General features: G+C 46.7%; 3 protein-coding genes across 5 annotated transcripts in view; all 3 read right to left on the bottom strand.

Moving 5' to 3' along the window:
• Positions 1-34,811: 34,811 nt before the first annotated feature.
• On the bottom strand, positions 34,812-73,732 carry znf804a (zinc finger protein 804A). Its single transcript, XM_029247356.1, has 4 exons — positions 72,919-73,732; positions 42,302-42,445; positions 39,145-39,275; positions 34,812-38,905 (listed from the first exon to the last, which is right to left on the bottom strand). Exons 1-4 carry the CDS (start codon positions 73,027-73,029, stop codon positions 35,815-35,817), a joined length of 3,477 nt encoding a protein of 1,158 aa, XP_029103189.1. The 5' UTR covers positions 73,030-73,732; the 3' UTR covers positions 34,812-35,814.
• A 6,545-nt stretch (positions 73,733-80,277) lies between these two features.
• LOC108920297 (uncharacterized) lies at positions 80,278-99,765 on the bottom strand. 2 transcript variants are annotated; one of them, XR_003797195.1, is made up of 4 exons: positions 99,366-99,765; positions 85,326-86,781; positions 81,186-83,917; positions 80,278-81,086 (listed from the first exon to the last, which is right to left on the bottom strand). XR_003797195.1 is itself a non-coding variant. In XM_018728928.2 (2 exons), exon 2 carries the CDS (start codon positions 86,753-86,755, stop codon positions 85,559-85,561), a length of 1,197 nt encoding a protein of 398 aa, XP_018584444.2. In that variant the 5' UTR covers positions 86,756-86,781; positions 99,366-99,765; the 3' UTR covers positions 85,180-85,558. The 2 variants fall into 2 exon arrangements, 1 of the variants encoding a protein (XP_018584444.2); XM_018728928.2 differs by lacking the exons at positions 80,278-81,086; positions 81,186-83,917 and having other exon boundaries at positions 85,180-86,781.
• Positions 99,766-139,320: 39,555 nt separating this feature from the next.
• The window catches only part of nup35 (nucleoporin 35), a 5,557-nt gene continuing 698 nt past the window's right edge, over positions 139,321-144,179 (bottom strand). The window contains exons 2-9 of one of the 2 annotated variants that reach the window (XM_018728889.1): positions 144,019-144,179; positions 142,377-142,504; positions 142,235-142,289; positions 141,964-142,105; positions 141,780-141,849; positions 141,328-141,456; positions 140,890-141,007; positions 139,321-140,586 (exon numbers count right to left, since the gene is read on the bottom strand). The exon at positions 144,019-144,179 is cut by the window's right edge and continues 10 nt beyond it. In XM_018728889.1, coding sequence (XP_018584405.1) covers positions 140,576-140,586; positions 140,890-141,007; positions 141,328-141,456; positions 141,780-141,849; positions 141,964-142,105; positions 142,235-142,289; positions 142,377-142,504; positions 144,019-144,179 — 814 coding nt within the window. In that variant the 3' untranslated portion in view covers positions 139,321-140,575. Of the gene's footprint in view, positions 140,587-140,889; positions 141,049-141,327; positions 141,457-141,779; positions 141,850-141,963; positions 142,106-142,234; positions 142,290-142,376; positions 142,505-144,018 lie in introns of both variants that reach the window. The other variant, XM_018728888.1, reaches the window with a different exon arrangement.

Genomic DNA, 144,179 nt, shown 5'->3' with positions numbered 1-144,179 from the left:
TCCATCTCAATTCTTCCATGCTTAGTGAAATTCCTAAATGAGGACAAACTGAATATTTTTCATCCTTCTAATGAGTTAAACATGTTAAGTAATGAGACATTTTGGACTGCAGTACTGCGAGCACAATAACGTAATTTAATAACGACTAACACGAAGTATAGCTGCAAATCAAAGCTTTTAATCAGAAATATTGTTGTATCACAGAATATTAGATTTACCAATAACTGTTTGGTCTGTTATTAATAATTGTGCTCCACCAGAATAATCAGTCTCGCGATGATGCGCATGATAATATTACAGATGAAGAAGAGGGTTTTATTTATGGAAGCCAAAGGAAACCTAAACCCGTCCTAGCTTCAAATGTGCATTGATTTTAGGTGACTGACCAAAAAAGCCAGGCTGCCAGGTAACAGCTTACCAAGTGACAGGCTGCTATGTCTTTGTTAAATATGTTGCTCTGGATGACAGCTGTGTACAAAGGATTAAAGGTAATTGTGCAGACATGTGTAGCTGCAGTGCAACTGCCACTTCATTTTGCATAAAAACCTAGAAGAAATTTTACTGTCAGCAATGCATCTTTCTGCTATTTGGCTTCTTTCAGAGGCAGAATTAAATTAAAGGTGCAATTAAGAAAGAGCAAACAGACAAAACTATCGTAAACACAAGGAAGCACGATCCATCCATAATTTATTGCCTGTGATTAAACTCAAAATCCAGCGTTTAAAGTCTCCCAAGAGGAGCAGAGCTGACTGTAGATCAACAAATTTAGTGCTGTTTGGGTGTGCGCTGAAGAGTCGGGGTGTCTCGGGAAATTCTCCTCGTCGGAACGAGCACGTGTGCTGATGGCTGCCTGCTACTGCCCGACATCTCATCTGGGAAACAAAGCTCCTCCAGACACGATTTTAAATAATCCTGCTCCGAAGCAAGCGTTGTGATTGTGCACGTTTGCTTTTTTTTCCTTTGAAAAACAACTTTCATCAACCTAAAAAGATAAGAACCTCATTGTCCTTAAACAGGCAGACTGAGGCTTATGCATATTCATGCGTAATTTGCACAGCGGTGCAAAACCTTTAGACCACATTTTTCATAAGACTTCAAGAAACTGCTTTATTTTCTAAGTTAAATGTGTATTTACAAAATATCTTTAATATTTTACGCTATGAACTCGGTTGGAAGTGAAATGCATATTCACATCGATTGCATACGTATAAAAATATCTGCACGGAAACCCACAAATTACATAGCAGGAAATTTCTGAGAAGAAGGAAGATGCCTAATTGCCACAATGAGGTTCTTATCTCTTTCGAGATGGAGATGGAACTTAAATAATTTACTTTCCAGTGGAAGCGATCCGTGCTGTGCGCGGACGGCTAGGCGGGGCTCAGGCCACAGGCGGCCCTTACAGGAAGTGCCCGGGGCCTTACTGTGGTATGTAGGAGTATACATCAGCATTAGCTCCCACCCTGTACCATCTGCTCCTCCAGCCCTCTGCTCTCATCTCTCGCGGCCTGTTTGCTTGGCTCATCCAAGCTGGGCCTCCAAACCGAGGAGACAACCGGTGTGCATTATGGCCCTGGCAGCCACGCCAAGCCCTCCTGGACGGCGCTCGCTCGTAGCTGTTTGACCGGCCTCTTTTCATGTCCCCTTCATTTTGGGGATGAAGTCCTTACAGGGAGGGTCGACAGGCCGCCAGGCGTGCGGGCGGCCAATGCAAGCCATCCATTATGCATCGCCTCATGCTCTCCACAGCCGACTCACGCTGCAAGCGCAAATGAGGCCCGTGTTTGGGCGGCGGAGCCCATCGTGCGGGGAAGGGGTGGTAGAAGGCTTGTGGACCGTGGCTTTGGTAGCACCGTGCCATGCGACAGCACCGAGGGGGGGGGGGGGTTGAGAAAAGGGGACGAGCCGGTATCTGCAGGAGGTGGAAGGGACTCATTAGTGCCAGCGAGGTAGGAGGCCCTGCTTTGGAGAGGGAGCCCCCCGTGCGCTGGGACGCCGGAATGGTGTACCGCCACAGGCAAGGGTTATTAATTGAAAGAGATTAAGCTGCTCTTGCCTGCACCGTAGCAACACCATCAATAAAGGCCCTCATAGACATCCCAAGACTGCTGTACCTATTGTTGTGCCGGGAAGGCCTCTGTTTGCCGTGGCACAAGCGTCCGCCGGGAGACCCGTGCGCCGGTAATGAAATTAAATATGGAACAATGTTATCGCCGCTGCCTTTTGCTGGAAGCTCGCATGGCGACGAGCTGACGATAGAATCGCCCGCCGTTCCCTGTGTCTTCGGGAAGAAGCGGAGCTGAAACGCTAACAATGGGCTGGCCTCACACCAGGAAGCGGGAAGCGAGAGAGGCGCGTCGTCCGGCGCGTCGCGCGCAATTCCGCTTTCTCACACACGGCCTTTCAGGAAGGTCCCGACGCGCAGAATAATCATCGTAAAAAAGACTCATGTTGCCTACGCCCGTAATACTACAACACAGCTTATCCCCGCGGAATCCTCTTCAGAGCTCACAGCGTTACGAAACACTCAGACCTCTTCAGAGAGGCAGCACGTGTGTAGATGCGGGAATAAAAGGCTTCTTATTAGGAGCCAGGCTGGATGAGGTGGAAATGAATAATATTACCTTTACAGTGTGCTGGTTCTGAAGGATGCGATCAGTCCCTGGAGGACTTCGCTGCTGCAGCTATTAGAAGCTGCGGGCCTACCGCATGAAGAGTCAGTCTGCTGCATTGTTAGCCGTGTTCCTTGGGACTGCCCCCTCCCAGCCCCGGGAGAACGGGGCTAAGCTATCATTTACAAGCACTTACCTTTTCCCTGCTTGCAGCCGACGTGGCTATCTAAACGGAAAAAAAAATATATGTATGCATTCTTCAGCTCCGTCCAGCTGGAAGCCTGTTTGGTATTGTCATTGCTCTCCTTGGGGATCTGTGCCAGTTCCCTCCTGATAGGTTCCTCGTGCTGCCTGACAGAAAAAGGAGATGCAAACTGCTCACGTCGTTGAGCCAAGCCGCCTGTATGTGCCCGTTTACATGCTAAATGGGAAGCGAGGTGATGGCTGGCCAGGTTTTTGTCCGACAGCAGACCGGCTGCCCCGTCCTACTGATAGGAGTCTCGGGACCCCCTCCCCATCAAAGCCCACCTCCACCCCCGGGACCTGCAGGCATGGTATGAAAGGACTGGGATGAGATTGCCTGTGTCAGAAGACATGGCAAGAAACACAGGGTTGCCTCCCTCATTGAAGAGGCGGAGAAATATGAGGCGGCCGAAATAGGGTGCGATAAGACGGGCGTGTGGCCGTGGAAACGGAGCGGAGCTCTGCATTCTGACAGACGTCGAATGATGCCAAGCTCCCTGAAAGGATGTCGACAGGGAGAAGTTCACACAACCGAGATAAGTTCGCTGATATTAATATCATGCGACAGTTACAGGGAAGGAAGCAAGTGCATTTTGGCTCGGTTTACAATCAACGTGATGTATTTTCAGCTCATTCAGCGAAGTACACAGAGCCCCGAGAATTTCCTGGAGTCATTTAAATTATTGGAGTTTGCTCAAGGTAGCCACACTCCAGCATCCTCTCTCGATGATCTATGTTAACATTCAAAAAACAAAAGGTCTTTTCAACGCAGGCTGTACAGTACTTGTTACGGGACAGTTGCTACAAATCTACACTTTGAGAAAGAAAATGTTTAGCAGAGGTTTAAAATGATCAGATTATGGTAAAAACACATTTTAATGAGGATGTCACAGAAAAAAACTGGACTGTCATACAGCGCATGTTTTTGGACTCATCCATGCTCACGATCACAGTCAAAACAAAACTGCTTTTCCAGAAAAGGCTGGGAAAAATAAAAATATAACTATTACAGAAATCGTGCAGACATGCGTCTGTTCTGAAGCCAAGAAGCGTACGATATTATATCCAAATTGCTGTGCAACACGGCTAAACCTTGCTTTTAAACGCTTCTTTTGTTCATTTTTTTTCAACATATTTATAACAACGGACCATTTTGTGAATATGGCGCACAGGTTAGGGAGTTTATTATTTACATAAAGACATTGTACTTTGAATTGCTTAATAAGAGACCCAATGCTAGAATGCAATGCATTTTCAATTATGTAGTAGAAGCTTTATGAGAGAATAACATCTGTGGCTGGCAGATAGTGTCATCAAATTGCTTGCCTTATCTATTGCACAGAAATAGTGGGTTTATTAAAAACATTCTGTTTGATTTACATTTCATTTCCCTGACATCATTAATATGTTTGACGCTAAGACCATGTCTGTTCGGAAAATGCGCAGTTGCAAATAAATGCCCGGCACTCCATTAATGAATTCCGGTGTACAAAGTCATACCGACAACAGAGAAAGACCCTCAGACTCCAAGGCTCCACTTAGGGGAAGGGAAATGAGGTGTTGGCATTGCCGGTTTAAAGTATGATTTGGTCCTGGTTTTTAAACTTAAGCAATACCGGTGTGCAACGCTGCATTTCGCCAATTGCCCATACAAAATAACACATTCTGCATCTACTTCGACTTCAGGTCACAGTTTGTGTTGTTTTTCAATGGATTACATGAGCTGCGGAAGGACAAAAGAATGAGGAAAAACGCTTGAGTCACATTTCCCTTCAAAAGACTCTTTGTACCTTTGTCGAATATTGCAATACTGTTTTTCAGGAAAAGTTTACAGGGATGTGCTTTCAGAGCTGCTATTGTTGGACAAAAAAACGCAATTATTGTTTATGCCTGAGAAGAAGGAGATATGAAATCAGCAAACTAGATTAGAAAAAGCATCTATCAAAACTGATTAAATTCATTATTTGTGCTGCGACTTCACAGGCAGTTCACGTTGTTCGAATTAAATTGCTGGAATGGTCTGCAACGGGTGTCTCGTTTTGCATCGGCTGAATGTCAAGAGCGAAAGGGACATAAGTTATTTTGAACAAGGAGTGAACTTCCTAGCTCCGCACGACTCGAGTTGTGGCTGACATTTAAATTACAAACCAGATGGTGAAAACGAATTTTTATGTACAGTAGGAACTCGTCTATTCCGGTCGTGACGCGGGGCCCGCGCGCGGCTCCTCCTGTAATCGAAAGCTCCGCTTTCGGCCGCGCCGCTCGTTAAACCCGGGGGTTCGAACCGAGTTTTCGGACCTTGGCGCGTAACCTCGTTTCGAAAATGTCAAAACAAATAAATAAATAACGGGCCGAGAAATCGAGCGCTGGCGAACGTTGAGCCCAGGTCAGCCCTTGCTAATATATTTGTCAAGTGCAAGTGTTTTATTAGTTCATCTGAAGGCCCTGGTTGCAAAGTGTCCCACTGAGCCTAAGAGCTGCTCTGTGCTCCAGCTGGCGCCCCCCCCCCCCCCCAACTCTCTTTGCATATTTGACAGCTTCCCGGGAAAGGGTGAATTGCACGGGGGTCTGCAGACGGTGATTGCCACGCGAGCTGTCAGGAGCCCTCCCAGGCCCCTGCAGCGCACAGGTGTTGCAAAGCCCTGATTGAGGCCGCACTGCAGGTACCCCTAAAAGCAAATTCCATGGATCTGGTGGGGGTGGGGGATGCTGGTGGTTGCGAACCCAAATTGCCGCTTCCTGCAGGCAAGCGCCGAGGAGCGGAAAAGGTGAGCACGGGGATGTCTAACCTTGACAAATGCCTTTTACAATTACCTTACGGTTATCCGCAAACGGATCTGAGATTGATTTTTTTTTTTTTTTTTTTCCCGAACGCTTCCGTTTTTGTTCTGCGGAGGAGAGAAGTATGCAGGGTCGAGGGTTTTCCGTGATCGCTAGCCTGTCGGGGGCTTTCGAGAGCACGCTTCCAACCAATCTGGGCTCGTCTGATAAATGTTAAAGCCCAGCTCCATGAATCAGCCAGCTCTTGTTTCAGGGTTGTTATTTCCTCTTTGCCTCGTTCTGCCTGTGGGACAATGCTGAGTGAGGAATATCGGTCCAAGCGTCTACAATTATGTCACACACCAGCCTTACAGTCTTATTCATGTGATTCTTTGCTTCATGTGCAGTGTCATCCTCAAAAATCTCCATCTCAAACACTAATCGTATTTTAACCACATTTATCCTTTCAGTACCCTTCACTATTACTTAAAACTCTTATGTTAATAACAGTTATGTCTGAAAAATGCCATTGTACATCTAACAATTTTATATCTTTCTTCTGTGCTGCTTGAATTACATTATACAAAATAAGTATCACTTTAAGCTCGTCTCTATTTCACCACAGTACCAATTTAGGCAGAATAACCCTACAAGATGAACCGCTAGGTCTCTCCATAACTCTCAGTAGAGGAAGATTTCCATAAATTTCCATAAGAAATCTATATGGGAGAAGGATCCACTCAACACTGTAAATATAATCCAATGGGATGAGAGAAAACTAAACCCTTTTAAAATTCATTCAGTTTTGAAAATCCATCTGTGGACATTAAAGGACAGTCTTAAGGTAAAGTTCATCTGATCTGATTAGCTTCCTCCATGAAAGCACCTATATCTAGAGTTATTTGCTAATAACAGTGGTAGTGGCAACAATGTAATTGCATATAAATCCAAATTTTCATACGGATACACGTGAAAATACATTCTTAGGAATCGGGTCTTGCCTAGTCTCCAAGGTCTGGCCACTGAGCAGCACCATAAGGGCATAAATAGTGATGGATTTTACAGTACAGGGATGAACAGAAACAACAAAGGCAGAGAAGGTTCAACCCGTGATGGGTCAGACTCTTGCTCTGAGTTTTTGGTCTGCCTCATATTTCCAACATTTCTGCTCTTTCTTTATCTATTAAAGCATAGGGGGTATAGCAGTTACAGGGAAAATGTGCTTATTATGTGACTTGCAGCGATATTTAAAGAATTTGCACCTTTCCCATTGATATAACTGCGCATTTTGTGTAAAATTGCCGCCTGATTTAGGGGCATCTCTGGTTGAAATAACTCTAACAAAACGAATTATATCCCCCCCATGTTCACAGAGGGATTCGGACCAGATCAAAAGGCTCCAGCAGAGTCCTTACATACAGAGTGTGTCACAGGGTGTGTGGGTGGGGAGCGCGTGATCTATGATCCCCTTTGGTGAGTGTGAGTGTTTGTGGAGAACACGCACGCTGGCTGGAACCGCTTGTCCTGAGCGGCGTCGCGACAAACCGGACCTAACCCCGCAATACAGGGCGCAAGGCTGGAGGGGACACGCCCGGGAGGGGACGCCAGTCCGTTCCAAGGCACCCCAAGCTGGACTCGAACCCCAGACCCACCAGAGAGCGGGACCCGGCCAAACCTGCTGCGCCACCGCGCCCCCCGCATTTGTGGAAAAGAGGCCTGAACAAAATTTGATGCACCACAGAACACTAAGAGGTGACCTATCCGGCGACCTAATGGCTGACTTGGTTTTCCGGGGAAAAAGACCAGCGGATCAGCTCCGGGGGGAGACGGTTTGCCAGCAGCAGTTATGCGTGAACCGCTCCTGGAGCGGAGTCTTCGGCTCCCTATCCACGCCCGGCCGCGGACCTGCCCGCCGAGGTTCCCGCTTCTCTTCTTCGTCTCGGCCTTCGCGAGTGGCGGGCGGCAGCTGTTTTCCTGTTTTGATTTCCGCCCGGCTGGAAGTGCGCGGCGAGTCATTTAATATCCTGCTCCTCGGAGAGTCGAAAACAAGCGGGAAACCGGAAAATCCCTTCACACTACAGCTGCAAAGGGCCCCGGTATAATTTTACAGCTAATGGACTCGGATATTACATTGTACCTTGACAGACCTCAGCCGAGGCTGCAGAGGGGGAGCCGAGAATAAATCCCGGTAGTCATTTGCAGGGAGGAGAAGCGGCAGCTCGTGTCAGCGAGCAAACAGTAATTTATCTTTCCTCTCCGTCGCCGTTGTGATGTATCATTCGGTGGGAGATGCTTTGTAGTGTCTGTCCATTCATTAACAGCACCTGGTTAATGCGGGGACTGTGGGACGGCCATCCATTACTCGGAACATCTGTATTTTCAGCTCAGCGCCGGGCTGACAGGTTCCCCAGCCCTGATCCCGGTCAGACGAGAGACGATGTGACATTACAGGCATGAGAAAGTAATTAGATGGAGGGCCCACGGCATAATGTCAGCCAGCCTTACCGTGTCATGTCAGCCTGAATCCCGTCATCAATAATGCTGAAATACAAACCTTGAGCTCTGGGTCCCACCTCCCAGTCTTTCAAAGACACCCTGAGCATCAGCTCAAACGTCTCCGAGTCGAGGGTTCGCTCGCGAAAGTTCCAGAATTTTCCGTCGGCCGTTCACCGGGAGCAGAGGCTTCGGCAGCGGGCCCTGCTGTGGTCTTCACGGCAGAGCGGCGCTCGGCATCTACCGGACACGTGTAAATCCTGAACCCGTCCTTCGTGAAGCGGCATCAGAGCGGCAGATGCTACAAATTCATTAACGGTTCTCTCATTCCCGAAATTCCTCGAAAAGCACATCCCTCCCTTGTTGACACTTTGAATGTGCAGTATGATTAATTGAATATTGATGCAACGTTTGCTTTGCGTAACGCGCAGCCGACACGCTCACAATTCCTTTCATTTCTAACCATACATGTACAGCTGAGCGGTTTTGTACAAATGTTGTCTAGTGTCCTTCAAACACACTTTCATGACATTTGCTTTGCTGGTGCATAAATACAAGCTGGCAGTGCAGGCAGCATCTGTAAACTGCATCTGTAATGCAGGTTGAGAAATTTCCTTCAGCAAATTAAGAATGTTTAGTGAGCGCAATACACAGAAATAAATGATCTGGCACTACAAGCAGATACCGATATCAGCTGAAGTTTAGATACGTAACCCCAGAATGCTGGATATAATATTCAGTATTGCATTAGACAACAGACACAAACAACATTTGATAAAGCACGTAAACTCCAGGTTATGCCGCCTAGTAGGGAAAAGAATCGTTTCAGAATTATTTTGAACATTTGAGGGATTTCTAAGATTCATCATACTTCTTAAAAACTCACTATTTACATTTACACTATGCAAAATATTAATATTGCGGCAGATTCAGAAGCGGATAACATTGAACATAACGCAGAATGTATTGTAATATTTTAACATGATTACAATATTAATATTGTATTAATAATATAATATTAATATTGTAGAGTGGGCGCGGTGGCATAGTGGGTTGGCCTGGGTCCTCCTCTCCGGTGGGTCTGGGGTTCGAGTCCCGCTTGGGGTGCCTTGCGATGGACTGGCGTCCCGTCCTGGGTGTGTCCCCTCCCCCTCCGGCCTTTCACCCTATGTTGCCGGGTTAGGCTCCGTGACCCCGTATGGGACAAGCGGTTCAGATGATGATGTGTATTAATATTGTGGCAGATGATAGCACTGAACTTAATACAGAATCCATTTATAATATTTTAATCAACAATTTAGCTGAAATTTTGTGGCCATAGATGGCAGTATCTTTGTAATATTCAAACAACTTCAGTTTCCGACAAAACTTGGACCGAAACTGTTTTATCGGCGAACACAATTTTTACTTCATCAGTAAGTGGTGTCAGCCGATGAGGCATGGGCATTTCATCGCAGGTTTCGCTGTAAAAACGTTTAAGTCCAGTCACACTGAAAAATCCATGGGATGTTAACTTTCTATACCACACACAGGTGCTAGATGGAGTCAAGGTGTGCGGACTGGGGCTCGACCAGTTTTAGGACACGGACCGATAAAGGGTTTCGGTCATAAAAATAATTCCTCGCCAGACGTGCTCTGTGTTGGGCATTTGCTTTGATGAAAACAAATTTTCATCCCAAGCGCAGCTCTTTCACTGATGGAATACAATTTAGAAAATCTCTTCGCTGACTTTTTTGTTGTAAATAAAACATTTACAGCTCAATTTACTGCCATGCAGCGCTAAGCAGTAGCAGAGCCGAGGCTTCGCTGTCGGTCGAGTGCGGTTTCGGGGCCTCGGCACACTTTCTCCGCACCTTCTTATCAACATCACTACCGAATATTGGAAGTGGTTAAAACAAAATTTTGGGAGAGAAGTATTAGACAAAACACGCTCTTGGCCACGCCTCGCTATCAGTCATGCACGACACATAAAAACGCCCACTGATTCCTATTCCCTCCATGGGCATTTCCAAAAAACCCACCACCTCCCCTCCTCCATCTCTCTTCGTACAAGGGGACGACCTCAACCACCTCGCTCGGCGGCAGGTGCGAGCCCCCGATGAACGGTGGGTACGCCAAGCATCCGGTCACGAAGTCGAGCGCACGACCATACTAACACTTCTAAGAGATAATTTGCTATGATCGCCACATTAAAAAAAGCCAAAAGCCTACTTTCCTGAAAATATGCTTTTTGTCTGCTGATGAAACCTTTTTACTGGGGCTTTGTGCAGTAAAACCTGTACTTATGAAGTGCGCTGATTGCTTGTTGTGATTTCTCTTCTTCGGTAAGGTTAATTACCCCTCGCCTCTCACTCAGACTTTCTTTGTTTCTCATGTTGATTATTACCAAAAACACAGTGAAAGCAAAAAAGCTGATGTTAATTATTTATGCAAATGAGCTCAGGTTATTCAAGTTATTAATCTATTTGGATGTTTTAAATAAATAGTTTTTCAATATTTTACAGCACTTGCAGCAATATTAGTCTAGTATAAAAATTGGTGTACGTCGACATTTCTCTTTTCCCTGTAAGTTTGTGTTAGAATTTGATAGAAATTATCATATACCGTGGTTAACATTCACAAAGTGTCAACAAAATTGTACTTGGGTTTTTTGTAAGTGCAGCTCAGTCATTCAGTCAGATTCAGTTGCTATTTGTTGTACACTGTATATGTTGGAGTATGTGCAAAGTCATTAGAAATAAAAATAAATTAGGTAGATAGAACATGGGAATTATTTTCATGGTCTGAATCTAGAAAATCCTTAATTAGTTTCAATAGAGCAAAAATCATTAATGTTTTAAGAAAGCAGGGATAATCCATTTAGGGTTGAATTACACTTGAAAATCCACTTCTTTGATTTCCACAGCACAGTTTTAACCTGCTCTGCTCGGCCAGTGACCAGGAAATAAATGGTGCGATCAGCTCCGCAGGGCAGCTAGAGCCGAACTCTGGAGGAGGTGCAACGTGAGCTGCCGGGTGCTGACAGCTGTCATGCAACAATGTCAGTAAAAAGGTATAAACGGGACTATTTCCGCATTACGTGAAAGAGAGCAGCACTGCAGCAAAGATTAATGAGTACAGAATGTTGAGCTTTCTTATTCTGAGCGGTCGACGGCATATTAAAAAATTTTTCATAACACTGATTTTACTTAGGGGGGGCCTGGTGGCGCAGTGGGTTGGACTGGGTCCTCCTCTCTGGTGGGTCTGAGGTTCGAGTCCCACTTGGGGTGCCTTGCGGCGGACTGGCGTCCCGTCCTGGGTGTGTCCCCTCCCCCTCTGGCCTTACGCCCTGAGTTTCCGGGTAGGCTCCGGTTCCCCGCAACCCCGTATGGGACAAGCGGTTCAGAAAATGTGTGTGTGTGTGTGTGATTTTACTTACTAGGTATGGAGCCAATATAAAGCTGATGCACAATTTTGGTCTCTTTTTAGACTAATAAAAGCCTTGTTGTTGGGTTAAGTGTCAAATTAACCTCTTTTCAACCACTGACATGATAAGGGAAGGTATGGAAGTGGTTTACCTTGCCTTTTCCTAAGCACAGTATGCTTTTTTTGTGTGTGACCATGGCGAGAACATGTGATCTGCACACACCGTGAGCCACGTTCAAACCTGCGAACGAGCAGGTGCTGCGGACCATCAGCGTTACCCCCTGCGCCACGAAACGGGGTAAGAGTAAGAACTGAACCCATGACCCCGGTTTACAGGACGCTAGGCTGAGCACTGAGCTGTGGGGCTCAGTTATAGGCTCTGCAGACTAACCTCAGATTCATCGAGTCGTTTCATATACTGATTATACCGCATGTTTGTTGAGTGAAAAAAAAAAAACAAGGAAAACAACTTTGGTGCATCTTTCAAATTCATATTTCTACAACACAGTAGCTGGCCTCCTTTTGATAAAAACTCCACCGCTGTGAAAGACGTCTCGCGAAGCCTGCGAGGAGGGTTTCTAACAATACAGCTTGTTTACAGATATATCAGTGTAGCATTAGAAAGTGCAGTTCCAGATATTATGCATCACCGTTGCCCCTGCTATGAAATGCAAAGCACAGGTCCAGGGCTCCAGATGAGGATAATTTTCCCTTTTCCGTTTTCATGTTTGAGCCGCTTTCTATTTCACGGCTGTGATATTAACCCCCCGCCGTGCTTCGCGGCGCAGCTCTGTTCCGCAAGGCAACAAGCCTTTAGTTTAAGTCTAACTACCCAACGTGATGAGAAAGTGAGGAGGGCCCAATAAACACGCTCGGGCCGTCTTGCTGCGTTCTTCCCCGGCGCGAGGCGAACACGAAACAAGGCCGACGGGAAGCCGAACGCACGTTCGCGGTTCTACCCGCAGCCTTTGCGGCCGGCCCCTCCTTGAAAGAGCCTTTCTCGGATCAAACGCCCGGCGGGCGCCGGCAGGGTGGGCCGCGTCGCGGCCGCTGATAGCTGTTGCCGCAGACACGACAAAAGCGCGGGGCAGGATGTGCGACGGCCCCCCTCGCTCTGATCGGCGGGCAACGCTCGCAGCGCTTACCCATCTGCCCGGTCCATGCCTCCTGTCTGCTGCGGGGGTCGCCGGCATCTTTGAAGCCGCAGCCGCGATAGCGAGCGCCCGGCAGACAAACAGGCCAAACAAGTTTATTGATCCAGTCCAGGCTCAAAGTGCAGATACGTATAATCCATTTATTCATATCCGAGGGACGGGGCCACCTTCGCGCGGGACACAGTCGGCACAGGATTCCCTCGCATTAAAAACTGGTACTGATTTTTATAATTCATTGGCCTTTCTAGCCTTGCATGGTTAAATCCATCAGCCCCGAAGCTTCCAAATCACACACAATGTCACGCTGGATTTATTACGGCACATAGGATGGAAAACACGTTTGAAATGTTACCGCACATCCACTCAAAATAGTACCGAGTCGAGTTATTACCTTGAAGGTATGCTGGTGTAGTATAGCGTCATGAAAAAGTATTTGCCCCCCCACCCAATGAACCCTCATCCTGGTCAGAGCTGCGGTGGTCTGCAGCCTATGCCTAAATCATCGTGTGTAAGGCTGGGGGGCTATAGCCTGGACGTGATGCCGGTTAGTCAAGGGGTAGCCACAAACACGCACGCACACACACACATTCACTCACTCACTCGCTCATCCACTCACACACACACATTTTCAGAACCGCTTGTCCCATACGGGGTCACGGGGAACCGGAGCCAACCCGGTAACACAGGGCGTAAGGCCGGAGGGGGAGGGGACACACCCAGGACGGGACGCCAGTCCGTCGCAAGGCACCCCAAGCGGGACTCGAACCACAGACCCACTGAAGAGCAGGACCCGGTCCAACCCACTGCGCCACCGCGCCCCCTCATCCACTCACACATTACGGGCAATTTAGAGTGGCCAATTCACCGTTCTCAACTGCACGTCTTCGGACTGTGGTAGGAACCCCGAGGAAACCCACACAAACACGGGGAGGACCTGCAGGCTCCACAGGGCCTGAGCCGGATGCAAACCCACACCCAAACAGGTGAGGCGCTATGAGGCAGTAGTGCTACCCGCTGCACCAGCTTGCCATCCCATTGGAACAACTTTGGCAACTATTCCTTACCTCCCGCAGAATGACGCACGCTAAAGAGATCCTGGGAGCCTAAATACTATATACTCCATGAGATTCACCCCCCCCCCCCCCCGCATTTCTCCCTATACCATCTGCACGCCGCTATTATGCTCCCCTTCCTCTGTAATAATTGCTCACATTTTAGAGTTGCGCTCATTTGGCCAAACAGCGCGTTGCCTTATCTTGACAGCTCCGCTGCCATCAGCATTAAGTGTAGCGAAATTCCGTTTCATGCTCCGTCTTTGAAAACCGCAGTCAGCTGAGAAGGAGTTACAGATGCGTACGCCGCGCTGTCTAAAGGAATATGCCTTTTTCAAACGCGGCGCTGCACTCTTCGCGATGGAAAAAAAAAAAACTGCAAAATAAAACACGGTGTCAATGCAGATCAGCGGTGAAGGATGTCCTCTCTGCCCGGAAAGGCTGGACCGAGACTGACGGGGCAAACCCAAATGAGCAGTTTCTTCCTAATGGGTGTTATTTCTGACCCGGTTATGGCGGCGCTGCCGCTGTTGGGTCATTAAACGGTACCCAGCAGCCCCGCGCATCTTAATTGCAGCCATTGCTCATACATCGGTGCCGAGAGCGAGAGAGGGCTCCCGCCAGGCCCTTTCCGGAGCGTGCCCTCCAGATCGGGCCCACGGGGCCCGCAAACACTTCCTCGGCTTCCTCCTCGGCAGACGCGGCGCCGAGCTGCGTGACTCCGCCGAGGAGGCGAGCGCGCATAGCAACAATCCCTATTATTACATCTCGCTTTTAGAGCACAGTTGAATGAGCCTCGCTGTTTGTGTGGGAGCAGCGACTGTGAAGCAGCAGCTGTCGTAGCTCGGGTGGTTCGCGTACTGTTACTCCGAACCCCGCGGGAGCGAGACGCACTTCGACAAGAGGTGCTCCTCATCGCAGGAGCGTGTGTTTACAGGCAGCCGTAATGGGCCGGGCCTCGGCTCCGCTTTGTAGCGTGCCGCCGCGCGACGTGCCTCGCTGTTTATTCCCGTCCGCGTGGCACGCGGTAATTCGCAGCCGAACATTTGTCAAGGTGGTTTTTTTGGCGGCGACGCAGCACGTTCCGGATCGCGCGTCATTATTTCCCTAGAAGGCGGGCCCGTTGATTGTCTCCGCCGTAATTATCCGGAACGGAACCGCTCTTAATAACTCCATTCAGAGGCGTTGACCGGAGGGGCTTCGGTACGTGCCGGAGTCGCTCGCACGTAGCTGTGTCACCGACACCACGAAACGAAATCTTTTTGAATCGCCGAATCTGTGCCTTTGATGGCTGTATTGAGCTAAATTTCAATTTGAAGTGTGATACTCAGTAGACTTTATTTTTCTGAAGACTGTCAGAGAAAGCGCTTCATGGCCCAATTACATGGCGACTCTCACGTTAAGCCTGCCACGGTTGGAGTCTTTGTTATTTCGTGCCTGTTTTGAGAATGCACATTTTGTCCAAAACGCGCTGCCTGCTGCTGACACGGTCCCGCTCCATTTCATCATTTGTGAATGCTTTGAAGACGGAGATATTTTTGGACTGGAAATTCAGCTAAATGTATTTTATGTGGCGCTCAAGAGGCTATTGTATTCTGGAAAGACGTAGGCTAGATTTTCGACGGAAAACAGCGCTGTGGATAAATGCGCTGGCAGATCTGGGCCTGCCGCAAAAACGTCTCGCGGCGCTCATTACGGAAGACGGCATATTTAGCGAATCAATTTTAAAGCCACTTTATTTCTGGTAACATTCATCAGTCAGCATTTAACATGCCATTATGGTCTGAAATCTGCAGAAGGTCATCCATTAACTCAGTCCTTTCGAGCTACTCGTCCTTTAAGTTCAGGGGTTGTTCGCTGCGTGTTCCATTCGAGCTTCCGATGAAAGGAGATATCAGGGTGTATAAAAAAATGCGGTTTTGTCTATTATCTCTCAGACCAAAGCAACCTCTCATCCCCGAGCTTTGCTGAGAGAAAAACAAAGAAAAAAACGTAAAAACAATAAAATAAATAAATAATAATGGAAACCAAAAATACACACACATATATATATCATATATATATAAACAAAACTGACCTCAGTCAACTGCAATCTAAAAACCTTCAATGTTTTATATAATCTGAATAAACCCATTGGATGTGGTCCTTTGATGTCAGCAGTTTTGAGCATTTTGCACATTTCCGCATTATCCGGTGACTCCGAAAGGGGAAGAAAATGACAAGGGAGGAGAATGCGCCCTCGCGAGCCTCCGCTCAATCAGCCGCCTTAGGAGGCCACCGTGTTGTGACACGCGCGTATGCTCCCTATCTCCGCTGACCACACATCCCGCTCTTAATGATATCTGACAGTAAACACATAACCTCGTCAAATCACTTTCCTTCCCCTCCGCTCGTAAAATAACGCCGCGCAAATCAAAGCGAATCTCGTCCGTGATATTACGCCCGGGCTCCAATGGGCGCGGGCTGTGAATTATCGTGATGGAGAGGACGCTGCGTTGCATCACTAATGGGAGGAGAGGGAAAAGGTCGGAGAGGACAGATAGTGACTCTGCTAATTAACTAATGGTATGTTAAAGGCAGGTGGCTTACTGTGCATGATACAGTACAATACATAACGCAGTACTCGTTTTAGTCTCTTCTCAAAGCATCTATGAAAATATCACCAAGAAACCAGCCCTGTATGGCATATATTCTCTATAGATGATTCTCTACAGACATTTTGCAGCATGCATTTTTAACATTTGCAATTCTTCAAATGCTAATATTAACAAATCTGTCTTTATACGGTATACGTGGTGTTTCCGGAAGAAAAGCAGGCTAATGAAGCACTTCTCATGCCCCTGCTGTACGTATTACAAACAAACGTATATCAGATCCCAGCGCATCTGGGCACCGGAAAATTTGTACGTTACCAGAAAACTAATTTCAAGACAGGCAGTTTTATCAAAAGAGATTAGCTTTAGATCCCTTATAAAAGGACGTGTCGTCTGATCTTCCAGAAGCATCCTCGCCTGTGCTTCACTCTTTGTGGGAATCTCATTAACATTTTTTCATGATATAGGACAGCTTTCAATATTTCAACTTATTAGATTTAAATTAATAACCCCATATTATTAAATGGACAAAGTCTTTTATAATGCTGTTATAAAATGCTGACCGAGGAGCTCTGTGCTTATAGAAATGCTGAATATGATTCTTAGAATCCCCACTGGTTTTGATACCCTCCTTTTTAATTAAAAGCTGCTGTTCAGTCGGTAGTTCGGACATCATTGTCTGGAAGTAATAAAATGGTCAGACTCCGAAGACCACCGTCTTTGGTGTGAGGGACAGAGAGAGACAGAGGCGGAGACAACAGGCTCCCAGAGTCAAGACAACTGCTGTGATTTCATCAATTAGAACCAACACACACACACACACAACCTGAACCGCTTGTCCCATACAGGGTTGCGGGGAGCCAGAGCCTAACCTGGCAACACAGGGCGTAAGGTTGGAGGGGGGAGGGGACACACCCAGGATAGGACGCCAGTCCATCACAAGGCACCCCAATTGGGACTCGAACCCCAGACCCACCGGAGAGCAGGACCGGGTCAAACCCACTACACCACTACACCCCCATGTTAGAACCAAGAATCTCCCCTAAATGTTGCTCTTTGTTATCGTACATCATTCCGGCACAGTGCAGCCGAGGGTGTCTCAATCTGTAAAAGCAGTTCTGTGCGTCACTTTATAAATAAATGAAGACACACCTCCGTCACTTTCTGTTCGACTGCTTGCTTCAAGTGCGTTCATCCCAGGTGGTTCCATTACCATTTTAATGGTGCAAATCCGCAGTTTACGGCTCCGTTTCCATGTTGCTTGATGGCCCTTGTGTTGCGAGGGGAAAAAAACATGTTTTTGTTTTTTTTTTTTTTTTCCTCCAGAAAGAAAACTGATTAAAATGTAATTAAAGGGAGGCATCTATTTTCTGGCTACTTCCACACACTTCTACAGATACGGTAAAGTGAGTACGAAATTATGCAGCTGTGAGACATCAGTGAAAAATTCACTTCAACAGTACATTTAAAATGTGTGTGTGTGTGTGTGTGTGTGTGTGTGTATACTGTGTGTCTGTAACTTGTTGCTGTGTTGGGGCAAGAATCACAGTAACTCAGTGTTTGACAACCACATTAAAACATCTCTACAAAATGCCTTCTGCAATATAATCCTCAAGCACAATTATTACCAAGTGTCATGTTAGTGGTGTTTAAAATGCATTACTCAAAGTATAGAAACTGATTAAAAGTATATCTGAGATGTTGAAATGCTACTCTTAATTGCGTTCCCTAAGATTTTCTGTGCTTAATCAAGCAGTGCAGTCCACGACTGTGGTTTCTGAATAAAACTTTGCAGCATCGTTGCCGTGCCGTTGTTTGCGAACACTATGATTAAGGCTAATGCATTAAACACAGCCACTCGCGTGCATGGTAAACAGTGCTGACATGCTACACTCCACTTGGTTCCTTGCTGGGATAACTGCCTGGCATTTATTAGGGTGATACAAGGTTATCATAAAAGGCGTGTTGTATATTCATCTTACTGCTCTAAATGGGCTGTAAATGGGAAAGCACCTGTCCTGGTCCTTTCTCAATTCTCACACCCTCCCAGACACACTCAGCCCAGGTGCGAAAGCTAACGTGCATTCGGAGGGACTCGAGCGAAAGGTGTGTGACCCACGGTGCCGGAGACCACCATAGGCTCTGGGTCACCAGTGATAAAAATAGCCCTGAAAATGTGATTATGCAGAAAACAAGCAAGTCCTCCTTTGAATGTGGAAGCACAGTAACGGTCGAGAAAGGCAAGGATCCGGAATGTACCGGAAAGCGAACGGATGGCTGCACGGTTAGGACTGCAGGGGTGCCTCCTTTAAAGTGTCACATTTACATTTTCTGCTGCACGCTCACCTGGCACACGGTCACATGTACAGGCAAGAGCCCGTTCCGCCGGGAACCGCACACAAAGACTAGCCAGCACTCAGCATCCCGCTGCCGCTGCCGCCGCCCTAAGACTTAAACGTATTAAGAAGTGTTTGGGTGGAAAACAAACCAATTTCTAGCGTTTGTTAAATCGAAATGTGTTCTGAAAGCAGACGCGAGAGCGATCTTCACAAATTGTCTCTATTTTGTGGCACGGTGTAAGTATAGTGCAATTCCCAGCGTAATGCCTTGTGTCGACAATGCGGCTAAATACATTGTGGTTGAGTACCACGGTAAATTTTGCAATTAGTTAAGGTCTTATTGCAAACACGCCCGGAGCAAAATGCGTCCTTTGTAAGATTGTGTCAGCGGGGATGAATGTGTAACATTATGCATTGGCTATATTCTCCAGTATTACGGTAGAGCATTATAGCGCGGTGCGTGCATGTTTAATTGTATTGTGCGAAGAGCCGACTAGGCACAGGACTCCTCCCCTTCATCCTGCTTCTCGTGGGGGAATATTTTTGTTCTTCCCCTGTGGAAATGGAGCGGCGCTGTTAAAGCGGCGAAGCGCAGTGGGAGATGCTGTCTGTGTCGCATGACTGGGCCAAGGTCCTGACTCCCTGTGGTCATCAAAGGCCCGGTGGCGATCTTTACAGCTTCGGTCTCCGGGCCAAGAAATTACTCTATCAAGAAAGCTATCTAGGTGCTGAAATAATCCTTTGCCTTTCCACCTCAAATACTGCAAGGTAAACGTCCTTTTACAAAATGTCTTCATGTCAGTTGTGGCGAGCTGAGACCTATCGGAAAAGCTGCGCAGTTTCTTGCGTTATGTTGACTATTAATATTAACCATTCGGCTCTGATCTGAAGAAGCGTTCTATCTTTAATTAATAGGCATTTTTATGCGACACGTCTCCTGATGAAAATAAAAATGCTTTAGATTATTATCCGAGCTGCCGGCATCTCATGTATAAGTCATCATCGCGGATGAGTTGTACAACTTCCATTCATTTAAATTTCCCACTCATCTTCAGAATCAATATGTGACAATCAAAAAAGTAAACAAATAAATATCTGTTTCATTAGTATTCACGATCACAGACAGGATTTTATTAGACCAGATCCCTGAAGCTTGGAATAAAGGCATTACTAAACTGTTGCTGGTACCACGATTTCTGTGGTTCAAAGCCAGGAGATGGTGTGAGCTCCTGGGCCGTGGACCCCAGCCAATTGAAAGCTGAGTATGAAAGCACTGCCGCAGCCTTTAATTTATTGGCATGACTCTTAAATTGGATTGCCAACCCCACAAAACTCCAGGACTTGAGGACCAAACCTCAGAGGCAGTGGTTTTTAATCCACGTGAACTTGAGTCTCGCGCCATCATGGAGCATGACGGCATGTGAGAGAGACACCGTGCTGCTTCCACCTGAATGACCTTGAAAGAAAGGGTCAAACGATGTGTGTTAGATAATGCAAGCGCAATTCCTGCGTCATCAAGCTTACGTGATTGCATAGACAGTGGCTGCTTCCCGAAGCCCTAAATATGAAACAAAGGGAAGGTGGATTTCTCTGTGTTGTCAGAGAACCGGCAGACAAATCATACCACGGCCCGATGGCTGCCAGGAGCAGGACGTGAAAGAGCAACCCTATCCCCACCGAAAGGTTCTCTTACCAGAACATTTTTCTTCTTCCTCCAGGCCGAGAGCGCCATACGAAAGACAAACGTGGAGCAAACTGCTAGGACAAAGATCGCAGGGGTTTGAGGCTTGAAATGTCAAAATGTTTAAATGGAAGCTGCTCTCTGTAAGTGCACCCTTAATCCCTGGGAGGGAGGGAGACAGTGAGGCGTGAAGCCTAAACATAGCTGTGCGCCCTGGTCAGCGCGTTCTCGTTCTCACGCGTCACCTCTGGATACACCTCAGGGTGAGGTATTAGATCTTTCCCTCGGTGCGCCGGGCGTTCTCACGCCTCGGCTCGACCCTTTCCGGTACGGTCGGATCTGTGACGGCACGTGGGTTGAGTCGCACGGCTGGGCCTCAGCTCAGACGAAGGCCCCTCTCACCCGACCTTAACCTTGCCAACAGGCCCCTCCTCTGCTCGGCGCACGTGATCCGATCGGCCCACGCGAGGCCCATCGTTGGGCGTCATCCGAGGTCAGCCGTGTTGTTTCCAAGTCCCTGAACCCTGCAGTAACCTTGGATGGGGGGAGTCGCGTCTCAAAAAAATTGCAATGCCAATTCCAGCTGTCCTTGCCTGAGGGTGGTGGTGGTGGTGGGGGGGTTTGGGGGACCGTGGCCAGCTGGGTTTTTATGGCCAGCGAAAGGGGAACAATCTCTCCCGGCACGTGTCAAGATGCCCCGAATCCCAGGAAAGATGGGAAAAACACGCCGCTGTAACGGGGCATTTCCATAATCGAGGCCATTTGTAGGATCATTACCAAATCCCATTACAGAGGCACTGCGCCGATGCAGCCGAAGACAATTGGAGCAGGAGGTCTGGCACCCAGACGGCCCGGGCGGTGACTGCTCTATACAGCGCTTCTAATTCTCCCCTCAGCTGAAGCATCTCCTGGGCTTGCAGTGCTTCCCCTGCCTGCGAGCAAACAATTACTGTACCTATTGGACTGCATTAACGTGAAATAATGTCCCCACAGCAATTACAAATTCCAATAACCTGGCCCATTTAAATTGAGAAGAGAGCGAGAGAGAGCGACAGAGAGAGAGATTGCCGCAAGAAACTGTGTAATTGTTTCAAGCTGATCTGAGGTTTTTACGGCTTTGATGAAATTGTACTGCATTCTTCTAACAGGCCTATTTGTAAATGACATTTTAAATTCTGATGGAGGGTCATCGTACGGAGGCCAATCTACTCTCATCCCCGTTCGACGGCACGAACGCTGACGTCCAGCGCGGCGGATCATTTTCCAAGCGCGGCACCGCTGAGACTGTGAGAAAACATATCCCAGCGGAGCGTGGATTCGATTGCGAATTTAGAGATAGCTTTTCCTCTTCAAAACGTCACGTTGCCGTGAATGTAAATGTTCCGTTTTTCACCCGCGCTCATTTATGATACAATTATTTTCCAAGTCTGCGCAGTAAACACTGGCAGATAAAGAAACTGCAATACAAACAAATAAAAACAAGAGGAAAACGGTTGCAGCTCAAATCAGCATCTGGGGTCATTTTCCAGATTAAATGGGTTCGTGGATCGCTTTTGCGTACGTGTTCAAAAGCTTTAACGTGGATTATTTGACACAACTGCAAATGAAAGTTAATCCCAAACATATGGGAAAAGATAAGGTTTAGGGGCGATTATTTTGATTTTAAGAAATGCATTACTTTTGGATTTGGAAAACAGTTGACCCCTGCCGTACGATATTGCATGCTTATGTTTATCATCTGGCCTGGATTTCGCCAATGCGCTATTTCATTACTCTTGCTGTCGCCAAGCATGATGGAATACAAAGTGCCCATTGTTTTTAACATATTGGGAGCGATGCTCCCCTCCGTGAACATGATGACCGTGGTTGGAGGAATCGGGCGGGTGCTGAGCTCCATAATCCCACAAACACCCTGACATTACAAAGTCGTTCCACCGTCATCGCGGCTGCAATTTACTGTTCCTGAGAGTGTCGCTCAGCCTCCGTGTCCCACGCAGTCACTCTGTCATTGTCAGCACTCCGGGTAGAAGACAGTCCTTTTGCTTCGGTTTTAAGATACAACCGAGTGCCGAGTCGCCACGTGCTTATGAACGCTACTGCCAAATGAAGAAAGCCGTTGCGTGTTCAAATCACCATCTGCCTAAGCGTCGATCTTTTCGCCTAATATTCGTAATTCTCCGACAAAAGCCGAACCGGGGCAGTTTTCCGCCGCTGACTTCCAGTCTGTCTGGATAAACTGTGTCTATTTAATTTCGGATTAGCTCTTTCGATTCGTACAGCCATTGGGACCCTCGCAAGGTTGCTTTCCTGCTGGAACGAAGAAGGGAGCCGTGCGGCTCGTTGATTTAGGAGATTAAGAAAACCCTGTCCAGATTTGGCATGGGGGCACAGAAACAGCCACAACCTGGTATCTGAGTTGTATCTACCGTCAGAAAATATGGGCAAAAAGCCTTCAACATGGTTCCGCGTATCACTAGTGGTCCGATTATGAGCCAAGTGGCCGACACATACTGATAATAGGAGCGGCAGCCGTGCTCCTGGCCTCCCGCTTCATGTGGAATAAATTGCCCCTGAGATAATGTCTAATCTCCTGACACAGAGGCCAGTGTGACACGGCAAAGTCATGCAGTCCTCATCTGTCAGTTCTTCTTCTTTTCCTTTCTTGCTTCTCTTCCTTCTTCTCCCCTTTCGCCCCAGGTAGATACCAGTTCTGAAGCCTAGATTAAGCTGCGGTACGAATGGGACCCGCGGCATACAACAGCTGAGCACGTGACACAATTGTGAAAGAGTCACTTCTCGTGGCGTTTAATGCAATTTGTTTACATTTAACTGCGGTAACTTTGGTGCTGTCATGTATTAGCAGTACTGTATGGAAATTTCTAGAAGGGTTCTTTTTTTTAAACTGCCAACCCATTGTCGCATTATTAACGCTTACAAAATAATTTTGGGAAATGTGAATAGTTTACACTTCAAGGGTGAATTTGATAGGGAGACACAAGGATATCAGTGTTTAAATGCACGCTGTTCATTTAGTTGTCAGAGGGTACAATGAAATTTCTTGATGTATTTGAATTGGGAAACTCCACGTGTAAGACTAAACGCTCGCTTTTGCATACGTAGAGCTTTCCAGAAGCATTCCAGGGAAAGCTCCGTGCACTGATGTCCTACTGCGTACTGTGTTTCTGCACGGTTAAGGGAGTTGTTGCTGTGAAGTTAATTTTTTTGCTGAAGGAAAACCCTGTTTCGTTTTATGCTGTTCGCTTCGTAAAGAAATACTTGTATAGAAATGCCATTCTCTAACATACAAAATATTTTCTAGGCATTAATACATAGGCAGGTGTTTGCTAAAACCACTGAGGAACTGAATCTGAGATCCGGTATGACTGATGGACTTATGGATAACCCTGCGGCCAAGACTGATATGTCGCCTCGCAGCATAAAGGACGATCTGCTATATATAACCCACCGATGATGGTGTCTCCGTGAGCTCAGACGCGGCCAGCAGAACGACAACGCCAGCAAACCGAGTTTAGACTCAAATGGCACGTCCTCAGGTGTCTGTCACAAATGGAGGAATGTGTCTTATCGAAACAACTTCACAAAGGCAGTCATAATTAACAAAAATGGACTCGGAGCAGTCTGTCAAGGGGTTGAATTAAAATGTCCAAAAGTAAATTAGGAGATATTTCAAAAGTGCTTGAGAATGTTAAAGGTTTTTATAGCTTGAAGCACCTGCGCTGGTCTTCATCTGAATTCAGGTTTCATAACATCTAGTGCTTCAAATGTATAAAAAAGCACATCGCATTTGAGATGGCACACTTGGACTTGTCTGAAAACATATAATGTTGATTTGAAGAAAAAAAATCATGCTAAAAGTCATATTCCACGTACAAATATTATCTCCATATACTTCATGCATTTTTTTATTCTGCAATCAAAAAGCCAAAATATATATATATACTGACAATTGTATCATAATTTCGGAATACGACCAGCTTGAAAGGTAACGCGCTAAAATTTCAGTGCTCAGCAGCATTTTTTGTTGTCTTTAGCAGAAAAGGATTCATCTGAACATCTTTTCTCCGGTATTTTAAATTATGTGCATGACATTATCGAAATATCCTATATTAAACATACACACGTCCAGGCTGAATGAACTGTAATAAACATAATTAAATTTAAAATGAGAAATCCTATGCCTTGCCCCATCAAAGTCACACCTGTTTACACCAGGAACTATATTGTAAGTTTATAAATTTTCATATAAATTTAATGTGAAATGAATAATAACAAGTGCCTGAACGTTCTTATTCTGGTTGCCATGGTGATAACACATACGTGATTAAGGCGGACAAAACCCTCAAAAATTACGCTTTTGTAAAACAATAAACTGTTACTGGTTTGTGTTATTTTTTTTGTACTGGAAATCTTTGAACTAATATGACAAAACTACACATTGTACTAACACAGCGGGTAGCGCTTCTGCTTCGTATCAGCAGGGATTTCCAGGCATAAGTCTGAATCCACAGTCTGAGCGGAGTCTGCACGTTCTCCCCGTGTCTGAGGAGCTTTCCTTCCATATTTCATACACATACACTTCAGGTGGATTGGTGACTCTAAGTTGCCCTTAGCGTGTCAATGGCCGAGTGAGTGTGCATGTGGCTACCTTGTGATGGACTGGTGTCCCGTCCAGGGTGTACCATCGCAGTCTCGTCTCCGGTGATTCTAGGATATGCTGTGGACAGTGATAACCCTGGTGAGGACAACTGGTGAGCAAAACTGAATGAGTTTAACTGTCAAATATCATGACACCAACCAACCAACGTCAACAACCGCTTGTCCTGAGCAGGGTTAGGGCTGAAGGGGCAGGGGACACACCCAGGATGGGACACCAGTCCGTCGCAAGGCACCCCAAACAGGGCTCGAACCCCAGACCCACCACACAGCGGGCACCGGTTGATCCTGCCACCCCCATGATGACACTTCCCTTCAAATTATTTACAACTCTGTTAGCAACTCTACCGGACCAGTGGCAGCCATTTATGAGAATAAACAAAAAATGATTTGACTACATGCAGAATTGGCCAATAACCATGTTTTTTTTTTTTTTTTTTTCCCATCAGCAAAAGTGGAAATAAAATAGAAAGCAAAGGAAAGATATCTCAAAATGCACCTAATGAACTAATTAAGAAGCGGTGACAGGTCTTCTTCAGCGGCAAAGCCATCGCCACAAGCATTATCTCCACTACGACGGGCTTTGATGGTTAAACTGTGTTACTGTTTTTTTTAATAGGCATAGTGCACTGAGTGAATGTTAAAAATGAGTGCGGTGTGATTGTGCAAGGCTCCATGTGTAAACAACCCTCATGTTTGCTGAATCAGAGCTTTAACTAGACATACGAGAGATCTAAACTCAGTAACTACTGTAAGCGAGTGCCCCTTTGCAGGTTGGAGAGACGTTCTCCCCTCATTCGTCCGAAGAAAGCTGAGATTAGCCCGCGAGCGCCGGGGCTGGGAGGTCCAAAGACGATGGATTCGCAATTGCAAAGTCTGAAATTATGGTCGGTAAGCGTGGGAGGAAACGCCTCCGAGCGCTCGGCTTTGCCTCCTTCCGCCTTATCGCTGTTTAGAGGAGTCCGCGCAGATAATGCATTTAAGGTCACTCTGCTGAAATTGAGCAATCCTTTGTCGAGAAGCCTAACGCGAGTGATGTACGGCATCAAGCGTGAGGAATGGCCACAGTGCCTTCCAACATTAGTAAAGCCAGTGCAGGTTTAAATGAGTTTCAGTCGAGCTGTCAGATAATCCCCATATAACTACCTAAAGCCAGCTAAATCACTTTTCTGCCCGTTGTCCCATACACCTGTCTCTTCTCCAGCCCTTCGTCGGCGCTCTCTCGGCCACCTCGTTTCCCCCCGCTCCTCCCGCTTTCCTCTGCTTTGCAATAATCACGAGCAAATCTTTGTCCCGAAAGCCAGCGGTGATCATGTTCTCTGAATCCGGGCCAGAGACAGCCTTGGCAACCGCACCTCCGCATCTACATTAAATATCATCAATGTGCATCAACTGTTTGGATAATTTAGATGGAACTGTTTCATGCTTTATACCAAGCAGTAGCTATAACAGGCTACCTCCAGTGTGTTTAGATGGGCTTTTATTTTCCCGTCATTGATTTTGGGATAATTCCACATAATTACTCTTATCTGAGGAGTCCTGATTGCAGGCTGCTCTCCAGCACTGAGCGCTGGACCCCCGAGGAGGGGACCACTTGGCCTTTTCCACAACTCATTAAGCCCCATTCTGTCCCGGGGTGTGTTGGAGGGCAGCATGCTGGCCATGCTTGGCTGTGAGATGTGCGGGGACCGCTGCTTGTAGCGCTAATCCTCCCCGTAAACCCGGCCAGCCGGCGGAGCCTGAATTATTTATGGTAAATGCTGCATTTAGCCTATTGGTTGCAACCCTGCGGGAGGGGAGCACGTGAGGCAAGAGCGTATCGATCCGGATTGCTTTTGAGAAAGGAAGCGTCGATGAGCGGCTTTCACAGACCTCCGGGCCCGGCGCGGCAAGATAGGAGCCCGGTGTCACAGCGCAACGTTTATTTCCCTCCCAACGTATCTGATCGAACACTTTTTCGTTCGGTGTCGCTACCGCGCTGCTAAGTGCAAAAAGATTTTCTTAATATTGACATCCTGTCATTCCAGTTCTCCCGCAGTTCAAAGTAAACCGTCTGAAGGACGAGCCTTCGTAATGTTTTGGTTTATCAGCTCAAAAAACATTTTATCTTACTTAACAGCTGTCAGGAGCAATTTAACCAGAATAAAGACCATTAGCAACACAAGCTGAAATGTGGAGCTGGTTTTAAATAGCTCTCACGCTTATGTCCTTAGGTGCTGTCTTACCTGTCATGGCAGTACAAATTCTCAGTGATACACCATGTAGGACTCGGTTTTGCTTCAAGACAACACATCAGTCCTACACAACATCAGGCCTCGGGGTTTAACAACCCTTTTCATCGCATGCCTGGGTTTTATCCGGAGGTGAGTCTTGTACAGGGGTTTCATTATGTCCTCCTGGGTTCCCGCGGAAGAAAGAAATGTCAAATTGTCAATTCAGCGATTCAAGGGAAAAAAATTACACATTTCACACAATGTTTTAGTGTTCACACTAAACAATAAAAGGTTATGAAAATAAATTGTACCTCGCCAGAGACACTTTGTGATGATAATAATATTGCAGACTTGTTAAAGTGGCAATGAGCCACACGGAATGCAACCTGAATGAGAATTATCTTCCCACTTGTGTCAAAAGGTAGAGTGCAAGAGATGCTCGCGCCATTCACCGAGCCGGCATCTCTCCTCAATTAAAAACGAGTCTTCTGCAACGTATGAAGGATGCAGTGGAAGAAAAAGACGCACATTCCAAGAAAAGTCATGGTGAGATGCAGCCGATGGTTTGTTTCGGCCACCCACGCACGTTGTCCACGCCCACACTCCTGGAAACAACGACAAAGAAAAGTCTTGTCGATCTCATGCAGCCCCATTAAAACTGGATTGACTTTCTTAACAAATATTACACTTCTCGGGGCCTTCAGGCATCCTTCCTCCGCCTCCCGACCTGTTTTTGCACCGCTCGGAGATAACGACCGATTTCAGGCTATTAGGTTCCTCCTGCCCTTGGCCTCATTGTACGCTGGTTAACAATAGCTGCTCCGGTCGCCGCATTTAAATACAGTGGTGGCGCAGGCGGCCAGAGGACATCCTGCAGAACAGTGTTTCATTGACTGCCAAGGGTGGAAAGGTTAATAGAATAATGAATTTCTCTTGAGCCCGTGGCTGATACCTCCCGTCGTTCACGGTCCGTGTGGGAGGTGAGCACCGTCGCAAAAAAAGTTGCCGTCATTTGCATTCATCTGGGCACAGCGGGTGAAAAACGAACATTGTGTCTCATCTGCATGGGCTGATTTAGTGCACTTGAGAATTTCTCAGTGGGCAATGGCGGTTTGCAGACCCACAGACACATCTAGGCCACTTTGGATCCAGGTGTGTCCTGACCGAAACTGGAGCGAGCGCCTTTCATAAGGGCCTTAGTCTGAATTTTCCCCCCGTGTTCCCAGCGGTGCGACGAGACCGTGAGGACAAAGCGCACCGCTCACATCTGGCAGAACGCTTGCCATTCTGCGAACTCACCTCCCCATTTGACCGACACCACATTCAATTTGGAAAACAAAATAACACTAAAAATAAAAACCTGAAAACCATTCTTGAAATTCCATTACTATAACAATGGCAGCATTCTCGGATAATAATCCAGAAAATATGTCATTATGTCTGAATAAATGGAGGCAAAATGAAATCTTGTTAGTGAGGTGCTGAGCCTGGGAAAAGAAATAAGTAGATAAATAAAATGGAAGTAATTCCAATTTACTAAGCACCAATTCTGGGGAGGTATTTAACACACGGCTGGAGCCCTAACAAAAAGAATGGCTTGCTGAACCATGTGGATGTGCAGATATTCAGACACGGGCCTTCTTGGTTTCGCGTTCGCATACTAATGCGGAGAGGAAATTTCAGGGCTGCATTAACTGTTTATTAGGGTTTGCAAACGGGCGGTTCGTTTAACGCTGAGTGTGGTACCGAGGCTCCGTCAGACAGACGCACGGGACTTAAATCGGTCATTGCCGTAGAGCGAATGTGTAGCTTTTGCGGGACACGTTGCGAGAGAGTCCCCCTTTTCACCGAGTCCTACCGCGTTCTGTACCTCGTTATATTCGTGCTCGAAGAGTGTCACTCAAGTACAAGAGTTTTGCCTTGAGTGTAAGTGCTGGGTATTCTTCACACAGGCTGAGTCCAGCTGCTGACAGCTCCTCACACTCCGGCTCAAGATAAGGGATTACTTCTCACAGGCCTAGTGGACTGAATCAACTCCGTCACACTGCAGTTCAGCCCTCACTTTCCACTAACAATTTAAGGATGGGCTACTTCGCTCCGTCTCGGCCTCAGATAGAATTACACGAGTTGAGCAAGTTGCGGCCAAGAAATGGGGCCGCGGCCTCACGCGGGTTTCTCGGGTCTCGCCGAATGGTGCCCTAAGTCAGTATTTAACAATGGAGATAAGGCAGAATTCTCTCATAGTTTTGGAGCTCTTAAATTGAAAGGATTATGTGACAGTCAGGAGCCTCGGCAGAAAGAAAATCGCCCGGAGACAAAAGCAGCAAACCTCCATCATCTGGGATTAAGGTATGGGAGCCACTCACCTGGGGGCCATAAGGGGCTTTAAAGTGATCTTTAAATAAGCTCCCGATCTTACTCTTGAGTCACAGGTGTACTTTCTGCTCATTCTGTGCAGGGCTGGAAGTGAGCAGTCTCCTTTATCGTGATATGTGTTCTGCATGTGCCTATGTTGCATCACCAGGGACATATGGCCACTCTCAAGTGATTGTGCAGCCGACCACCGGCATAATAATCATCGCCAAAGACAGCCAGGAGATGTGTAAAGTCACGTAACAGTTAGCATGTGAAAAAAATGCAACTGGAAACTATAGGGGCCCATACATTAGCGTTGACACACGCTGCTTTTTCCAATTCATTTAGGCCGCACTTAAAAATAATAAGAATCGAGGGAAAAAAAACACACATGCGTAAACGGTCAGGTCGGAAGTATAACGGCGGTATGAAGACAACGTGCTAGAAAGTGAGGCTCCAACAGTAGAAAAATATAAGTTTTTTCCATTGTGTTTACTGTACATCCCAGTAATGTGCGAGTTATTTTGATTGTTGTCTTGGCAACATACTATGGGTTTTTTTTTATGGTAAAAATATTTTCTACACAATATTTTGATGAGAAAAATGAAGAGCGAGCATTATGTGTTTGGCACCCTTACCAAGGAGAAAGACTCCAAAATGCATTGCTTATGTGGTGAATTAGTTTATCCAAGTGATTATGGGTTTTAAAAGTTAAATGTGTTGGTATACATGCTGACAGTAATGTAATTGCAACGCTATTGTCCAGGATGTTGCCATAGAAACCCACACAGTGTGCATATTTGTGAGCATTATGTGATTAAATAAAACAAGCAAGCATTATAAAAATTATACAACACAGTGTTATTTACAATTTAATTGCAATATCTAGAAATGTTTTTCAACCCCGGAGACTATTTTTGCCACAGTATGGGTCATGATATACCTGTAATTCACCCCTGTTTTCGAACTGGATGGTCCTGCAATCAGGTTGAACACAAGGAAGTAATATTTTCTGTTAGGTGAAGTTTAATTAGAAAGTTTAACTCACAAAAGCTTCGAAATAATTCGATTTGATAATTTAATTTTGACATTTTTATTAATGCTTGCAAGCGCTTAAGGCCAATTTGGCCCGAGTAAGATTAAGTGCTTTCAACAGTTTTATAAAACAGGATCCTTACCTGTGTAGTCCAGGCATTGTAGCTGGCAGGAAGATCCATTTTACTTGACTGCTGTATTTGACAGAGACTTGCCTTGCAACTTCGGTTTACTCAGCAGCGGTGCCAGTGCCTACAATAACTTTTCTCTCAATAACCTTTATGTAATCATGTCTAACTCAAGTGTCGAGAATAACCTATTTCGGTAGTGAGGAATAGTGTGTCCAGCAAAGACCTCAAAAATAGTATCCATTGAACAATTCAGCTCATTAATAAATAAATGTCTTCATATATTCATGTTTAATTTAACCGATCGATTACGATTTGTGCAATTTTGTATGAATCGAACCCATCGTTTGTAAGTACCGTAGGAAACATCCTAACAATTGCTCTGTCCATATTAGGTCATTGCAGAGGCTTGTAAGATTGTCTCGTCCTACATTTCGGCTTCCCAGAAGGATGATCCCACCTCATCCACACCTTTTTGCTAAACATAGCCCTCCATTCTGACAGCCAGCGTAATGTGTATATCACCGGCAGCTGTTTTCAGACAAGAGCTTCAAAACAATCCAAGCGCATGCCTTTGATATGTCAGACACTGAGAACGCTGAACTCGACACAGTGAGGCTTCATTGCTGCTCTTTCCTTGGCCACGTCTTGTCAGCAGATCAGCTTCCAAAGGCATTTTCAAAAAAATAGTGATTGTACGGAAGCAATTGCCTTTAAAGACTGAAATGGATAGGTGTTTCCTAACATGAAAATGACAGGTCTCAGCCGTATTCATAAAGTGTTGCACAAAAGCACATTGTCTCTCAAGGTCTTCACTTATGTATAAATGATGGAGTATAGGAATGAATGTGTATGAAAGGCTTTCCGTGTTTCTGTTTTCTTCTTAGCAGGGCAATTAGTCACCCATTAGTCAAGGACATATATAATGAAGAGTTGGAATTGCTGGCGACCTGCAGCTATAGCTCTTTCCTCACACGCTCCTATTCATACATTTTGTTTTTTATATTTTTGATTAACTGTAGCCGCTGGAGTTGCCTTTGGGAAACTGTCACACTATTGTGCTCTGAGTGGATTTGAAACCAATTATTCAAATTTCCTTCATTTTGCAGAATGATGGTTGTAACATAAAACACACAACTAAATATAAACTAAAAAAAGTCATATGAAGGAAGACTTAGTTATCATGTAAATGTTGAATACAAAATTAATATTGGAATTAAGTTTTTAATCATTAAAGGATTTTTGTTTTGGGGTGATAAATAAAATATCTTGATTAGTTAGTTGTTTCATTTATAATAGTATGATTATTATAGAGGTAAAAATATATAACTGAAAAGTCAATATCTGAATTACAGTATTCGTTAAAGCAAGTCAATGCACACCATAGCAATTTATGACATTAGTATTCATTATGAGTCTCAAAAATCATAATCAGTTACATATGTGTAGCACCAAGTTCTTTCATCACTTGAATGATATCAAAGTAGTGTGCTGTTAACACTGTTAATGTAATATAAATTACTATAATTAATGTCAATTTACTTTTCACTTTTTCTCAATTCATACTAGAGCCTTTTATGCAGTTTTTGTATAAAGCTGCCAATTCAAGGAATTTGATAGGATCATACCATGCTTTCACTGTGAAGTATAATAGTGAGATGCACGATATTAACAGAAAAAATTACCAGTAACACAACTTCCTTATGTGGAATAGGTCGTTCATAAGTATCTTTCATCAGTTCTGCGGCATCACTGGATCTAATTAAAAAAACTGTATATATATGTGTGTGTATGTATTACACCCATATATATATATATATATGTGACTAGTGAGAAGGCTAGGAAATGTATTGAGAAAGTGGGTGTGGAAACTCATGATTTACAGTGGTAGCATGGTACCAGTCAAGACCTATATGTACTCCTCCTTCAAGTCAACCAGTACTGGAATAATGTGGATGTTCTGTCAGAGCCATACCTGTCCCTTTAAGGAGAGCTTGGAAGACTCATTCCGAAAATGTGTCTGGTAATGACACCAGACTGCAATTGGTTTTTTGACAGAAGCTATCCTAAGATAGGTTGTAAAGTCTGTAATTCAATGACAGCAAAATCAATGAGAAGATCTGCAGTGAGGTGGGAGAGCGGCTTGGAAACCGCCAACGTGGAGCCAATCCCTGGCACAGCGGCGGCAGGGCAACGCTGATCCATCACAATTTATTGAAGGGAACAAAAGAATGTTGAATCTTTTGACCCATTTGGCTTTGGCAGGAGGAGAATCAGAAGAAAGTAGTCAACCGGAAAAAAAGAAAGGAACAGCAGTGAAGTTTTACTCCTGCATTCAAGAAAATAACCATGTTACTTTTGGCAGTCCAACCTTTTAGTTAACTTTGACCCTTGCGACACAGATCACTTGGCATCTTTGCTTCTTCTTGTTGTAAAATCATGTTCAGAAATAACAATACAGCAGATAAATTTACTTCTCATTCAGCTATTGCTGACTTTGTTTTAATTGTATCAGCTTTTTTCTAGGATGTACATAACTTTCTGTAATTCTGAAAAAACGTCAAACTGGTTGGGTGAAGCAGGTAAGGACTGCTCTGAACAAACAGGACAACGCATACGTTTCAAGTTTTAAAGGCAGCAATGCTGGAAATTGTGTGGAATATATTTGCTTTTGAATGCATACGTTCATTTGTCTCATCAGAGTAGCACTGGTGGAGAACAATAATAATCTGTGGGCGTTTGAACAGAAATGGTCCAAGAGTCTGAAGGCAATGTTCTCAGAAAATGGCAATCAAAGCCAACTTTTTGAAATGGCACATTTGTATCCAATTCATTTCCCTTACCTAACAGGGAAAAAAGCGGTGATGATGTTATCGAATCCTCAATTCTAGCATTCACCTCACTGTCTAGATTATTAGGACTCTTTCACACAGCTTTGGAATTTATGCAGGGATACAACAGACAAGATTGCTCCAGAAGAAGGAGAATAAGAAAGGAGGTAATGGTCTTCAGGAAAACAACTAAATTTGACTCATAGGTGCTCCAGGGTTAATTCGAATGTCTTTGCAATGTGGTTAGGGCCACATTAGGACAAAAATAAGGATTAAAAAAAGAAGAGCATGACTTTGAGTCACCACTGAAAGTGTGACTAATAAGACGGAGAATGGTGGGTGGGTTTTGAATGAATTAAAACCTCATGCAGGGAGCTGGCTTCTCCATGTGTTGCTGAATCAGAGCCGACAGGAAACGACACGCTGCTATCCAACAGAAACAGCGGGCCGCACCATCGATTCATCTTAAAGCGCGAGAACATCTCACCTGTATCCTTTCGCGGAGCGTACACGTGAGGAGCGGCTCTGAACTGCTGCTCAGCTTGGCCTGCATCCCAGAGCACTTACAAAGACTTTGTGCGTTTGTTTGTTTGTTTGTTTGTTCGTTCAGTCGCTTAGCAGATGCTTTTATTGAAAGCAACTTGAGTAGCTTACAAATGTTTCATATTGCTCATTTGCATTCCTGGATATTGGTTTCTCTTTGGTGCTTCACTTTAGATCAGAGCCTCAGACACGCCTATGGAGTGCGGTTCCTTGGCCACTGGGCCACATGACACAGTCTGCTTTCAACAGACGCCGAAACTCTACGTTTCAGAGACAGTCCCTGGGGGGAGAATTATGTTGCACTAATATTCACAAAACTAAGAGCTATCTAGTGAGCAGCGGACGTTTCGCCGAACCCTTCGAACAGGCCTCGTCTCTTGGATTAACTCTGAAGCAGTGCGAATATACAGTACGTTTCAGTTGAAACTTGCTTCCCAAAGTCCATGCTGCTCTTGAATAATGAGAAAATAGTCCCCTCTTTATTGAATTAACTTTATTTACTCTTTTGGCAAATTGAGTAAAAAACATAGTTTGTCTGTATTATCTAAATAGGGAATACATACAGGGAACCTTGCACAATAAAAACAGGAATATACATTTATATATATATATATATATATATATATATATATAATTTTTTTTTACAATCATACAAGTGTATTATAAATACATTTAATGTACACGATGTACAGTTCCTTGCAGTACAATGAGGTCATTGCAGGAGATGTCTTAACCTTGTGCACCCAGTCAGATAACCTTATTAAGGAGAAGGTCATGGATTCATACAGAAGAGGTGGGCACTTAAAGTAAGGTTCCCTTAGACATTATGAAAACAACTGGTCAGCTTTAATAAAGATGGTAATATTTTACTATAGCGATACTGTTTTCAACAGTGCTGTTGTCATTGCTCTCCTTTTATGTGGCCAACCATTCAACCTATAAAGCAGAATTGTTCACGCTACGCTAGAGAAACAACACCGGTATTTCAGCCCTGGGTTCCGGAAACACTCCATCCTGTGGAGAACTCATGCAGACCTGGGTTAAAATGCATCAGATATTTCAGACAAGGTATGCACTGTCAAATTAAATTGTAGGGTTATAGATTTTTGAATTGACTTGCTATGATACACCGTAACCTAGTGTGTCTGTAGCGTCGCAGGCAAACCCTTGACGAAAGATGCGTCTGAAGAGCATGAAAAGCTCAAAAAGTTAAAATTGGACTTTATGAGGGACAGGTTCAATATTGGTGGCCACTAAAATGTGGCCTTTTTCTGAAACATGAATGACAGAGCAACAGAGCATGCTTTCCGATACAAATTAAATTCAAGCACATAGGTCATGTACTTAATACTGTTACGTCTGTTTGGCATTATTGGGAGCAGTAGTAGAATTCTGTAACACTCCACAAGGAAAGAAATACATAATAGATGGTGATTTGCCTGTCTGCAAAAAAAACTCAAAGGGTTTGTTCTCTGTAAATTCAATGACATGCAGCATTTATCTCTGTTTACTACAGTAGCTCCCCTACAAACTAACTCCCCTTATTATTTATAAAAATGGTTTGGCAGGTTGTTGTTCACGTTTTCGAAGATTTACTCTTCAAGGGCTTGCAGACAAAAGGAAGGATAACAATAATGTAACCTTGTGTTACGTATGATACGATTTTACGTCGGCACAGACGAGTCGCCGCGAGGTGTCGGTGTCAGAAAAGCGGCTGCAAGGGAATGACGGCTGGGTGTGGTGGCAGCATGGGGGGAAATACAGCAGGGCGGGGCAGTGCGTGGAATGTCATTGCCACCGGGTGCAGGCTGGCTGGTGCCACCATAGACAGCTGGGGCGGGGGCATGAAGGGTGGTGGGCCGGCAGGGCACATTTCAGCTCCCAGGGGCAAGCTGGCTAGGGGGAAAACCTGGGAGAAGAGTGGTGGCTGCGGGGGCAGGAAGGTGGCATGGTGTTGCAGGATGGTGTGGCGAATGGTGATGGAGGCGGAGGACATGGGTGGTGCCAGGTGGACGGGGTGCAGGACTGGTGGGGACACAGGGAGAGGAGCCCCAGCCAGCACCGGTTTCAGCTTGCCAGGAAATGTCTGCTGGTGCACCACCTGCCTGCGAGCTGGTAGATGCAGGATGGAGGGCTTCTCGATGCTATCCAATGAAGACTGAAAGGTCTGGGGCGACGCTTGCAGTGAACTCAGGGCCTCACGGCTCAGTTTCACATCCTGACATGCAGGGCCTAGACGAACTCTCTGGTGCTGGATCTGAGGCCTGTTTGGAAAAAATTTACTGATGTTTTCACAGTGTAGCACGTGCTGTGGGAGTTCCTCGACCACATGGCGGCAACAGTGAACTTCCTTTGAAATATTATCGCAGAGTTTGGCAACAACTTCGTCTGCCGTTGGTTCAGCCCTAGAGTCGTTGTCCTCAAGTTCACTTATCATTTCTGCTGCTGGACTGATGTCTGCTATAATGCACTTGGACAGAGAGGTTTCCCTGGTGCAATGAACAGTGAGATGAGCAGCTAGCGGCCCTTCAGTCTGATCATCACACCGATCGGGGTGAACCAAAGTATTCTCTGGTACACTTGGGGTCAGAAAATCGACCGAAGGTTTCTTGCCATCTTCACCACCAGTTATGACCTCATCTGGTATTTTTGACCCACTGTTCACATCATTCCCCAATTCAGTTGTCAAGGTGTTCTCTAGCCCTTGGGACTGAAAGTCCGTATGTATGAAGACACTCTCGGCATCCTCACTTGGTACATCGGTGCTCATTCTCAGACGGGAGGCTTCACTTTGACTGCACCGTCTCCATTTCTTCGATATCCTACTTGGCTTGCAAGAGGCCTCAGAAAGTCTCTCCTCATTTTCGGACTCATCTTGCTCACTGTTGTCTTCTGTTGGTGAAGTAGTCCCTGTGCTTGGCTGCCGTTTCACGCAAAGCTCAGCCTCATCACTGAGGGATCTGTGCCTTCTCTTGAGCAGGCGATTGTGATGAAGGCTGTGGCTGAAGGTCTGTGGGACTTCCTGACCATCATTTATGCTTCCAGCATGAGGTCTTTCTGTGTGAGGTGCATCACAGGCATGTGATGGGCATCCCATGGGATTTATCCAGTCCTCTGACAGGACTCTCAGATCTTCGTCCCTGTTTCTCAGCACCACTTTGAGATCTGCACAATGGTCGTTAGAGACAGTTTGTGTGCTTACTCTGCTATTTCTGCTGCCTGATTTTTCTTGCCTCATGCTCCTTATGCTCTCTTCATCACTGGCATCACTCATATCATTCTGATTGGGAAGAGGATGCTTTAACTCTTCTGTCCGCTTGACTTGTTCAGAAGTGCTGCCTCTAAATTGGCTTCCACTCTTCTCCCAACACCAGGTCCTTTTCAGGAGGCTTGTGGGTTTCTCCGCATCACTCTCATTTCTTTCTGTCTCCCTGCCAGAGTCTCCTTTCCTCCTCCTCTTCCTCTTGTGGTTCTTGTGGCCACATCGATCCCTTCCCCCTGAATTTTCCGCTCCTTGTTTTCTGCTGTGCCTCCACTCCCCGGAATGCTTTCTGCACCTCTTTTTCCTTTTTGGCTGAAAATAGGTTTCTTTGTCACATATGTGATCGTCCTTCCTCCACGTTGGCCCAGACAGCTCCTGGAGGTTTTGAATAATGGACCGGTCTGGACTCTCCTGAGTGGGACTGTTGCTCCGGCTGAGCAAAGCCTCTTCGTTGTGCTTATCAAAATGAAAAGGCTTTTCTGGGTTGGCAGAGGTTGTGTTAGCTCTGGACCCCTCATTTATCTGGGGCTCTGGCATCTCCTGCGTCTTATTTGCTCTGTTCCTTCCGCTTGATGCTCTGAAGTCAAAGTGAAGGGGGTTGCAGCTGTAAGAGAGAGAAGGTTCAGTCCGAGTGAAGGTCAACATCTCAGAGGGCCATGGGAGAACTGTGCTCCTATCTCTGCTTAAGACAGAGCAGAAAGGTTGGCTAGGCTTAGTGAAAGAGCCAGAAGATTTTACTTCCAAGCTGACCTCTGTTCTTGGGGTTTGGGAAAGGTCAACCTCAGCTGTGTCATTTACCATTGAGGAGGTCCTATCATTTCCAGCCAAGAGATTTCTGTCTGAATCCAACCCTTGTTTTGCTTCCCGTCCAAGTTCCAGCATGTTCTCTGCTGTGTCATTTCTTAAAGTCCCCAGAGAGTCTTCCACACCAAGCGCTATGTCAGTATTGTTTAAATGGGGAGGAAATGTGGGCGACTGGCTGATACAAGGTCTACTCAGGTCCTCAGAGTAAACCACCAAAGTGCACAGATCTGAGTCTGGCAGTGGTCCATAATGCGTTGTAGCTGTGTTTGAAGACCCTTGGCTTTGCTCAATGCTACTTTTGTCCTCATCGCAGGTTGTGCCGACGCTGTGACTCTTGTCTGAATTATTGACTGCTTTCTTAATGACTGGAGGTTCAGGGGGGGCCCGCTCAGTGGGAAGTGGTCCTAGTCTCTGCCTGCAGCCACGTATTGTCGACCCCTCCTCAGCACTCTCAGAGAAGACTGCGGCCGACGACTCTAGCCTCACGGACGCTTTCTTCAAGAAAGAGAAGGAGAAGGCAATTTTTTGACCATAAGCTTGTTTCCGGCCTTTTCCGGTGCAAAGCCACTGAGTTTGCTTGTTAGTGTTGGAGGCATCTCCTTGAGTCTCTGTGTCCATTGCTAGGGCGGTTAGGGTCCCCCCTGTGTTTCCCCCACTGTGGGCTTCCCTAAAGCTGCTCTCCACTGCAACTGTGGTGGACTTGAACATGGGACCACTGCCTGGGGCACTGCAACACATGATAGAATCAAAAACATTGAAAATAATGAAATTTGCATAAGTGATTCACAAACTCAGCCCAGTAAAAAAGCTGAAAAAACAGGCCTGCAGTATACCTGGGCAATCATAGTGAACATGGTGTATTATACTTTGAATAGGTTAAAATAGACGTGTGTGGGTGTGAAATATCCGAGTTGGTCATGGGTAGTTATGGGCCCTCTGGGCTTCGTGTATGGTGTGGAGCCCCACCATTGGACCTCCCTGCGCTGCTCAGCCAGCTGGTGCAGACGGCGGAGAGCTCTCTCCTGCTTCCTCTCATCCTTTCTGGACTTTGAGGCCACGTTCCGGGCAAACTCCCTCTGTTTTAGCTCCTTCAGCCTCTGGGAGAGAGAAAAAAAAAAAAAAATCACTTGATATCCACGTGTCCTAAACCTCCAGAAAAATCATTAGTTTGAGCTGACCAAGTCCTTACCAAATTAATCTGAATAATATTACAATAGGAAAATTAATCCTTTCTTTCTGTTAAACAACCTTTCATTATAAAGACAGAGCATATTAGCCCATCACAAGGATTACAGTGCATAAAAATATACTAGGTTGAAATACAGAATCTCCAAAGAACTGGAGAACGTGTAAAGGCTTTTAAATGACGATGTTACCCTTCATCAAGCCTATTTTCTCTCTAAATGAAAAGAAGTTGCGGATAAGGTTGCTTGATTTCATGAAATTGTCCTATTTATTTAGAATAAATAAACTCACTGATTAGAATTTACAGTTGGCTTCCTGGTCTGACTGCATATAAGTCAAGAGCACAAATCTCTTGTGTGATGTCGTTTCCCAGAAAACACAGTTTAATGTGGGACTGGAGAACAGAGCCTTGTGAGTTTGCCTTTTTTCAGATGATACCGAGATCTCTGTGAAACGTATTTACCAAACACAGATCGCTGAAAACATTGAGAAACTGGCCCTTCACATACAGTATATACATATATAAAGGGCAAAAGCTTTGCATTATTCTGTGGAAAGCTTTCATATTGTGCATCTCCTTAACAATTCTCCACATGATTTAAGAAATCATATTTATTATGCTCTCACAGTTATTATGTGAACATTAAACTTTAAAGCTGTTATCCTCTTTTTCAGACAAGCTAAGAAGTGTTACTATATGCAGCGAGATGTGCTTTTGAAATAAAGTGACATCATCATTATCTGATAATAAAGTGACATCACCATTACCTGACCTTTCTACCACGCCAGGCTGCCGATGTACATAGTCATAGGCTCCACAGACAGCCGGCGATTTCAGCATTAAGTATTCCACTCAGGCCCCGTGATGTTATATATAGTTCAACGCTGCTGTAACCTCTCTTATTTGAAGTGGCTCCAGTGATTGCATTTATAGTGGCTGAGTTTCATAGTCAGGGAATTCATGCGGTCACATCAGATATAACTCCTCGCAGAGTCAGTGCGCAGGGGCAAATGATTTGATCTCTCCTGGATAGGTTTACATTTTGTTGCTTCAGTGTGGGCAGACTGTGGCCCGTGCAGCGTGCCGGCCGCCGTCAGCACGCTTCACGGGGAAGAAGTCAGCAGTTTGCGTCGCTGCTACCATTTGTACAGCTTCCAGGTCCACACAGACACAAGACTTGCATGTCTTCCTGGACACCTGGCAGTAGCACTCGGCTCCAAACAGGGATGGTGTGCACTTAGAGTACATCATGAGAGTGAGCTTATCTTACCAACCCACCAATTACATTCCAAATTCACAGCCTTGTGTGACATGATGGAAATTGGTACAGAAGAGGAAGCTGAGCTCCAGCAAAGCATTTAATTCAACCTGTCTAATTCCCCTGATAGCTGCATATCTTGTGTTGACAAAGAGGGGCTAAGCGTTCGATCCCGTTGATGTTTATGCTAGCTCTAGCACATTTCCATTACGCCTTTTTTGAAAACGCCCTCATCTGCAGTTCTGCCTCTGCCCTACTGCTGTGCTTCACTGAATAGCCAGCGCTCTGTGTTGTTTCTGCCTGTTACGCTTCCATTTTCCCTGGCTTCCAAACGCTGATAGATGCTCTGGGAGTGGCACTCTTCATCAATCCCCCGTACTGTTAGAGGCAAAATCCAGCATTTGGTAGAACTGTGCAATTGTTTAATCTTTTCCTCTGTCGACTGCGTAGGAGGCAAATCGGGCCGGGAAAGTACCCATGTGATAAATATGTCTGTGCTATTGACCAGCTGCATGCAGATGGATTGCATGGTGCTCTAAGAGTGGAGGTTTGATTGGATATCAGGACACTGATCATCTGAAACCAATTCATCTCAATAATGCTGCTGGGTTTGCTGGTCAGTTGATGAGGCTTGGGGTCGCAGAGGCGGTCAATAGTTCATCAGAACCCGTTATCGAGAGTCATGTGCGCTACGGAGAGTGAACGGAATCAGTCCCTTTAGCTCTCCTCAGCAGCACGGCAGTGTTGGGCCTGCAACCCTCGAACTGTGGCTACGATTGTGGGAAGCTCATTGTGTTTCAAGGTTTTATCCAATGCCTTTTAACTCTCGAGACCTTCATTCCACTAGCTGTCCATGACATTTTCCTCTTGAAGAGTACGGTTCAGTGCAGGTGTCCAAAGACAGATTTCTCAGAGAAAAATACCGTCAACAAGAATAGTATGAACGCTTAGCAGTTCAACAATATTAAGTTTTGCTTTTAAAGCTACTTCTAGGATAAGTAAGAATCATCTTAACCATTTGCAAGACTCGCTCATTTAAGCACAGCCAATGAGAAGCAAGCTCCTTTCTCACAAATGTGTACACCATATTGTGATTTTAGAACATTAAGCATTCGGGGGCAGAAGCTGTTAAAACCCTTTGTTCTCCTTGCTGCAGGTAACATGCTCCCACACAATACCGCCGGCACTGTGTAATTTAAAACACTGGCTGGCTTGCGGGGAAGCGCTCTGAAGCCCATCTCCGTGTCTGATATAATCTTGTTCCCCTTCCTGACTGCATCTGAAGAGCAACGTTGAGGCTAATGAGCAGGTAAGGGGCTTGAAAGGTCGGCTCCCGTTACTGCTGAAGCGTGCAGGGCCGTCCAGGAGGATGCCTGATGTACCGGCACGGGCGCCGACGGAGCAGAGGCCCACACGTTTCAGCGGTAACACAATCTAACGGCTGTGTAAACGGATTCACCTCCGGCTCCCACGGGCCATTAGCAGTAACAATATTTCCAATTGCTCAGTCCTCGTGCTGTATGATGCGCAGCCTTAGAAATTAAGCAACCGTTTCTCATACGGATTCAATTACATGGGACACGGCGGTGAAACTGTTGTCTGCAATATGTCATTGCACTGATCCTTCAAAAGCAGCCTGAAATTCCAGTACACTTACCGCATCAAAAATATGGTGTTACCTGTTTGTGGGCATGATCGTATGAGTTGATATGGTTGTCAAACTCCTGGTGCTTGTAGTACTGCTTGTCACACAGTTCACAGTAGAAGTTGGCCTTCAGGTCCTCTAGAGCCTTGGCGATGGCCTTTTCTTTCTCTGCATAATCCTGGGAGCAGAATACCAATGAGCCGAAGGGAGAAGGTCAAATAACATCTGACACAGAGTGCCACAGAAATAAACACAGAGTGGTGCTCGTGCCTAAAAGAAGCAGCCCCACCTTTACTCGTAAAGCCTTTGAACATGTCTTCAACGTACAGTGTATATAAATATTTTGATGGCACATATTTAAACATAATGCACTGCGACTTTGCATACAGTTTAGACAGCCAGAAGAGCACAGGGATAATAACACACAAAATGCCCATTAGGATTCATACATATTTACATTCTCCCAAGTGTGTGTAAACTACTGGATGTTTAAACTGGACATCTGCCCAATTGAAATTGAGCAATATCAATGCTGGGTAGTGAGTGACAACTGAAGTAGCGAGATATTAGTGAGGTGAGAAAACAACAATAAATCCTGCACTGAATCCGATTCCACTGCATGATGCAATTTAAATAAAATGAGTAGAACACTGAGAAAAAGTGTGTGTGTGTGTGTGTGTGTGTGTGTGTGTGTGTGTCTTTTAGACATGGTTACTGAGAGTGAGGGCTTTTATTTCATTTTAATGAAGGTGTCATAGTATTTCAATAAATTTTGTTCATTTGAGATTTGACTGCAAAAAGCTCTTATTAAAAATAGAATAAAAATGGTATTATCAATGTCATTTTGATTTATTTCTATAATTCATTATAGAAAACATTTTTCAGACCTTTATGCACAATAAAACCCCCCGTCACTACCACCACATCAGCTGTACTTGCTTCTATTCAACTGTTACACTGGAGCCCTCATTTGTTTTTTTTTTATATTAAATATTGATTTACGGTCATGTGAGAATGAAAGACCATATCATATTTCAGATTCGATGCCATTAATGTTGAGGAGATTCTGAAACTTGCCATTCAGACGTAACTCTGGGAGAGAGACGCATTAAACCAATATTCCCGAAAGATTTTGCAGAGAGAGGGGGAGAGAGAGAGAGACTTCCATTTCTTGATATAAATTTATGGATGATACTTGTGCCACGTTCCACACACAAGCATAAAGAAGTGCCAGAATGCTGCCTAAAGTATTACACATGAAAATATGTTCTGAACAAAAGTGTTGCTGTAACTCATACTTGACTACAAATACACGTAACTGATATGTAAACATAACAGTTGCAAAAAAACACAGTCATATTTCATATAATGAGCACTCCATTGAAGTTCTAGTATATGCAGTGTTAAATATGTAGGAATTTGGAATTAGCAGCCTGAAGAGGTGGCAGGAACTGCCACAGGACACATTTCGGTTCTGGCTTTAACCAAACCCTAGCTGATTTACCCCTCGACACAGTACACGTCCCTTCCTTTATTAATATAGAACTAATTAGTTGCCATTTGGCAGCGAAAACAGCTGCTGAATTGCTTCCTTAACAATGAAGGCCCAGTGTGATCCTCAACCCTTTAAAGCAATAATGGGTTCCATTATTACAAAGTCTCTGAATTCGGGCCCTCGTCTTGATTATCCGTGAAAGTGCGCTAGCAAACAAGGGACGATGATTGGCGCATTCAAGGCACGTTCAAGGGCACAATTTGCTGCCACGCTCACCACAATAAGCCAAGTGAGACACAATTACTGTACAGTGTTATTGTGTTTAATGGCTCGGTTCCTTACAGGCCATGCAGGAGGAGCAGGTGATGTCTGAGCACGCGTGGTTTGGACGTTTCTCCGTCTCCCTATAACAGTCCTTTAACACCCAAGCGGAGTTCAGAGCAACGACTTGGTTAACGTCTCAACTGCCGTCCCGGTTGACGAGACAAGTGAGGTGAAAATGAACCGAGCGTGCAAAAACGGCAGCCCCCGTGGATTTTTTCGTCTGCGGAACGTGGGACGTGAGGAATTAGGATAACTAGGCAAGGAAAGCGGCGAGAAACTGTGAAGTCATTTGCGCTGCGGACGAACCCAACCGCCACGGGGACACCAGAGGACCTGTGGAAACGGATTTTAATTTTTGTGAGCCCAGCCTTCCCAGTTCCCATCAGATACATTTCTGCTGGACCCCACAGCACCGCGGCGAACAAATGATCAATAGGGTCCAGGTTCGAATCCCAGCAGGGAGTGCCGTGCTTAACCTGTATTGCTTCGATAAATTTTCCACAGCAGTAATAAACCAAACTGCAGTGAAGAGATATGTAGCTCGGTAATAGTGACTGGTAAGCAAATAAATAATGCAGCAGCATAATACATCAAAAGCACAGGGCAGCATTATCGCAATCAGTCAGCATCTTCTAGCTTTTTTGTGCTGTAGATCTACTGATCTTTCAGGTTTTGAATAACACGATGCCTGCTCCATTGTCCCAGAAAGCGGAGATGTAGTATTTAATGCAACGTGAATATAAATGGCAAGTACCTTGCGAGAAATAATGTGCTAGCATTCACTGAGCTGTGGAGGAATTTCACCCAGTCGCTCAAGGTAGAGGACGAGCAGCAACTGTCATAGTTTCCATCGCAACCTCCAGGGTTTAGGAAATCCCGTACTGCTGAGGTTCAGATTTAAACAGATCCTAATAAAAAAATACTTTGATTATAGGTTACATCGATTACATCAAGAAACAGAATTCGCCTCGAAATTCTCAAACGTTACAGCCGATAACGTTGTTTAATGGCTGTTTTGTGAATCCAGCGTACGGCATTCATGAGAAAGGCAATTTTTGCTAAAAGACAATTGACGTTATTACTTGGTGTTTAAGAGCTTGTGGATTTGGAGGCGCACCTAACAGCCGTTTAACGTCTTAAAGCTCTGCCTCACAAGGCATCTATCTGCAAGAAATTTAATATATTCTCCTGTTGTAAAAGTGAAGAAAGGTTTACAGCGGATCCACTGTATAACAACATGTAATGAACTGAAGCAAATTTCTTTTTGCTGTTGAACAAGCCAATGGCCTTTTATTCAAATAGCTGTAAAATGAAAAAAATGATACTATTGGAGGTGACCTTTGCTACGGCCGACCCCTGCGTATCATTTCACTTGACTGCGAACGTGCTCAATAGAGGAGTTGAGAGCGAACCCTTGAGAGCCGCTCGAGACTGTGGAAAGACTCTGCACCGGAACGCCTCGGCAGGAAAAGCGGCCGTCGTTCCCGCGCGAAGCAACGATTAAACCTCTCTTTGTTCCGGCACTTTCACGGGAGATGACAGAAGCGGCGATATCCCTGCTCCTTGGGACCCTTTCACCGTGTTTATGGTAAACGCGGTGCACCAGCAAATTTCCGCTGACAACTTGCCTTTTCCGCACTGACTGGGAAAGAAGGGCTGAACACGAGCGCACTGTTGTCACGGTTAATTGTGCGCCTTTTATTAGGATTTCTGTCAGCGGTTGTTTTCTAAATTGCTGACAAACAGAATCCATTTCCTTTCGCGAACAGGCTTTCTCAGGAGCTTCTAGTGGAGAGCAGTGACAAGAGAGGTGCTACATTCTTCCTGCTGACACGCGGTTTGAAGGCGTGCCCGCTGAGTGCTTTCAGGGAGTGCACTGTACCACGTACTGTACATCTGGGTCAGGCCGCTCCCATCCTCAAGGGGACAAATACATGTCAGCCCTTAATTGTTTTACAGCAGTGATCGTTTAGATAGTTTCAGGTGTAAAGCGGGCGCTAAATGAGCACATGAACACGACGGTACCTCTGGAGGCCCTCACCGCTCAGCCCCGCGGTATACGATGAGTTAACCCACACGCTGTTGGCGTACTGCATTATGGATGGCCAACTGAATACAGTGCATTTACATTTCTTCTGTTGCTAGTTTTTGCAAGCCAAGCTCCATGCAAAGGGTGGAAAATGGGCTGTGTGTGTTTTGATTTAATATGCAAATCTACCAGGACCAACACCTTACATCAGAAGCGATGCCAAGATACACGCGCACAAGAGCCATCCTTTCAAAAATCTAATCCAAAGCACGGAAAAAATGGCAAGAACAAATGGCGAAGCCTTTTATTTCCTCGCTTTAGAGCGTAGCACAACAGCAGCAGGAACTCTGCTCAGCAGAGAACGTGTGTGAAAGACGTGGATGTGCCTGCATTATGTAGCTGACAGACATGCCTGACTGATTAGAATATCAGTGTCAGCTAATTAAACTGTTGGGCGAAAATATCATGGTTTAGCTGAACATGATGGACTTCTGAGAACAAACAGGCTTTTAGGGGAGTCCACCATTAGGAGTGATGCAGTATTTCCCATAAGTTTGTGTCTCATTCAAATGATGCTTAATTTTGGAAAGAGTCGATCTCTAAGCCAATGCAGAAATTAAATGGCTTCATCATAAACTAGAAGTTGTAAAAGTTCTTATTCGTATGTTTACGCAGTCCGGAACCGAAAGGCTTGACTCACATGGCCTCCAAGCTCCGAAGCTTGATTTACTGGTGAAACATCATTCGTACTAAACAGATCATGTCTAAATGTTTACTTGGTTTGATGGTCAGGTTTTAATGAACAAATCAATAGAGGGTCATGGTGGTCCAGGTAAGTTATAGATGCTGACCTACAGGGTTGCCAGACACAGATTAAATTATACCTGCTTTTCTTAAGCAATTTTTTCCTTTTAGAAAGGTCCAATATTTTGGCAGCTACTGCCTACAGATGGAACATTTTAAATTAATGGAACAAAAACAGCATAAAAGGAATTTAAATTATATTGATTATAATTCTGGAGCATGATGAAGCACAGAATATCACTGGAATACTTTTACACAACTATTGTGACATCTAGGGCTATTCTCACAGGTCCGTCACTTTATGTAAATAACTAAATAGTTGTGAATACTATTAATAATACTAATTCATCAAGTATTAAGAGCTTTGAATTATTGCAGTGGTGGCCTGGGTTTGGTCATTTCTCTGATGGGCTGCACGCCTATTCACCAGCATCATCAACCAAATATTATGATTTCATTGCTCAAAAATATTCGCAGGAATTTAGTTAAAGGCCACTGGCAAATAATCGGGGCATGGGATGAAGTACCGCACACTCAATAGGATAAGCTGGCTAACGTAGCGTTTCATCAAAGTAATGGCTGCATATTGCCTCGTGCCAGAAACCAGTGGAGCCAGCATCCGCCGATGGCAAATCCGCATTCAATTTCCTTAAACATCTTTGGGGTTGCAGGCACGCGCTCTAGCTCACGCTCAACCCTGTTGCGTCTCCGGTATATTGACGAGGTTGTACTGATAAAAGCAAACATAGGAGCGGTAGGAAAAGGAGCAAGGTGTAGCTGTATCTGTGGCCCCGTCACCCATTTCCTGTATTTGTTTTTTGTTTTTTTTGGGATAAGGGCTTTCGCTCCTGATTTATCTGCGTGTATCAGACCTGTTTTCCTTTGCGTAATTCTTCAGCCGCAGCTGTTCGTCTTTCTGCTCAGAGAGCCGTGACAAATCTCTCTGTGCGCAAGTCAAGGGGGGCATTTAAGCTACTGCGACAAAAAGATAAACTTATCAATCCCTCACATGCCTAAGAAACCACATTTCCTGGGATCACGACCGTTCCTGCGAGGGAAATTCATCAAGTTGATCTAATCTACCCTGTGGAGTCGGATACTCTTTCTGAGGGCCAAATTCACACAAAATTTATTCTCTTCACTTCGGTACCTCCCTGTTCTTTACATAATGCATATCCTCTAATTTCCCTGTCCTTTCCTAAAGCCCTAAGGCTGTAAGGCGTGAGAATGAACTTTTAACTGTGAATGAAAATATGTCCTCTAAAAGCAAAAAGTAGGTTATTGCGTGGTCAAGGATATGAATGTATTATGAAGTATAAACAGCGATGTGTCACTTTAAGAGAAAGGATGGTTGAGAAACACAAAGTCCAAAACTTGACAGTTCACACAGTCAAGCATATTTATATGCTATCAGTAATAAAAATATGATGACCCTATGGTGTATCTGTTTGCATTCTCTATTCACCTGTTGTGTCTAAGAACGATAGGAACAACACAATTACAATTACAACTGTGCAATGCTATTCCTTTCATTTTTTAATGCAACAGGGCATGGAAACCTGCTAGTGATCTACATAATTTATGAGTAATTAACTATTCATATCATTTCACATTTAAATTCACAGTGAATTTTTGCGTGTGGTAAACGTATAGCTCCAAGTGCACGAGAAAACGTATCTGAGCACAACATAGATGTCGCAATGCCTCCAGAGATCACCCCAGACCTACGTGGGAGTCCTTTGATAGTGTGTGGATGGGTGTCTCCTCAAATGTCTCGCTGAAATGTACACTTTAGCTCAAAGTCTTGTCCCAGATGTGGAACCCACACCCCCCACCTCAAGGCCAGTGCAGGTCTGCTGGAAGAAGGAGGTCCTCCCGTCTCCCGTCAGTGTCAGGCTATCACTTTTTAAAGCAGCCCTTAACTAGAGCCCATCGGGACAGACCTCAGTCCAGTCCTCCTAATGGAGTATAACCAAACCGTGTGGTCAGTTCTCCTGCCCTGGAGCTCAGCGGGGAGAACTGAGGGCCGGTGGACAAGGTATGTAGCCTGTGGATGCTGAAGGAGTATGTCTGGATGGGCAGAAGTGCTCCTGAGCTGGAGCGTAATTTGCTTTCTTGTTCTACCACCAGTGAGCGCCATAGCCCGAGGCTTGCTATCTGCAGGAGACTGCTGTGTGGACGTGGCAGAATTAAGACAAGGGCAGAGCCGAGATCCCACACGAAGCCGCCTAACAGCCCGGCGCTCCTGCACCTGCTGATGGATTTAGGGCAGTGCAGAAGACAAAGAGAGTGATTATAAAGACTAAAATTTATTAAACTGACTCTTTGGACCTCAAATTCCCACAGGGAAATTACACAGCACAATTGGGTATGGCTGCAGAAAGCAGAAAAAAAAAAAACAACAGGAAATTGTTGGAATTTTACTGACAAGCCGTCAGTGGAAGCGCAGCTTCTTTTGACAGCTGGGATTTTTTTTTTTTTCCTTTGGGTCGCCCTCCCATCGCAAGGAAAGTGCCAATGTGATAATTATCGTCTGCAATCAGCTGAGGTTACATGGGGAGCCACGCCATGGCGTCCTTTTTTGAAAGAAGCATGAAGGAGAAGAGCGAAATCACGGAGGAGCACGCCGCAATTACCGAGACGTGTTTCTGCTTGATGGAGCTCAGCTCACACATAACCCCCCCAAAGAGAAGCTTCTGCTTCCTGAAATACACCTCCAACTGCTCCCTCCTGTCAAAGAGACAGTTGCAGTGACACAACTAGTAATGAACTAAGACATTATAATGATGTTCACAAGACCAGCGCTCACTCCCTACGTACAGAATGGGACACGCACACGCACACACACACACACACACACACACACACCTCCAAGCAACACATCCTATATCAGACTTGCGTAACACCCCCCTCCGCACAAGGGTTTCTTTCTTTTTATTGCTGTAGCCCTTCGCTTAACGGAAGCAGAAGAATTTAGAGGCGGAACAAAACACTGCAATGATTTGAATATTGAACACAATGCCAAGAATTAGACAGGGACATTCTGAAAACAACACATGGGGATTTAGCTTGGCATCCTGTCTGAAAATACAGTACGTCCTCGTTGCCAGAGTTGGTGGTTTTCCTGTTTCCTGCTTCACAGCCCTGCCAAGAGCTTTGCTCCAGTGCTCTGGAAAAGGTGTGTGCCTTAAAACCATGAAAGAGAAAGATGGATTATCTTGAATGCATTAAAAGATCCCTTATGTATGAACTTCTCATTCTCTCCCAAGTTGCCAAGTTAGGTTAAAAAAAGTTTTACTTTCTTTTGGTCAAATCTTATATGGATGGGACTAATCTTATAAATCTTATATGGACGCTTTCACAGTGAGCGCTGTGTCGGAACTCGGACAGGCAGATGACGGTATTTCATTATCTGCATAATTATTTGGAAGTTTAGCACTTCGACAAGTCTCTCAAAACCAATTAGGATTCCCTCAGGTCCCTGTCCACAGTTCAAATGATTTGAATCTAAATAACTGTTCACATGCTCTCGAAAGTGCAAACATAATGGCTTTACGAAGAGTGCTCCTATTCTTTCGTGCAATAATTGGTGATAATGAATGCCTAAGATACAAGTCATTTGTAATAAATTAATGAAGGGGCTCGATAAACCATTCCATCGGGAAGAGGTGTTTATTTCAACAGTTTGAATTGTGCCTTTGACACGTTATAGTCTGCGAGCTTAGCCACCACACAACAGCAAAAAATCTCAGCTTTTCAAATACACTGCAGCTTCAAAGTATTCAGATAAGGCGGTGTAAACTATGATTTGAAACACTGCATTCATTTTGCAATGAGGTATATGTAAAAATCATTTCATTTTTTATGCCCATGAGTGACTTTCCAAAAATAATACATAATTGTCAGAAATTATCAGTTTCAACCACTGAGTCCAATCGAACAATGAGGGGATCTAATTTAATGGCCATGATCTCATCTCCCTTCAAGCCAAATAGCTTTGTAAATCCAATGGTTGCTTTATGGCGAGAAGGTGTATTAAGTGCAAGAGATAAGACAGGACAGGGATGAGTCAGCTGGGATGTCCAATCTAAAAACGAAGACAGATTTCAAGTGATAGAAGAAAGCTCTCCACACTGGAAATGGCTCAACTCTTAAGATAAATGGTATTTACAAAAAACGGCTCCAAGGTTAGGACCTCGGTTGCTTTTCCAGACTGCTTGTCTTTCATACACTGCAGGTGGATGTCATTGTATTGCAAGAATGAACATGAAAATTCTGTGGAAAAACAAATATCTACTACGACCCATTATGTAGCTAAATTTAGTCCCTGTTACCCGCAAGATGTGAGCCCCATTGATGTGCTCAAGCAAGCAGCCTTATTAGAGCCTGTTGTATGACACAAAGGCATTCACCTGAAACAACATGAATTAAACTGGGAAGAATTTCAGTGGTACAATGGGTACAACACACTGATTTGCTCTCTTCTCTGGAAAGAAAAATCATCCAGTATCAAAAGCTGAAAAATGTTAACAAAATCTGAAGGATATACAAAAGCAGACACCCCATACATTAAAGTATAAAATAAAAATCATTTTAATTGTACTGAAAAAAAAATCCCTGAGGTAACTGGTGGGATTTCAGATACTGTTAGCAAGCGTAACCATGGTAATCAGAAGTCTCCTTAGCACCTAGTCAGTTTTAACTATTTAACAATTAAACATATACGCTGCAGAAATGAGCTGTGAGCTCTATCTCCTTGTATGGTTCACACTGAACTGATCTGTTTGATTTTCTTTTGCGCTCTATACCCTGTTACCATAGTGTTTTATACCATAGTTCTAATGATTCCAGTAAAATGTCTGCCTCTCTCTTCAGTGCCATAGGTCAGTGGGATGCAAGCTAAGACCGGTGTGACATCCATCCCACAAGCGGTTGCAACATTTTCAAAGATGACTTGTTTTGTCATTGACGTGATGACAGGATGAGGGGTGAGTTACCGTAGCGATACCCTGAGCCCCCGTCAACGTACTTTCTCCTCTTCATTTACACTATTGCCGTGACCACCACAGCACAATCACATTTTTATTATTTTCTGCTTCAAGTGTACTCAATGCCCAGCACTAAAAAGCCAGGTTTTATGGGGTAATAATAATAAAATGGCGAGATGGACTTGAGCGATTCAGCTCATTATTAGCCTTAGTTCGTGTCATCGAGGTCCTCAAGGATCTCGCTGTAGGTTGTCCTCCTATAACATTCCCCTTAGCATGAGGGAACGAGGACTTGCTTGACTGGGCTCAAGAACTCATATAAAAATGATTAAAGACAACAAAACTCTTTGGGCAGCAGCGGCTAATAGGTAGCAGCTTCAGCATTAGCTTTAGTCGTTGTACGAATGTCGGCACATTTATTCAATGGTCGTCTTCTTCATGCTCGTAACCTTCAGTTTGTGGTCACTACTCGGGAAAAGAACTATGATGGACACGCAGTTCATAAGTCACAGCGTGAGTCAGCATCTTAATTATCCTTCATAAATATTGAAGAATCGTGACCTCAGTTAAACTGATATCCCCAAAAGTCTCTCAGTCGTATAGGCCCTTAGCATCCCCATTTTCCCTCACTTTGTCCTCTATCCTTTTCACTCCTCTGTCCCTCTCCTTCTCTGTGATGTCCGTCTCTACAGGAACCCTGTAAGCTAATGTACGGTGTCTGCTCATGTCAATAAGGGTTGATGACTAGGAACTGAGCTTTCACATGGGTCCGTGGATTGGCAGTGAGATACTGCACACACCCCACAAGGGCGCTAACCTTCCCCTGCTTTCCCAAATACTCATATCTGTCTTAGAACACGGTAACCTTGAACACCCCATTCTGAGAGGATACCCAGTGGCGATCGTATCGATGCTGCCAATGTTTTAATCTCAGTTTCCCAGACTGCCTGGCAACATGATGTCCGGTGGCCTCTTGGTTGCAGACAATGAATTAATAAGCGAGTCACTTTTTGAGAGGGCCAGCTCTGAGCACCAAATCCCTCAAATCCATTGGGATTTATTTCAGTAGGTTCAATCAATGATAACAACAGATGTAACTGAAGCAGGTAATTAATCCCCTCAAGTGTCACCATCTTGAGCTCTCTTTTCCATCTTTTGACCCAAAGTTAGAGGACACATTTATTATTCTGCAATACAGGGAGCATTCCCACTGTCTAATATTAGCCCGAGACCAGAGGCCGTTTCAGAGTTGTGTCAGGGAGGGAAAGCTGCAGAAGGGCACGGAAAGCTGTTGTGCTCCAACACGCTACTCAGAGTACATTTATAACAGGAACCAGGTACTGCAATCAGAGTGGAGCTTTGATCCATTCACGATGTTCCCTTCTTTGGGTTAGAAAAGGCAAGAGGCCTAAGTTGGCCAACTGCCAGTGTGGATGAATGCAATCTGACATGGGAGCAAGGGTCCCATCACTGTAACCACGGGAATGATCAGCCTTTCATTCCCAACTCCCATCAGGCCAAACGGAAAAACAAAGTAATGAATAGAGAAATAAGAATAAGGATCACTCTTTCTCTCCTAGCTTCGAGGATATTGAACGAGCATCTTCTCAGCATCAGAGCTGCTCCCAAATTCTTGATCTTCAGGTGCCCCTTGAAGACTTGGACCGTTCACACCTTGGACTGTTCAGCCTTAACTCTAATCTGATGCTTTGCACAGGTAACCTAATATGAATTAACAGTTAAATTCATTGTTAAATTTCATTATAGCTTGTTTTTATGAATAGGGAGTTTTTGTAAGTAGGGTGATTTTGAGCAAATTGCATGAATTGAATTGTCCTCTTCCTAAAATTACTACCATGGGATTTCTACCTCTGCATCCTTTCATGTGCATTTGGAGCAGAGAGAAAAATATTAAAACGTTTGAATGATTCATGTTACCTAGTGCACTTCTCCCAGTTTGCTGTTAAATGTCTTAGCGGTAATATTTAATGATATGTGTTAAATTTTTAACAATTTTGCCTGATATTTTCAACAGCAGTGTTTTTATTTTATTTATTTATGCATTTTAAAATTAGATCTGTGCAATTTGGAGCTGACGAACACTTTTCAGATTACCAGCACAATTAAACTGTTATCCTGCATGCTCAAAGCTTCAGCTGACATAATGACTAGCGTTTACTTGTCTTTGAAATGTCAAGAATGCTCTGAGGAAGGTTGCTTTTGAGAATAAAACTACCACAATACAACACAGTGACAAGTCTCATCTTGCCCATAATCTGGTTCTGTCCCATTTCCACGTAAGTATAAAGGCTAACATCTTTTTAATAGTATTATTTCCATGAAGGTTTTTCGATTGGGTGCTTCATGTCTACCAAGCTTTGAAACATGTTTCCATCTGAGACCTTCCACTGCAGTGAGGTCAGGATGTACTACAGCATAACTCAAGTTCGGCACTCGCTAACCGTCTACATTTTTGGCTAGTTGGGATGAACGCACAAGTTCTTCTGCTTATTGAGCTGTGATTTCCTTCTGTCGCCATTTTGACTAAAAGCTCGTTGTATTTACACGGCCCTTATCTTTTAAAAAGAACCACTACAGAGCTATACTCCTACAGTTACCAAACAGTATTTGCTTAGCAAGAACCTCTACCTGCGAGCATTAATACAGTTTTCAGATATTTCTGTATCAGCACAAACTGTGCGCCTCTACAGTGTACATCAGCAGTTCCTGGGATTTGCACCAGCAAAGTTGTAGTGAGAGGCCCAGTCTTAGCCCTGTGGACACAACAGCGATCCAGAGGAAAATGCAGCAACCGTGGAACGAGGACGCAAGATCTTCACTCGAATTAGCATAATTAATTAGTCATGTAGCTGTCTCGTTCTCACCCCATGAAACGCTGCAGAGGCACCAGTAAGTCCCCTACATGTCGATGCTTCAAACTCGCTTTCAATAAACAGATTTTGATACTTGCTGTGACATATGTTTACTTATATGAGCCTTTTAGCAGTTTCTCATTATGCTGAATAGAGGACAGTGTAGTGGCTTTCCAAACGTGCAAGTCTGCCGTCAGTGGCGGCAGATATAAGGACGTCGAGGTAATTAAGCGTTGGCCTCCAACGGCGTGAGTGATTGGGGGGCTTTGTAACCTGACTGAGAGCTACTCTTCCCTCCGGTTTATCTTCTCAAACACCTCCCACCCTTCCTCAGGGGAAGGTCGGAATAACACACCATAAACAGGGAAGGATTTTTCCGGCCTTCCATTTGAGCTGCCACATGTTTTCCCAAAGAACTGCTGTCAGATTTTGCAGGGAGACACACATATTAAAAAGCAGGAGAGTGGATATGGATCCAGACAGCAAAGCAGGATGGGCTGGCTTTCTCCACACCTCATCTCCTCTGTTATCAGTCTGCTGGCTGCCATCCACAGCCTACCTCGTCTGGTACCGTATCTGGTACACAGTCTCTCACCACCTCTCAAAAAAAGAAAATTAACGAGGCAGCTTAGGTAATTGCTTATGAAAAACGTTCCTCCCCAAAGAGGCGTCTGCTGCGCTCTTGGAAATGCTAAAAAGCCTTGGTGTTGTAAGAGGTTCAGCGATAGGTGACTTGCACATCGCCCCAAAGCGTGCACCGGCCATCGAAATCCACACTTGACCATTTCCACCTATTGTTTGCCTTTCACCCGAGGATCTCCGAAGGGGTTGCTGGGAGGAAACAGTAACAGGAGGGGAGGGATGCAGCGATGGCGTCTCCCTGCAGCTAAAAGATGAGGATGCCCGCGGGCAGCCAAGGTGAACTCACACGAGGGGGAAGCAGAGGAGGGAGAAAGAGTTGTGACACTCCATCTGTCCCGCGTTTCGCTGGGCGGACGCCACGGGAACAGACGGTGAACTCATTACACAAGCGCCACCCAAGCCACCCTGCCCGAGCTGCTAGAGGCGGCTGTGCTGCGATCACAGGCTCAAACGGAGACGCCTGCTGAAGTCAATGCTGAGGGTGAAGGGAGGGGTAGAGGGGCGTGCACCGCCACCTGTCTTTCAGTTCAGTCAAAAAATAAACAACGTCCTCCTCATAATTACAATCCAACCTAATCTAAGGGAGCAACTGGCCTCCTGGCTGACGGCTCCAAAGAACTGCTGGGAGAGTCTCCAAACCCTCGGCAAAATCCTTTGAGTCAAAACGACGTTCATTAGTATTTACAACAGTCATCTGTCTTGTTTGCGTACAATAAACTTGCATGTTGAGAGCGCTCTTATCTTCCAGATTAAACCCCATCTATGTAGTGGAATTCCATTAAAGTGCAATTTTCCATGGTGAGATCAGAGGGAATGTTATGCTGGAATTAAATTCTCACCAGGGTTTTGGCGACGACAGAGTCAACAAGAATTTGTGGACCCAAGGACAGCGACAGCCAGGTGTCAGAACCTGCAAACATGCCGTTGCCGGAAACTGGCGGGACACAGCCCGGCGGCCGGCGTCTGGAATCTGAGGCCCTGACATGAATTTTGCTCGGCTGTTGGAATCCAGCCTGAGAGATCGAAGCCCAGGTGCTGGGAGCGCATCTCGGGCACTAAGACGTCCTTGGGGACCGGAGCACCGGGGCACCTGGGCACCAGAGCGGGCCACAGCGGGAGTGCTGGCCTTGCGTTCAGCTTTTTTCCCCTTCCCTGACCCTGGCCGCGATGGCCCAGCTGATACCCAGCACAGCTGAGCCAGGCTTTGGGGGGCTGGTGCGGTTAGTCGCTTTAAAATGCTTGTCTGCCATCCCCGAAAACTCAGGTCCCCTTAGTGACAGCCCTGGCATAGGTCTGCAGCGAGTCACAAAATGTCAGCAGCGCGTTGGCAGCCATACTCTTTGGCTCCTGTCCGCTTTAATAAGAGATGGAGAGTGCAAGTGTGCCGAGTCCAGCTTGCCTCTTGGAGGGCTCTATTGCAGACTTCATAAAAAGTCATTCCGATGCAGCCGCCTCTGAAATCCAAGCTTTGTTTTGATTTTGCTTTTTTTGTCCGGCGCATTATGACGGAGTAACCGAAACCGCGACTTGCGCTCCGCACGCGGACGCCTGCGGTGCCCGCGGAGGCTCCTCGGGAGCACGGGATATTGCGTTTGGATTGTCGTTCGTTTTTTAATGATTTCTTTCTTTTTGTATTTACCCGTTCAGGCTAATTTATAGAACGAGTAATGGAGGGTCGAATCAAAAACACAGATCAGGTTATTGGTCCAAGACAGTGACTTTCTAGAAATCAGTTGTTACACATGACTTCACAGTGTCATCAGCGCGGCAGGAAAAAATTTGCGGTAATATTCTCTATATTATATACTGTATAGGTATGACACCGTTCCTTTGATGTCAGACAATTCACAATGCATCCAGCATTATTTAGGCATTCCGCATATACAGAATAATGAGGTTACTCCTCACTTGGTTAATAATTCACACCAGTCTTGGCACCAGAAGTAAAGAAACCCTTCGGAGTTTAAAGGAGCATGCAAAGAAAAGACTGAGACAGTTCCACTTGCTCTCAAACAGACAGTCACACGGGTCAGTGGCCACGCACGCGCACGTTACTGGGAAAAACGAGGGGAAACCATGTTTTTCCCCTTTTGCAACAGATATGATTCTACAGCTGTTCAGCACAGTGGATTCTGTATTGCCTTGTAAGCAAATACTCACCACAGGCAACACTTCTCCTCGATACAAATGCTTGCTTGTAGGTGGTTAAATATTAATGTACTGTAGCGGAGAAGCAGTAGGCTGAGAATGAATCTGGTTTATGGTTTCCCGGTTGCGCATGCCGCCAGGGTGATCAAAGGCCCGGTTTTCTGCCCAATTTAATATGGTTGCCGCAGCCACGGCCTGGTCACGGCGCAAGCGGGCGGAGACGCTGCCACGCCGAGCTTATCAGTTGAACCGCTGGCATTATTCGAAAGGTCACCGGGACCGAAGTTAGGGAAACTTATTTGTAGGGATCCGTCGGGCCGTCGTTTCGTTCGGAAAGTCGGAACGAGCCGCAGAAATATTGCCCCTGATGCGGCGGCCCCGATCGACCGAGCTGCGTGTCTCAAAGTGACCCGAAGCCATCACGTTCTTCACTCGAGAGACGCCACGTGCAGGAGAGGCAAATGGATTATAGCTGTTTCAGAACTGAATGTATTGCTTTAAAGCATTTGCCCCCAATGTTTATGATGAGTGAAAGTGTTTCAAATACAGAGACATTCTGCTTGAATTACCGTGTGCCATGCCGAGAGGTTTCGGGCCTCTTAAGCGCAGTTCGCATAATCGAGCCCTTTATGGAGAGTCTCCTTCTCCTTGTCATTTTTTTACAACTTGTCAAATTGTCCTTCCTGTCCGGGCAGAAACAATATGACTTTACCATCAAGCACGTTGAACATTCGCCTGAGGCTGGTGTCTGTAATGGGGTTCTGGGAGGATCGGAACACCGGAGTGACACCGTGCCAATCAGGCTTAGCGACTAATTAAAAAGCCATTGGGCCCCGCAATCAATCTCCTGCACGTCACATTTCATAAGCGCGTACACGGCCGCTATGGAAGGAGTTTTGCCATTTGCTGTTCGTGAACAGACCCCGGCGTGGCTGATTTGGCCTGAGAGGCTGCTGAAGGATGAGACACAGCCATTACGCATCCATCTGACATTCGAGCCGCATCCGCGTTGAGCTCAATCCCTCCCGCGTGCGGCCGCATCCGTGGAGCCCTGCGCGGACTAGCCTGTGTGCTGAAGAGCTGTCAACGCCCTCTTAAGTGTTCTCCTTCAGCTCTGCGCTCGCAAGCCCGCACGTCAATTAATTTGAGCTTCCGTCTCCCCTCTCGCTGGTGCAGACCCTACAAGTCAGACCCGAACCGCAGCGAATCGCTTCTCCTGGCCCTGTCTCCGTGCGCCGCCCTGGACCCCGTGCGAGATGACACGCCCTCGGGGCAGAACATCATCATGACCATCTCCATCGGGAGCCCCCTACGGAGAATTCGCCCTCTCGTCACGGAATCGAAGACAACGGCGAGGTGCGTGCTTCCGCAGAGGCTTCGCTTAAGCGGCTGCAAGGGCGAGAGTCAAATCAACTGTGAAAACACTCACAGCGAAGACACGAGCGAGATGACTTGCACAGGATTAAACAGCATAGCTCAGCGTAAATCACATAGCGTTGGCGTGCGGAACCTCATCGGTAACACAACCCTTCGGGTTGGAAGTTCTGTTTCATTTGCGTCAACGCGGTGGCGCATCGGAGCAGAGCAGAGTTCTCACCGAAACAGACAAAGAGAAGCCAAGCGTCAGGCCAAGGCACCGCGCAACGACTCATCCTCGAGTCTGTCTCTGCCCACATTTTGGACCGCCATCGTCTCGGCGTTACTGGGAATCATGTCAGCTGCCACGTGCTGCTGACCTTACGCGTGCGGCCGTGTTTGTGCTCCAACACGCTCCCACTCACGCAAAGGCCCACAATCACACATCACATAGAAACATATGAAATTGTTGAGCAGGAAAAGTGAGAGCACTGCAAGACCGCGCACTAAAAATACTCAAATGTATTTATAACAAATGCTCTCAGTTCCGTAGAAAACCAAGTGGGACTGCATTACCGGGGCCCCATTTCTTAAAAAAGCACCAATCAGGGAGGGAGATTTCCATCTATCGTTGCTATGGCGCACACAGAATTTTTGAAGATATCTGCGCTTTGAACTGGCTGGGGGGATTATGGGGAGAAAGCTCAGTGGCACGGTCTAGCCAGACTAACTGAAAACATGCTCAACCGTCACCTCCCCAGAGAAGAAGGCCGTGGACCATGAGAAACAAGGCAAAGTTAGCGCCCCAGACCACCAGCACACACCTACACGCGGGCAACACAACAAGACCTCTGTCACGGAGTCAATGAAACACATCCCACCACTACATGCGCACGCACTAAGGGTGATGCTATTATAACACACTGGGCATTAATGAGTTCCACGATGCCTACAATGCCTTGTAGTATGTCATTGTGATACTGGATCATTCTGGGATTATTGCAGGACTGCATCATTATTACATTTATTCATTTAGCTGATGCTTTTCTTAACGTGACTTACAGTGTTAACCTACTTCATACAGCCACATCATTTTTTACTGGAGCAATTTAGGGTAATTACCCTGCTAAAGGGTACTACAACTGGAGGTGAGATTCAAACCTGCAACCTTTGGGTCCAAAGGCAGCACTTCCAAGCACTACTCTACCAGCTCTCCTGTTGTAACTTTGGATCATTACCATACTTGTACTGAATCATTACGGTACTGGTACCGGTGCTGGCACTGGATCATTCCGGTGCTCATATTTGATCATTTTGGTATTGGTGCTGTAGTTCATCGTGGTACTTGTGCTGGTACTGGACTGCTGAGATACTGGTGCTGGTACTCAACAGTTTAATTTTGCAACTTCACGGCACTGTACCGGTACTAGATCATTATGGTACTGGATTATTCTGGTTCTGGTGCTGATACTTCATTGCTGTGTTCATGTTGCTGCTACTGGACGACTACAGATTTTGGATCCTTATAGAACTGGTGCTGATACGAGACCATTGCGCTATTGGAGCTGGTCATTATAACATTTGTACCAGTACTCATCCATATTGAGCAGTGCAGAGACATTAATGCCGTGTGCTGAACTGGATGCACGGAGGCACGCATTCTTTTTACGTTTGCATTACGAGTCATGAAAGAGGGTCAAGCGTTTGCATGCCGAAAACAAAGTGTATAAAATACAGATAACTTCATATGTATACATAGCTCTCGGAGCTGGCAGATCATGGAAGGGTGAAGGCGTCACAAAGGCAGACGCAACAACATGAATGGGACGTGAAGGGCTTCCCAGACGGCCGGAGCCCGCAGGGCTGCTTTTCGCGTTCTGTTTTCGGGGTGTTTGAACAGCGCCACTCCCTCCACCCCCCCTCCGCGTCGAGCTCCGGCTGCCGAGCACCTCCATCAGGAGTCTCCCGGAGATCAGATACACACGCCTCCCCCTCCGCCTCCCCCCTATTAAATTACTGTGTCGGAAACCAACCAAGGGGAAAGCGTGTGAGTCATCTTTGTAAAATGTGGACTTACCGCGAAACAAGAGTGTAAAAACCGCGGAGCAGGTCGACGGGGCAGACAAGGGAGATACCCCCCCCCCCCCCGTCCGTTCCCGTTTGCCTTTGCCTGTCGCGCTGAAGTGCAAGCGATCCATATGCCACTATATAAGGAAGGAGAGCAAAGCAGAGGGCAAAGAAGGTGCCTCTTAATGGTAAGTCAACTCCTGGAGACAATACCCAATCTGTTACTCTTTTGGCCCAGTGAAATCCCATCACAAAGGAAATCAATAGTCATTGTAGCCCTTCTTCCTCTCACATGGCTGTTTGTCTCTTAAACACAAGACCGCCACTTGCAGCGGGCCTCAAACAGTGGCCTGCCCTCGAACCCGACGGATGCGGGCCGCGCGGCGCCGCCGCGAGTCACACTTAACTGGTAAGTTATGACTTCCACCACCCCGGCTGCGGGAACGGGAGAGATAGCATTGTTCTGTGGAAAACCCATCAGCCGCAGGAGGATTGCTTCCTCGTATCGGTGTATGGGAACACCTTAATACGGATTATTTAGATACAGCGAACGGAGCGGCTGGATTGATGTCCCGTGGATGGATCTCGCAGAACCCATTTCCAGCCGGTGCCATCAGCCGACGCTGGAAGATGGAGCGCTTTGCGTGGGAAAAGCTGCAGCCGTCCCGCCCTCGTGATCCATTCTGGAATTTCCATTTGGCCACGAACACGCAACGCTCTGCAGGGTGAAGTCGGAGGCACGGCTTCTGCCCTTCCGCCTTATCCTCGAATGCAGACGAGCCTAGCATTTGCGGATGGTGTACTGGCTTAACTCCGCGCTGAGGTCGCTCCGCGTGAAGTCCCACCAGAGATTCTGCTTATTATTATGTACCATTACAGCTTAAGATGCCGTCAGACGCACCGAGGCGCCACGAAGCGGATGCCTGTTAATAAGCAATCAGCTAAGTGCTCCCGCCCCCCAAACTGCTAAATTAATGTCGCTGATTGCGACCAGAAGAAATAAACACAGTCACAAAGGTCACATGACCTCAAATTAAGACTAATAACCTCTTTAATCAATAATGTGTTCGAGTGTCAGAGATGGAGGTGCGCTGAGCCAAGTTCCCCACGGTAAATGGATGGATGTGTGCGGTAGCCATGTTCAAGAAGGACGGTTAAGAGACGGCCAGCTCCATCTACTCCCCATGCAGAGTATAACTTTGCTCTGCTATCCTGAGTACGCACAAGCCAGCGCTGTATGTACATAAAGTTAGGGTGTGTTTTGGTGTAATTTAATTAATGACTTGTGTATAGTTTTTTCGACGTATGCAAAATTTCATTGCGCTTTAAAATTCAGTTAATTAGAACTTGATGAATGGCTAATCTCTCTTAATGCATGTAATCAAATATAAGACAGCCTCATGTGCCATATAGCGAAACAGGGATTTACTCCGGCTCTCTTTGTCCAATTTTTAAAGCAAACAAATACGGAGGTGTTTTCCAAATTTATAGCGCACGTTTCATCTGTTTAAAAACAGGCATGCGGCCTGATTACATTTAGGTTAAGTTTCCACGGAGGGGGTGTGTTATTGCACTCGTCGCCCAGGTGTGCAGCGGTACGCATCATCCCGCTCGGCCCCCTGAGGTGGCCAGGCCCACGTGGCCCCGGGCCAGCCGCCGCTCTGCTAACTTCCGACAATCGCTCCGCGTCCCGCGCAGCAGAAGCGTGCTGGAATTGCCCATTCCGGGCTGCCGACCCGTGAGATCCCAAAGAGCAAATGAAGCACCTCTCGCCCTGCGCGGCCGTGGTGCCGGAACATTGGCCGTGTGTTCGCTGGCAGACGGCGCGGGGACCGGCAGTCCATAAAACATCTCCACCGCAGAGTGGAGATGGTATCATTGCCTCTCAAATAGGCCCTTCAGGCCCACTGGAAACAAATTGGCCTGATCTTATGGTAATTCCTCAGGTCCCACCCAAGGTTACGTAAGCCATTCGCTCTCCCACCCCTGCTCTCTCTCTCTCTCTCTCTCTCTCTCTCTCTCTCTCTCTCGCTCGCTCTCCTGGCCCATTTGCATGGCTCGGATGCCTTAATGCTGCGCCACATTTTGTCAAAGCATCCGTTAAGACGGCACGCTGCGCCAAGGACGTGCGCCCGTTGACCTTAACGCGTCTCTCAGGGAGGCCGCCCGGTGGCCGTGGAAAGTACTTCACCGTTTGACACACACTTCAGAAAGCTTAATGAGTTTTCCCAGTACTTAAGACGAAGTTGCTAATGAATTTGATTAAGGACTTAGGCATCTCGGATAGACCAGCGTTCCCTTGACAACCCTTGACAGAAGGTGGGGAGGAGGGAAATTGCCATCGCAAACCCTTTATGTACTTTATATCTCCCATCAAGCAACAGCAGGGGAGCCCCTAACGTGGTAATTATGTAGCCGTATTTCCCACAGACATCCTAAAGGCATGCAAAATATATCCATAACATATTAGGAAGTGTCCTCCGGTCCCAGTGACTGCACACCGCTAGCCCCTCCATGCCAAATTCGGCGGTTTATTTCTACTTCGGGCGAGCCTACAGGATACCTGCCTTTTACTGGAGTGAGTTATAAAGGAAGAAACAGGACCGCAACCAAGCCACCCAATCGGAGGAGGCGTACAGGCAAAAAAATAATAAAAAACTGGAAGGGAAGGCAGGAGGGAGGGGAAGCAGACGCGGTATGGAGAGTAATAGCGGAGGTAATTACACGGAAAAGACAGACAGGCAGCGCAAAGAGACGCGAGATGAAGCGGGACGAGAAACCTGTGCATAAAGCTGTCTCTCGCCGTACCACCCCCACACCCCACACCCCGCCGACACCCCCCGCCAGGGCGATTTAATTTAGGCAGCCGACGCGGCGGACCCCGAGCAGCTGACCAAGCACATTCCAGGGCATCCTTCTGCAGCCATTACTGCTGCTGTTGTTTCAAGTAGAGATTAAATTAGAAGCGAGAGAGAAATAAATTCCTTGCATCTGCCAAGCAGAGAGACAAAAAAAAAGGAGAAGAAGAAAATCAATGTTTTTCTTTTTTTTTTTCCCTTTTTTTCTCGCGTGTGAATTCTAATGAATGCGGCTACCGGACTTGCCTTACAAATCACCAGCAGTCCTCGCTTGTTTGATGCCTCTGTGATCTGGGCCAGGAAGTTAAGCTAAGCAAAGCAACTAATTGAAGGATATGTTTTTTTAATCTGTTTTTTTTTAGCGCTTACTTTTAAATGCTGCTCCTCCATTCGGAACGACGGCGCCAGTGATATGTGGGGCTTATGAAGGGGAGACTCGGCCGGATGCACACCGACGGCGCGAATAGTGGCACGACTATAGGAGCGGCACTCCTCACTCCTCCCTTCCGCGTTGTAATTGTATTCAATTAATGACTCTCCCTTGCAAGTGACAATCGTTGCACTCGGAAGCGACTCGGGTAAATTGATGCACGGACTTGCTGGGCCCATCAGGAGTCCCGGTGACAGACGGGGCTGCGTGCAAAGTGCTCGGACGCACCTTCCGTACGCTCCGTTCAGCCACGACTCAGACCGAGCTGCAGAAACATGCTGCGTTTGTGCAAAGAGACCGTCACACGGTAACGGGCGGTGGGAAGGTGGGGTTACGCGGGCCACCGAGAAGGGAGCAAAAACGCTTTGTTGGCTGTCACTACGGTAAAAACCCCTTTTTGCCAAGAGACCCCTCCACCCACACCCCAAGGATCTGCGGTAAAGAGAGAAGCACTTTCCGGAAGCCTTGCTGAGTGGGATTTGTCGGATGGAGAACTGCGCCGTAGTGACACTCACAGGCACAGGGACATGTGCTCACAATCACGCATCTATACACACACACACACACACACACACACACACACACAGACACACGCACACATACGCACACACACACATACGGAGTCCCAGAAATAACCGAAAAACAGATTTGCGGCATTTCGGGGGAGCCTCCGTGTGGCCTGTTGCCCATGCGCGCAGCCCCCCGTGTCGTCGACCGTGTGGTCAGAGACTCGTTCCGATCTGGTCCGGCAGCGTTTGCGCTTCGCTTTGCTATTTTTGTTTTTCAATACGTGATGTGCCCGCCGCCCCATCCCTGACGGATTAAAACCCACTGGCGGATCCAGAGCCTGCAGCCTGAGGCAGAGCAGCATGAAATTGTGCCGGCCGCTGTCCCTCCTAATCATTTTCACAGGAAGCATTCAGACGCTTTGGAGAATGTGGCAGATTCAGTGTTTTGGGGTTAGGGGTCAATGGCTCCCGTTCATACCCTCGCTCTACACTCGATATAACACGAGCCTCACGCACAATGACACGAGCACGAAAAAGGAGGGAAGGAGCGCGAGTGCCGGGTGCCACGTTCGCTCTCTAACAGCCTTCGCAGGCTCTCCTGTCGAGGACAGGACGAGAACAACTCCCTCGCTTTGTTTTCCGTCCTTGCTTGCCGTGCGCCGGCCGGACACAATTTGGAGGCTCGTGTTGAGTTGTGCTCTGAGTCATTAGTTTCGCTGCGTTTTCTTCTATTTTTCCCACTTTTAATCCGAGAACAAAGCAGGGCTGCGTTCTGGCCATCGCTCGTTGGTAATACGTCGTCCTTAGAAGGAAAAGCAAGAGCGGTACTCGCTCGTTCGCTGTAGAATTTATTTTAATGAAAATGAATGAAAGAAATAAAAAAAAAAAAAAAAAACCCTAAAGCTTTTCTGCATCTTTAAACTGGTGAACTATTGCACTAGTCAAAAAATGTAATTCGTTATTTTTGGAAAATAGATTTATTAATTGATGATTATTTCAATGGAAGCAACTCAGTCTTTGTGGTGCTGAGCTGATGTGTTTGTTGGAAGTGACAACATCACTAATTTATGCAGCTGGAAGTTTTAACCGGAGCGATTGGGGTTACGCGCCTCTCTCGAGGGTACTACCGCTAAGCCCTTAGACGTGAACCAGCAACCCTCAGCTGTCTTCAAATGCCATGCTTCTTGCTGCCAGGAATATGACAGATGCCAGGGAGACGCAAATGGTAATTTTATTGTTAATGTCAGGGTGCGAGGTGCACCCCTCCCCGGTTGTATGAGGGAACCGCCAGGTGAGTTCCGGTGACAACAAACCCGCTCTCCCCCCATTTAACGGATCGTCATCTGTCAGCTCCCACCTGCCGAGAGCCGCGGCGCGTGGACTTCACGTACACGGCCTCCATCAGGTGGCGTGCGGCAGCCCACAGCTGTCTCGGTCACTCTATTGCTGTCCCTCGTGATGCTTTTTCTGTAAAACGACTTACGATGGTAGGCGACTTACCACGGTTTACCTATGTATGCAGTTGGGTAATTAATACTGTACCAGTTCGCGGTAAGCCCCTTTCTCAAGGGTATTACAGCAGGAAGTGGGATACAAACCCGATTCCTTCTAAGCGCTACCTCGTGTCCCGTGTACACATACAGTAAATGCAACCTTTTATCCAAAAAACAAACTCGGTGACAGCAGAGATACACGGTGATGAAAGCCGCTGAAATCAATTGCTCAGCCACTCAAAATACATTTACTGTGGTTTTCCTTTTATGACATGCTGGTTATTTCCGGCACTGCGAAAGAGCGCTGCAACTGCACGTCCTCTGTTTGCTTATTATTATTGTTATTATTATTATTATTATTATTATTATTATTTTCAGTCCGCATTAATAACTCATAGGCACGAATAATGGCGACTTGGCCCTTGTGCCAGCGATACGGAAAGGAGAGGGTCCCATCATGTCGTGGAACTCCAGCTAAACGCAGGCCACTGCAGCAACGTCGCCGGATGACCCTGAATCTATTCACGGGGACGTGGGGAGCGGAGTGCGGCGGGCCGAGGCCGTCTGGAGGTGAGGGAGGGCGAGACCGAGGCCGAGGGCACCTGAATAATTAAGCACCTCCAATAAGGGCTTCAAACAGCCTCCCGTGAGGAGGGGAAGCGGGGCCGGTGCACGGGCCGTCTCCCTGCGAAAATGAAGTGCGAGATGAGCGCGGGTCCCGCGACGGAAACGGCCGCCCCGCAATCACCTCATTAAACCAGGCAACGGGGGCTTTTTATCGCGCGCAAGCGATGGGAAGAGAGACTAATTGACCGGCATGGCTGTCGCCTGTTCTTCTTCAATAAAAAAAGAGTCCTCTGGTTTTGAAGGACGTGGGAGGCATGTGAACGCCTCCACACTTAACACATGACCGTATGGTCTCGGCGAGAACATGTCGCTTTCGAGCCGCTCGCCGGGTCTCCGTCATGTTGCGGCAGCGCCGTCATGCCCACCCCCACATCTGTGTTTGCTGTCGGGGCCGGGAGGAGCACCCCCCCCCCTCGGAGGAGGCTGTGTTCGAGAGGCTTCGGAGAGCCGGCAGCAGAAAGCCCCTTTTGTGCCGGTTAGGAAGGCTAATCGCATGAAGGAAGAAACTTCTGAAGAAAAATATGCCGGGACTCCGGGCTTCAGGTGCTTTGGTGGGGAAGAGCACACGCTCGTCCCCCGAATGCTGCAGGTTCGAGTCTCCGGCGGAGCCCGGCTATAACGTCTTTCAGCGAGCCGCTCAACTTTAATTGCGCCAGTTGTATTCGCGCCTGTGCAAACGCTTCGCGTTCTTAGGCGTCGATGAAACCCGTGGCTAAGCAACAAAATTACGATCGCGCACATTAACGGATCCAACTGAAACGCCAGCGTTCGCGCATCTCAAGCTGTCGGCAAGCGGTACGAGTAGCGGTGGGAGGTTCCCGCTTGGCGTCCAGAGGCCACGGGGGCCCGCTCTTGCCCCAGAGCACGTTGCCCTCGCCGAACCTCTCTCCCGTGCCACCGCTTCCTCCTTTGCTTCGCGGCATTAATAACCGCAGAGCGAGGGAGCTTCAGAAAGCTGTAAACATGCTCCTGAGATTAGAGGGGATTTGTCGTGAAGCCCCCCCCCCCCCCCCCCACCACCACCATCCCACCCCCCCGCAAGGTCGCTTTCAGACGCTGCCCTTCAGAGGTGAGGCTGGCTTTTGCGCGAGAAGCGGTATTTTTATTCGCCTACGTGGGAGTGTTGACATTTTTAACATTAAAACGCTGAGCCGGATCCGTGCGGCGCGTTCGCGAAGGAGTGTTTTTGAACCAGCCAACGATTCCTATCATATCCAGATGACATTTCTCATAACACACAGACTGAAACCAACTGGGTAAGGAAACAAAATCGGTCCCCGGACCCACTTCGTTTAGAGAGACTGAATAATCATGATCGGGAACAATAACAATATGCCGCTCTCCCGTGCGTGACATGAAACATCTCGTTCCGCAATTGCACGGGCATAGGAGTGAGGTGTAAAGGGGTAATGCTTTCATGATAGTGTGTAATTTCAGGATTATGATACACCAGAAGGCCCACAATAAATTCCCGCTATGGTTCTTTGACTCATAAGCACAGTGTTTATCCAGGGGAGGGTTTTCTGGGAATAAGTGCGCAAATGAGGGCCCTTAAGGGACTCGGAGGGGGATTTACACCTGAAGCCGAGGTTCCTTCCGCAGCCCTTCTCGTTCGAGAGACGTTCCGAGGAAAACCGAGCGAGCGGTCCGGAGCCTTCTTCGATATTTCTCTCAGTGCGACGTGCACCATTTGCTGGAATGAATTGCTTATGCTCTCCTTTTCCTCCAGGATGCACTTACGATCTCTCACACACACGCTCAAATACCCACGCACCTGGGTGCGCACACACTGTAAAAACAAATATCGCGCACTTGGGAGCCGACAGACTGTAGAACCAACTGGCCCACGGAGATCTCGGAGAGCGGATGCTTCGGAGGGCACTTTAGGTTATGCAAATGAGCCGGTGCCCAGCGAACGGCCGAGGGGAGCCGGAGAGCATCGGCGGCGGGGTACGTACGTCACGGGCGAGTAGAGTCAACCTCGCCGCGTGAATCCGGCGATAATGACACGATGCCGCCTTCCTCGCCGGTTAATAATGCATGGTTGTGGGAGACTCGGGCCGCATCAGACTCGAGCCCCAGCCATGTAGCGAAAGGACCGAGAAGCCCGAGTCCGCGCGGCAATCAGGCCCACACATTAATCACAGAACACGGCCAAGCCACGCTGACAGCTTGGATAGCGCTGGCACCATTTTGTCTGGTAATTAATTGGGACAGCATTCCAAGCAGAGATCCTGTGCATCTTACTTTTTTTTACTGTCACCGTTTAAAGAAGTTCCTCTTTCTCAAATGGGAGCGAGGGCAGGCGCCAATACCGCCCCCTACGTCTTCCCATAACCAAACAATGGCGGACTGTCGGGCGAGCGCCCCGTGGCCTCGCGAATCTCCATCTGATCCGGCCGTCTTCAGGCTCTGCGGGGGGCTGCGGTCGGAGCATAGTGTCCCCCCAACACCTCCCGCCGGTGCGAAGTGCCTACAACTAGTGGGACGCAAACCAGGAAGGGGCACGGTGGCACACGGGGGAAGATGATGAGAGCTAAGACTGGACTTGGAGTGAGTGGAAATGTGGCGCAACTGCCCTCCGTTCGCATATGTAAATTCTCGCAGGACCGAAGCGCTCCTCGGCGCTCGCGTTCGGCGCTCGTCGTGCTAGGATGTACGTAAACAGTGCCTCCAGGAGCGAAGACATTGGAAATAAAATGGATCGCAGTTAATGGAAAGCTATACTGTGCGCTTGCCGCCTCTCCGAGGACATCGCTGGCATTTGTAAGTAGCTCCCTGTAATGGCAAGAATGGCGCTCAGCAACCGTAAAGGTCTTGAAACCAAATCGAGAGCCAAATCAGAGAAAAGTCTTTCGGCCAAATTAAAACACAACTCTTTCCCCTTTCCCTGCCAACGGAGCAAATAACTCTGATTTTCAGCAAGAGCGGTGACGGCACTGCGAAGCCCCTGTAAGAGTGAGCTCAGCGGCTGCCAGAAAGAGAATTTTCGTGGGGAGGGTGGATCGGTCCCGACATCCTCCCACCCCGAATCGAGACGGCATGCAGACGGGGTCCGGGTTTTCCCTCTGTCCCACCTGGGACCTCGTTTGCCTTGGAAACCATATGCGAATGGATTCAGTTCAGTTGCTCCTCATACCATGACTTTCCAAACATGAGGAAATGAAGTCGATCAAATTTCCAGAAATATATTTAACAAATATTTGGATACGCGTAATAACGTGTTTGGCAATGAACCCATATCCATTAACCGAATATAAGGGAAGGACTACGTGTCATAAACAAATGGTTGTGCTTAAAAAATATTTTTAAAAACTTGTCAAATACACTGGCACATTAATAACACAAAGTTTAGCATGCAGAGATCTATTAAAAGACTAACTTTGAGTGATTTAATATTTACCACAGTACTCGCAGTCCTAAAGTATAATTTACCACTCTGTTTTGAAGGGGAACTGCAGGGAGTGCTTATGGTTTTAAAGATTTTGCACATTGATTGGTGGAAATATGGAAAATCAAAAATACCCTATGCTAGAATGGTGTAATAACGAGAATAACGGGAATACCGCAACAGTATTATATATACACCCAGCTATAGCGTCCGAAATGTCTTTACATCATTCGGCACGCTGACATTTTCTCCACGAGAAAGCAGCTGGAGGTCAAAGAGCTGGCCGAACCTCTCGCAAAAGCGCATCTGCATTGTGCGCAGCAGCGGAGGTCTGAGGCTCTCCGAGGGGGAATCGATGAAGCCGCAGAAATAATAACTCCAGAACGTATATGCACATTTGTGACTTTTTCAAGCGGCACCGGCTGCTCACTCGCAACCTTCACCGTTGCCTGGACAGGGTGTCACTCTGCACCACGCTCACTTCGCTCACACATATACCCTATAGATACGGGGGGAAGAATAAATGGGACACAGGAGAAAGAAACACAGGGGACATCTGTTACATCTCATTTCATCCCGTTGATGGATTTCAGCCCATCTCTCATAGTTTAGGTAAAAGGCTGTGTTTTACGTGAAGGGAGGACATGTATTAGTTTAAGTGTGAACGGTGGGGAAGCTTTCGCTCGGCGACCCGCGGTTTAACAGCCTCGCTCACACTGACCCTTTGGCCAAGCCTTGCAAACTCAGCATCTGTGCCGCAATGAATCTCTGCTAATGATAGCTGTTTGAGTCCTCAGCTGCCAGCACTTCATTTCCTCTTTGACTTGCCAAGAGACCCTCCCGTGGCGGCTCGAAGAGGCCCCCACCACACTCAGAAAGAGCATGCCAGATGACCAGTCTGAGCAGTGTCGCTGGAAGTTTCCAACGCAACCTCACGGCATCTCGCCTCTGCTGCATACCCCAAGCTGCGATGTGACATCCTGTGGCGCCGACTGGCCCTCGGGGAAAAGCGGGCAACATTTGGGAATCAACAGGTGAGTCCTAGCTGGGCGCCACGTGGCGCGTGTTCCTTACATGCGCGCCAAAACATTCGGATGGCGAGGCGAAGAAGCCCCAGGAACAGGGCACCTTCACCATGTGGCTCTGTTGTATGGAGCCGGAGTGCGGCAAGCGTCACTGCTGGGTCGTGTCCTTGCTCTGGGTGGCGCTCCTCTCTCCGGGTGGCGCTCCTCCCTATGAGAGATATTCCTCTCCCCGGTCTACCCTGATCTCCACACTGCGTGCTCCGCTCCTCCGGCTGCCCTTCTTTCTCTTCTATTAGTGAAGCATTACACGGGCGTCTCTTTGCTGACGGTGCCCAAGGGGGCCGGTGCCAGTGAGCCGCGCCAGCATCCAACAGCTCAACACTTTCTAGTGTCTTTAACAAAAGGAACCCCCCTCTCCCCAGTGCCACCGTGTCGATAAAGTGGGGACGAGGATGGCCCTGATGAAACCGCGTGTTCTGGCACACAAGCTCTGGAGCGGCCCGATTTACAGCCCCGACATGCGGCGGTGGGGCAAGGGCCATTTGTTTCATCGCCGAGGCTGCTCTCTGTCCCCCCACCCCTTGCAGCCACCCCCATAACTTGGGATTAAACAACATTAGCGACTCGGCTCAGAAAGATGGAGCGCGGCGATACCAAGGAAACCACGGTCTGGGCTGAGCCGGATAAACTGCGCCGAGCGTCGGGGAGGGTACCAGGGATGGGGGGGGTGTGACTGTCGGGCAATCCGCAGCCAAGCGGCCTCATCACCTCTCCAGACTCACCCAGTGGATGAGTGGCTTCGTGCCGCGAAGCCCCTGGATTCCGTGGTAGCCAGGAAAACCCTGGCGCCGAGGCGTCGGGAAGACAGGGGTGCGGCGAAGGAGGTCTCGCATTTTTATTACCACTTTAAAGCCTGGGAAGCGTCCCCCCAGGAATAGAGCACTTTAATTAAATTACACCTCGGGGACGGAGCACTTTCACTCTTCCACCATTCTCCGTTTGCACTCTCCACGCCAGACACAAACTAGCACACAGGGGGCACTTTTACACACATCTACAGCGGCAGAATCAGAGTTGCAACTCTGAAGAAACTAAATTATTGTTCGGTTGAATCTTTTTCCCTACGATATCTGTGCCCTAGATTGTGCAGCTCTACGCGAATATGAAAAAATAATGTATTTGGGGATGAAGGGAGAGCCTCTGGTCTGGAAACAGAGATTAACATCAGGCTAAGCCCCTAAAAGAGCTATTAAGAGCCAATCCCCAGACATCACTTATGACTGCGCGCATGGAGATTAAAAATCATCCCTCTCCATCTGTTGGGAATTTTATACTCAGTCAGCGGCCAGGACGCCTCTGCCGCTCTCCGCGGCGCTGTCGTCCATAACAGTCGAGCGGGGAGACCTCCGAGCGGCAGCGAGGAGCCCTCCGTCCTCGGCCCCGAGGGGCAGCACACCCACGGTTGAACCCGCGCGCCTCTGCTCTGAACTTTCTCAGAGGCTCGGCGCTATTGTGCCCCCCCCCCCACGCACGGACACGCACGCTCAAACACGTAAACCGCCGAGAAGATGCTGCACAGCGTTTGCACTTACCAGGTGCTTGTTGCCATTCTTGCTGAGGGGGCCCCGGAAAACTCCCTTGATGTTGCGAAAGTGCCCGTTGCTGAGGTGCGTGGAGCTGATGACAATGTAGTAACACGCCATGGGGCACCTGCAGCTCCCATGCACAGGGCGCACTGAGTCCAGCCGAATGGGGAAGGGGGCACTGAGCTCAGAGTCCCGGCCCGAGAGAACGCGCGCACCTCCACCTGTCAGCAGGGTCGCCCAGAGCCACGGCTTGGTCCTCGGGTCGTGGCCGGGTCGAGAAACCACTCATCCCAGGAGGGGCGGCACCCCTGGGTGCCTGTGATCCCGAAGCGGAGTGAGAGTAGAGGGTGATCAGTGGTAACTGGCTGTGCCGTGTGTGAGTGTGTGTGTGTGCGCGTGTGTGTGCGTATGTGTGTGTCTGCGCGTGTGTGAGTGCGTGCTGCAGCTGCGTCGCGTGTCTCCGCGCCGCTTCTCACTCCGCCGTGTCCTGAGCGCCGCGGCAGTTTGTGCTGCTGCTACCGCCGCTGTTGTTGCTGCTGCTGATGCTGATGCTGATGCTGCTTGGTCCGCGCGCGTCGTCTGCCGGGCGGGGGGGATGCTCCGCTCGCCGCCGCGGAGGCAGGCATGGCGTTATAGAGCGCTCCGCGTTGCCGGTCCAGTGCACGGAGCCAATGGCATAGGGCCGGGAAGAGAAGTGCATCTGTCACACTCAGCCTGTGCAGATCCACTGAGTCAGCCCCCGCTCCGCAGCCAACCAGGATCCAGCAGCCTCCACGCCTCCCTCCCTGCCCCCCCCCGCCTGCTCTCCTCTCTCTCTCTCTCTCTCTCTCTCTCTCTCTCTCTCTCTCTCTCTCTGTTTCTCTCTCTCTGTTTCTCTCCACGTACACACACACACACACACACACACACACACACACACGCACACACACACACGCACACTGGAAGGAGCAGTGGCAGCACAACTTCCAGACTCCAGGAGTAGGTACAAAGGAGGCGGCTCGCGCTCTCGCTCACTTGCTCGCTCGCTCGCTCGCTTTCTCGCTCACCAGGGATGGATTGCTGGAGTTTATCTGGGAGATGTGTGGCACATCCCCTCTCATCTATCTTTCATCTTCAGCGTTAATCTGTAAGAGGGATCCTATCAAAGGGCCAGTGTGCGCTGAAGCCACCGCTGCTCCTCTGGGGCAATGCTGTGCCGGCGCGCCCGATTTTACTCTCCACGAAATGTTGTCGGGAACATCGCTGCTGCACCCGAAAATCATCTCCTTCGTTACTTGATTAGACTGCTGCTTTCAGACTTCGGTTATCAACGTTAAGTCATGTTCTACAAGTGTATTTCCGCAGCCAGATCACATGAACAATTAGGTGCTCACGGCGAGATCAAACAGCAGCCTTAATTTCATTTGAGGCATATCAAGTCGGGCACAATGTTGGAAGGGACAGGTGTGATGAATATAAACGAAAGGAGGATTCAAGGCTGAATGGCTGCATGGCTTGTTGAAGCCAAAGTGGTGGATCTGGCCTTATGTCTTTGGCTGCCGGGATGCGAGGAGGCCGTTCCCCTGGTGGTCTGGAGACCAGGTCTGAAAAGAGGCACCCTAGGAGTACACTGAGAGAGAGAGAGAGAGCGAGAGAAAGAGAGAGAGAGCTTCTTCCCTTGACATGGGAAGGAACAATAATGCCTTGTAACCAAGCAACGCAATGTTTGAACCGGTCCTGAGTTACAGCGGAAAGCCAGCAGGGAGAAATGGGAAAAGGAAAGACAAGCTTCTCTGATTTCTCCATGCACTCTTGTGTTCACTCCCTGGAGGTAAAGGGAGGTAAAGTGAAACAATATGCAACGCGCCGTCCTCCTGCGGACACGGTGTCAACGATTCGCCGGATGTATTCTGCGTTGCTTCGGAAAACACCGGATGCTCCATTTCCCCGCTTTTCGTCGGAAAAGACATTTTCTGTAAGGGCTTCCGACTTACCGCGTGCCATTAATATCCCGAGCCGCAGTGCGCTGCGATGCGTCTTTCGAGTACAGAAAACTAACAAAGTTTAATTCACTGTAATCTTTAATTAATGGATCCTGTCCTCATTAATGACGTCCTCGCCAGAAAAAATGGTGCAATTTATGTTAAGCAGTAATACGAATCTGAGAGCTAAGTGTGCCGTGCTGTTTTCAAATGGGTTGCATCAATCTTTGCAACTCTGCTCATCTCTTGTGGGAGACAAAGAGCTCATGCTGACCTCCCAAGTCATTTAGTTCGTAGGGAGCTATTCAGGACACACCTATTGCGTCTGCAGTAAATGGAACCGCGAAACATTTACTTCCCGGAAAGTGAAACATACTGAGCAGTAAACATGCTGTATATTGTTAACCTCACAGGTATTGATTCACAATTTGCAAACAGACAAACAAAAGCATCAGCCTTTTGGACAGTCTAATTGGATTCCGCATTGGTGATCGGAAATCAGATATACTCAGCTATTATGAAAGCCTTCCGTGCGGAGAGAGAGTATCCGAACCACAGCTCAACATCAAAAAACCTTTGCATTAGCGAGAATCTTTTTGCCATGCCAACAGCAGGGCGCTGGAATCCTCTCTCTGTACTCGGCTCATCCGTCCGCCCCGTGCGCCCCTTTGCCGCCAGGTGACCCCCTACATCTGGCCTGTTCCTTTGTCTCCAGGTGACACCATAAACCACACACACACTGTCCCATACAGAGGTCGTGGGGAGCCGGAGCCTAGCCCGGAAACACAGGACGCAAGGTTGGAGGAGGGGGGGACACACCCAGGACGGGACGCCAGTCCGTCACAAGGCACCCCAAGCGGGACTCGAACCCCAGACCCACCGGAGAGCAGGACCCGGTCCAACCCACTGCACCACCACGCCCCCCCAACATAAACCATCCTCACCCATTTGTCTCCGTGTCCTTTTTTCCAAAAGAACAGACACCTATTCTACTTTAAAGGGATAACAGAAGGTTCTCTCATGGGATTTGAGCCCACCACCTTCCGGTTAAAAGCACACACCCTTAAGCACTGCACTACCTTTCCGGAACACCCAGGGAAATACACGAGTTATCTTTTAATATACTAACTGAAATGATGGCAAGACAAATTAAAACAAACACACATGACTCAAAGTTTGACCAAAGTTGAGCTGTTGTTGACAACCCAGTGAAACACATGCTAATCAACACAGAAATGATTATTTTAATAAGTAGCAGCATTGCTGTGTGGCAGTTGGTGTCACTGTGTTCATAAATCAAATCAAGGGCTGATTATGGTACCAGCTGGCAAACATCTCTGAGTAAATTTCTTCTGTGACAATTTGCCAATGACTCATTGTTCCTGCCAAAGCTTTCAACCGTCGCACACATTTCATTCCCGTTTCTGCATGATATTGTTCACCAGGCGGGCAATGTTGCCGATAATTATAATAACATTCACAAAGAACAATAAAAAGTCTAATGACGATGTCCAAAGCATCACAGGCAAGTGTAAATGTAAGACAAGGCTAAACATAGACGCGCTCAGGTGCGGTGTGTAAAAAGCACCAATAAAAACGGCGATCAAAAAAAATTTTTTGGTAACTCCTAATTTTCAGCATAAAATCTAATAATGTATTTATTTTTTATTTTTGCAAGTGCACGGATTTCCTCTTAGTCATCACTTTGACCGGCACGGTATAAAATATTTACCATAGTGCATTTTAGAATAATCTGCATATGTTTGCTGTTTGCAGCTACTTTGGTGCCCGGGTGTTTCCCATGTCGTCCTACAGCTGGGGAAACGGAGGGAGGAGAGCCTGCGGAGGGGGTAGGAGGCTGAGCTGAGTGCAGCCACTGGCAGCTCATCAGGACCCCATTCAAACACACGCTTGTTGCTGAGAGAGCCTAGAATCAGAGCGTTAAAGAAAATCCATGGAGGATTGATCCATACCCGTCCGACAGGCTCGGCGATAAGGAGCGCATTTTGCCCAGGCAACGGTGCTAAAGTGGAAATGAGCTGTCTGGGCTTGAGGAACTGTGAGGTTTTGGGAGCTCTGTGGAGAGGACAGACTAGAGTGCGAAAATAAACACCAAAATAGCTTCTTTGTGTAATACTCGCTCTCAATATGCAGAGGGCAACGTATTGAAAAGTAACACCATGTCCCTGTTTTGAGCGGTTGTCGGTAATGCATGTGTTTCACGCACAGGGTTACCACTGAAAAAGAGCCAAAAAAAAAAGGTTTTGTTTCTTTCCTTTCGCAGTAACAGCTGCAGGTGGGCAAAGTGGTTCGCAGTGAATAGTCGCTTGGAGCTCTTGCTCTCCCTACCATTCAACACCTCCTTCTCACTTACTTCTCCGCTTCCTTCCTCCTGCCTTCTGCGGAGCAGGATCTGGAGGACGGGAGTCGACGGTTCCCCACAAGACACGCCATATGGCCATCACACAGGAGCTTTCGCCATCTCCATCAGCATCGAAACCAATCGCGGCTCGGATACATCATCCTGGACAGGAGGCTGTGCTGTTTATTTGTCTCCCTAAGGGGCGCCAGTGTTCCCCAGGGAACAGCATGATTGCGCCTTGTGTGTTGGAGGACTGACTCACTCCAGCTCTGCATCCTGTTGCTCATTCAGGCAGAAGCTCTCTGAAGGTACACTTTGGAGATATGAGCGAGGTGGACCATAGGGCTCAAACGGAAGGGGCGGCGTTTGGCTCAAGTCTAACCGCATCGCCTGCGTTCTGAGCTTCGAAAGCCAGAGGAGATGCAGTGGATAATCAACACACATGGAACAAATACATATATTTTTCATTTATTCATTTACTTATTTATTTGTTTGTTCCCTTGCTGCGACCCCGACGAGGATCGGTGGTTACTGAAAACGGGCGGATGCATGGATGTTCTCAAGCTCGTGTAAGGTGTAAATGTTCATGCACCGTAACTTCATGATCATGCCCAGATAAGCCTTTACACACTGCTACTCCTGTATTGCATATGAATGGCTGTGTACGTTGTTTTAAAAAAAAAAAGTGTAGGGAGGCGATCAGAAATCGTCTATTCTGAGTTTCGTGCACCTACTTGAGCGATGAACATCGGTGCATAAAGTGGAAGGAAAAAAACTAGGCTCACTTAAGAATCACATGTCTGCAACTATGCCTCTTTCTCCTGATGTAATGTACAAATTGTGAATTCTCTGAGATGTACGTCGCTTTGGAGGAAGGCGTCTGCTAAATGAATAAATGTAAATATGTGGATTTTTTTAAAAAAAAAATTGCTATAGACTGCATTTTGGAAAGTAGCATGGTGATGCAGTGGGCGAAGTTCGTGCCTCGCAACTTCTGAGCTGTGTGTCCAGACATAGGTTCAAATCCTGTAGAGTTTGTCTGTTCTTCCCATGTTAGAAACCCAACGATAATCATTCTCTTGTCCCCTCCCTTACCCTAATACCATGTGAGTCGCTGCTACAAATAACATTCAGTATGATGACACTTAACCCCTTTTCAGTTTCAGCTACTGTTATTAATTTATATATTCTGTATAATATATATCTGTTTACTAGAGCTTTCTTACATTCGCATTTGACCTTCATTGTGCTCTTAACACAATATCATTTCACACTAGCTAATGATATTGTATACTATCATTTCGCACCGCGGTGTAGCAAGTGATAGGGAACAAATTAGGTTTTCTTGAGACTTTCATGTCTGCAGCTATGTCTCCTGCTCTCAATGTAATGCAGAAATTGTACTTTTGCTGAGATGTATGTCGCTTTGGACAAAAGCGTCTGCTAAATGAATAAATGTAAATGTAATATAAATGAATAAATATGCTTTTGCAAGGGGGTGTGGTGGTACAGCAGGTTGAACCCGGGCCTGCTCTTTGGTGGGTCCGTGGTTCAAGCCCCGCTTGGGGTGCCTTGCGATGGACTGGCGTCCCGTCCTGGGTGTGTCCCCTTCCCCTCCAGCCTTGTGCCCTGTGTTGTTGGGTTAGGCTCTGGCTTGCCGCGACCCTGCTTGGGACAAGCGGTTTCACCAAATGTGTGTGTGTGCTCTTAACACATCTTTCATGTTTTAAATTAAATTCTCATGGACTCTGGATACTGAAATTAAACATTGGGAATGAAATGAAAGCAAGGACTGAATTCTGTCACGGAATTGATAACTGCTCTGGAAAAACAGGCTTTGAATGGTTAATTCACACTTTTAAGAATTAAGGTAAATGTGTTAGAAAAACCCCATGGACAAGCTCAAACACGGACTGCAGAAGACGGTTGTAATAGCCGTCTTCAAGCACTATAATGAGTGACCTGGAAACCCTGGAAAGACAAGGCTATTGGAGCTGTGAGAAAATTCCTCCTTGCTGTAACAAACTGGTTGTCACATATCTGGCTATGAATCTGTGCAGACGGCCAGTATTTAATCACCAGGGTTTTTATCTGCAGGCTATGATGGGGTTACACAGGAACCAGACGTTGGTAGTAATGAAGTGAATGTAACTCATTACTCTGCTTAGTTAAATTTCTGGAAAAATTGTGCATTTCGCAGTAATTTCTGGAATTGATACTTTTTACTTTTACTCAAGGAGATTTGTAAAGCAATGTATTTTTACTCCATTACACTTCTAATAACCCTCTTTTTGCTACGTTTCAATTTTTCACCTTTAGTTTAGCATTTCATTTCGCATTACTTTCCCTCCTTTCAAACAATTGTCTCTACACCGTGACCTCAATGCATAGATAATAAAACCCCTTATTGTCAGCTGTCTTTGTCTATATAAACTAGAATTATGAAAGTTGTTTCACAGTTTGTCTAAAATTGTTCTGCAATTGAGTTAATGAATAATTCCTATTTTAGCAGTTTAACATAAAGAGTGCTGCAGCAGGAATTGCTCTTTGTATTCTACTAACATCTAAATAGCTTGCGTTTTAAAAAGTTATTAGTTGTAAAACTGGAACTCTTCTTAAATACATCATTATTAGTTTCAGCGATTAAGGTGCAGCTTAGCATAGTGGTTAGAACTGTTACATTTAGACCTAGAAATTGCAGGTTTGAATCTTGGTTATAGTACCCTTGAGCAAGGTAGTTATCAAAAAAAATACTCTAGTAAAATAATCCAACTGTATAAATGGGTGAATAAATGTTACATTGTAAACCACTTTAGAGAAAGATGATGGATAAATGTAATTTGTGTGTTCTCCCCTTGTTCATGTGGGGATTCCTCCTCCATCAGTCCAGGGACATATGAGTTGGTGACTCTCATGTCTTGCTGTGTGTTTAATTGCTCTACTTTACTGATAGATGCATGAGTGTAGGGTAGCTGCTCTGCTCTGTTATACACACACAACACCTAGCTTGAAGAACAGACAGCTGGTAGTGTAGTGCTTAGAGCTACTGCCTTTTGATCTAACAGTTGCAGGTTCAATCCTCCTCTGGCTGTAATACCCTTGAGTAAGCTAGTGACCCTAAATTGGTCAAGTAACATCACCCAGCTCCATAAATGGGTAAAAAATTGTAAATAGACTAATATTGTAAGTCACTTTGGAGAAAAAGCATCACAAAAATGTACTTTGAACTTGGAAGGGTCAGGATTTAGGAGTGCTGACCTGTCCTGCAGTATCACCTCCAGTAGAGAGGGTGAAGCATTTTCCACTGCCGGCGCTTTCAGTAACAACTGTGGTGGGCTGTTTCCTCAAAAACACTCTCTGCCGGCAATATGGAGAATAATACTGGCACTCAAGACAAAGACACAGACATCAGCTACTTTGTTGCTTCTCCCAAGTCGGCTGTGGTGGCAGCGGTTAGCTAATCCATCATCGAAACATCTGTCTTGGGCAAATTACGAAACAACATAATGGCTTAGTGTCTCCTGCGGATTCGTGAATATCGCTAGTCCAGCCTCGGAGTCCTGCGTTGAGTCACCAAAGAATTTTATCCTCTCAAGCCTGTTGCTGAGGAAACAGCCATGACACAGATGCTCTGGTTACCTTTAAAGGCTCCGACGGACGACGCTCGATTTGTTTGAGGCTCCTAAGCTATCCATACACGACACTTCAGCGCCACATGGAAAGCGGAGATAATCAAGCGGTATTCACCTGATAGAGTGCTGCAATTCATCGTGAGGTTGACCTTCTCCCAGCCGGTACGGTTTTGTCGGCCTTGCTGTAGATCCGCGCCACGAGCGAGACTAGCTGCTCTACTGCATTTATACCAGAAGGAAAACCACCTGCTCATGCTAAGCGAGACAATACTCAGAATCCTGTGCAAACAGAGCATTATAAAGCGGTCAACACCCTACCTTGTTTGTGTTGTGTGCGCAAGTGGAAGACAGGTGTGCGAAGGTCCCGGGCGAGTTAGCCGGAGGGAGTCGGGGGTGAAGCGGGGAGGGGCGAGGGGAACAAGTCAGGTACGGGCATGAGGGGAGGGCAGCGAGCAGCGGCCGTGACAGAATTCCTGCAGAGAAACAGCTGCGTCAGGGTTTATCGGATGTTCCCCAGCCCATTTTACCTCTGACTCATCCAGATATAATCATCCTCATCTGCAGATACAAACGATATTAGCATATATATTACGCCACCCCTCTGTGCCTCAGAAGAAGAGCCAACATGGATGACTGGCGAAAAGATATCACTCTCCGGCCTGGCGCTGAGAACACAGAGGGCCGGTGGTCAGGTTCACCCGGGGAAAAAGAGAGCAGTGAAATGAATGTAACCATGCTGAGGTGGTGCCTATTATTCAGACCGCATCTCTTCAGAAGGCCTCCGCTCTCATATTGCACAGTTTACAGATCTGTATTTGAACGCATCGACTTTTTTGGCTGACGTTTTTCTCCAAAGTGGCAACGTTAAACCATTTGCAACGATGCACGCATTTATGGCTATGGGGCAGTTCAGAGAAAGTACCTTGCTCATAGGTACTACAGCAAGAAGTGGGATTTGAACCTAGAACCATCAAGCCAGCCGCACAGACCACTACACCACCTGCTTAGCCGCACAACACAAAAATTTGAAAAACACTTTAAAACACCATATGTTCACATTTCAATCGAATACTCCGATGAAACATTCTGTGATAAGGTGTGTGGACAACACCAAACCTGGTTTTACAGAAAATTATATTAAAACCAGCAATAAATCTAAAACTGCCCTATAAAATTGTTTATGTAAATTACATTTCCATCAGCGGAATGAAAACACACAGGTGTAAGCTTTCATTTTTTTTTGCCGTGACTCTTAAGTTTGTACAGGTCAGCAACTCCTTCCGCTGCCCCCTGTTCCCAAACCTCCCTCGGCTGCCCGCTGCCCTCCGAAACCCAACTGCCACCTGCTGTTCCATGAAACTCCCCCCACCGCCCAGCGTCCTCTGAAAGATCCTCCCGCCACCCGCTGTCCCCCGAAACACTCCCTGCCAAGCCCAGTGCCGGTCCCGGGGCAAGTGCACTGCAGGGGAGCCACTGCCAGGTGGCAGCCTGCAGGCGCCTGACTCGTCTGTGGGTGGCGCTCATGCAGGACACCCCCCTGCGCGGTCACAACAGCAGAACGGCACGGTTGCATTCTGCCACTGCAGAAGTCTGACTCACAGTCTGCAGAAGAGAGCACGGTGCCTGTGCTCGGAAGATGCCATTTATTGCCTGAGATGCTCAAGAGCCCATCAGCGCCCAGTTCTACATGCATGTCAAGTGTCAGCGAAACAGCCTTGTGGGGGAATACAGACTGCAGGAGGAAGGCCGTTTCCATGTTGATTCGAGGCTGCCCGGCACGTCAACCCGCGTACGGACAAAAGGGAGGGACGCGGCAGCACCCGGGCAGGACCGGAGCCGCATTTAGCCAAGCGAAGCCAACATCTGGACCCCATCCAGACCAGCGAGTGCCATCTAAACACAACATGCCTCACTGTCAAGGGCACTCATTCCAGACAAGCAAACCTGTTGAGCACAACGGCTGCCCAGCGCGCTCAACGAAAACCACATTTACACATGTATTTCCAAGTATGTATCACAAAGAGTGAGCATATGCTTTCCCAGTGGTATTTGCTTCCCACAGAGCAAACCGACAGACCAAAGATGCCAATAACGAGAAATTGCTGACTTCTAAAAGCACATATTGGCTGGAGCTGGAGGCTGAAATATTCACCTGCAGTCTTCGCTTGAGCCACAATATTCTTTTTGCTCTGGATATTAGATGGTTATCGTTCCAGCAACATTATGCTGTAGGCCTTCTGCAAAAAAGTTCTCTTTTTTTAGGTTTTTAATGAACTGCCAGATAATACAATTATCTCTATTTGACAGAACAAGGAGATCGTAAAACCCAAAGTCTCTGAGACATTTGCGCTTAAGAGCCGAACGGAGGGGCTTGGTTGTGTGCCAGAAGAGAAGAGAATGTTTGCCGGTTTGCTCACCGTCCGCATTATCGCCTGTGAGGCCTGGGCCTCGGCCGGACCTCGCCAGGCTCCGCGTGCGCCGCGCACAGCTGTGGGCGACAAAGCAGCTTACGGCGGATTGCGCGGGCCTCATGAATTATTCAACCCGATCGCAAACAAACTGACCATTTACATAACAGGCCCATGCGGGGCCCGGTTGCGTGGGCTCGGCGTCACGAGGCCGGCTAAGGAGCCGTGGAGGGGGGGGCCGCGCGGTGCAGGGGCAAAGGAGCGAGCCTGATAAGGCGCCTGTTGAGGAGCGCCATGGTGTTTCGGTTAATAATGCGCACACTGCGAGAAAGACGACTGCGAGATCACTTTCCCGCATATGAACGCTCACGTTCATAGGATATGGTCCCCCATCTTCACAGCACTGCGTTTTTGTGACCATTTAAATAACGTGAACATTTCATGACCGGCAGAGCGCTTACCTGAGCCACCGAGTACAGCACACGTTGTACAAAACACACACCGAGGCTCACGTTGCTCATTGAAGTCTTCAGGTTTGCCTTCTCTCTGTGTGCACCAGCTTCCTCGTGTAAACCCCAAGCTGTTACAAAGGCCTCCTCTGGCTGAAGCTCCAGGTGGCTGTCAGGGGGTCACCGCGCACATCTGTCAGGGATGTAACAGGGAAGGATGCGTATGGACTAACAAGGTCAAAGCCAGAAGTTTGATTCATTCACTCCCGCTAATCTCTTAGTGCACCACGGTAGCAGTGTTGCAGAGCCACTGACGGAAAGCACAGGGCACACGGTACAGGTCATCAAAGCACGGGAGAACTTTCTGGAATACCGCAGCAACGCAGAGCACCCCGAGGAGGCCGAAACAGGCACGTGTAGAACGTGAACGCGCACGGAGGCACAGCGGAGGCTGACGACAGTGCGACTCATTGACACACAGCGGAACCTTATCGAGGACCTTTCAATTCCTAAGGTAAAGCCTACGCGTAGTACCTGTGCGGTACCGCACGTTACAAGCCCTAGGAAAACACCGGCGTTGAATCAGACAGATCTACCATTTCGGTGAGTCCACAAAGCTTTGTGTACACCGTATTTCCCTTATCTCTCAGAATATTCAGTCGGGAAAAATATGATCTTATGTACACTCTAAGCGCTGTAACATAGTCAATAAGGGAGAATCAGAGCAATGAATTGACTCAAGAATAAAAGCACTTGTTAAAGCAGACACAGTTGTCTCTGCTCACGTTGCTCTTTCTTGCTTGGCCACTTAAAAATGAATGAACAGTGAATACAGCGACCTTTCTGGAAGCGATGCACATTTTTGCAAGCTGAGAGCACGGCCACAAACACAATCTCCGCAAATGAGTTTAAAAAAATGGCTGGTTTAAGGGTATAATTACCGGCGAGCTCTGTGACGCACGTCGGTCTTCATTGTCATTGTTCTTGCTGGACAAAGCAATTAAAATCCAGACTTTCCCAGGTATGCATAAAATAATGCGGTGCTACCAATCACCTGCACAGTAATCTGTCAAAATCCTGAAGGGTCCAAGTAACACGCTGTTGCATGTATTATATGTCAAATCAATTAATGCACTATGCCAATTATGTCATTATGTCAATTTGCATGATAATGACTCACTTGATAAACATTAAAAAGTGCATTTAAATTCCACCGATGGGAGAAGGTTAATCAGTCTTTTGAGAGCTCAGATAACACTAATACACTGGGATGTTGCATTTGATTAATGCAATTCACAGAATCACTCAATACTTTCACACAAGTTCTTGAAATAATCTTGCACCTTAGTCAAAATTTACATGAGAAAGGTTTACAGTATTTGTCATATGTATTAAGAGGAGAGCCTCTCCTATTACTCTGAGTGAGATACCTATGTTATTTCACTTACGGGAATTATGAGAATATCATGCAACAAATTAATTACAAATGCTGTGTTTAAAGTGAACAAAATATAGAAATGAACAACAGTCATCACTACCATGGTTTGGCTTCGCAAACAAAGATTTAGAAAGGGGACTGCCAACGTCTGCTGTAAGCTCACTGGTGGCTGACGAGGCCAATGCGGAACAGGCAGGTCCGGCAGCAGCGGCCGCATGGGGACGTCTGTTCTGGGTTTGGTGCTGCAGTGTCACATTTCTTCCTCCATCTCCGTTTGTCCTCAAGACCCGCCTACGTGCGTTCTCGAAGGAGGAGACAGCCTGGTGAATGGTTTGTCTCCAGGCCTCACGATCAAAGGCTAGAGCAGACCACTGGCAGTGATCAATGTAACAGCCATCAAGGGATTTCTCCAGAGAGTCCTTGCACCTCTTCTTCAGTGCCTCTCTGTTGCGGTGGCCAGTGGTGAGTTCGCCATGCAGCACAATCTTGGGCAGGCGATGATCCTCCATCCTGGAGATGTGCTCTGCCCAACACAGCTGCATCTTCATCAGCATGGCCTCTATGCTGGGTGACCTCTGCCTGTTTGAGGACTTCAGTGTTGGTGATGAAGTTATTCCAGTAGATGCTGAGGATGGTGTGGAGGCAACGCTGATGGAAGCGCTCAAAGAGTCGCAGGTGGTGACGGTAGGTGACCCACGACTCGGAGCTATAGAGTCGAGTGGTCAATACAATGGCTCCGTACACACTGATCCTTGTGCATTTTTTCAGATGTTTGTTGTTCCAGACACTTCTGTACAGTTTGCCCAATGCACTGTTTACCTTTGCCAGTCTGTTGTCGGTGTCTTTGTTGACCTTGGCATCCGAGGAGATGATGCACCCCAGGTAGCCGAACCGGTGGACTGTCTTCAGCTCTGATTCGCCTATGGTGATATGGGGAGGGTGGTAGTCTTCCGGAGGTGAAGACTGGTGGAGAACTTTTGTCGTCTTCAAGCTGACTTCTAGCCCAAATAGCTCGGCAGCCTCTGCAAAACAGAATGTTATAGGCTGCAGAGCTGTCACCATGTGGGAAACAAGGGCAGCATCGTTGGCAAAGAGTAGTTCTCGGATAAGATGCTCCACTGTCTTGGTGTGGGCCTTTAGCCGCCTCAAGTTCAACAGGCTGCCATCGGTGCGGTATCGGATATAGACATCATCCTCGTCATCAAGGTCTACTGTGGCCCTTTGGAGCATCATGCTGAAGAAGACTGCGAAGAGGGTCGGCGTGAGGACGCAGCCTTGCTTTACACCGTCGCTTATTGGGAAGGGCTCTGAGAGGTCTTTGCTGCGTCTGACTTGGCCACGCTGGCCTTCATGTAGCTTGATAATCATGTTGAGGAATTTTGGAGGACATTCTAGTCGTTCCATAATTTGCCACAGGCCTTTTCTGCCCACAGTGTCAAGCGCTTTGGTAAGGTGGACAAACGTTACATACAGTCTTTGTTTTGTAGTGTGAGTAAAAATGGTTTCTTCCAAGCTCCAGTGGGGTGTTGGGTGTTGGCTTCCGTCTCCTTGTTGAGCTGCAGTTGAGCGCTGCCGACTACCCTGGCCTATCATCAGCTCTCTGTGCCAACGGGAGGACTCTGAAATGATAGAGGAGACAAAAAGGAAAACAAAGTCAATGAATGCAAAATCTGAGTAAAAAAAGATATGCTATGCCTTCTGGGATCCACCTGATCGTGATAAGCAATAGTCAATACCTGCAGACCGGTCGATGAGCCCTGAAGTCCACAGCTGCCTCCAACGACAGCAATGTTTAGCTCAGCGCTCTCCACTGTAAATGAGATATGGAGCTCGGGTCCCACAATGCAGTGCGATCCACAGCACAGGATGGTGCAGCTGCCCCCGATGACCAGACAACAGACCACACGTCCATCACTACTGCATGGACCAGAAGGAGATTAGGAAGCACAGGGGGAGGGGGTGCAGCGAGTACACAGAACCAGATAGATGAGTTCATCTCCTGCATGCATCCTAACAGTGATCTCCTGCCTCATAGGACCACATGATGTCACGCTGCTGCTGTTGTCAGTTTGCTACAATAAACAAATATATAGGTTATGGCAGCACACCGTAGCGCTGTAATTCATGAACCCACGGAGCTGTATGACTGATCAACCCTGAACAAAAGCTGTGTCATTTCCATTGTTATGGTTTCCCCACCACACATTCCTACACACATGTAATCAAACTGTAATAGCTTTCTTATAAAGTAAAATAGAATATTAGGCATTTTTCATCACTGTTGAGAAGAGGCGGTTGCAAGGAAGTGCTCCTTTCCTCTAGTCCCCCCTAATTAACTTAACTGGATCCAGTAGGGAAGGTCTGGTAGCGAGAGCACTCCGGTGTGTAATTTATATTTACTAGGCATCTGAGGACATCTCTCCTACTTGCTGGATTTAAGGACTCAGAAGTTTTTTTTTTTTTCCCCCGTCAACCCTGTTCCAACTCCATGTAAATGGCCTCGTGTTCCTTTAACATTCCTTCCTTCCTTTTCTGCTGAACACAGCGGAATCTGCATGTGTCACTGTTATAGATGGAGGTAATGCTTTCACTGTGAGCTGTTACTGTTAAGAGAAAATAACAGCCTCGGTATGCCCAGTGAATCGGTTACGCTGGAGTAGAGCACAGTGTAAACCTTGAACATAAAAATGAAAGCGGGACACTTTACTGAACGGGAAAAACAGTGTAGATTTTACAGAGAGATTAGATTAACCACGGCTTGATTATCTGACATTGTGTGGTGACTGATTGCTTTCATTTGCGTCCTGCTAGATAATGGATTTAAGGCTATCATTTCTATTCATGTAATTCTGCAATGAATGCTGAATCCGCAGTAAATGGTTTTGATTTTATGACAACAGACCTAATCGATACCTCTAATTTATTCCTGGGGATATTGGTTGGCCTCAGTATAGTCACAGCTTTACAGACAGGAAGGTCAATGTATACTGCAGTATTTAATAGTATAATAATAATCTACTGATGACACATTATCACTTTTCTTCATATCAAGGAAAAAAAACCTTGTCCTGAATGTGAAGAACATACAGTATGTGTGAGCAATGTGAATAACATGCTTGATAACCACAACACACAGGCTGAAGCTGCTTGTCTCAAGCCAGGTCATGGTGAACCAGAGCCTAACTTGGCAACACAGGGCATAAGGCCGGAGGGGGAGGGGACACACCCAGGATGGGATGTCAGTCCATCGCAAGGAACCCCAAGCAGGACTCAAACCCCAGACCCACCAGAGAGCAGGACCCAGTCCAACCCACTGTGCCACCGCACCCCCTGATGTATAACCCGTTACACTAAAGGAGGGACAGAAGCAGAGAGCCTTGGAGCTTCTCCCCGGGAAACGCGGACGAAACACCCACTGTTTTCTGTTCTGGTTTCTTCCTGTGCCTTTGGCAAAGGGCCTTGTGACACCCGAGGGCACGGGCAACACTCACCTCCTCAGTTACCGGCCACACCTGTCCCAGAGACAAGGATCAGGGGCGGCCGTAGGATTTAAATGGACAGATTACACATCTGGACTGTTTTATGTTTTTAACAAAATCCACAAATCCATCCTGTTCTGCCCCAAACCTGACACTCCCCAGTGTACCGCAGGACTGTACCCTATTTTTGTGTTGATTCTTAAAAATAAAAGGTTCTTTATGGCTCTGTTCTGCTCTTCCTTTGGAAACTGCCCTAACCCCATGGCACACAGCAGTGGGAAGGTATTAACAGGAATGGACAGAAGTACAGAGTGGGAAGCATCATGTATAATGTGGTAATACCGCTGTCCTTACTCTGCTGCTCAGTAACGGAGAGCGCACTGTAGCGCTCTAGTGTCGGCCACCAGCAATTAGTCTCACAATATTTTAGCCATGAGTGATAAAGTACCCTATCGTGACACTCGGTCTGCTGTGGGTCCGACTACTCGTTCCCAGGTGTTTGATGTTCTGCATACAGTCAGCGAGCTCTGTTCCCTAGACATAATACCACCACTAGAGCTTCACCGCATACAACCAGCAAGTGCCGAAGGAATGAACGCAGTGAGAACAGGTAGAGTCGTGGGACAGGTGGAGCTGTACGACATTAAATCAGACACAGACGTAGGAAACGCGGGGAACACCCAGAGCACAAGGGATGGAAACGTGAGTGCGATCAGGGAGGGACACGCAGCAGAAAAAGCCAGAGAGAACAGGTGACACTGGAGAAACGGAAGGATCGCTACAGGGGAGGGTGGCTTTTTAAGCAGTCATTTAAATACCCAGCTATTCAAATACTCATTGAGTCCAGAGCCAAGGCCTCTAATCACCAGCCTCTCTCAGATGTTTGCATGCTGCAAGGAAGGCAGCCATGGCATCAAACAGCAGGCCCTCTGGTGGTCAGTCATGCTCCACACACCCACAGCGTGTCAAGGAAGGGGAGGAAGTGTGTTTCGTCAACCCTACCGCAAAGTCAATGCCAACCTGCCAGTGGCCACTCGCAGCAAGTGTGCGTGCTGTACGCTGCCATTTGTCATAAAAGTCCACTGCGGTTCATCATAAATCTGCCCACAGCAAAAACGGGACCGCTGAACTCTGGAAGGCTTAGGGCTGAGACTTCCCGCACACTGCTGGAACGGCAGAGCTGCTGAAGGAAAGCGTGCAGGACGAGCATGAAGCTTTGGATCCTTGTCTGTATTATTTTGGCTAAGGTCTCACCTGCTGTTTTGTTCAGAGCAATTTCTCCTCTCAGCAGTGCACAATCTGCCTTCCTTCAGCATTCTCTTTCCCTTCATGGCTCGTACTTGTTCACTACTGCCCGCCTTATGAAGGCTTTACACAAGAAACATGAGGCTCTGAAGAGGGAATCATTCTCCGTATAAACAGCTCAACGATGGCCACATGACACCCTGTTCCTGGGTTAAAAGAAGGGCAGCTCCCACACACCTTCCCACTCAGATTTCTGGCATGCTCTTGTAAACACAGACATATAGAGGGAGGACAAAATAAGGGAAGCAAAAAATATACCAATATTAGGGAATAAACAAGTAGGGCCACCCTTTGCCTTCAGAACAGTTCCAGTCCTTCTTGGAATGCTGTCATACAAGTCTTGAACTGCATGTTGTTTTGATATTGCACCGTCCTTCAAGAAGAAAAGCTTCATGTTCTTTGACAGATAAAGAAGGCGGAACTGTACCGAACACTGTGCGTTCAAGAACTTCCTTTAAAGGTTCAGTGATGTTTAGATCTGGTGAGTGGGGAGGTCATGGAAGGTGCGGAATTTGTTTATCAGTCTGTATGGGAACATTATCATCCTGGAAAATGGGAACATCATGAGGGAGCAGTGCTTGCGTCAGAGGGGACATCTGGTTCTGTGAAATGGCCTCCTGTTCCTTGGCTGTTACATGACCATGCAGAGCAATCGTCTCATGACTTCCACGAGATGGTGCCCATACCATTACAGACCCCCACCATTTTCAATAGTTGGCAACAGACATTGTGGGTTGAAAGCAACCTTTGGCTTTGTTGAAACCTGCCCGGAAGCAGGGTAAATACGACCATATTAATGACCATAATCGATCGTATTAGTTATTCGTTAAGTAATTTTACTAATATTATATTTACCATTGCTCGAGGGTCCAGGTTTTGTTCTCCTTACAGCAGATTACACGCTGGTCTTGAATGCAAGTGGTTTTGGAATGGCAGCCCTACCATAAATTCCAGTCTTCATTACATACAGATTTTGTTGTGACTTGGTCACCGAGGCGCTGATTCCAATCTGTGGTCATTTTTGAGGCTGTACTTTTGCGGCATTCAGCAATCATCCTGTTAAGTGCTTGTCTATCCCTGTCGCTGACCTCTGACTTACGTCCACTCTTCCTCTTTGTGATGCAGCTTGTCCATGTGTGGGAGATGCTCTCATTATTTTGAGACTGTTCCTCTTGATATATTAATTTTGGAGTTTTTCCTGACCAATGTACTTGCAGTTAGGGCATTGACAGTCAACGTATTTAGAACACTTAGTTGCCTCATGTTGGTGTGAAAACTCACATGTCGAACTGTCAATTGTCATACCTCTTTTATAGCTGACACACGTTGCCAATTGGTAATCAACCTCATGCGACTTACCTTTGCAGCTGTCTTTGTATTTGTGATTTAGATGCTTCATTTTATCCACCCCCAGTAGGAAGAGTTGAAGGGTTAAGCGTGCCAAGAGCGATCGTCATTCACGTTATCAGGTCAGTCTATCCCTCCAGCTCAGGGCTGTCAATGCCTAACAAAGACAGAGCCACTGAAACTGCTCGGGCTGGGCCTCAGCTTGTGTCTTGTGCGCTCCCAGGGAAAGAAATAAATAAATAGAAGGTCATCTGTGGTAAAATGCATAAATTATGTATCCCTGTCATACAGGATAGATCTCGATTTGAATCTCTGAGACAGGGCACGCAGAGTAGACCTCAAAAACAGTTGTAAGGTATAAATATTTCATGAGTTTTTTTTTTTTCTCTGAAAAATACAAAAATAGATTAACTGCTGGTTGTATTTTCTGAACCTTCTTATATTTATTTGTCCCATTCTTCCTAAATGGTCAGCTGAGACTCCTTGAGATGCTTAAGAGCAGAGTCTAAAAGATTTGTACCTCGCGGTGTGGAAGAAGGCAACATATTTGCTGAATGTGCCGCTTAATTTATAGTCGCCGTCTACGCCCATATGAAATGCAGAGCGTTACTCAGGTAATATTGCAGACTGGCAATTCATCAGCAGTCCTGCCGCTGTGTGACAGAAATGAGGGGTGGTCACATGATATATGAACAGCTGCCCATTGCGCCTCCAGGCTGCTCAATCCCCACCTAAAAACCATCAGTACCCTATAAATCGCTTAAGGGACACAGCACATTCCCCCCACCTCCGCCAGTAAAGTGGCCGTTTTGCGGTAACTGCGTCGTGTGACAGATTTGCACAGAATTTAAGTCTCAATCTGCCTGCTGTCGTCGAGTGATTAACAGCATTTTCAGAATGCACACCCACCGCCCGCCCCCCCACTGTACTGTGTTTCGGACGAAAATCTGCTTTGCGGCAAATCCTCTTTACGATACATTTAATGACATCACATGCTGTACATGGCACTCTCTCGGTATAGATAGATGCTGCAGATGGATGCTAATAATGTGAATGATAACTGTTGGCACGCATCTCGGGCCCATTCCTTGTGATTTCACCCAGACAAAAGCAAGACTGCGCCAGCGATAACATTTATCATGCATCTAGCAGGCCGCTAATGGGAAACAACACTGAAGAAAGCACTTGTACTCCCCCACAACCCCCCCTCCCCCCCCAACCCACCCCCGTGCCAGGGTAGGTCTCGAAGACTTGTGAGGAGAACTTGACGGAACACCTCCCCCGGGAGGCCAACCTTTCAAACCCGCTCCTTTGCAATAAACAGAATTTAAATGGGACTAAATTTAGAAGCTGGCATTTGTAGAGTACATTCTTTCACATTTGCGAGTCTTAAGTTTAGGCACAAACAACTTGTAATTCATTGTGATTCAACAGATAAACAACAGAGGAAAATAAGCGGTGCGCCGTTAACCACGAACGTGCCGTGGCTTTCCTCGGCCGACGAAGGACCTTTGGTGAAAACAGCCGCTAAACACCACCTCTTTGACAGACGGTCCATAACAGGGTTTAAAGGGGCATGAAACACTTGGGCTGGAACATACACGTTCCCCTGCTCAGTTTAGCATAAAATATTAATCAGATCATTTGCGATCTGTCTGCTAATGAATACAGAAGTGGATGTCAGAAGACGGGCCCAGATGCCATTAAGTTTTAAAGAGGGCCAGGGATCAGCTTGCCCTCCTGGGACTCCCGTAGACTGGGAGGAAAGGAGGCTGGGATGGAGGGACGAGGTCTCCCAGTCGGAGCGAGCAGCCCATTCCTGTTCAGCTGGGGAACGTTCGACTCCATACTGGTAAAAGCCCGGAGCCGCAACGAGCGTGGCGCTGGACAAATAGCCGCGACGTAACAGTATGAATCCGGGAGTCTTAAACAACCGAAGATTTTGTGAGCGTAGTGTCGTACTCTGAAAACAGGCCTGATTTCTTCATTCTTACATTTACATGCATTATTTAAGTGTTTATGCAGTATAAGCATTGGGCATACTAAAACAATCCATTGCACTGATTTCAGTGAAAGGATAACGAATGCAGATGTTAAGGACAGTAAAAATACGTATCGTATTTTTTCCAACAGTATATTTAAGTTGGAAACGTCAGGTTCCCAAGGTTCCCAGCCAGTGAAAGCAAAGTTGCTGGACGCAACCCTGAACTTTTACAGAACCTTCCAGTTCTGTGAGCCTTCCAGAGTTTAATTGGCCCCATTCCATAGCAGGGAGAGAGTTTAAGTTGGTTTGGCTCGTGTATAAGTACTTTGTGCAGTCCAGGTGTCTGCATTATTCATTTGTAGCAGTGGAGAGAGGCAGGTGCTCACTGTGACATTTTGCGACCCGTTGTTTGTAAAGAAAGCGGCCAAGCTGGCAGGGAGTATAGTGGGGGGCGCTCTCCCTTTGACGTTTCTAAAGGGTGCGGCGGGTAGAGATCCAGCCGGTCAAAACCGAATACATACTGGCCGGCTCAGTCATCGCTCAGCCCGCACGGGGTTGTCCTTCGCAATTCATGGCACAGCAAAAGTAATCTATTAAAAACCATGTTAAATACCGGTCGTTGTCTTTAACATTGTTAGCGATGTAAGGTGATTTTGTGGTCTTCAGTTTTTCAGATTTGTTCTGCAAAGCTCTTTCAAATAAAATTCAGTATCTAAAGAAATAAAACACAATGGGGGGTGTGGCGGTGCGACAGGTTTGGCCAGCGTCCGCTGTGCGATGGGTCTGGGGTTCGAGCCCTGCTGGGGGTGCCTCGTGATGAACTGGTGTCCCCTCCCGGGTATGTCCTGTCTCGGCCTCATGCCCCGTGTTGCCAGGAAAGGCTCTGGCTTGCTGTGATCCCACTTGGGCCAAACAGTTGAAAAGGTTGGTTGGTTGGTTGGCAAACAGCCCTACCTTACACTGCAGGCACATATGGTATGTAACAAAAAGTTAGGAAGTAGAGCCCAAAGTTGTCAAATTGAAATAAAGATTGCAATAAGACTGAGAGGCCATCGCATTAATTCAAAGTTGAAAGCATCATTTGTTAACTGGAAAACAGAACATTTAACAGCCCCTCCCAAGCAAGGGAACATAAACATTACGTTGCTTAGCAAAAGTGACCTTCGTAAACATTATAAACGTTCTAAACAGACAGATGCAGGCTTGCCGTCCTTCTTACAGCTGATTTAATAGTATTAAGTTGTAACGCCGAAGACTGTCATGTTTGATGGAACAATTCAGCTGAGCTGCCTGAAATACCTCTTTTAATATTTGATTGTATACATACACGATCTAATGGTGCAGCTCCACATTTACTGTTCTTTGTTCTTATCGAAACTCTCATACTGACACTCAGGACAAGGAGATAGTGAGTAGGAGGCAATGCAACATGACAGTTGGTTCAATGCCAGGATTTCTTTTAAGTTAGAGTTCCATGAAAGATAAAAACCAAAGGTTCGGAACACAGGCAACTGACAGCTCGTATTTAACCTTGAGCAACTGGTAACACTTTCGCTTCTCATTTGAATACAACAGAAATGCACACAGAGAAAGTGAAATACGCAATCAGATTTGACTGGAATTAAGTTTAGTGTGTATTTTTTCAGCTGCAGTGCCAAGATGAAAAAAAACAAACTGGATTTGTCAGACTGCATCATTGCGGACCAAATGGTATTTTACTACAGTACTACGCTGTGATTCATTTATTAATCACAGTATCCCTTTTTATTTGTTAGATAAGTTGGGTATTAGGTGTTCGGCTACGCTGGTTACCATTTGCACAAGCGATTTCTCCCAGGATGCCAGCTGCCTCCGTGGCTGTTGACTCATACCGAGTGAGGCTGTGATGAAAATATGAAGTGCACCTCTTTGTTAACGTTCATGTTCTTTTAATGACATTTTTAAAATATCTGCCATTATTTTGGTTACCACCTCAGAAAAGCAGAATGCGACTTTCACAACTGGACCTACAACGCGAAAGCCAAATGCTGGTCAATACGACGTGCCTTACGTCACGCAATACTTTTTCAAATACGACACTGGAATTGATACCCCGATGATGAGTCATCGTGTCAGTTGGGTTCACGTATTATTGGAACTGCCACAAATTGCGTATGTACGACTGGAATCTGTCAACGTGAAACGCTAAAATAGGCTGCTGATGTGGTAAACGTATAAATTTGACTAAACTTACTTGCTGGTACTTGCTCCGCTCCTGTAAGTGTCGGTGTACTTGTGATTTAAGATGCTGAGCTACTCATCACCTAAAGGAGCTCTCCACACGGCCTCCCATAGCCACCCCCCAGCTTGTCCAGTTTCAGTCAGTCACTGGATTTGTGGACATGCTTTCAGTGTCTTTGTGCCTGGGATGGCCTGTCTCCAGCTGGCTGGCTGCATGTCTGCATGCCAATCTGTCCACGCTTGAATCCCGGTCTGCGCCCGTCCGTACCACACACTGCGGCCTCGGTCGCGCTGGTATCGATTACCCAGTCTACCATCTGCAACGAGGCACATGCATCTCGTACACATGCAACGTGTGCGTGCTGGACTTGGCAAAAAAAAATCATTAACAATGGAGGCTGGAATGAGAGGAGCGGGAAGAAGATGTATGAAAGAATAAGAATAAACGGAAAAGTGCGTCTTTCGGCGCAGGGGAGAGCAGCGGCCATCGGCGTGACCGTAGAATGAACGTTCGGGAAAAGCTGTAAGAACGACGCACCGCGATATTAAGCAGAAACCTTGTCAGAGGCGATTATTCATCGATTCACACAGTTGTTACGGCCTGTTGCTCGCCCTGTCCCCAGAGCCGCTGGCACGCTGTGCGAAGTGCTCCACGACGGCAACGATTAAATGCCATGGGTGTGATCGTACGCTTGGGCCGCGGAAAATTTACAGGAAGAAAAATTACAGAACCATTAGGTTTTGAACCCACAAGCTTCCATATTAATATTGAAAGACAAAAGATTGCGTAACACACCATGACTCATGAGTATTGCGATGCATAACCTCAATCTTTGGCACGTCGATGTCCCAGAATGCAGATATTTTTATTTCCTTTGTTCCTGTTTTTTACACTCTATTTATCCACACTAAGGTACAGGTCACTGGGGTCATTGGTTAGTTTCCATTGCCAACTAGTCCTGCAGAATAAACCTAAGCACACAAAAAAAGAACTGCACTAGTACTCTAGTAATACTATCTTTGAATTCACACTAATGTGTGACATGTCACAGATTTAACAATGAACATGTGATGCTAACTGAGATAACGTCTCAGTAACTAGATGATGGGCAATTTCACAGCCATACAAACTGATGTTTTTACCTTGTAACCCATAACTAGACCGTCATCCTTTACAGTCGGACAATTAATATGATTTATATTTATTCATTCGGCTGACAATGTTCTCAAGAGCAACTTATAACGTTAAGCTACCTACAATTACTTTCCCATTTATACAGCTGCACAAGGTTAGCGGAGCAACTGAGAGTAAGTACCTTGCTCAAAAGTACTACAGCAAGGAGTGAGATGCAAACCAATGACCTCTGAGCTCTGACCACTACACTACCTGCTGTCCATACCGTACTCTAAGTAAAATGATTAATGTAAGTAAAGTAATTTTTTGCAACCATATATATACACCAGTAAATTGTGCGCCGCTTCTGCAAAACCCCAAATATAAGTCTGTGAAAAGGAAGTCCACACTTTCCATGATCTATCCATGCGCCACAGATCACCAGGAACTCCAGACAAAAGAAGCAGTTTTTCACTGTCTGCACTCTGAGACGAGGAGAGATTAGAATAGTCTATTCCCATGTTCAACTCCGATGCTTCCAATACTAAATTTTCAGCAACTCTGCAATCTGTGAAGCTTGGTTATTGATTTACCAACTATAAAATCACTCAGACACTGACACGGACTTTTAAAACAACAAATGAGAGAAAGCAATCGGTAATAAAAATGCATGTAATCATATGCCATCGCTGGATTTTCTTAGTCTTTGGTAATCCGTTAACACTATGAAGGCGTCTCACAGAGCCTGGGTGGTGCGAGAAGACATGGGTTCGATCCCCGCTCAGTCTGTGTGGAGTTTGCATGTTGACCCCATGTCCACATGGGTTTCCTCCGGGTGCTCTGGTTTCCTCCCACAGTCCAAAGACATGCTGTTCAGGTTCACCCATAGTGTGTGAGTGACAGAGAGAGTGTGTGTGTTCTACTGATGTATGCATGAGTGACCAATTGTAAATAGTGTATCTAGCAGAGTGTAAGTGACCTTGGTGAATAAGGTGTGTGGGTTGATAACACTACACAGAGTTCATTGGAAGCCGCTTCGGAGAAAAAACGTCCGCTAAATAAATAAATGTAAATGAAACAGAATAAATGCTTATTTTGTATTCCATTGTAAAGTATGAGTAAACATCTTATACATAATTCTGACATATGGGGCAGAGTGCAGATGGAGAAACACTGCTGTCTCCTGTGTTATTATGCATAGACACCTTCAAAGAAATAATGTCTATTTCTATGAGGATATAGTATTTGTGGATTCGCACTGTTTGTTCGGTGTTCTGTATGTGACTGGGCTTTCTGTCTGATCTGTGCACTGCATTTAGACCATTCAGTCACGATTCATTCAATGATCTGCCTGTTATTCCAAGCACAGCCACTCATATTCTCCCGTTGTCGGTTTTAATTGTTCACTTGTGAGGAAAGGTCATTTGAAATCGAACCAAGCTCCACGTCTGTCTGATCAGATTGTGTCAGACATGCGATTGTAGGGGACAAAAATGGGCAGCGGCGCTGCTAATGTTCTCCAGCACCCTGAGCAGATGCAGGGGCCAGGTGCCGGCTGGCGTACTATCGATCTGGTGACGCCGAGAGGACTGCTTTGCGTGACCCTCTTGTGTTCGCTCATCTGAGTGGCATAGCTAATGCTGGAGGGCAGGAACAATGGAATCGAACCGCCCGGTTAGACGAGCGTAATGTCACAGCAGCTCCTGCCGGCGGACTGGTGAGGCTCCTCCCCCGTTAGAAGAGCGCAATGTTAAATTTGGCTTCTGCAGGAGGGATGCTGAGGGCCTGACCATTGTAAGGAGCACAATGTCAAAGCAGCTCTGCAGGTCCCATCACCTTCCAAAGCATGTAGAGGAATTTGGCGCTGCACTGATACTGCAGTGGAGCACTGTGTGCTGCAAACTGCCAGATGCAGAGATGTTTTCATTAACACATGTCCCCTGCATGCCAGCGCCCACATGCCTCTACAGCGCCCACATGCCTGTACATCGCCACATGCCTGTACACCGCCCATACATCGCCCACATACCCGTACACCGCCCACATGCCCCTACATCTCCCAAATGCCTCTACATCGCCCACATGCCTCTACATCGCCCACATGCCCCTACATCGCCCACATGCCTGTACAGAGCCCACATGCCCCTACATCGCCCACATGCCCCTACATCGCCCACATGCCTGTACAGCGCCCACATGCCCGTACAGCGCCCACATGCCCCTACATCGCCCACATGCCCGTACAGCGCCCACATGCCCGTACAGAGCCCACATGCCCGTACAGAGCCCACATGCCCGTACATCGCCCACATGCCTATACATCGCCCACATGCCTCTACACCGCCTACATGCCCGTGCATCGCCCACATGCCTGTATACCACCCACATGCCCATACACCACCTGCACACCTACAGTGTGTGCCTTCCAACACACTTCCTGCACTCCTGCATCATAGATGTCACGAGTATATATGTATTTGCTCTAACCATTTATGATTTTTCACTTAACACTAGTATACATGTATAGGTGGCAGGTAGGTTAGAAACAACGGGAGCAAAAGCAATAAAAGAACCAGGAATGATATATTAATGATATATATCCAAGAGCACGATCAAGCACATATAGGCTTAGATTTAATTTCTAGATGTGTTTTTGGATGTGATCCCACTAATGTTTAGTTGCGCGAGCTCTGAAGTGTCATTGTAACACAACTCAAACAGAAATTGAATGTTTGTTTAGATCGTCGCACTTGCCTCCATTTCATGGCGCTGGACACGTGCCACATGGTGACAGACTGCTCCCACACTTGTCGCAGAAGCCTCATCAGTCTCCAGGAGACTGACTGGGAGAGCCGCACGGAGCCAAGGAGGCTGGAAGAGCTGCAGTTGTTCCCTCGGCGGCGAACAGGGCGATGCAGCTCCTCTTAAACGTGTCTGGTAGCGCTCCCATGCCCACCTGCCCGCGTAATTGGACGGAGGCGCGCGGTTGTTGGCGCTTTGGTGAGACAGAAGCGGGAAATGTTGCTAATTACGAGCGAAGGCTTGATGATTATGCGCAGGCAAGCTGCGAGCAAGGGGCAGATTCCCCGAGTCGGCGCCGAGTCTGCAATCAAATGGGGCGCGGGGCACAAAGCCTAGCGCGGCATTTCCGTATGGCAACCGCAAGGGCGATGAAACGCCGACGGGGGTTTGGCCTCGTTTAATAACAGCAGCGCGCACGAATGCTCGCGTACAACCTGCAAGTAAATGTCAGCGAGCCATTTCAGCGCCTCTCCACGTTTCTCCCCCCGAGGGCGTGAAAGAAACAACAGCGACAACCCAGGCTCATCCCGCCTCAAAATAAACACTCTCATCTTTGCCCAGCGAGAGGTAAAGCTGTGTGTCAGAGGCGACCTGAGGTTTCGCTCCTCAATATTTAGACACAATAGGACGGGGTGGCCCGTGTGAGAGCAGGGCAACAGGGAGGGTCTGGATGCCGCGTTGTTTGTGTTATTATGTTACATGTTGCCTAAATGGGTGTCTGATGGACTGTGATAATAGGATCTAAAAATAAAAATCCCATCTGTTCATCTATCAAGCAGCGCCAAGGCGCCACGTATTAAGAATCCCTCCGCTCCTGGAAGCTGACGTTGAAAACGATATTTATTCATTTCACAATTTGATTCACCTTCGCGGGCTGGAAGTCATCATGATTTGGCTCTCAGAGCATGTCTGGAGGGCTTGTAGGGTTTTTCTGGCTTTTATGGCCTGATGAAAGTTAGCACAAGATCATTCTGTAGACACAGAAAATTGAAATGGTGTTTTGTCGCCGGCAGTTGTTGTTGCACTCGATTTCGGCGCCGTCTCCTGCTTGCGGTATGAGCTGTGGCTGCCCGTCGTGCGAGAACATCGGGTGACGCAACCCAGCGGTGGCTTCTTCTCCGCTTCCGCCGGGCTTCGCGCAATGCGCCTCGTTTCGGAAAAAAAGCTGTAGCAAAAGACTTTTATTTTGCCACACTGCAAGAAAAAAAATGCCCAGGTGCCCAGAAGTGTGCGTTTGGCTGCAAAAACAGTTTTCACTGCAGTTACGGTAACATATACACTTAGAAAACAGTAATAATTGTGAAGTCAGTATATTAAAGACGCTATAAACTCATTTATTAAGCTGCAGTCAGCCATCAAGCTCAATAACCTTCATATGAAAACTGGAGTGCAAATCAATACGTCTTCAGCAGGATCACTTGGGCAATAGAACGAATAACAAAGGCTCAGAATTCAATAGAGAAAAGTGATAAATGTTTCTCTCTATTTTCTCTGATTGTGGGGCATTTGTCAAAAAATTCTGCGCTACATGTCCTTGCTCTTTTCACCTCAGCAGTATTTGAAAGTCAGCGGCCTTCCTCTTCTTCTGAGGCCAGCCTCCGGTGGGCCAGCGGCTGCAAGCTAGGGTGTCCTGGGGCTTCTGTACATAGTCAGGATGGATGGGTGGTGCCTCCATTTCTGCTGAGGGCCGCATGGGAACAGAAGACGCAACAGGAAATCTCTCGATGCAAAAAGCAGGTGCCTTCCAAGAAGTGTCGTCCTCCTATGAGTTATTTACCTAAGCGTCCAAGCTCTTCCTTTTCCAGAGCAGTCTGTGCAGAAGCAGTCCAAGCCTTTTGCTGAAAGGGACACATGGTGAGAGTGTTTTCAGTTCAATAACTGTGACTGTAAACAGAGCACAATTGCTGCCTTTACATAATCCAAGTCATACCGGACATCAAGAAGACTGATGGTGATGCCGCTCAGAAATCAGACTTTGCTGGTCATCTCTGCAAATGTCGTTGACGCACAAGAAAGGAATTATCGAAGGCTTTGGAAACACTTCCGTTATCAATTTAGAATGCTGTGGATTTCCACCCTATATGGACTTTCCCTTTCAAAGAGAGCATGTGGATTTTGTATATATGAAACGAAATACTATGATGGCTACCGAAGAATATCTAGGGATGGCGCAAATTTAATACCCAGGTACTGAAAGAGAACTTTAAGAGGTTTAACTGGACATACGAGAGAAGGATTACGGAAGCGCCCGTGTGAATTCATTGCAGTTTTGGTTGGTGTGAAAGGTTTCTCCTTTGGGAAAAAAGTCCATCAAGAATAAAAACAGACACATAAAAGAAGCAACTACATTATTTGGAAACTTTCGACAAATAAAGTTAAGGGAAAGTCATCTATGAAAGAGATGGAGGCTTTGTAGCTATTTTTGGGCTGAAGGCATTGGAAAAAGAGTGTGTCAGTGGGGCTTTGGGGCCTAATGGTACAGCAGCATTCACAATGCGGGGACACCCACGGCTGTGGCCAAGCCACTCTTTGTTGCCTACTTCTGTCCTTCGAACAGTTTCCTCGTGTCACTGGGAGCCTCGCTTAGAAGGACCGACGCTGCGGCCCAGCAGAAAAATCGCTGCGGATGTTTTGACGACCCACTGAGAAAGCTAGAGCTACACACCGGAACGCTTCCTGCTGGCTCCTAGGTATATTTAAAGAAAACTGGAGTCACGTCAGTTCACGAACAAGAAAAAATACAGACCGTTCTCTTATGAACTTTAAAGCATCCGAAGCATCAACAGTAACAGCAACAGTGACAAAGAGTTTAGAAGGAAAAAAGACGGAAAGAAGTTCTGAAAGAGGGAAAATGAAAACCAGCATCAGCGGTGCGTCTGAAGTCCGAGTCAATACAGTCCTTTGGATAGAAGCCTTTCATGAACGCAACATCAGAGAGCATTCCCTGCATGTCGTAATACAAGGATACCCCCTACGACGTGCAACTTTAACTCAACAATCTCACTTTAGAGTAGTGCTGCAAAGGTAAAATATGAATATTCTTACAGACTTTGGTACCTGACACCTGTCCCCTGGAATACTGTGCGGCACCGGCAATATGGACTGGTTCAAAGCTTTGGGTTCTGTGTAGTGACTGTTTACTGCAATTTAAAAAAAAAAAAAATTAGCAGAAAATTGATGCCCTTCACCTGGATTGAAGTAATTGTGGAATAAACTAATAGAAACTGAATTGAATTGAAGACTTTCTTGTGATCGTACCGCTGTGCAATACAACGAAATTATAGTTATATTTCCTGACTTCTTTAGACAAAAGACTATTATAACCTATATGTCCTCACACCCCCGAGCATTGCCTGAGCCATCCCTATTGACTTTTCTTACATTTCTCTGCCAAATGTCCTTGGAGTACCAGGAGAGGCTGGTTTGTGGTTGACAGACACATTACTCATGAAAAATGCTTTGCAGGGTAACCACAAAGTACAGTCTGCTGTCATTATACTAGTACGGTACAGTAAGTTATTATACCAGTAGAGTACAGTAAGTTGAGGCTTTAAAACTCAGAAAGTGCCAATAGTCAGGAAAGGACCAGCGCACAAAGCTCAATATGCAGCTCATCCCTGAATGAGCAACCGGAAAGGGACACTAGAAAGACCGAGATGAATGGCCTGATGGAGCAAGGAGCCTCAAGGACATATGAACCAGGTTTAAGTGTGACCTTGAGCTGATCTTGAACCATTACTTGCTTAGTCCACATTTTGTAGCTACTACGCTTTTCCTCAATACGCGTGCTTGTACCAGTGAGAAGAAAATGAGTAAAAAACCCACTACAGTGAGCACTGGTCAAATCAATGACTAGTTTCAAATATGAACACTTCCCCATCATCATTTGCTGGCTGAGGAAGAGTGTGTTATGATGTACAAAACTGGTTGCAGTTTCACTAAAAGGGAGAGCAAATGCATTCAAATTGTCTCTTCTGCACGAAAGATTAGTAGCGGATTTATCATATGCTACACCATGTTAATGCCACGGTGGAAAAAAAAAAAAAAAAAAAAAAAAAACTTGCTTCCTTCAAAAACTCCTGCTGCATAAACTCCATGTAAAAGGATAAGCCGGGGCATTTACTCAGCCAGCTTGTTATTACTCGTGTTATTTTGGTTCCTGTTTCCCTGAAAGGCATATCGTTTTTCCTTCTGGAAGAGGAACAAACGCTCGGACATCACTGCGGTTCGCTGCAGCTTTGCTAAATAAGCACCCCGATGTAAAGGGAGCATCTGAAACCAAACACAATGGGCTTTGACGGAACCTGGACGAAGCACAGCTCCAACTGGCAGCGGGTCACTCTTTAACACCCCCATGCCTTCTCTGTATGCTCATCAGCGATGGCAACCGGGGAACTTCTGGCATCTTTAATGGCTCATCAGTTTCTGTGACCCTGGAGCAGCAGTGTGTGTTAAGAGTAATTTGGCTAAATGATGCAGGAGGTGTTCGCTTATTGGATTTCTTTCAGCTGTCAGTCGAGCGGTTAAGCATATCTCACCACGTAACACATTGCAACCTGTATTTATTGCAGCGCCTCCTCTCCAGGCATATACTCCTGATTCCTTCGCGCTGCGCGGACCCACGCTCATCTCTGCCATTTGAAGTATTTATCTATCTCGACCCGCAATCGATCTTCGCACGCGTTTGTCACATCTTAGCCGCGCAACATCAGTCGTGGCTTTTTGGTAGGTTGCGGAAGAATAAAACTGCTGCAGATAAATTGCACGCTGGCATAATTTTGCGCTAATTTATATATGATTTGCATGCAATTACTTTTACTTTACGGCTTCGATTCCCTTGTCGTGGAGCGGCAAAAAAAATAAAAGAGGCACGAGCAGCAGCAGCAACTCCTCGGAGAGACACGGCGCACTCTCTCTCGCTCTCTCGCTCGTAATATCTTGCAAGTATCTTCTTACAGGGCTGAAGCCAGCTGGCTAAACAGCAGCGGGGCCTGGATCCAGCCCTGCAGTGGGACGATGACCTCCATCATCACTGCACCGTGCAGCGGGCTCTAACTGCACCCTTGCAAAACAAAGATAAGGGACTGAGCCCTGCAATTAAGGACTTTTAAATCCAGTGGGTCCGCAGAGGTTGAGCCCATGACTGCGCAGATAGGCTAAAGAGCCTTAATTGCACACCTTAATTACTCACCTTAAGGAGACAAACACCCCGCGCGTTTACAAAAAAAAATATATTCATGGAAAAATGAACGTCGCAGCGCTCACGGTACAACTGCAAATGCATTCGCTTGCAGTCAGACCTATTAAGTGCTGGAGAGAGTCAAAATCTTCAGGGCACGCTAAGATGCATGAAAATAAAATGGAAACGTCTTCAGCGGTTGGAAATCGAAAAGGAAAAAAATGTCACCTTCATGCTTCACGCATGATGTAAATTGGTTTAAATGTGTGCCGCTTCCAGTCGGGAGAGATAGGATCGCTCTTTAGGCGCGGCGTGCGGGGAACCAGAAAGCGCTGCGGCCCCTTGGGGGGGGGTTCTCAAAAAGTGGCCTTGCTCGGCCCCGCCCCGTACCGTAACCCCCGCTGCACCCCGCGCTGCCTTTCGTATTGATTTCATTTGTCCGGAGTGACAGACGTGTGACTGCAAACACTGTCATTAATTCTAATTTATTCGGCTGAACGCACCCTCTTTGCTCACTTAATGGTGAAAAATGATCCCCCCTCTTGGCCTGGATTGTGTTTAATTTGCTTGATTTGACACTGATGTGTTGTCACTATAGTCCACAAGTACGTGCTTCTGCGGAGTGGCACTTGACTGGCACCCCTGGCCCAGCGGCAGCGCCATCTTCTCATGCAAACCTGAATCCGTATATTGCATCATTCACCATTAAGTACGTTTTAATCGCTGTTGCGCTCGAAGACGACACGGTGCTCCCTCTACCGCAGCTGAGTCATGGATACTCGGAGCAGAAAAGGTCACAGAGAATGGTTGCCTAATGATAGGGTGTATAAGACTAATTTAAAAACTTTCTTTTCATGAGCAATTAAACATTTCACCAGAATCATTTGGAAGAGCGGAACCATGCAGAGCACACAATTAAAGCGCAGGTAAACAGAGAGAAAAGAGAGAGAACATTCAGCTTTTTCGAATGTCCACCATGTGGATCTTCCCTCTTGTTATTGTGACGAATGGGCACGTTGGAAGAAAGTGCAGATTATCATGTGGGATCCATCAGGTGAAAGCATGAGGGCTGGACATGGTGTGAGCGATTGCTGAGTTGCATCATTCATCTCCCATTGGAGGCTTTCTGAGGCTCCCTCCTCCAGCGGGATTGCCACGCGATCCTCCATCACTCGGATGCAGAACGTCCACCGCGTGGAACGGGACTGTCAAAGAACATCTTGCACGCTTCCATCAGAAATGTGGCTCTTTGCTGGAGGCTTTGCTTCCTTGCCTTCTCGGACCTGTCTGGCTGTTTCCGCCGGCCGTTGTGTTGCTAAGCTGAAGCTGAGGAGCGGCGTCCACTACCCCCTGCGCTCCAATCCAATTCCACTGCTGAACCTGTGGACCCAGCACAGCACTGGGCCCGACAGCATGGGAACTGTCGGAGCGGGTGCAGAAAGCCCCCCACGGCCCATGGCCTTCGGCAAAGCTGGCCCGGCAACCTTTCCTGCCCCCAACACTGCAGCTTGATTGCCTGTTCTTACCCCAGCGGGGAGGCACCAGGGCAATAAAAATCACTGAAATGGAGAATCTCATTTTCGGAGTCCCCGGGAGTTCAGGCCGTCCCACTTTGTTTCCTGCGTCTCGGGTGGAGCGGGACGGCGCTGCGTGAGGCCCAGCCGGAGATGCGTGCAAACAGCCGCAGCATGCAAGAGGGGCCCGTTTGTCATCCGAGTTCCCGTTTGGCGGTGAAAATGCCCGGCGCCGTCTCTAAACGGAGGGCTGGAGCCCCAGCCTCCCCGCGATAGCCATTCAGTTGTACAGAAGCCAAAGAATGAAAGTGCATTTCACAACCGACACAGACAAAGAGAAGGCTATGATCACAACAGAGCGGCAGCAGAGCTCCGTTACACGGATAAAAGTTTGATTCTGGCTCAGCAAAATGAAAGTATGTTCACGTCCCTTATGAAAAGACGGGCACATTAGAATTCCACTGAAGACCCATTTCCTCATATCGCTTCCATCAGCTTCATCAGTCTGCACAAAAAAGACAGTTAATTCACTGAAGGTGACCATCCTTCCACTCCTTTCATCATCCGTTCTCATCAGCGGTGCCTTCAGATAGGTCGTCTGGGTGATGTCTGCGGCATCAAAGCGCAGTGTCTTATGCGACCGTTCGCCGCGTTACCTTGAACGACATCTCACACGAGCGCTGCTGTCGGGTGGGTCGGCGCCGTTCCGCCTGTGCGGCGGACCTTCCCGCCGTGGGGTTGCTGAGCTAATCTCATGGCTCCGCCGCATCCCGACATGGGGTTAGAGCCATTAATGTAGGGGAGTGGTTGACAGGGTTCAAGGAGAAGGGGAGGACAGGGCCACGCGCCGGGACCTGCTCCCGCAGAAGCTGACGACGCCGATGACTCCACGCCGCCTACGCAGGTTCGAGAGCTGCCGAACGATGGAACGGGCATCCGCGGCAAATGAGGGCTAATGCAGCCACACTAATATTTTAAAAGGCTCGAAAAGCCCTTTGCTTAATGCAGAGCCCACGTTAACAGAGCAATGGGGTTCACACGCTGCAGATCTGGTTTGGGGCTAGAATTAATATAGTGGCACAGCACAGCTTCAGTGAAACCTGCTGACTAAGCTTAGCTAGGATTCCTTAAGTGTTCCAGAATCCCTCCCAGCATGTAGGCTAATGTAATTACAGGATAAAAGGTTTCCAAACCAAAACGGTGCTCCGTCTTGATTTTGAGCCTGCTTAGGCGTGCGCTACGGGGAGCGGGGGGATGAACAATGCGGGGTTTGAAATACCAAGCGCTAGTTAGCGCAAGTTGCACCAGCTCGCGAACAAAAACCCCCTGCAGAATGATAGTACCCTTTACCAGCTGACGGGGGGTCGGTTGGCAAAGGCGAACCCTACGCGGGGTGGTACCGCTCCACGGTGGAGCGCAGTTCTCCCGTGCGCTGGAGCTTTGCGTAAAGGGCAGAGACGACGGGAGCCGCGCGAAGAGCCACCTCTCGTTTGTGCGGTAGCCGGCTCTTCTGAGAGTCTTAAAGCAAACAAATCAATTGAAATAATGAATATGTTTATGTGGCAAGCGGGCCCGGTACCCGGCTGCGGGTTTATTTACAAAGAGGAAATTAAAAAAGGCAAAGGGAAAATTAAAAAAAAAAAAAAAGAAAAAAAACAAAGCAAAAAGCTTTCTCTTTTGACTCTGTTCCAGCGGTATTATGGGCAGCAGGCAAAAGATGCAGGGCTTGCTTTTGGCATAAACAAGGGTTATAAAATCCCCTCTAACTCTAATCACCTGAATAAATGGGATGGATATTGATTTGTTTGTATTAGCTTTTTCGGCTGCAGAAGGTCATTGATTCTTGACGCGGAGAGAGAGGCGCTGGGGTCAGATTCAATTAGAAAATTGTGGGGAGCCAGTTATTCAAAGCTTAGACCCCACTCTCGTCCATATTCGTTCCCTTGACCACCTTCATCGCGCTCGCATCGTGTACTCGTAGCCCGGTGGGTCTTGCTCCCTTGAGGAAGGGGGAAATGCGGAAGATTGCTGACTTGAATGCCGCTGCCAATGTGTTCGCTTCTGCCTTCGCGTGGTGTGGGTCATGGAGCGCTGAAGGCCAAGCGATCCTTCACTCACTTTAATTGGCAATCTTTGTGGCGAAGCAGGCTGAGAGAGCGGGCCAAGCGCTCCTGACAAACAAAGCAAGTTTGGAACTGTTAGCCCTCGAATGGCTTTGGCTATCCCACCCGCGCTGGGAATTTGAACCGCCGGCCAATTTGTTTGTTGTACCGGTTACAAGAAGGCGCCGATCGAGTCCGGATTCTAATTTCCGGATCTTAGAAACGGGGCTGATTTCTCGGGTCAGCGCTGCTGGATTTAGAGCCGTTCTGACGCGCTACCGTCCATTTCAAAGCGATGCCGAACGTTCCCGTTATTTTCCTTTAACGCCAAGAGCTACTAAATTCCTCCCAGACTTGCTGAATCCACACAAAATTCAGGGTCTAAACTCATTATGCAATATTTATGTGTACAACATTATTATTTCATTTAAGGGATTACTGTCCTCCGAGATTTTGGTAGCAGCTGGCTTTCTGCAGACATCCACCTGAAACAGCACAAATAATGCACAAATAATGCACAAGGAACACCATTAGGAGTGTTGCACTCGCGCTGCATGACACCCTTCGCCTTTCCCTATTCTTTCCTCCCATTCTGCTCCGAGTACCTGAAAAACGTCCCCACCGGCCGCCCCCGAAACCCCTCCAAACCTCTCCATGCATTATGGAGAGCCAATTGTAAAATGTTCTGTATAACCGTTGTATTTTTCCCCCTTTATCACAGAAGAGCAGTGAAAAGTGCTACTTCTGCCAAATGCTGCCTTTAAACATCAACAAAAATTAACGTTTAAAAAAATTAACTGTTTTTCAAGGGTAGCATTTTCAGTTAAGTAATAATTTAAGGATGAAATCTAAATGTTAAATATACATGCACATATAAAATGTAAATGTTAAGTATAAAAGTAAATGTTAAGTATGAATTTTAAATGTAACATTAAACGTGAAATGTTAAATATAAATGATTTTAATCATTTTACAATTTGATGTAAATTTAATGCTACATGTAAATGTCAAATATAGATTTTGTTCAAGTAAGTAAGCATGAGTTTGGGAAGCGATGATGTATCAGGCAGTGTCAAAAAACAGGCACTAATGGCTTCCGTAATTACAGCTTGAAAGAAATGTATAGAACGGAAGTTTGTTTTGTTTTTTTTTTGTTAATCTCCTACTTTAAGCAATGCCCTCGCTGTTATAATTTACCTTCACGGATGTGAAAAGTGTCCTTTGCGGAGCTTTGTTTTTTTTTTTTAATTTATGGTGGTTATTCTAACCATGGTGCCACCTGCTGCTCCACCAGCTGCCGCTACCTGCTACCTTCTCCTGTCCTGGTTCACTACTGCATGAGCACAATGTTGCTCGCTGCTGTTTCAACGATTTGGACAAATAAAGCTCAGAAACCATTTTTGGATCGTTTTGTAGATTAATCTGCGGATTTATTAAGCTTCCGTAATTATGGGCTGGTTACCGTGAGGAGAAGCTTTGTTCTGTCTCCACTTCTCCTAAAAATTAATAAAATTGAAAAGCTTGATTTAGATCTCATTGTTAGCCCTACAAGTTCTCGGTACTATGCATCTATTTCTATTTTCTGTGTGTAATTGGCAGTCCCAAATGTTTAGGAAGAACACAGTAAGAGCTTTATTAACTATCCCACAAACTAAAAGGTCACATAAAGGTCCCCCAGTCATTAAGACAGGCCATTGGAGAGCAATCTTTATATGAGTGTACTCAGACAGAAAAAGAACACCATTAGCATTATCCTTATGCAGCCATTGGCTCGATGCTCTGTTAAATGCGTAGCTGGGGCAGAAATAGAGCTTCTAATTAAAGTCAATTAATCTTCTCTTTTGTTCAACCAAGTGAACCTCAGTTTAAAAAAAAAAAAATAAAAAAATAAAAAATTTAAGTAACTCTACAAGACCATGACTTACAATTAACGTAAATGTTTTTTTCCCTCATCGTTTCAGCTTTTAGAAAAGAGGAGGATTTATACCGTGTTTTACTGTGTGCCTCACAATATTTGAACGCTTTATTTAACATAATGTGCAGCATGTCTTCTTTTGAGAGGGGAGCTGACCAGACTGTTATTTTAGTTTGCTTTTAGAAAAGAAAATTAATATTATGGTAATCCAGGGGACAGACGGAGCAACTGTTGACGAACATAGAGGCGGAACATAAACAAGCATAAGCCAGGAGCGGCCGACGCAGATAGTGCCTCCGAGGGGCAGATGGTCAACTCACGCATGACTTACCAGATCATCCCCTCAACTGTAATTAATTTCTGTCTCTGATTGGAGCAGAATTAAATACCGTCACTGACCCGGTAATGACTTTATCGAAGGCTTCAAGCTGCACTGACTCTGTCAGCTTTGCTCGATGAAGGCTTCCGCCGCCTTCGTCGGAAAACGCGGGACACCTTGTTGACACACTTCCACCTGTGTCATCCTTTTCAGTCTTCCGTCTACAGAAAAATTTCCAGAATAGCACATGAGGGGCTCTTTGAAAGCACAACAGGCAGCCTTCAGATAAGTATTTAAATGAGGGCCCTTCGCGGGATGGGATGGGCACTGTGTCAAAAAGACAGCCTCAGCATCCACCTGAGATAAAGTATTCAAATCAGCTCCGTGGAGCATTGTCGCCCAGCTTGGGAAGTAGCGCGTGCATTAAATAAGGCACAGAGAGTCAGCCGAGCGAGGAGGTAGCGCGCGAACAAATTCATACGTCGGACAAAGGAGCTTATTACCCCAAATAGATTATTAATCAGTTTCTGTGTTTGCTCATTTTAGGAGGAAGATGCCAGGAAAGGAGAAGAGCCTGCGCGTCCAATTTTTGTCTGCAATCTGAGTCATCTGAATGTTATCATCCAAAGCCCAGCAGGAGAACTTGGGGGGGAAAAAAAAGAGCGCAAAGTGTTTGACTTTCCAAATCAGTGTATACTGTACTTTCCAAAGGTGTTTTTTCTCAGGAGTGACGAGTGTGCATCCATGGATACAGGCGTGAAATTGCTTACCTTTTCACTCTGACAAAAGATTATTTGAAGGCCAATCTACGCATTCCATAACCAGCCTTCAGAATTCTTGTATCTCTTGTTGTATATTTATTATATATATTTAGCTCACACTTTTCCCCAAAGCAACTCACAGTGTTAGGGTACTCATGTTTACTTACACAACTGGGTAATTTTACTCAGGGGTACTACAGCTGGAGGTAGAATTCAAACGTGGAATCTTGGAGCCCAAAGGCAGCAGCTCTAACCACTAGGCTACCAGCTCTGCTCATACTGCCATATATATGTACCGTATTTTTAAATTTACCAATGCAGTGTCTCCAGAATGAAAGGCTTGTAATAAAAAAAAAATATATATATATATATACTATGCAACATTCTCTGCAGGAAAGTGTTTTTACAGTATATGTCCATCCACAGTCAGTCCCAGGAAGCACTGGACTGGTTTCGATCAAACGAAACTTAAATACAAACTCAGTCTACGTGGAAACGGAAAAAATAGAGTGATGGGATTCTGAGCTTTCAAAAGGGTAAGACGTTTAAAGTGGTAAATTAATTACCTGCTATTTAAGGACTGGCACAGCACAGTTGGTTGTACTGTCACATTCACGTCTGAAGCTTTCGATGCACACGGTGTTGGCGTTAAGTAATTGTACTTTGAAACAAGACAGAAATAAGACCCTTTTTTTTAATTCTGGGCTTTAATCCCTTGGTGCCAAGGGGGCTAGAGACTGAGAGGATGCTGGTCCATGGCGCTTCTTATTGATCAGCACTAAAAGACAGGATAGAGACAAGCAGGATTTCTGAAGGGCAGTCCATAGGGATAAGAAAAAAATACACGGGATTCAATAAAACCTCGCTGGTGCTCTGAATTTCTCCGAACACTGAGTTTTTATTAATACGTGTTCCTGTGCAATCAGTAAAACATCTATCACGTTTAGCAGACACTTTTCGACAAAGCAATCTACAATTATTTACACCACGAGACAACTTTACCGTAGCAATTTTAGGACAAGCACTGTTCAAGGGTACTACAGCTGGAGATGGGAATCAAACCTGTGACCTTTGGCTCCAAAGGGAGCAGCTCTAAAGACTACACTACCCTACCTATCCCTTCCTAAATGCACATTACATTTATTCGTTAAGTCATTGTCCATAAGTGTTTGTCCAATACTGGATGACTGTAGATGAAAGCCTATCCTGAAGGGGTACAACATGGACAGCACACCAGTCCATCAGAGGTTAGGAGGACGCGCGCGCGCACACACACGCACACACACACGCGCAAAGGGTAAACCAGTGTCGGCAAGTCACTTGAAACATATATTTGGAGACTGGGACAAAACTCACGTGAACACAGAGAGAACATAAAAACCCCACACAGACCCAAGAGGGACTGAACCTATGTTCAATTGCACAGCCAAGGCACCATCGCTGCCTGCTGTGCCACACAGCCCACATCTAAATGTGGACACACACACACACACACACACACACACACTTTCGGAACCGCTTGTCCCATACGGGGTCGCAGGGAACCGGAGCCTACCCGGCAACACAGGGCGTAAGGCCAGAGGGGGAGGGGACACACCCAGGACAGGACGCCAGTCCGTCACAAGGCACCCCAAGCGGGACTCAAACCCCAGACCCACCGGAGAGCAGGACACGGTCCAACCCACTGCGCCACCGCACCCCCACCATCCAAACCCAATTTCTTACAATTAATATTAAGTGATACAACTACTTTCATCTCAAATGCCTTTACAGGTAACACCTGGTGGCTTTATTGCTGGAATGTTCTTTTCCCAGTGACCTTGACACACCCAGTGCTGCCCAGATCTAGTAAGGAGGACACTAAACAGCTACATACTGTAAATATAAGATATTTTGCCTCCCTCCCCTCTGTCTCGAGACGAGAACCACGCACGTGAGCCGTGACCTCCCTGTGATCTGCTCATGGTGCCAGATTCCCTGAAAAACCAAAGCCACTGGGCAGCGAATGATCAATCCTCTTACAGAGCTCCCCTGTGTCCTATATCAGATGCACTTCTAACAGTTTGCCCCTCAGCTATTCCCTTAGATTGTTTTTCTTCCCCCTCTCTCTTTTCTTTCTATATGTATTTCTTTTCCTTCAGTGCTGATGCAGCTTTGCGCCGCTCGCTCGGCAGCGGGAATCTGGCGTCGCCACGACGACATCATCAACCGTAACTTGCTCCAGCACCCGTTCTGCTCCTCGTTAAGACGACACATTCTGAGGTCCCCCCTGAGCTGGTTAATGCCCCGGCGATCTCTTGATATATTGAAGTCTCCGCTCAAAGAGCCCCAGTCGCCGCCTTCCCATCGACATATCAAGAGGGTTTGATTCGGATAGCGCCTGCTATCGCCTCGCCGCTCTGCTGCCTTTATCGGGGTGGAGTTTTCTGCGTTACACCGTTTATCCGGCTCAAGATTGTCTTAGAGAAACAGCTCTGGATAAATGAAGACGGGGTGAGATAAACTGGAAAAATGTAAATACAAAGCATCCTAGTTGACCTGCAAGAGCGTTTAAGCATTACTGCGCTGATGGCTCATGAGCATCAAAACCATTTACAGGAAAATGTCAGTAAGTCTACAGCCTAGAGCCTCTCTGTGCTTTATTGCCATATTATTTTGTCATTTGCTTTAAATGATGAGGAGAGATCAAAGTGTAGGTCTTTCAGTATTGCTGAGCATTTGCGTAATAATGGCTTTCGCGGAAATGCGCAAACAGCACGGCGGGGCGCCGAGCTGCAAAGTACGACGGCGGCCGAGCGCACATCAGCGATCGGATAACGTGAATGTAAATATGAGCGTAACGCCCACCCCCGATAGCGTACAACCGCTCGCCTTCTTTGCGCTGGGTGCAATCTTTAGTCATGCGGCAAACGGTCCGCGTGCGATGGATTCGTTTGGGACCGGCCCAGAATCTTCCGAGCATATGTCAGGGAAAAAAAAAAAAAAGGGGAAAAAAAGCACAGCTGTTTTTGCCGATGTTCATGTTGCGGAAGGGCCGCATTAGTTTGGCCCTACGCTGCGTGGGCTGCCTTCCGAGTGATGGTGCACATCTTGCGATACGGTTCAGTTAAGTGTTGCTCCCCCGAGGGCCCGCCCCTGCTGTTTCCCCCGGGGGCTCCCTGCGCACGGAGCGCGCGGGCCGGAATGGGTTGAGCTGGCTCGAGAAGGACTGCTCCCATCCCGTAAGGTCAAGGGGAGCAGCGGCGAGCTCCAACCGCTCTGCGCCTGGTCGAAAGCACCCACCGCGCCGCACATTCGAGCGCTCTCAAATAGCGGGGATTAAGGCCACGGCACCTTTCTTACCTCCATTAGAAGAGAAATAACGACGCAGGAGCAGAAATATTATTCGTTAAATCACAGCTGAAGTTTACTTGCATTTTAATTTCCTCTCTGTAGCAAACACTGAGGCATCTTGGGTTCGTAATTGCTATTGCGCGAGGAAAAGGTCAGCACCCAGTGCTTTAAAGGAGATTAATGAGTATTTCAACTTGGTGTAACATTTACTGTGTATATAAAAGATGTTTTACTGCACTGAAAATGTCTCCATCCATAAAACAGCACAGAGGCATAAATTTGATCAATGCAAAAAGAAGAATATATTCCAATTGTTACTATTGATTTTAAAATACAAATTGGGCCGACCAGCACCGGAGTTTGATACTCCGCCGATTCGCATTTCCAAATGGAGGACTTCACTCCAATAAAAGGATTTGTTTCACTAAGCCTTTTTTCTTTCCTCTTAGATTTCTGTTGCCGGTATGAACCGCTGCTGAAATCGTGCCTGCTGCGTATTGGCTGTGCTTCTTGGTAAAAGACACAGTTCTCAGGTTATCTTTCGACAAATCACTTCGCCAGCTGCCCCCACCCCCAAGACCCCCCCCCCCCCCCCCCCCCCCACACACACACACACACACACACACACACACACACACACGTGTGGGTGAGTATGTCATATTCCTCTGAATCGCTCTCCTTCCCAGCGCTTCTTATTGACCCGGTACTTCACAGGTCAGTTCTCTTGGATTGGTTCTAAAGGCCTGGGCATCCTTAGCATGAACAGGTGGGTGCCTGACACCAGAATATGCCTGACGTTATAACCGCCCCCCCCTCACCCCAGTGCAACTGGTACCTGCCTCCATCTGCCAAGGTCTTTGAAACTTAGTTTTAAGCCAAAGCAATTGTTACATGGGTTCCTGCAGAGTTTAAACAAGCCAAAGAGATCTCAGGGGATGATGGAAGAGCGCTGGGAATGGCCGCGAGTCAACGAGGGCCCAAGGTTTACGACTCCATTAGATGCTCTTTGAGGGAAATCAAGGGCCCGATCCTGACGCTCACACTTAGTCATGTCTTTTCCTGAAGACACGAGAGGCACTGGCCACAACAATGCTAACGGTAGAACTGTCGCTGCTGGGAGTCCAGAAGCTAAGGGGTTAAATGGTAGCCCAGATAAACGATCAACAGCCCTCCATCCTGAAAACAACAAAGTATCTATACTGCTCTCTGGTTTTTAAGAGAGATACTATTGAATGTTAGAGAACGTATTAATAGCCATATTGCAATACGGTGAAAACGCTTTTACTTAAATGCTGTTATAGCAGAATCTGAATTATGTTACAATTTACCCCCTTTAAGTAATTCTCCTGATCTAAATCAATGGGCTTGCAGCGAGACCCCTACCCACCCCCTACACGCATCATCCATTCGGGAATCAATGAAAAGCTAAGAAAAACGGAGAAACAGCTAAACAAAGGACCCGCCCGCCTCACCCTCCTCTCAATTACACCATAAATCATACTTGCGGAAAAAATATACAGTGATTTTTTTTTGCAGGGAGCAGAGAGCTGGAGGGTACGGCTGAGGAGGGGTTAGCCACACACATTGCCAGCCAGAATTACCTTTTCAGCTACAATCGTACTCATTTCTAAGATTTATGACGCCCTGGATACAACAAATGACCACAGCAAATACCATTTTTGGACTCTGAAAAATAAGGAGCTTAGAGGGAGAAATGGGGACTCAGTGGTCTGTTAAGGAAAGCTCATAATAAACATAACGTTCGCTCACCAAATCTCTGCTCCAAACCCCAGGAAGCAAGGCAGCCTATCAAGGATTTAGAAAGCTTACACTTTTTTTTTTTACTACAAATTTTGTTTTGATGCAAAAACTTTGAATCAGTGTGTTAATGAGTCAGAATACCAGGACCCGTCCCAGAATAGCAAAAAATATTACATAACCACAAAATCATAATAAAAATAAAACAAAAGAAAAACTTAGATGCCAGGGTGTGAAAATAGTATGACGCTTTTGCCAAATAAATTTTTTCATCTTTTTCTACAAAATTTTCTAAAAAATGTATATATGTCAAATGCATAATTATATATTATGTTAAATGCAAGAACTTATTATAATCTTGTTATTTTCGTTTTTTTCCCCAGTTTCCGTGAAAAAGCAGGAATCAATTCTATCAAAGCTTTCTGGGCAGTGGAACACAGACAAAAAAAAACGTCACGTTTATCTTCGTGCACCTGAATGAAGGACTTCGGTGAAGGTAGATTTATGTCAAAGACGGTGCGGAAGAGAAAGCGCAGCGGGTTCCAGAAATGTCAGGTTACACTCTTCAATGAAGTCTCTGACACTCATTACTTGTCAGGACAGTGGATAATGCAACAGGTCAACGGGTTAATTGAAACGCTGTGTCGTCTCTGCTCCCCTTTAAATCACAGAATTAGAACAAAGAGCTAAATAACAAGTCGCAATTTTCCTCCATTGCGATCCAGACTTATTGGATTTTCCGCTATTGGGGGAGGCCCGCACTTCTCAGACAATGCTTCATGATCAATGCGTTGTGTGGGTGGTTCCAGGCTGCTGAATTACACACACAATGAACCTGAGCCCTTGCATGCGAATGATCCAACCAGCCAATAGGCTTTGCATTACAGGGGGGACCTGGATTGTTCTGGAAAGACTCGCTACGCGCCGCACTTGATGTAGTTCCCGTCATGCTTACGGGAAGCGTGTCGTTCCCAAAACCGACTACAGCTCCGATTCCCTGCAGCCCTCAGAAAGTCAGCAGCTCAACCCAACTGGAAGTGAACAAAGGCAGCAGATGAGAATTCAGGGACTGCAAACAGTGACAATTATATATATTATATAGCTCAGTGAGGAGGATCCGAAACACACATGGTTTGCAAAAGATTACAAGTAAGAGTTTTTCAACCTGGATGTTTGACAGTAGTTGTGCTGCCGATACACAAAAACATCGATGAAACTCCCGTACCCTCTACGCCTGTTTCTCCTTGTTGCCATGGCGACATGAAGGCAACCGCTCTGCATTGAAACCTTTGCAAATCCAACATATTTAAAGACCATTTTTCAACAACATTTGCTCTGTCGGTGAGATACTTTAGGACTGCGTTTGTGATGCCTGGCACTTTGGACACCTCCAGCCTTAAAAAAAAACATGTGCTTTTATAAGTATTGACAAAGAGAATGACGACACACTTAGGTAAGAAAGTCAATGTAGTGTAATGTGTAGTACCTCATGTAGTGCTGCGCTGCAGTCAGGGTTCATTACAGGGGAAAAGATCTGAACAGAAATCGTCATAAGAGCGGCTGCCGTTCCTTTTGGAAGTCACAAGTTGTAAAAAGGGCCAACCTTAGAACAATAGAACATATGGAAAAAACCGATGCACAGTCACACTCCAAGATGCGCCTATTCGAGTCACGAGAATTTTATTTTATAAGGAGCTTCATTTAGTACCCCTCCTTAGGCCTACAGGGCATTTCTTGAGTGCCTCCCGAGCAAGGCGACGTACTCACATTTACATATATCTACATTTACATTTATTAATTTAACAGACACTTTTCTCCAAAGTGAGTTACAGTGATTAGTAACTAGAGTTTAGCTGACACCTTTATCCAAATGGACTTACGCTGTTCTGAACAGTCCTCTACCCATCTATACAGCAGAGTGATGTCTCATACACACACACACACACACACACACACAGTTTAGAATCACCAGTTCACCTGAAAGACATGTTGTTAAACTGTGGGAGGAAACCCCTGTGAACATCGGGAGACGGGGGATTCATTTGTGCAAGGCATTTATATGTATTTTATTCTCTGTACATTGCTGTTTTTACAGGTTTTTTTATATTAATTATATTTTTATGAATATGTTTAGTATTAGGGGGGTGCGGTGGTGCAGTGGGTTAGACCACAGTCCTGCTCTCCGGTAGTCCCGCTGGGGGTGCCTTGCGATGGACTGGCGCCCCGTCCTGGGTGTGTCCCCTCCCCCTCCGGCCTTACGCCCTGTGTTACCGGGTAGGCTCTGGTTCCCCGCGACCCCGTATGGGACAAGCGGTTCTGAAAATGCGTGTGTGTGTGTGTGTGTGTGTGTGTGTGTGTGTGTGTTTAGTATTATATGTTCTACTCATTTTTTAGTAAGCACAAGTTTATACTACCATATGAATTTTGGGCCCCCTGAAGGAATATTACTCGCCCAGCTGTGGAATAAAATAAAATTGTGCAGACAAGAAATAACTTTTTGCAAGGGTCCCCCTCAAAATAAATATGCAAAGAAATTGGATAATTAAATAATTCCCCCAACTTTCAATCATTCTTACTGTGAGGAACCTAGTGGTCTCAGGGAAATCACAGCTATGTCATGTAGTACTACCTGTAACAGAATGGGTCACCTGTACAGGTGTGGGACCCTGTAGTTGTCATCATCATTCAACCCACCTACCAGCCCTGATAGTGCACCCAACAAGGCCCACACAAGGGTTTTGGCTTCATGAATGGTGGAATGTAGCACCCACACACACACACACACACACACACACACACACACACACACACACACAATGGGTTATTCAGAGTCACTATCCATCCATCCATCCAACTTCAACAACCGCTTGTTCTGAGCAGTGTCTCTGTGAACTGGAGCCTATGTTGGAAGCACAAGGCTGAAAGGGGTGAACCCTGGATGGTATGCCAATCCATCGCAAGGTAGCCATACATGCACACAGTCACTCATGCATCCACACACTACAGGCAAATCAGAGCCACTGTGGGAGGAAACCAGAGCATCCAACAGAGACTCACATGACACGGAGAGAACATGTAAACTCCTCACAGACTGAGCAGGAATCAGGCCTACGTCCTCTCACACCACCCAGGTAACTGTGAGGTGGCAGAGCCACTTGCTGCACCACTGTGCCTCCCCCGGAGTCACCAGCTTATGTAAAACACATCTCTTTGGAATGCAGGGAAATGAGGGCACTGGGAGGAAACACACGTTTTGTTAAGCACACGGTGCGTAATAGGTACGAAAGAGCTGAATGAGCACAGGCAGACACTACAGCCCTACAGTATCACAGAGTAATTAATGAAGGGGAACTGCTTTTTATAATGATAACTATTATTAACTATTAATCATGTCATGGGATTTCGTGATGTTTTACCATACAGGGGTGTCAATTTTGAAGCTCAGGAATGCATAGAATTTTTGACAGAATGTGAAATGACCGATTATAATCTTCATCAAATGGCTTCAAAGTTTTAAATAGCACAACTTACATTTATTTCACAGACACTTTTTCTCCAAAGTAACTTCCAATGAACTTTATGTAATGTTATCAGGCCGCACACCTTATTCACCGTGGTGACTTATGCTGCTAGATACACTACTTACAATGGGTCACCCATCCATACATCAGTGGAACACACTCTCTCTGTCACTCACACACACACTATGGGTGAACCTGAACAGCATATCTTTGGAGTGTGGGAGGAAACCAGAGCATCCGGAGGAAACCCATGCAGACACGGGAGAACATGCAAACTCCATACAGACTGAGCAGGGATCGAACTCATGTCCTCTCGCACCACCCAGGCGCCGTGAGACAGCAGCGCTACTCGCTGTAGCATCACTTCTGTTCTACATCAAAGTAAAATGTTTCACAAATATTCTCACAATGTACATGTCTAATTAAGAGCAGTTAGTGAAACTCACTTGCTGACACAGTACAGGGTTAGTTGGGTTTTGTTGCAGCTGAGCTTATAATTAATGAACCCTGTTCCTTATTGAACTTTTGAAGAAATTGCAAAGTCCAATCTGCCAGACTAAGTGAGGGATCACCCTAATATTTTTATTTGGCTAAAATGACTTTATGCTAAGTATTTCAGCACAGTTAAAATATTTTTCTAGTTTACATGAAAAAGAGAGTTCTCATTAATTCCATTAATTGGCAATTACTTATTCATTTTATCTGTTCAGCAATTAAGCAGGCTATGGGATGAATAATTGATTTGTGTGAACTTCAACTAATTTTCTCTTTTTTTTCCTCCTTTCCCTGAGGTTCACAGAAGAATCAAACAGTGAGAACACAACTCAGACAACAGTGTTTGTAACAGTTGCCTTTTAACTACAAACAAAAATGATAAACGGAGGATTTCCAGCTGATGTGTTTGGTTCGCTGCGATTTGCATTATGCCATTTATTCCATCCGTTCTAAAAGTGTGGAATTAAGTTTTTCTTTCCAAAATTAACTGTAAAAAACTAAAAAAAAAAAAATGGATGATTTAAGAACTCAGCTGAAACCAACATACCGTGCAGACCACCGGGAGGTGAATTTGGCAAAATTTGTACAGCCAAGAATACGGCATCATCGCACAAAAAAGGATCTATTAAAACTATTATTTTTACTAAAACCCCCACCACTGAGGTTCACAATATACACAGAAAATGTATAAAACAGATCAATAAGATGAATAATTGTATAGTCTTTCAAATGACTCATGAAGAATATAAACGAATGCCAAAATACACCGAAAAGCGCATGAAATGTTGATTTACGGAGCAGGTAATGATTTCACTGAAAATCTCCTCATCACGGAATTACGGAACCGTTATTGTCCGTATTGAGGTTGGATACGCGGAGTAAAACGGTGACGCGGAAAAGATGATATGCAGCCGGTTGAGGTGACGAGCATCTGTGACAGCTCCCCGCTGCTGCGTGTGTTTAGATGTGACACGATAACGGCGACGCCACTTTAAACACACAACTAAGCGTCTGCGTTGTGACGCAAAAGAAAATGAAATATATTTACCATACCTTTGAATGTTTGTGAATAAGGCCCTATGCTGTGCTCTGCTGGGTGATGCTACCGTAGTATATTTAGGTTCACTTTACTCGAGCGGTGCGTAGTGGTACTGATGTCTAGAGTATCGATGCTAGACGTACGGCGTCTCTGCCGTTTCCCTGCGGTTATAAGCAGAGCAAAAATGTCCTGAGCGGTTCTGCAAACATTTTATGCAAAGCCGAACACCACGCGATGCTTTGACCCCCATTTATTCTTGCGCTTTTGTGGATTAGACTCGAGTAGTGAATGGAAGGCAGGACTGGCGCTAATGCGGAACAGACGTTTCGAAGACCTTGTTTGCTGTTTGACTGCGTTCAACACCGCGTCGCCCACACGCACACGCGCACACACACGCACGCAAACAAACACACAGGGGCCTGGAAGTATTGGAGGTGACAAAATCACGATTGTTGATTCACAGCAGAAGTGTACTAAAAGGCTGGGGACACCGATAAAGTGGCGCGGCTCGCTGGGGATTAAACGTCTGAGATTTGAAAAAAAAAAAAATGCCTGTTCAAGGACAGTTTCAGATTCCCCATATTTGCACAAAAAAAATGTTCCAGAGAGCTACTAATGTTATTTTGCTGTACAGGAAAAGGAAAAGAAAAAAAAGAAACCGCTCTCCCATACTACATCAAAGTATCGTGGATAATATGCAAAATGATATGTTTGAATTATGCCCACATGTGGACTCAAATAATTCTTCTAAGTACTATATGTCATTATAAAATTAAAGAGTTGGATTGGAGAAAATGCTGCTCTCAATCAATATTCACTGCATCTGTTCCATAATTGAGCACTTTAATTTTCCCCACAGCCTTTTAGAGATCATACAAACAATCTGAATCGCGGCCAAGCTGCTGGATAAAGAGAAGCATGGAGGAGGCCCTCGCCGAATCTATCCGGTTAAAAAATTACCGCCGTGTCCACGGATCGCTGGCGACTTCGAATGCATGTGTGGTGATAAATAGCGCGATTGAGAACTTTACATGAAAGCAATGAAAAGAGGAAAGCTGTAGGGATACTGTAGGGACACGCGGGGATACAAGCGCAGCTGATGGTGTGAAAATGAAGTGGCGCCGAATCTGAAGTTATTGCTAATTATGCTCGCTCCATAAATATATTCCTGGCTCTGTAATCCTGGGAATATGACAGGTTAGAGCTCAGAGATTAAACCTCATTGCAGGTAAATCCTCTGCTTCGGAAGTCAGCCGTGCTGCCACGGGAGGGCTTTCAAGGGAGGGAGACCTGCTGCAGTGTGTGTGTGTGTGTGTGTGTGTGTGTGTGTGTCTGGCCCCGCACACCAACACCTCGATTAAATCAGAACGAGGAAGGGAGGCGGGGGTCCATGAGGGGCCGCACAGTGTGTGTAAACACACTCAGCCAGGACCCCCAACCTGCCCGCACGTTAGACTGACAAGCCAGGCGAGCACCGGGCTCCCGTCAGCGTGCGTCGGGTCCCGACCACCCCCTCCCCCGCCCTACCCACGCGCACGGCAGGGCGCCTTCGGAGCAGCCCCGTGGCGCCAACACGGGAAGGCCGCGCGGGGCTCTAAATCACCGCTCCCGCCGCCAGTCTTAATTGAGGCAGAGCTGGAGGTTTGCAGCAGCTGCAGTCCAGGCGCACGAGTGGCAGGATGGCACCGCTACCCTCGTGCATCCGGGCGTGCGCCATGGCCCGCGAACCCCCACAGTTCCACGGAGTGGTCCTACTTTAGTGTGTTTCTTGGCATTGCGCAGGGCGCATAATTTGCTCATCTGACTGCCAGGAGTTTGTTTGGAATATAAAACCGCTGGATCAGTAGAGGCGATGCGCTGTTTTATTCATAATTTTTTGTCACTCTTGTGTGTTTGGTGGTCCTGTGGGTTGGAAGCATCGTCACGTCTTTGCCAGTTCTCTTTGCTAGGTCGTTCTGAGTGTCTGATGAAAAGTATCGGGTGGCAAGGCGGCGCAGTGGGTAGCGGGTAGCGGGTGGCTTGATGCCTGGACTGTTGAGGCACGGGTTTGAATCCGGCTCAGCCCGTCTGGGGTTTGTATGGGTTTTCTCTGAGTGCTCTGGTTTCCTCCCACACTCCAAAGACATGTTCGATGTGAGCTGGAGACTCAATATTGGGTGTAGCACGTGCGCGTGTGTGTGTCTGCCCTACGATTCACTGGCCTCCCGTGGACACAGCACCCCTCCTCGCCTCGTGACCAGCGATTCCAGGATAGGCTCTGAACCACTCAACCCCTGACAAGAGCAAGCGGTTGATAAAAGAGAGCGATGAGAAAGTCAAAAACGAATAATTTCATTGAAAATGTCCCACAGTAAAAAAACACACTCACTTAATAACAGTATGTTGGGCATCGGTTTTACACAAACTATAAACGGCTGAAGGCAGAGCGCAGCGTGTGGTGAGATTTGCCGTTGTCCGCGTGTCATATCTGCCCGACCCTTTGTGCTTAAACCCCATCTGTCTCAAAGCATTTCACATGAGATACATGTTCAGGATATCGGCGCATCTCGGGTTGGGTGGGTTCCATCCGAAATGGACAAAGGTGAATCGAGGATATTAATGACAACTCGGAGCCCGTAAGCAGAGCTCGCGAGAGAGAGAGAGAGAGAAAGAGAGAAAAAGAGACATTCCGTGGGAAGCTGAACAATAAATCAGCATCATCATCCCGGCTGCGCCGCAAGGGCACCCTTGCCATTCCGAGGAATTACGGCGGCTGTGGAAAACAGGCCACTGCTGCATTTATTTGCCGTGCATCATCCTGTCCGCACTGTTCCCCACTTTTGTACCAACACAAATGAGTAAGGGGAGATAAGCGGCGATACGCGCGGCTCCGATCTGACAACCGTCTCATGGCGGCCATGCCTGCAGAGATGTAATTTAGTGAGCGCATGGAGCGCCCGCCCCCGTTCCGGAGCGGCGGCGCAGGCTCCGGCGGCGAGCCTCGGCCCAGAGGCAGCCAGGCGCCGCTGATAACGGCTCAACTTCATATGTGGGTAAATAGGTTTCCATTTCACTTTCACTGTTCACTGGCGCTTGGCCACACAAACACCCCCTCCCCCCACCTCTGCCCCCCACCCCTGGATCCGGGAGGGGAAGAAATGAAATACAACTCGGAGCCATCTTTCGACAGCTGCGGCGAACGGAACGGGTCTGCGGAACGCCGACGAGGCGAAGACGCGAAGACGGACCCGCAGGCTGGGGTCGCTTCGAACTTCATTGACAGCCCTCTCCGCTTCCCGTGGAAGCGCCGCCCCTGGAGGCCCGAGCCGCGTGACAGCTTGGACGCGCTTAAAAAATCTGAGCGGAAGAAGCAGGGCCAGCAGGGCCCCCGGCCCCCTCCGCAGGTCAAAGCCTACGCGGGAGGTTGCCCCACGGGGGAGGGAACGGCAGCATCGCCGCTCCGAGCGTGGGCCGCCCTCTCCGTTGATGGATTTTACAACATCGGGGTCGCGACCTCAGATGATAGCTCTCAAGTTATTGATAGTGTTGAAGTTGGCGTATCCTAGCTGACGCAATGTTGCGCAGCAGCCGATGCTTTTCCCAAGAAGACCCACGCGCCGGAAGGACGATACGGTCCCGGAGCAGGGGTGGACGCCGGCTTCGCGCCGGTACCGCGGTAACGGGGTAACGCGGAACCGCAACCCGGTTGACTTCAAGCAACGGAAATCCGCACATTTATCACGCGCTTCACGACAAGCCGAACGGCAGCATTTGAAATTCTAATGGTCTCAAAGCTCTTCGCTCGCAGTCAAGTCATCTAAGAAATATCCGCTCGCTTTCCGTGGGTAAGTCTTAAATGGCCTTTCTGCAAGTTTACAAATCAAGATGAAAAATAATGGCGTCTGCTCGGCGAGAACATTTGGTCTTTTCAATTATTTACTTCGTTTTCCTTCCCGCAAAGCAAAGAAATTAAGCACCGGGACCGCAACCCAGAGTTATTACTTATTAGCGAAATACAGTTGCTATAGAAATGAGGACAGTTATCACGGCATTAATGATCATGGAAATAGCCTTCATCTATCGTGCCGCGAAAACACGTACAAATCCGTGTAACGTTTTCTTCCGTTTTTTTTTTTTTTTCCCCACCCCCTCCGCAAAAGACACGCTAGTTTTTCTTCACAAGATGAAGTTAATTAAGTGATCATTCTGCTGGGTAGCCATTAACAAAATAACACCGGCATCAATACTCTAATTCTCAGCCTACAGGCACGAGCAATTGATTCAGTCACTTCCGATGCTTTTAAATAGTGCGGGAATATAGAGGTTTTTGTTGGATCCGCTCCCCCACGGTGCGGAAAGAACGGGAGGCCCGCGATACTGTTCCTTTTCCTCGAAAAGCCTCTGTCAACATGCTGGGCTGTAAAACACAATAGGAGCAATTGGCCCTGGATTATGAGGCGCCTGTTTTCTTTTTCATACTTTCATCCCCTTGCAAACACCTGCATTCCGCCCAAACCGAGCTAATTCCCCCTTCCGTTGGTCTTTTGTCGACTTCTCTTAGGAACATTTCGTGGTTTTGTGAAATTTAGCACAGCTTTTGTCATCCATCCATCCATCGCTCAGCGGGTAGTGCTGGTGCCTCACAACACGGTGCTGTATGTTGGGTCATGGGTTTGAATAGCTCTCGGCCTGCACTGAGTTTTTATGTCCTTCTTGTGCTTGCATGTGTTTCTACCAGGTGCTCTGGTTTCCTCCCACAGTCCAAAGACATGTTTCAGGTGGACTGGGGACTCTAAGCTGACCAAAGTTTCTCACTTCGGGAACAAGAGTGGGTGTGTGATTTTCCTGCTTTGGACAGGTGCCCCATCTAGGACGTAGCCTGCTGGGCAGCAGACAGGCAGTGATGGATGGATAGTTGATGCATTACTTAACAGTGTCGGGTTCACAAAGCAAAAGTTCTTCCAATGTAGCAGGGTAGCAGTCATACGAGGACAAATGAGCATGAAATGTTGTGCTAGAGAGAGATCAGCACTGAACACAAGTGCCAGGATTAGGAAGAATGGGAAAAACGTTGACGACTGATTGGGAAAGTGAAGCAATGACAGCGACACTGGGGTGAGAAGCTCAATGAGATACTATGACATTTGTTAGGTTTAGGGTTAGGGTTTTCCTCTTCCAGAAAATACCAGCATCATGTCATTATTTTACTGGAACCTGTTTTAAGTTGTTTAAAGAAAACTGCTATCATACGGTGCAGAAGAATTTCAGGGCGCTCACCTCGAATGTCCCACGTGCAGCAGTAAAGGGGTAAATGGCACCAATCAGGTCCTCAGAGGAAAACACATAAACAACTGACTTGTTCCAAAACGTACTAGCTGTCACAATGAAACGGGACTGAAGGACTCAAGTGCGGGGTCATTCGTCTAGATTCGGAGGATCGGGCAAGTTGTTCTCGGTATGGAAGGCAGGCGGAGGGTCGGTCGATCGGTGGTCAGGGTCAGAGGGGGAATCCATGGGCGAGGTCAGGAGGGGAAGCGAAGAGTTGGTCGAACGGCGATCGGAGTTGAAACGAAGATCCGTGGACGTGGTCGAGAAACAAAGCGAAGGGTCAACAACCGGAGAACATGAACTGAGAACTGGAGATGAGCGAGGAGTCACAAGGAAGGGCGGTTGTCTCTGACGAGATTCCGCAAGGGTATGGGAGCTGAGGAGGGTCTTTTAAAGGGTGAGCGGTTAATCTAGTACTGGAGCAAAATCAGGTGATGTCGTTTGAGATGTGGGCGTGGACGTGACACTAGCAAATGATTATTAGTATTTGTCATGAAATAATATCATGTCTACGGTCTATTTATGGGTCTCTTGTGTCTGGTGGCTTTTGTGACTCTACTAAACTGTCATTCTACAGTCGATGCCATGGAACGGTAGCGCAGTAATTCAGCAAAAAAGGCTGACAAAGGCCGAAAGATCATTTTCAGCAACATGTTTCCTTTTCGGAATTTGGAAACATTAGTAAAACAAGTAAACGACATTTATTAAATCGCTTTACTCATTTATCAGAGTCCAGGAAGTCCGTTTACATGGAAAAGACATTTCACACAAGAGAACATTTATGTTAAAAAAGAGTTGCACGTCATTTTGTTTGCATCGTTTAGAAATTATATACTCCATGTTGTTACATATAATTTACTCAACTCGGTATGCTGAACTGTAAAATCACCAATTAGATTTAAGGATTACTGGTACCATTGCATTGTTCTTTTGTTAATTATTGGTATTACTCTGCAACAGATCAGAAAACTGGAAGGAGGGACAAGTGTGTGTGTGTGTGTGCATCCCACTGTGCATGAAATTCAGAAAGAATTTGTGGTATCCGATCCCCCCTCCCAGCTCACCAGAAGGGCACTGGGAACAGAACCCAGGAAGAGATATTTTAACAGCGGTCCCAGCTTCCCTCTCAGAGGGGTACGAGGTGGGGGGGTGGCTTTCATGTCCCATGCGGACAGTGTGGCAGCTTCTTCAGCTCCTTGTTCAGGTAGGGACAGGTCATCAGTGCCCATCAATGGTGCGCCTGGCTCGCCCCCCAGCCCCCTACCTAGCAGGCAGACAAGTGGGGGGTCCAGCTCCCTTTCAATCGAGAAGGGCAGGCGTAAGTTTCCCATTCCTGCCGGCCATCTATGACCAGATGAGGACCAGAGAGCAGGACGGTTGGGTTTCTTTCAGCACGAAGGTGGTGGGTTGTCCTGCATCACACATTCACACATGGAGCAGGTGACAGACAGCTTCACAGGTGACACGCTGCTCTGCTGCCTTGATTCTTTGCAGCCACTGCTGTACACCTAGTAAGAGAAGCAATAAGTCCTCGCAAATTGTTATGTACTGCTGGGGAAATAAATACTGAAAGACAGAAAATTATTAGCAACGATTTAATGCCGATTTAAAATATTTCAAAGGTTTGCTGGTAAATGCAGTGCGGCTGACAGCACAAGTAGGCGGCCCTCAGGGATGGCACCAAACTCACGTTCCGCATGGCAAAGGCTTTAAAGTAATAATTGACTTGGGTTGCATATCACACTGTTATTACGAGAGCATTTTTGTCAGAACGATAAATTTATCTGCGCTAAACGTTTCCGGAAGAGGGCAGTTGCCCTGACAGATTGATGTGCCTCGGCCTGTCACCCAGCCTTTGGCAGGAGCCCGTTTCGCGGAGGGCCAGCATCCATCACTCCGCAGTAATGGGCAGCGCTTAGCAGAGGACAAAAAGAAGACAAAACGTACACGAAAACACGGAAAGTGCTTTTCAGACTTGTTTCTCCCGAGCCGCGAAGAGGCTGAAGCTCTGCAAATGGACAGTACTTGGCGGGGTGTACTGGAGGGTGAGCGTCGCGATGGTCCGCAATCAGCGCGCTGCCACTCCGCATGCTCGGCCACACGCCGGCCCTGTAATTTCGCCACATTTAAGGACCACGGTAGCGCAGGAGCTGTCAAGCGTCGCGCTTCTTCCTCCCATCATGACCTGCCAGCAGAAGGGGGTCCGAGAGAGCGACGCTGCCCCCGCCCCCCACCCGGTCCACTCACGGAGGCATCTGAGGAGGCTGCAGAGGCTCCAGTCGCGGGAGGAAATTCATGTGTGGAGCTGCTGACTCAGAAGCACCCGGGCGACATGCCTTCCGCGAGTCGCCCCCTGATTTCAGGGCGATGAGCACAATGGCCCAAAGCAGGGGGTCCCACCTCTCCACGTCTGGGGTGGTCCGCCACTGCGCTGGGTAGGGGGCTCATTATGCTGACGTGTGTGTTTTCAGCATACTGTCGCACGCAGCAAGGAAAAAGCCAGCCAATGTCCGCAGAGGAAGCAGGCGAACGGCGCTCATTTAATTTTCTGGTCTAATTGATGAATGAATAATGAATGTTGTCCTTCACTCCTCCGGTCCTGTGTATGGCCAGGTTTAAAATAGAAATTTGTCTCACGTTGAAGATAGCAGAATGATTTTTTTGAGTAGTGCTGCATGGGCATGACTGAATAAACTGCCATTAGTCACACGCTGTCTCATATAATTACCATTTAACAACAATAAGCAAATGTATGTATGAACGCACTTGTATTAAATAAATATTATTGAAACAATTACGGTTAGTGAAACTATGCAACAGAATGTAACCAAATGATAATATACATGTATCCTCTATGAATGCAAGTTATATTTTATCCGGATGTATAATATTTTCAATCATTTTTGTTTGCCACATACCAAAATATGACAATCATATAAAGAAATGCAGCATTTAGACTCCTTTCTTTCAAAATATACTAATACTAAACACACAAAACATGCTGTACCTTAATGTGTAATAGTATAATGACTCGGCTTGCTGTATCCATCAAACATAATCCGATCTTGTATTTATGATGATGAAAGATCTTTGGACAATCTCTCAGAAGATGCAACACACCTGAGCAAAGCGTGTGGACAAAAAAGAAAAAGCGATATATATCTTATACAAAGCGTGAACATATTGGCGTATCCACGTGTTTGAGTCCCAGCTGTTGGATCTATCCTGCTTTTTTTGATTTTAGAGACTCCTAGCACTGGTCTGCAGCCCAAAGCACTGACGCAGCAAGACGATGATTGATATTTTCCCAGAATAGCCGAGTGAGAAAATTTATTTTGTTAGAAACGGTCTTGCCGCTGCGAAGAAGCATCAGCATTTCAAGAATGTGCATTTCGGTAACCTTGACATTACCGTGACATTTATTGCCGAATAGGTTTCATGTTGGCCTAGTACAAAAAGACACCTCTTTGAGGCATTAATTAACCTTACTTGGTTTGCACATTCGCACACGTTTCAGGTGTGTTCAATAGTCACATATTAAGAGAGAGAAGTAATACACAGGTGCTTTTCTCCTCCAGTAGGAACATTTCTCTTACAAATGACTCATCGCAGATCATTTCCAACCAATGTGGAATCAAGACCGGTATTAAATTAATAGCTAAATAAAACTTTGCTATTGAAAGCGGAGTAAACTTGTGCAATTTACTGTACGTACAGAACATGACATGTGCCCAGAACCCCGTTTTGAAAGCCCCCCTCACAATAAAACCTGTCCTCAGTTTCAATGAGAGTAATGTTTTGTTTTTTTCTTTTTTTTTTTGTTTGCTTTTGAGGGGAAATGTGCTTGTGACTTTAACCTTTCTGCTACAAATATGTATTTGCTTCAAGCGGGCGGCTGTTTAAAGCTGGGCTGCCCTTTCTTCGAAAAATGTCATACGTTACGAGTTATGCCGCAATCGTTTCACAAAGCATTTTTCTTTTAAAAAACCGCGCACGTTATTTGACCGTCAGATTTAATCACGAAACTCAACAAGTCGTATTTACCACGAGTCATGTCAATATTCCTTTTCGCTTTTTGTCAACTGAAAACACCTTGCGACTGATCCGCTGAGTCATTTGTGTTCCTCCGAACAAATGTTTTCTTTATCAATGTCTCGACGGTTAAAAAAAAATCCCGATCAGCAGTTCTTTTGCAGTACGTACGCACGTACATACATACGCGACCAGCTGCAAATTGTGAAAAAGAAAACGAGAGAATCTATCAGCGGAACGACGACGCGAACGAAGAATCGCCCCATGAAGGCGCGAGCGGCTTCCGTTACTGACGCTCACATGTGTTCCACTCTAGGACTGGAAACAAAACAGAAAAATGTGAAAGAAAAAATAGTAACCGACAAAAATGGAAAAAAGATCCAAAGGAAACACATTTCTCCGTCTTGCTGTTAGAGCCCCAGAGAGCGCTATCGTGCTTCCCCACCCAGTGTTTTTGCACCTGTTTATCCACAGGCTCCGACATGAATAATGTTAGACAAATAGCTCTGTCTGCTGGGAACGAATCGACAACTTTCGTCTTGAGGAATCCTGGAGGGGCGCCGCTCCGCCCATAGGCCCAGGTGAGGATCCTGCCTTATGCTTGACGGTCGTCGGCCCCGGAGGGCAACACCCGCCCCATGGAGTCATCACGAACCGTACCACGGACCCCGCTTGAGCCCGGAAAAGATACAACCGGCACAGTCCCACCAAAGCGCAACAGAGCGAACCGAGTCGTCTGACCAAGACCGTTAACCATAAGCACACGTGACCGTTCGCAAGAACGACGACCGCAAACATTCAGGCCGCGGTATCTTCTACGACTCTAAAAGGCCACGAAAGCCAAACTTTAAAAACTCCTTTGGATAGCACGGACAGCCCGAAAAACCAAGAATGGAACGCTCATCGGAAGCGCGACTGAAGACGCGGAGGTCGTCGCGGTTCGCACATGTCACGCGAAGATCGGATTCTCTCGAAAAGACGACGACGCTTTTGGGAAAGGTGGAGCGAAAAGGAGAGGCGGCAGCCAGACGTCGAAGGGCGAGACGAGTAGAGGACGGAAGTTTCGTCTATACATTTACACGCATTCGTTTATCGGGCGCTTTTCTCCAAAGCGACGCACATCTCATAGAAAATACAAGTTGTGCATTACATATAGAGAAAGAGACATAGTTGCAGATGTGTGACTCGTAAGTACAGTTAGGTTCCTTCACCATATACACCAACGTTCATCACGCAAGCAGCTGCATAGAACTTGACCAGAATATCGTCGACTCCTAATCACCTTCCTCGTAGTTTTTTTGAGATACGCATAAAAATTTACGATATTTACGATACATGAACAATTATACCTTACGTACACTATACAGCGTTCGCGGTCACCCGGAGTCACCATGGACTTGATGACTCTCGCCAGCAATAGATGGCCGAAGCGTTGCCGACCTCGTCCCGGCACTATTAGTGCTCCGATCGCTCCCGCCTTCGGAATCGCCGAGCTCTGCTCAGGTGTTTCGCTTCCACGACTGGAAAGGCTTCTAATAGAACAGGCATCTCAGCCGCTGGGAAAACGGCTTTCTTCACGGCTCATCTTGTTCACAGGCCACAGTCATTTTAAAAGAACCATTTCTTTGACGGCAGGGACAAAAAGGAAAAAAAAAAAAAAAAAACCCACAGCGGTGCGTGGAATTTAATCAGATTTTACAACAGCAATTAATTTTTGCTTTCAAACTATGAAAACGTCTCGGCTCAAACAGAAATTCCTCAAAGGCGCGCGAACGTCTCCTCGTACGTGGCCTAATATTTTGAATGAACAGATTGTGTTTTAATGGAGAACATTGCTTGCACTTTTATTGGCGCGGTTTCTCCTACTACAGTTTCTATTCCTACGAGCGCTAATGAGATTGTACTCAGAACGGAATATGAATTTCAGAATCGACTGGCAGGGAATGTTAACAAAGTAAGCGACAAATTACACGGAGGGCGCAGCGCTTGGCTGCTGAATCCCACAACGCCTAATGGAATAAATATAGAAAAATAGACGCCTGCTGAGACAGGAAAAGCTAATGCCCCTAAATATCGGATGAGCGGGCATATTCGGAAGCTGAGGCCGTGCCGAATTATTTCGGATCCGTAGCTTTTCCCGCGAGTGAATTATGCGCTATCTCGATGGAGCCTCCCGCCTCTCGTCCCCCCCAAGATCTTTATTGATTTATTCCTTTCCCGTAGGGAGAGGGAGTGGCAGGGTCAGGAGCATAAAGGGGCAATTTTTTCCCTCTAATGGCAGCTCGATTTTCCACAGACTGCTATTACCCGCCGTTGTTGCAAATCCGTTTAAGAGCCGATTTTAGTTCCCACTGTGGGGAGAGGTGAGTGTCTATTTCCTCCGCTTCCCAACTGGCAGCAGGCAATCATCGAGCCTCCAGCCGCTCATATAACGGAAAGCGCCCGGGCGCGCTGTGTAGGCTCTGCGCTCCGTGTGCTGGGCCCACGCCGCCGAGGTCAAACCGCGTGCACTTCATCTGTATGGCAGTCGCATGGAAACCGCACCGGATGGGAGGAAAAAGCCAAAGAATTTTGCTCGCGTTCTCCTATACATTACTTTGAGTGATTCCGCTCCAGCGGCGCGAGGACCGGTGTATCCATTAGGAGTCCGAGCGGGGGGTGCGTAAGTGCAAATTTGTTAACCGTCTCCGTACACTCTTCCGGGGCTTTCTGGAAGGCAGCGAGGCCCCCCGCGGTCCTTTTGCGAAGGGGGTGCGGCTCTTACCGCCCCCAAAGGCCAGCCCTCGCAGATCTCTTCGCCATGACCTCTGACCTCCACCCAGGAGCCAGAAGGCCGCGGGTTCGCTCAAAACCTTCGGGCTTCATCTTCGGCACCTTCTGCGAAATACCGAGAACGACACCGCGATGGACGGCGTGTCTCTGAATACATTTGAGCCTAGAAGACAACGTGTCTTTATCTAGCCGAGCAGCGGAAAGCCGGGCTTCGCTGTCAAAAATTCAGCTTGAACGGGAATATTAAAACAAGCGACACGACGAGGTTTTCAAGACGGATGACGGGGGGCAAACGCAGGGGTTCGCGCAAAGAGACGCGTGCATCACGCGCGGCGCTACGTGCAGGCCGCAAGTACCACGGTATCAGCATTTCACACAGAGCTCGGTTAACGTTAAAAGGGCAAGTACATTAAACAAACAATACCCAAAAGACACATTGCTTGTCACGGTTATAAAGGCTACTCGCACCAAATCTCTTTCTCTCTCCATCTCGTGCGCCTTGTATTAAAAAATTACTGCCAGCCCATTTCACACAAGCAGCGGGGAGAAGTGGGAAAGGTCAGCGGCGCTGAAGGGAAGCACCGTGCCGTGCGCGAGCGCCGGTGGAGGGAGCGGTTTATTTAGGCCCGCCGCCGTTATTAGCTGCGCCGCTCGGTCGATCGACACGCGGGCCTGGAGCTGTGCCCGGAGGATCCGTTTTCTCCCGAGCAAATTCCCTTTGTCTCTCCGCCTTCCCCTTCAATCAGCGGGACACGGGTGGGATCCCCGCGCGGAGGAGCCGTCCCGCTATCCGGAGCCTGGCGGGGACGACCGCACATCTGACTGATTGGCTGCAGATAGACTTCTGGCAGGCGTGCGCACTTTGGTCAGGAGTGCGATAACAAGTTCCCCTGAGCCACTGCCACTTGTCATTCAGGTGATCAAACAGGGCGAGCGGGCGGGGAGGGAGGCGGAGGGGGGTTGGGAGGTGGAGATAACATCATATCCATGCACCGTCTCCCCGCGGCACCGGAGCTCTCCCTTCGTCCCCCTCCTACGTCCTCGTCCCGGGGAAGAAGGACCCCCCGCCTCCCGTGGGAAATTTAACCTGGCTCTGTACCCCGCTGATTCAAATCACTGCAGACAGGGCGTCGGTGTTTGCTTGTCAGGGAGCTTCGCTGCTATTTGTTTTACAGGCAAATACCTTCAGTGCCCACCTTGAGCTCAGTCCTTCTCCATCACGCTCCGTTTGTCACCGCTGGGGGCCGGACGCAGATTGGAGACCTGTACGCATTACGTGACTCAGACGAAGAAGAGATTGCGCGACCATGGCTGCGGTCCTCGGGAGGGGGCCCAGCTGCCCAACAGATGGGAACGCAAAAGATACAGCAGGCCTCGGGGTATCTCTCCCGGGACGGGACTGCGACCTCTCTCTGCTCTGGTCCAGGTGTGAGCCGCATTCCCGTCGCGCCGCTGGACACAACCCCCTGGGTGTATGCTGCTCCCAGAGAGGCCCTCGGTCTCTCATCGGTGTCATCGTCCTTCCTGTGGGACGGAGGACAAACACCTTCCGCACTTCCCTCCCTCCCAGGCCCGTAAGTGTAATAAACGGCCCGACCCATTTATTCGTGGTAAAAGAGAAAGGAGCGATCCCCGTGCGCTCGCTAGATGGAGCGACGGTGCGCCCACGCAGATACCGCCGAGGTTTCTGCTTCATCACCTCGACCCGACCTGCGGGTCGCGAAGAGGGCAGCGCCCGCCCCCACCCCATCCCACCGCCAAGCGTACAATGTCCCCCGGCAAGCAATAGCGCGGCCCTCTCCGTGGCGCCCGCTGACAGCTGGCGAATGTAATCCCAGATGACACGGGTGCAGATATCCTCCAACGGCTCCTTCGCATTCTGTTCCCATCATATCATGGCCCGGTACACCTGAACTGAGCTCTGCGCTCACGCTCCAGTTCACCGGCAGCCGCCGGAGGCCCGGTCTGGCCGTCGGTCCGCTTTGCTGTTCGTGTCTGGATAACCCCTTCGCATTTTTTTTTTTTTTTTTGCCCTCCCCCCAACCGCTAAAGGGCATTTGTGATCATCCGTCGCCACAGCGGATGCATACGAGTGGCGATGCGCACCCTCGGAACCCTACTAACAGGCACGCACCCCAACTCAAACAGCCTTTACCGTTGCTGCCTGTTTCGGTGGTGACCTGAACATCTGCACACAATCAGCAGAGCGGGCGCTTGCTTAGCAAACCCTCACAGATGGAAAAAATGACGCCCCTTTTGGGATTTGGTGCTCGGAGCCAAGGGGAAGTTGGTGGGCGCACGCGCCGGGCGGAGCAGCACCACCCCCCGTCGCATCGATCTTCGACGCGGGCCCGCGCTCTTAGGGGAATTGGGTGTGTAATCTTCAGTGGGAAGCGAACCCTGATGATTGTAATCGGCAGATATTATTATCGATTTCCTGCCCTTATCCAATTGTGCGGTAAAAAAAGGGAATCGTTCCTTTCCATCGCGAGCGCTCCTCCTCCGCTCTCCTGCCCACACTTAATGCGCCCGCCTTCATTACCGAGGAGGAGCCTGCGCTGGCATTTCCGAGGCAGCCCTGTTGACATGGCTGTCCGAGCGCTGCCTGGCCCGCGTGATTAAATAACAGGTTAGTGCTCCGCATTACTGCATCTTTTGATTTAATCAAAACTATAAATTAATGAGTGTAACAGGATTTGCTGAAGTCCCATTGCCTGCGCAAAGCTCTTTAATTCCAGGATGATCTCTCCCGTATTAGATTACGGAATAAAGCAGCAAGACCTGCATCCTGACTGTTCTGCATTAGTTCTCCTATTTCCACAGCTGATGTGCTCTGTGCCCTTATGCTCCGTTAATGTCAATTATATACGAGGTACACAGGACGGATGCCCTTTACCTCCTAATAGGACCTCCTGCTGCAGTGCATCACATCAGCATATTCCTGCACGGTGTGTCCAAGTCAGGATGCTGATGAATAAGTAACAATCGGTCTGTTCGAACCCGTGTTTCTCGCCGGCTGGCGTCGCTTCTCGTCCGCGTACGCCGCCCATCTGCGTGCCCGCACCACGGCTCCTCGTGTCAAACGTGATTGGTCTTTACAGTGCCAATGTGTCCCAGTTAGTGCCATACGCAGGCAGACCTTCGCTAACCAGCAAATACGACGGCGTGCATAGTAATCCCTCCATTTTCGCTCCATCTTTCTCCCACAGCTGAGGATCACGAGGGACTAATGAACGCTGACTCGAGCATTCACCAAATAAATTATTGATTAATAATTATGACATTTACAACAATGTATCTGTACATGTAATATGCATAAATGTTTACGCAGACAGGTATTAATTCCAAAATGCTCCTTGTAAGAGGAAGTCTGGTTAATGCACTTAACTGGTAAGTTTTGTAAAATCTGTATTTAATAATCACAAGATGCTGTGAGCACATCTTATTCCCATGTCATTCTTTTAAAGAAGGGTGAACAGCACAAATGAGCGACATCTGAATCATTACTTATGTAGGTACATTGCAGGAGGTGGTCAGACTCGCCGTGCTGTGGGGTCTCACTTTCGCTGCTGGTGCCACTGTGCTGCCGCAGTAGAGCTCTGCCTCCGCACACCTCCCTGTCCCCGTGTGCGGCGCGGACTGAAAGGTACACAGTGCCGAGATTTGATTTGGAAGGTGCCCTGTCATCTTGACGCACGTCTCCCTTCCTTCTCCACTGGAGATGCATTCACTCCAGAGAGAGAGCAAGACAAACTTTTAATGAAATACAAGAGCCTTGCAATATTATAATCCCACATTCAGCACAATTCAGAAAGTGGAATAATTTTGAAATGTCATGTGGCTGATGTATTCCCCCTGTACCTAAAATGTGCTCCTCTGTTTTTAATTTATCACCGCCAGTCTTTCAAACAAGAGTAGAAAAATGAGCGGTTGCTTTGTCAAGCCTGGTATCTCACCTCGCGGTTTACGCAGCCCAGAAAAAAGGTTGCCGTCCGTCATTATTTGGCCTGATTCAATACCAGAATAATGTAATATATTAAACAGAACAAAACCTACTCTTTTCACAAATCACCAAATGCATAAAGCACCCAGTGCCATTTATTATCTGCAGACATACCTGAAGTAATTATAGCGTGACGGTGTGTAAATCAAACTGAAGTTATTTGGATTGCTCTCCTTCCTTGCTAAGAGCACTTTGAGGGTGAACTCTTGTTGATGCATCCCAGATAGGGCCTCTTTAATTGCTTGTTTCTCCAAAGGTGTCTGTCACCAAGATTAAATCTGCTCTTTCAGCCTTTCCTCGTGAGTAATTATCTCTGCCTTCGACTCCATGCCCTCTATCTTGAAACCAAGCGGGCTATCTTTTAAGCGGCGGCAGAAAGGTAGAGGTAGGAAATTAACCTAAAATGTAATTACTGGGCTGGGATAACAGGCAGTCCTCAGTAGTGGGAGCCAGTGAAGATGTGACAACGCTGACCAACTGTTACCTGGCAATGGGGTTTTGGTACGCGTAAGCTACATGCAAGTGTTTTTCCATAGTTCACATCCTCTGAAGAGCAAGTCTTAATGAAAATATAAAAAAAAAAACCCCACCCCCAAAGAGTTGGGTTCTTTGGCCAGTACTTTTTTTTTTCCAGTTCTCTAAAATTAAACTTTTCTCCAGCGAGCCAGAAGAGGAGCACAAAAAACACAGCATATCTGTATTTGATGCACGGTGCAGAGAGGACAATTTAATTAACTCAGGGCCAGTGACTTGTGTCAAATGTATGTCCCTATGAAAGCTATGAAAAATGAATGAGAAGGGTGCCACCTTCTGGACCCAAACGTTACTGCATAACTGCAAAAGGGTTCTTATTGATATCATGTAGAATCTGAATGAGGACTAGTCACTTAAGGTATTTCTTTGAGCAAATGTAAAAATACTACAAAAAAAGCACAAGTTAAAACATGAAATAAGTAAAAAAAACATTTTATAATATAAAAAAAAGGTGACCCATAAGGCAGACATAAGTGAGCCACAAATAGTATTTCCATAAAAATATCAAAATATTTATATCAAAACGTCAGTAACGCATTGAAAGCATTTCAGTACATTTGCTCAGTCCTTTCAAGGACACCTTAAAAAATAAAAAATAAAAAATCCTTTGGTTATAAAACAGTAGTAACAAGCTCACAAACATTGGCTTCCAGGTTTTTGGAAGCAGTGCGCCTAGGAGAAAACAGACAATCAAGACGTATTACATCCAAAGCTCCCCTCCAGACAGCGAACAGGTCGACACGCAGTGCCCAGCACACGCACCATGTGCCACTGACCTCCTCTAGCTCTCCTCATCAGTCTCAAGTGGCCGGGCCACTGTGACCTTCAGCAACGGGTTCATCAAGAGTCCGCTGTGGGGGATTTTAGAGATGAGCCAGGGGCTTACTTTGGATGCCTTCATTTCATTTCCCTGCTCAAACCTCCAATATGTGGTCCTGTTTAACTCGCTCAAACAGTCCTCGCAATCTACATACAGTATGTGTACAGAGACCATTCTACTAGGAAGAAGAAAACCAACCAAACAGAATTCATATGCTTCGACGCATGAGAAATGTAGACATATTGTCTTCACCGCTGACACTACAGACATGTAGACTAATATAGACGCCTGAACCCCACTTCATAATGACAGAAGCTAGATGGGTAGCCATAACCAAAATGGTCCTTTTTCCAGTTACCAACCCCTGCAATTTTATCCAATTTCTGATAATTGCACAACCGAGACAAGTTTATTACAATGCTTCTGAGATTTGCTAAACACACACACACACACACACACACACACACACACACACACACACACACCAAATCCTTGGCTTAGAACAAAGACAGTCCTGAAAGAGCTACTATATCAAAAGAATTGTTAACCAACATAAGGAAAAAGGGCAGTTTGTAATCTAGCACAACTACATACCACTGAATATTTTTAAGCCATTCAAGTCTGTTGCGAAAGAATACAACACCAAGACAGAATGTTGGACACATTGTTCTTAAACAATTTTTAGTATACTAAAATACTGGCAATGAATACAGTAATTCAGAGCAAAAACACAATGCAGAAGTTATGCATTTCAAATTTCCTAAGGTAATCCATGACTGTAAACCTCAGTGGTTCTCCATAACTACAGAAACAAATCCGGGCCTCCTGCACGTTGCACATTATCTGTGGATCAGTGGCTTTTGACAGCCTGTCTGAGAAAGGGTGTGGACATGGGCTGCGGCTGTTGCGGGATAGGGCCTGAGCTGGATGAGTTATTTAAGCCCTGCATACTGGTACTGTAACAGAAGCGAGGGTAAATGTTTCACTGACATCTATGGTACGGCAGCAAAATAAACAATGTCTCATGTTGACTGTATATAGTATTTATTACACAAAAATAAGACTTCAAAGATAATTCTATTTCCCCTTAGAATGGGCAGAACCCCATTAAAAAGACATATACACATACTTCAGTTGTCATTTAAAACAAAACCAAAAACATGTAGAAAACCTTGAAAGCAATGTGTTAGGAATTTAAAAATTGAATTCAGAGAAACAAAGTTTAAAATACTGACTGACTTTATCAGGCCACAAACAGCAGTAGTCCTTACGTCTCGATTTCAGAACCGCAGCACACTGATATGGAAGGATAAGGTTTCATTTCCAATATTACTGTTTTCTAAAACTGACAAGGCTTCATAAAAACCTACAGATCAGCAAAAAAGTCACCACCTCACCACACATAAATATAGTGTCATTTTCCCACCATTGCCTTTCACTCTAATACTCTTTTGCCATCAGCCATACAAGGAGCTATTTCCTAAACCCCTGTACTACCAAGTGCATGAAACCCAAACAATCATCCACAACATAAAGTGCAAATTATTACCATTTCATTTCTGTATTAAAAACCTAGTGAAGAATATCTGAATGTAAAAGCTGAACCAGGAGTGCTGAGTCAGATGAGTAGGCTTTGAGGATTGTTTTTCAGTTTACTGCTTTGTTACTGTAACACTGAAGCACAAGGCACGTCACCACCCAAACACATACTCCATAGCTTTCGTGACAAAGCTGTCATCTTTCCTGGGTGTCTGCTTGTCAGGTATCACCTGTTCAAAAACAAGACCGCTGTATTACCAACAAATTCATCAACTATCCACTCTTATGCCAGTTTAATGCTAATAAGTCTGTATTTGCCATGACCAATAAATCAGGTTAAGTCCCCTCTGCCCAGTCAGTCTTTGTTCTTGGCAATAAGCAGCATTACAAAGTCCAATCAGCAGTTGCATCATCTGACTCCTGTGTGTTCAAAGTTGATTCTTACTGTGTATTCGTATAACTAGATGACACTTAAACCTGTGTGCATGCGCACTGCTCTGCTAACCTTATGCCTTCAGAAACCCCAGTTGTACCTGATAGTCGCTGCTGGAGGCCTTGTAGGCTGCACTCAGGGGCCTCATGGCTGACCGGGGTGTGGAGACAGGGTGGTTGGGTGTGCCAGGTGCCTTCACCGGAGGGGTAAACACAGAGCTGGAGGAGGTAGACGCTTTATCTGCACCCTCCATCACATTCTGACAGGGGAGGGGAAGGTGGCAGAAAATTGCCTCTTAAAACTGCTGCAGGACAAACAAATCCACCTATTCACTACTCTGCTGGTTTTATCTATTTAAGGAAAAGTCCAATAAGTACAGAGGAACTAATTAGCTAAAAATGCCATTTCCCCTTAGAAACATCCAAGCTTTAGACTTTAAAGACATTCACATTAGCCCTTACAAAGGATGTCATCAGCATTCCTGTTTTAGGCACTGGACTAAAGAATGTGGGTCATTATGTGTGGAAAAACAGCTCACCTTATCTATGCACGGTTTCACTCCAATCATGATGGCCTCTCCAAAGATTTTCCCATCTTTACTGAGTGCCTTCCTTGCCTGAAGTTTAGACTGATACTGAATGTGCATCCAGTTGCCAGTGTTTGACATCTGTTTGCGGAGAGAAGGCCAGAAAAACGGCCAGTTGGAACTTAATGTGAAACAACCAGGAAGGAGAACAGGCCAAGTAGAAGAGTAAATAAAACAAACGTTTTAAAAAAGGCTGTGACATACTGTAGAAAAATATGTTGAGGTACCCAGCAAAATAACCTATGCCAAACATATGTGCACATACATTTTTTCAAATGTGTAAAGACACAGTCAAACTTTATATCCTTGTACTTCTGAGAACACCTTCCACTTGCTCAAATGGCATTATTACATAACACCATTTCTCTTCTGTACAGGTATCCTTGAGCGAGAGCAGCTCTTACCACATGCTTTAATATATTTCCATACTGAGCGAACTGCAGGAGGATGTAGGAAGCAGACGCAGGGGGAAACCTACAAAGCAAATGAAAGAAGCAAACACTCAGGCTGAGTCAAATCCTCTCTGGGTCATTATTCATGTGAAGCCAAGGACATTTCTACCTACAACAGAAAAGCATTGTAAAATACCCAAAAACAGTGACCCATGTGTCATCCAGCTGGTCCTCAGAGGACAAAGCTTCTCCTTGAGTGTAGAACGGATCGGCTTGTGCTGGCGACAGTGTTGATTTCCTCTGTTGCCCAATGCTTACAGGACTAAAGACATTAGACACTGTTAAAAGGGAATAAGAAAGAAATATGAAGAGGCTTTCTGCAAATATACCTCCAGGAAAGGAAGGTAAGGTTTTCTTTTTTATATATATTTTAAAATGAAAGTGGGGGGGAAAAAAAAAAATCTCACTTGTCCCAGGTGTGGCAGCTAAACCAGACAAGGGAGTGTGCGTCACTGAGAATGGCTGTAAAACAGACATTTCAAATGAAGACAACCACCAGAGGAATAAAAAGGATAAAAGTGAACTGAGAATAAGGACTAGTGCACTTACCTGCTTGCGTGAGCTGAGTGGGGACATTCCAATCCCTGGACTGGCGAGCTCATCATATATACTTCTGACTGGAGGGGCACCGCTCTTGTCCTTTGGCGTGGGAACAACTGGCTGTGGGGGTGACCCTCCTGACGGAGAGCACATGAACCCACAAATTAACGCATCTGTATTATTAAACTTTTATTTTGAAGTACTCATGTTAACATTCAAGTCCATAAAATACTATGAAACAGAACCAAACACCTGAATAAAACAAATATCAGTATGAAAAAGCCACCCCCACACAGTACAGTAAAAGCATCTAGCAGCAGTGCACTCTTTATACTTCACTGCACTGAAATATGACCCGAAATAAACTGTGACACAGCTCCCATTCATACATAACAGTTGTCACTAAGAGGGAAACTGATTTACAATAGCTGCAGCACTCTGCTATAGAGCAGGATGATTTTTTTTCCATGTAACAGACACACCTAAAAAAATCTGGGGTTCAGATACTTAACCAGTCAATCAATACTAGCATTTCTACACATTACATCAAAGCGTTAGTGTGCCATCAAATTCTATAAGAAACTATGTTGATTTCTTGCAATATAGTTGGCAAAATCACCTCTAAAGTGCCTTTATTTCCACATTAACCTGACTGTGCCTTTTTCGAGACCAATGCTGTTTGGTTCATTAGCAAGCTCTCCAGCTCTTAACATGTCTCATAGCATGTTCTGAAAGGTACAGCTCTTACACCTTACTCATTTTCTGGTTTGAAAAGAAGTGGTTAACTGAAATGTCCCTGACGTTTCACTGGCTTTTAGGGAAAACCACCAAATTTAAAATATGACATCACTGATTATTTTAAGATTTAGGCTGAGTTACAGGGAAAAGGCATATGTCAGTGCTGGCTGTTTGCATTTTATCAAACATGTCACACAGCATGGATGATATTTTGGATTTGCTTTGACATTTCAAACAATTACATTTAATCATTTAGCTGATGCTTTCCTCCAAAGCGACTTACAATGATAATGTTACAATTATTATTGACCCATTCATATAGCTGGGTACTTTTACTGGAGCAATTTAGGTACTACAGCTGGAGATTGAACCTGCAACCTCTAGGTTCAAAGGCAGCAGCTCTAACCACTACTCTACCAGCTAGACCCTGCCTTTTGACTCAAAGGTTTATGTTGTAGTTATCACTACACTACCAGCTGTCCCAATACCAATTAGAAGATGTCAGCTGGCAAAATGGGTCCCTTTCTCTGCAAGAGTACTAGAGGGTAAAATTTGATACGGAGGGTAAATTCTTTTCTCACTGAAAGGGCTGATAGTCATAACTGATGTTATGTTAAACTCTAAAAAGGCACACCAATCAAAGAGCTTCTGGAATTATTTCAGCACCGGAAAGGAGCTCTTGGAATACAGTTTCAGAATAAAAGCCGAATACACAAGCATAGAAATTCTCTCTTGTTTCTGCACGATAAAAGTGTTGCCTACAAAAGAAGCCATCATCCTTTCCATGGTGCATAAAGTACTGCAGATACAAGTTCTCCACTAAAACCAATAAAAACAGACAGATGGGCACAGCGCTGACAGCCCAATGGTACCACACCATTCATACGGTAGAGTATCACATCACTGGGCTCACCTGCCAAAAGAGGCGAGCGGACATCCATCCCACCACCAGTTCCAGTAAACGCCCGTGGCTGGGGGGTCACAGGAGCTGGCAGGTCACCCATAAGAAACCCAGGCAAGAACTGGGCACCTGAGGTGGGCTTGGGAGAAGTAGGTGAGCCCAGAGTCATCGGT

The sequence above is a fragment of the Scleropages formosus genome, chromosome 21 (genome assembly GCF_900964775.1).
Source record: "Scleropages formosus chromosome 21, fSclFor1.1, whole genome shotgun sequence".
In the NCBI taxonomy this organism is placed as follows: Eukaryota; Metazoa; Chordata; class Actinopteri; order Osteoglossiformes; family Osteoglossidae; genus Scleropages; species Scleropages formosus.
The sequence above is the reverse complement of the archived record's forward strand: the minus strand, read 5'-3'. Positions and strand labels throughout refer to the sequence as shown.

Coding starts and splice junctions, on each gene's coding strand:
- znf804a (XM_029247356.1), bottom strand. CDS start 73,029: ATGGCGTGTTACTACATTGTCATCAGCTCCACGCACCTCAGCAACGGG. Junction 42,446..72,918: donor AGAATGGCAACAAGCACCTG/GTAAGTGCAAAC, acceptor TTCTGCTCCCAG/GATTATGCAGAGAAAGAAAA. Junction 39,276..42,301: donor ACGATCATGCCCACAAACAG/GTAACACCATAT, acceptor TCTCTCTCCCAG/AGGCTGAAGGAGCTAAAACA.
- LOC108920297 (XM_018728928.2), bottom strand. CDS start 86,755: ATGATAGGCCAGGGTAGTCGGCAGCGCTCAACTGCAGCTCAACAAGGA.